Here is a 144,179-nt window from a genome sequence, read left to right on the forward strand (position 1 = left end):
CTGACTGCCTGGGATGACTGACTGCCTGGGTGGGTGGGTGACTGACTGCCTGGGTGGGTGACTGACTGCCTTGATGGGTGGGTGCTTGATTTGGGTGACTGACTGCCTCGGATGACTGACTGCCTGGGTGGGTGGGTGACTGCCTGGGTGGGTGACTGACTGACTGGGTGGGGGGGGGTGACTGACTGGGTGGGTGACTAACCTTGACTGACTGCCAGGGTGGGTGGGTGGGTGACTGACTGCCTGGGACGGTGGGTGGGTGGGTGACTGACTGTCTGGGTGGGTTACTGACTGCCTGGGTGACTGACTGCCTGGGTGGGTGACTGACTGCCTTGATGGGTGGGTGCTTGATTTGGGTGACTGACTGCCTCGGATGACTGACTGCCTGGGTGGGTGGGTGACTGACTGCCTGGGTGGGTGACTGCCTGGGTGAGTGGGTGGGTGACTGCCTGGGTGGGTGACTGCCTGGGTGGGTGACTGCCTGGGTGGGAGGGTGGTTGACTGCCTTAACTGCCTTGGGTGGGTGCTTGATTTGGGTGACTGACTGCCTGGGATGACTGACTGCCTGGGTGGGTGGGTGACTGACTGCCTGGGTGGGTGACTGCCTGGGTGAGTGGGTGGGTGACTGCCTTAGTGACTTAATACCTGGGTGGGTGGGTGACTGACAGCCTGGGTGGGTGGCTGACGGACTGCCTGGGTGGGTGGCTGACTGCCTGGGTGAGTGGGTGGGTGACTGCCTGGGTGGGAGGGTGGTTGACTGCCTTAACTGCCTTGGTGACTGAATGCCTGGTTGGGTGACTGACAGCCTGGGTGGGTGACTGACTACCTGGGTGGGTGACTGACTGCCTGGGTGGGTGACTGCCTGGGTGGGTGACTGCCTTGGGTTTGATTGCCTTGGGTGACTGCCTGGGTGGGTGAGTGACTGGGTGGGTGACTTGGGTGCCTGGGTGCTTGACTGACATTGATCGCCAGATGCTTCAGACGAAGGTTTGTCCATAGTTGTTGCCTCGCTTCCTCCCCTGTCCCCAATCCCCGCAGCTGCTGCCCAGGGCAGGAGGAAGGCAGGCTCGGGGGAAGGTGGGAGGTAGGCTCTTGGGGGGGTGCGGGAGGTAGGCTCAGGGGGGGCGCAGGAGGTAGGCTCGTGGGGTTGAGACTAGAGGGCTAATTATCGTGGGAGCATTAATGTTCTTCCCCACTGGCCCCTGGTCCCTGAGGCTGTTGCCTGGGGCAGGAGGCTGGCGTGAGGAGAGCTGGGTTGGCGGGTGCGAGGGGAGCTGGGATGTCCAGGCACTTCCCCTCCATCCCATGTTGTGAGCGGGGGGGAGCGGGTCCACCGTGCTTCAATGCGCATGCGCGCCGAGATCTCTGCGCATGCGCACGTGGATCACCAGCTGGCTTTTTGCACAACAAGCCAGAGGACCCGATCGCGCTGCCACCGCCGCCATACCCTGCGGCATTTTTATTTTTTATGACACTTTTTACAAAAATTATTATTACACTGGCAAGGCCGCGCAGGCTGACTCACCGGTCTCGGGACCCCAACCCCGGCAGACCCCCCCTGGTGGCGGGCCTGCATCCGTACACTCTCTTCTCTGACAACAAGAGAGATTATCCCCCACTGGACTCTACATAACCCAGCGGAGTGTAACCTCGCTGCTTGCTCTTCTCTTGGTCCCTAGACTCAACCCCCAGGGCTTGAGGCCCCAAAGGTCTATCCCTGTCTCCCACACTCCCTGGTGGAGTATGGGATAGAGGCTCCCACTCCCCTGTGGGAGGGGATAGAAGGTAAACAAGAGCCCTGGCTCCACTCTTCTACAACTCACTAAATTTGGAACTGCAGCTGCTTTTTTTTACCAGGGGAGGGGCTCCAGGTCTCAGCCCCGTACGGGCAGTATCCAGGCCATAAGCCACCCCCCCTGTCACTCAAGGGAACTGCTTACTTTCAGAATGCAGAATTAACCCTAACACTGCCTGCACTCATACCAGGACTTAAGTGTTAGGCAGGGAATCTAGTAGCTGCATGGCTACACAAATGACATATTATAATCAAATACAGTCATACAGAACATGAGTACATATTAGCATATTTGAATAGATTTTGTTGTCATAAACAGACATTTTTTAACATGTCTTTTTATTTAGAGAACATTTTAGCAGGACAAAAAACAGAGGCCCTGATCCACAAACTGTTGCTAAACTGTAGAAGGCCTTTACTCCCAGGTATATGAATGAGAGCTGAGGCACGTTACAGTTTATCACCCATTTGTGGAGCAATTACATTTAAAGGTACCTCCCTTTTTCAAGTATGTCCTGGGCACTAAGTTACGTAAAGTACTTTAAAGTGACTATTCCTAACATGTTTGCAATGACAAACACCAGAAGTCTGGCATGCATTTAGACAGGAAGATGATTTGAGGGACACAGGTAAATTGGTAAAGCAGTGGGGTGATTGTTAGCAGAAGGAAGCGCAACAAGATTCTTCAGTGAACCGTAAGACATTAAGCAGGTTGCTGCTGATGGTGAATCTTAGGAGATAAGTGCTGGTTACAGTGGGTGTTTAGATACATTTAATAAGATTATTAATCAGGTTTTACATTCATTCTTTCAGATACTGAGACTCTTTAACCGTCGATAAAACTAATGTTATTGTGATTAGTGAGCAGTATATGGTCCTAAAACATGGTCCTAAACAGGATATGTATAGTCCTAAAGTATAAGTATATGGTCCTAAAACAGGCAAAGGATAACTTGATACTGATTGCTACTTTAATGCAATGTGCAAGGCATGGATATAGTGTTTTCTAATCTTACAGTATGAAGGCACACATCTAAGCATGCAACATATGTTATGTAGTGAACTACTCAGCACCTGTATGTGTGTCTGCACTGCAAATAATACAGTAATATTTCCTCTGATCTTCAAGGTTGTATATAAAGTGACATGTATACAGGAGATTGATATATAGAGTATAATATATGTATTGCCTTTTCACTTACCAGGTCTCTCCAGATCATCTGTGTCCACCAGTCCAGGAAGTCCCACTACCTGTGAGGTGGCAATAACCTTGCTCAGGTGCTGTTCCATGGCAGTGAGATGAAGAGGAGCAGGTGATCTTCCTCCTGTCTTCCTTATGTGGGCCGCATGGTCAGAGAGCTTGCGCTTGCTGTTGATCCAGAACTTTGAATCATGTCCACGGTACAGACTTTATACCCCAGGGTATTGATGCGGGTGAGGATCCTGCCCCAAATTCTCTGGTTCTCGGAGGTGCTGGTGCATGAGCACAAAGCCCCTAATAATTTTGTGTGGTTGTCCACCACTCCATTAATGAGAATCTCAAGTTCCTCCTCAGTGACCTTGAGACTTCGGATTCTTGAGGCATCAGAAGCAGGAGCACCGGTTCCAGCAGCAGAGGTGGATGCCTGATCAGCCTTGTCAACCGTTCAACTGTCTATTCGAAATTGCAATGTGCTCATGGGCGTAACGTTAGGTAACGCAAATGCGTAACAAGAGTGCAATGCATGTGCGTTAATTGGAATGCACTTTATATTTTTTCCCAATGCGTATGTACAGTGTATTGTTTAACGCATCTCAGCACTATGATAATCCCTGTTCATACACGTAACGTAATGATGCTAGTTTTGCGTACGCCCGGTATTTTTGCATATCGGCTTTGTGAAAACCTGTTAAATTGAGGAAAACTAAGGGACATTACCTAATTAGGTAACCTCACGTTAGTAGGCAAAATGTACCGAGCTTTGATTATCTACCCCATGTGGGTTATTCATTAAAGTGTGATAGTGCTGATCTAGGCCCTATTGCATGAAAACGAGAAATGGGAGTTTCCGTGCAATGGATCCCAACCTATAAGCGACATTAGACCCAGTGATCAGGCTGCTGCGATGCATGAAATACGACATCAATTTCAGGGCCAAACATGTCCCCGGAGGTTAAACACAATAGCAGATGCTCTGTCGCGATTTAATTGGGTAGCTTTCAGATGTAAGGAATACGTTTCTGGCTTTGCTTGTAGCCTTACAGATCTCTGCAGTTCACCTATACTCTCTCTTGCAATCAATAGCACCTGTGCTAGCTTTCACTGCAGCCTTAATCCTGTGCTCTGTCATTGGAGGATTCTCACACACCTCCCTCCTGTTATTGGCCCATCGCCCTTTACATACTGCTCTCCCCACACTGCTTCACTGCCGAGCATACTCCTACTCTGGATGTTACAGTGTTCTGCCACAAGACCCCTGGCTTGCCTTGTTCCTGTGACTTGCTGCTACTCTCCACGCAGAGGTCTGTGTTCCCAGTGACCTGCTGCTACTGTCCATGCAGAGGTCTGTGTACCTGTTTCCTGAGGCCTGCTGCACGATCCCTTCTGCAGAGGCCTACTTCGGACTCCTGTGCTGAAGCACTGTTTTTTCCCGGCGCTGCCCTGCGGTGTTCTTTGGCCAGCCTGCTGTCTCCTGCTACTGAGACTGGCATCATGGGCCGTTCCCGCTCCTCGCGCAGAGGCCACCCCTGCGCTCTCGCTCCTACACCGAAGCAGAGAGCGCCCATCTACCCGGTGCTGAACTCCAGCCTGAACCACGACGATGCTGCCTTCTCCGATCCTGACCCTGGCTTCTCCAGTCCGGACCCCGGCTTGTTTGACCATGAACTTCGCACTCCAGATCCGGCTCCGAGGCCTAAGGTCGGTGATTATGCAAAAGAACTCCTCCCACAGGAGGCAAGTAACAGCGCAAAGCCGTAGGACAGAACGGAGGAATAGCTTCTGATGGTGACTAAAAAAAGTTTATTGTGAACAAAGTCTCGTGGTCCGGTCCCGGTTTGTGGCGAGCACGTCCGTGACATCAGACAAGTGGCGCCAGCCGCTAAAGCGATAGAAAAACAAAGAAGAAAGCGCAAGACCCTCATAGTGTAGTATTAAAAATGAAATGTTTTATAGAAAAAGGGTAATATATGCACGTACAGAATAAAGAATATATAAAGGCATGTAGGTATAGTGACCAGTTTAGACCAGACGCTCCCACAGCTACTGCACATGATCTTCAATGGCTCGTCCGTGATCGCCACAAATCTGCTTCTCCAAAGTGGCCAGGCAGCCAAGATGTATGAAGTGTAACCGCTGGGAATAACTTTCTCTGTTACACCTGTGTGCACCAGTGTGACGGTTCAGGGGATTCCTTCCTCTCCATGTGTCCCCGGCACCGCACTTCCCCCTGCCTCTGATCTCCCTTCCTTGCCTCCTCGTTCTGTTCTCCCTTCCTCCTCCCGCATTCGTCCCTCTGCGGCATCCCGATGCTCTCCCAGCGTCTGCGCGCGTTCCCTGCAGCGCGTGCGCATGTTCTCAAACACCCGGTCCCCTCCGCAGTACTCCCTGCTCACGGCCTCCCTCTGTCTCCCCTCCGGTCCCTTTACCTCCTGCAGTCACTCCTCCGGTTCTCTCTCTCCCCTCGGCGGGTGCTCCCAGGGCGCGGCGCTCCGCGCGCCTCCTGATACAGCCTGTGCGCACGCACCCCAACCTTACAGAGGGCGCGAGCACACGCTCCTCTTGTAAACTTCCCCAGACCTCTGGCTCCGCCCCCCATACTGTACAAGCTATCTCCCTCTCTGATCTACCTGTCTCCTCCCTCTCTCCTTCTCACCTATCCCTGCTGTCTCTCACTTCACCCTCTACTCCTCCTCTCTCTCCCATTGGTGTTCCCTCCTTTATAACCCGTCTCTGTCCTCTAGCTCATTGCTCTGCATAGCTTCTTGTAACCACTGTGTGTGCAGTCCTATACTTGGCTCTCCTGTGTCTTTCAGCGTTTGTTCCTGCTCCTGCTTACCCCTGGATCGCCCTGGCTTGAACTCTGCTTTGTACTGGATTACCCTGCTCTCTCCTGCCCTTAAACCCTGCTTACGGATACGACTTTGCTGCCTTCTGTTATCCCTGGACTCTGCTTACGGACATCACTATCCTGCTCTCTATTGCCCTAGACTCTGGACCACGGACATGACTACCCGAACTCTGAATCCCAAGGCGTTGCAAGTATACCTTAACCTTCTTTCTACAGGCCCGGCAACGCACTACCACACTCCGGGCACGCCCTCACTGCTGTGGGTGCGTGTTATAACTCTACCCACCTCAGTACTGGGGACTGGCCAGGTCTGCGGGCATACAGGCGTTACATTATGCAGAGCCCAACAAATGCAGACCTCCTGAGGTGGGTCAAGGTGTTTCCTTGGAACATTTACAATTTGTGAGCAACCAGCTGACCACTGTTTCCCAGTAACTTGCTAACCTCTCTATCCAGGAAACCCCAGTGGCTCCGTCACCCCCTGACTATGACCTATGGTAACGCTGGACCACGTATTCCACCTCCCAACCGGTATGATGGGGACCCTCTTGCTTGCCGTGGATTCCTAAACCAATGCGAGGTGCAATTTGAAATGTCTCCCTCTCAGTTTCCTACCGGCCGTTCTAAGGTGGCTTACATTTACGCCTTACTCACCGGCGACGCCCTCGCTTGGGCCTCTCCCCTCTGGGAACATAAGACTGAATTAACCCAAGATTACCCTAAATTTAGGTGTGAATTCCAGCAAGTGTGACACTCCCGCGCGCCGGGAGACGGCCGCTTTTTCTCTATTTCATATCTCACAGGCTCGAAGATCTGCTGCCAATTACGCGTTCGAGTTACCGTACCCTCGCCGCGGAGACTCAATAGAATGATGAGGCACTTGCCGCCGCATACTGGCACGGTCTCTCTGACACCTTGAAGGATGATCCCGCAACTCATGTCTGGCCTTCCTCCCTGGAAGAACTGATTACTCTCAGCATCCGAATGGACCAACGCACACAGGAACGACGTCATGAGCGACACTGTTCCCGTTCTCTTTCTTCCCCGGTTGTCTCTCACAGGTCGTCCGCTTTGCCCTTCCTGGCATTGGACACCCCAGAACTGATGCAAATCGGTAGCCAACAACCTCGGGTTGCGGAGAGAATGCGACGCCGCCAGAAGGCACTCTGTTTCTACTGTGGTTCTTCAGAACATCGTCTCCAGAACTGTTCCCTGAAACCGGGAAACGGGAACACCCAGTAAAGGTAGAGGGGCTTCTACTGGGTACTATCTCTTCTTGCCCCTCTCTCCCCCCTAAGGATCTCCCAAAGAAGTTCATGCTTCCTGTAACGCTTCCTGTTAGAAGTTAATGCTTTAATTGACTCTGGATCTGGCGGTAACTTCCTGGATCATACATTCGCCTCTGAGAACCAAATTCCCCTGGTCAGGAGAAAAGCACCCATTGGCCTCGAGGCTATTGATGGTCGCCCGCTCCAGACAGCCATCATCATCTGGGAGTCCATTCCTCTCACTTTGACCTTGGCCGACGGTCATAAGGAGGTAATAGTGTTTGATATCTTCCATTCTCCCACCGTTCAGGTTATTTTAGGATTGACTTGGCTGCAACTCCACAATCCGGCACCTCACCTATCCAGTGGCCTTCCTCTGCTGAGTCAGTCTCTACGTCTCCACCTGTTGCGGTGCTCGCCGGTTTGGATTCCGTTCCTTCCAATCTGTCGATTCTTCCGACCGTGTATCATGAGTTCCTGGATGTGTTCAACAAAGTACAGGCTGAAGTACTGCCTCCCCATCGTCCATACGATTGTCCTATTGATTTAATTCCAGGAACCATCCTCCTGAAGTCGAAATCTTACCCCTTGTCCGTTCCAGAAACTGAGGCTATGACGTTTTACATCCAAGAAAATTTGGAGAAAGGATTCATCCGCAATTCTACCTCCCCCGCTGGGGCAGGCTTCTTCTTCGTGAAGAAGAAGGATGGATCGCTAAGACCCTGTTTCGACTTTCGCGGACTCAACAAAATCACGGTAAAAAATCGTTACCCCCTTCCCCTTATCTCTGAACTTTTCAATCGCCTCCAAGGAGCCTCTATCTTCTCCAAGCTCAATTTAAGAGGGGCCTATAATATCATTCGCATAAGGGAAGGGGACGAGTGGAAAACCGCGTTTAAAACGCGATCGGGACATTATGAGCTTCTAGTGATGCCCTTTGGGTTATGCAATGCTCCTGCCGTTTTCCAAGAATTTATGAACGACATCTTCCGGGATGTATTGGGAACATTTGTTATCGTATACTTGGATGACATTCTCATTTTTTCTAAAAACTTAGATGAACACGTTCACCATACCAAGTTGGTGCTTTCTAGGCTAACCGCCTATATGCCAAGATGGAGAAGTGTTTGTTCCACCAGACGTCTACTGCCTTCCTAGGCTATATTATCTCTAACCATGGTTTTTCTATGGACCCAGAGAAATTAAAGTCTGTTCTCGATTGGCCGCTCCCAAATTCTCTCAAGGCCGTGCAGCGTTTTCTTGGCTTTGCCAATTATTACAGGAAATTCATCCGTAATTTTTCTTCCATTGCTGTCCCCATCACCGCCTTGACCAAAAAAGGTGCCGGTCCCACGTCTTGGCCCCCCGAAGCCATTGACACCTTCGAGTTTCTCAAAAAAGCCTTCGTCTCTGCATCCATCCTACGTCATCCGGATACGTCTCTTCCCTTCACATTAGAAGTTGACACCTCGGATGTGGGAGCCAGTGCAGTACTTTCCCAGAGATCCTCTCCCCAAGAAAAACTCCATCCCTGTGGTTTTTTTTCTCGGAAATTCTCATCTGCCGAGAGAAATTATGATGTTGGGAATCGTGCGTTATTGGCCATTAAATTGGCTCTTCAGGAGTGGAGGCATCTTCTAGAGGGCACCAAGGAGCCTATTGCCATCCTCACCGATCACAAAAATTTACTGTATATCGAAGGGGCTCGACAATTAGGATCTCGCCAGGCCCGTTGGTCTATTTTTTTTTCCAGTTTCAACTATACCATTTCGTATATTCCAGGTACCAAAAATATCAAAGCAGACGCTGTCTCTCGCCAGTTCGCCACGGAGAACGAATCCAATGAGTCCACGGAACCTATTCTTCCTGCCAAGTGCATAATCTCTGCCAATAATTTTGATGTGTTGGATGAAATCAACAAAGCCCAGGTTCACATTCCCAGAAGGTTCAGGGTACCAGAGGGATGCTTATACGCAGCTCCACGATTTCGCCACAAAATCTTAATTTGGGGACATTCTTCTAGATCGGCCGGTCATCCAGGCTTCAAGAGGACAGCGGATCTTATTAAACGGACCTTTTGGTGGCCTAAGATGAACAAGGACATTTTTGATTTCACTAGTGCTTTTCCGGTATGTGCCCAGAGTAAATCTGCCCATCACAAACCTTCGGGTCTTCTCATGCCTCTTCCCATTCCGGAACAACCTTGGAAACACATCTCTATGGACTTCATTGTCGAACTTCCCAATTCTAAAGGAATGAATACCATTCTTGTTGTTGTGCACAGATTTTCTAAACACTCACATTTTATTCCCGTCAAGGGTCTTCCTAATTCTGCTACTTTGGCCGATATTTTTTCTAAGGAAATTTTCAGATTGCACAGTGTTCCTATTTCGATTGTTTCTGACAGAGGTTCTCAATTCATCACTAAGTTCTGGTGTGCGTTTTCCCCAGAGACTTGGAATTTCCCTTCTTTTTTCTTCTGGATATCACCCTCAGACCAATGGTTAGACAGAAAGAATGAATCAGACCTTAGAGCAGTATCTCAGATGTTTCGTCTCCGAATCTCAAAACAACTGGGTGGATCTTTTACCGTGGGCTGAATTTGCTATCAACTCTCTTAAAAATGAATCTACGCAAGAGTCCCCTTTCTTCATTAATTTCAGTTTCCACCCTAGCAGTCTTCCCCTCTCCTCCCTCCCTTCTGGCGTTCCCGCAGCGGATTCTCATGTTTCTACCCTTCAGAATTCTTGGAAGAGGATCCTTAAGACCCTACAAACTGCCGTCTCAAGACAAAAGACAAAGGCAGACCGACGTCGTCAACCGGGCCCTTCGTTCAAACCCGGAGACAGAGTGTGGTTGTCTTCAAAAAATATAAGGCTCAAGACCCCGTCTCCTAAATTGTCCCCGAGATTTTTGGGCCCCTTCAAGATATTAGAGAGGATCAATCCGGTCGCTTACCGGTTGGCACTTCCTCCCACCATGAGGATTCCTTCTGTGTTCCATGTATCCCTACTCAAACCGTTTATCCAGAGCTCTCACTTCCCGGACCGTTCCTGAAAACCCAACCCGGTGACCACTCACGGACAGCAAGAATACGAAATTCACTCCATAATTGACTCCCGTTGATCCAGAAAAAAACCTACAGTTCCTCGTCCATTGGAAGGGGTATGGTCCAGAAGAGCGTTCATGGATTCCGTCACATCACATCCATGCCCCCAAACTCCTCCGGCAATTCTATCAGAAATTCCCCCAGAAACCATGGCAGGATCGCCCGGAGATCGATCCTCAAGGGGGGGGATACTGTGATGGTTCAGGGGATTCCTTCCTCTCCATGTGTCCCCGGCACCGCACTTCCCGCTGCCTCTGATCTCCCTTCCTTGCCTCCTCATTCTGTTCTCCCTTCCTCCTCCCGCATCCGTCCCTTTGCGGCATCCCCTGACGCTCTCCCAGCGTCTGTGCGCGTTCCCCGCAGGGCGCGCGCATGTTCTCAAACACCCGGTCCCCTCCACAGTACTCCCTGCTCGCAGCCTCCCTCTGTCTCCCCTCCGGTCCCTTTACCTCCTGCAGTCACTCCTCCGGTTCTCTCTCTCCCCTCGGCGGGTGCTCCCACGGCGCGGCGCTCCGCGCGCCTCCTGACACAGCCTGTGCACGCGCACCCCAACCTTACAGAGGGCGCGAGTACATGCTCCTCTTCTAAACTTCCCCAGGCGCGCGCAGACGCTCCTCTTGTAAACTTCCCCAGACCTCTGGCTCCGCCCCCCATACTGTACAAGCTATCTCCCTCTCTGATCTACCTGTCTCCTCCCTCTCTCCTTCTCACCTATCCCTGCTGCCTCTCACTTCACCCTCTGCTCCTCCTCTCTCTCCCATTGGTGTTCCCTCCTTTATAACCCGTCTCTGTCCTCTAGCTCATTGCTCTGCATAGCTTCTTGTAACCACTGTGTGTGCAGTCCTATACTTGGCTCTCCTGTGTCTTTCAGCGTTTGTTCCTGCTCCTGCTTACCCCTGGATCGCCCTGGCTTGAACTCTGCTTTGTACTGGATTACCCTGCTCTCTCCTGCCCTTGAACCCTGCTTACAGATACGACTTTGCTGCCTTCTGTTATCCCTGGACTCTGCTTACGGACATCACTATCCTGCTCTCTATTGCCCTAGACTCTGGCACACGGACATGACTACCCGAACTCTGAATCCCAAGGCGTTGCAAGTATACCTTAACCTTCTTTCTACAGGCCCGGCAACGCACTACCACACTCCGGGCATGCCCACACTGCTGTGGGTACGTGTTATAACCCTACCCACCTCAGTACTGGGGACTGGCCAGGTCTGCGGTCATACAGGCGTTACAACCAGCAGCCTGAAGGATTCGGTTTCCTGGTTCCGCCCTGGCTCTCCATTGGAGGATCTCCCTTTATATACCCTATTGCTCCACACACATTGCTGTGCATAGTCTTGTGTGACGCCGTGCCTTGCTGCACTCTGTTCCTATATCTCCTGCCTTGCCTTGCCTTGTCTGCTGATCCTACCGGTGCCTGACCCTGCTACGTACCTTGGACTACGCAGCTCTCTACTCCTGATCTGGAAATCATTCGACAATCCGCTACTCTCCAATCCTGAACCTTGCTACATACCCCGACGATCCGCTACTCTCCAATCCTGAACCTGGTAACGTACCCCGACGATCCGCTACTCTCCAATCCTGATCCGGCAAGTACCCTCTACTACTCTCACATCTATACTCCTGACCTGGGTCGCACGACCAATCTACATTCTAGATGCGCCCGTGTGGCTGTGGGTTGGCATTACTCAATTCCCTACCTCAGCACTGCGGTCGCGCTTCGTTTGTGGTGAGCTACGCGTTACAGCTGTACATAGAAAATACCCGTCGTCTTGGAGCTCGTCCGGCCCATTGGTCAATCTTCTCTAGATTCAATTATCTTATTTCTTATATTCCCGGGTCTAAAAACCTGAAAGCTGATGCACTGTCCCGCCAGTTCGTGGTCGAAAACAAGTCTGAAGATATATCGGAGACTATCCTTCCTTTCAAATACGTTATTTCTGCCAATTCTTTTGACGTCCTGAATGACATTTTGGCTTCTCAAACACGCATTACCGATGGTCTTGAGGTGCCGGATGGTTGTCTATATGCTGCTCTTCAATTTCATACAAGTCTGCCGGTCATCCTGGTACCAGAAGAACTTCTGACCTCATCAGACGAATTTCTGGGGTCCTACCATGCTAAAGGACATTGAGGAGTTCGTCAAGTCCTGTTCTATCTGCGCTTAGGGTAAAACTGCACACAACAAACCACTGGGTCTCCTACGTCCACTGCCAGTGCAAGAACGTCCCTGGGGTCATCTCTCTATGGATTTTATTGTCGAGCTATACCTATTTCTAAAGGAATTAATACTATTTTGGTTGTCGTCGACAGATTTTCAAAACAATCTCACTTCATCCATCTCAAAGGCCTACCCAATTCTGCTACCTTAGCAGATATCTTTGTCAAAGAGATTTTTCATATTCACGGGGTACCACTGACCATAGTATCCGAGCGTGGGCCTCAATTCGTCTCTAAATGTTGGCGTGCATTCACCCATTTTTCTTCAGGGTATTATCCCCAGACCAATGGACAGACCGAAAGAACTAACCAAACTTTGGAACAATATTTACGATGCTTGTGGGGTTTTTGTTTGTAAAAGCTGTAACCAGAGATCTTCTGGAGCCGAGCCATTATTTTCAGTTTCGTTGACCCCCTACATCAGCGGTGCGCATACTGGGGGGCGCGCCCCCTGGGGGGGCACACAATTGTTTAGGGGGGGCGCAGGTAGCAGGCGGCGATTTTGCCAGGAGCAGAGAAAAGCAGTCTCTAGCTGCAATTTCTCTTTCGGCCATTAGGTGGCGCTGTGCTACACAGCTCCTGCAGCACCTCCTTGTTACATCAGCATGGTGAGAGTGAGAGTGAGACATGGGGAGGGGGTGAGTGTGAGAGTGGGACATGGGAGGAAGGGTGAGTGAGTGTGTGAAAGTGGGACATGGGGAGAGGGGGAGAGTGTGAAAGTGGGACATGGATAGGGGGGGAGAGTGTGAAAGTGGGACATGGGGAGTTGGGGTGAGAGTGGGACATGGGAGGAAGGGTGAGTGAGTGTGTGAAAGTGGGACATGGGGAGAGGGGGAGAGTGTGAAAGTGGGACATGGAGAGGGGGGGAGAGTGTGAAAGTGGGACATGGGGAGTTGGGGTGAGGGTGGGACATGGGAGAGGGGGGTAAGTGAGTGTGAAAGTGGGACATTGGGAGGGGGGAGAGTGTGAAAGTGGGACATGGGGAGTTGGGGTGAGGGTGGGACATGGGGAGGGGGGTGTGAGAGTGGGACATGGGGAGGGGGGGGGTGAGTGTGAGAGTGGAACATGGAAGGGAGGTGAGTGTGAGCATGTGACATGGGGAGGGGGGGTGTGACATGGGAAGGGGGGGTGAGAGTGTGACATGGGAAGGGGGATGAGAGTGTGGGGGGGTGAGTGTGTGAGAGTGTGGGGGGGTGAGACTGTAAGAGTGTGGGGGCAGTGAGAGTGTGACATGGAAAGGGGGGGTGAGAGTGTGGGGGGGTGAGTATGAGAGTGTGGGGGGTGAGTGTGGGGGGGTGAGAGTGTGACATGGGGAGGGGGGTGAGAGTGTGTGTGACAGTGTGACATGGGTAGGGGGGGTGAAAGAGCTACATGGGGAGGGGGTGAAAGAGCTACATGGGGAGGGTGTGAAAGAGAGACATGGGGGTGAGAGACATGGGGAGAGGGGGTGAAAGAGAGACATGGGGATGAGCGAGACACTGGAGGGAAGGAAAGAGACACTGGCGGGAGGGAGAGAGACACAATGGCTGCAGGGAGAGAGACACAATGGCTGGAGGGAGAGAGATACAATGGCTGGAGGGATAGTGTGAGAGAGACACCGGGGGGATGGAGAGACAATGGCTGGAGGGAGAGTGAAAGACACTGGGGGGAGGGAGAGATTGAGAGACAATGGGGGGAGGGAGGGACACTGGTGGGAGGAAGAGACACACAATGGCTGGAGGGAGAGTGTGAGAGACACTGGGGGGAGAGAGAGAAAGAGAGAGAGACACACTGGGGGAGGGAAAGGCAGTGGGGGAGGGAGGGGGAAACACTGGAGGGGGAGTGAGAAATACTGGGAGAGGAGTGTGAGACTGTGGAAGAGGGGAGAGAGGTCCTTATGTGGCGGGAAGAGAGAGATTAATAAAACAGCATAAATGGGGACGCTATTAGACAAATATCATAATATTTATTTTTAAGTGATGCAATTTGTGTTATAAATACTTTTTTTGTAGACGCGTGGCATCACAAAGCTGGTTCACCCCTATTGGCTGGACCAGCTCACGTGTGCTGACGTCGTGTGATTTGTATTACTGTACATCAGGCAGGGGGGGGGGGCGAGAAATGTAATGGATGAAAAGGGGGGCTCAGCATAAAAAGTTTGCTCACCCCTGCCCTACATCATGCATTGTGGCTTCCTATTGGATGGCCATTTAAATCCCCTGGAGAAACCCAGAAAGTAATACTTGTACCATCACCAGTAAGATAGAGCTGAAAAAATTGTGCTTCAGTTTGCAGGGAAAACCCCATTCACAACCCCATCCTCATGTACTCAACACATTGACACCCTTGTCAGGTACTCTCTACTACTGCTTGACTGGCATTTGTAAGGGATGATCCACTCTTCGCTTACTTGAGAACATACTGTAGTTGTAGTTCGAATGCTGGAAGGTGTCTAATGGATTAGTAAATATGGGCGTATGTCTTTTGGAGCATAATTATTTCAGTGATACAAGTATTACTTTCTGGGTTTCTCCAGGGGATTTAAATGGCCATCCAATAGGAAGCCGCAATGCATGATGTAGTATCTTGGAAACTCGGGCTGAACATAACACAGCTCCAGAGGACCTCTGGTTACAGTCGGTACCAACAAAAACCCCACAAGCAGCAGAGATTGCTGCATGAACCTTTAAAGTGCCCTATTGACGTACTTGTTACATCATGGACAATTGCTAATTCTTAGGCCGAGCTCATGGTTGTTGCGCGGGCTGTTGTGCGTGACCCCGTGCACACTCCTGCAGCCCCAGCAATGTGTGGAGATTGGTCGCGGCGATCGGGGGCGTGGCGAACACGTCCCGGACTTGTCACGGAGCTGGTTCGCCCTCATTGGCTGAACTAGCTCCCATGACGCCGAAGTCACGCTACTGCAGCCCCAAATTTAAATTTGAGTTGTGGCGTAAAAATGTAGCAGCGTCGATATGTGCAGCGCCGCGAGCACTTGAAGAACTCCAATAGGCAATTAGGTAAGAGTTCCAGAAGTGCGCACGGACGCAATGGCGCGTACTTAGCGACGCCGCCACCATGAGCTCGGCCTTAGGGGCAGATTTTCAATTTTATGGGGCAGATCATAGTGACCAGCCCGATTACAACAGAATTGGCGCTCCCCCACTTCCGTTTCCTATATCGGTGTGCTAATTACGTCACGTGATCACTCCAGGAACTATCACATTACGCGGAAGTGCAGACCCCTGGCACTGAAAAGTTTAAACATTGGCAACTGTGTTTCCCCCACCCTGTGGGAGATTCCCCGGTTACCAGGTGTATGGTGCATGCTACCTGTTGGTTCACAGAATGCTGAGTGGTCCGCCGATGGTTGTGGGGACTTCTGGACAGGATTATGGGGTACATACCCAACATTTATCTCATAGTTCTCAAAGCCTCCATCTGCTGCAGGCTCCAGGAAGATGAAGGCAATCTCATGCAGAAGAACGTACTCACCCCCCACCCCCCAGGAAGATTGCACACTAGGCAGGGATATGATTAACTGGAACTGGGTTATTGCTTCTACTTCAGCACAGTAGAACACTGATCTCTGCTCCAGCACAGTTTTAAGGTCTTCAACCTTTGGATGGTCCCTGAACCTCCACTCCAGGCCAGGGGCACCTGAAGCAGTCCTTACTCTTCCCTGGTTCTTTAGCAGAACCAGGGGAATGGTAAACACTCACTCTCCCCCAAGGGGAAGAGGAACAGGGAATGCCAATGCTCAGACACCCCTGTGTGTTATCAGTAGGGTGACCAGATTTTCAAAATGAAAAACCGGGACACATGAAAAAATTATTTATAAAACAAATTACATCACGTGACGCACCTCTTTGGCATGACAACGAGACACTGACATGTTGCCATGACAATGGTGCATCACGTGATGCCTCAGCACCATAATGCGTCCCGCTGTCATGTCAACTTGATGCCGCGGAGCGTCTTGTTGTTATGGCAATGTGCATTACGAGCCGTCGCGCAGCCATGTTGATGGAATTTGGAGGGGAGGATATAGCCACACAGACAGTGACACACACACACACACACACAGACAGTGACACACACAGTGACACACACACAGACAGTGACACACACACACACACAGTGACACACACACACAGACAGTGACACACACACACACAGTGACACACACACACACACAGTGACACACACACAGACAGTGACACACACACAGACAGTGACACACACACACACACAGTGACACACACACAGACAGTGACACACACAGTGACACACACACAGACAGTGACACACACACAGACAGTGACACACACACAGACAGTGACACACACACAGTGACACACACACAGACAGTGACACACACAGACAGTGACACACACACACACAGTGACACACACACAGACAGTGACACACACACAGACAGTGACACACACACAGACAGTGACACACACACAGTGACACACACACAGACAGTGACACACACACACAGTGACACACACACAGACAGTGACACACACACACACAGTGACACACACAGTGACACACGCACACAGTGACACACACACAGACAGTGACACACACACACACACAGTGACACACACAGTGACACACGCACACAGTGACACACGCACACAGTGACACACACAGTCACACACAGTGACACAATAAGCTCACCTCCGCAAACACACACATAAAAATAAGGCCTTTCCCCCGTTGGGGTGGGTATGGTGCCTGGGAGGGGAGTATAAGGGGGCATGTGGGTTACCTGGGGTCCGGAGATGGGCATGCTGGAGCAGCATGGCCGGTGAACAGAAGAGACCAGCAGGCCGGCGGAACCTAAGGAAGGGAGGGACAGAGGGGCGGAGCCTAAGGAAGGGAAGGGCTCGGCATTACTGGAGGAGAGAAGGGAGGGGGGCGGTGCTGAGGGAAGGGCCCGGCTTGCAGCACTTCGTCAAAACTCCGCCCCCCCCCCCCCCCCCCCCCCCGGCCAGCATCCTCCAATCACAGCCCGGCATTCTCCTGCAATCTCCGCCTACCGGGAGGACAGCCAGCATCCTCTGCTCTCCGCAACAGGCATCCTTCTCCTGCAGCCCTAAAAACCGGGACCCCAAGTAAAAACCGGGACATTTGGCTAATTAATTGGAAACCGGGACAGCACATGAAAAACCGGGACGTCTGGTCACCCTAGTTACCAGCCTCTCTCAAGCGGGGAGAGGCACTGCCTAAATTTATTTTTGCAGCCCCTTAAGTACTAGGGAGGAAGGTACCAGGTCTGAACCCAGGATTGGGCAGAACACAGACGTAGTCCCACCTCCTCCTCTGTCACTCAAGGAAACTGCTTCTGTGGGGAAAACCCAGGATTGGGCAGGAAGGGCAGACCGGTAGACAAAAACAGGCATGGCTACACCTATGTGAACATACTGTACTGTTCACAAAGTCTCCACTGACTCCTAAGTGGGACTTCAGTGCATCAATGGACAAGGTGCGTGATTTACAGCCAGGAGGGAGACAAGTGTGCACAGTAGATGTCAGTAATGAGCCTGCATGTGGCATGATTCTGCCTGTAAACAAGGAGTCATCAGCAGCAGCAGCAGCGGAGGAGGAGGCAGCAGCAGCAGCAGGGCGGATCCTGCAACAGCTCTTACTGACTGATCAGTAGGAAGTCCCTGAGCTAGCCAAAATAAACCTCTACTGATACCAGGATACAATCAGACCCCTTTCCAAGACCTAGACACATTACACACAGACCTCTGTATACATGTTCTAGCAGGAAACCCTGACCTGAGGAACAGTATCGGTGCAAGCTTGTTTCCTGTTGTGCTTGTGTAAGTTCAGCCTTGCGACAGCAATGGGTAATGGAATGAACAAGGTACTGTAACAAACGCATGCTTATTTACTTCTTTATTCTTATTTTTAGGTAATGTGCCACAAAATAGGTGTGCAAGCTGAATGTTTCACATTTAGTTAATGAAAACAGAAGGCCCCACCCCATCTGCGTAAATTCCAATGCTTGGTTATAAGGAACATGGCATTGATACTGTATAAGGAAATGACTGGTTTGCATACTGATTCTGTCTGCCTAGTCCCTGTTGGTGTGCAGGGCTCAGGTAGCAAGTGTTTGCTTTGGTGTATAATGTGTTCGATCTTGTTTCCAACTGGGCAAAGTAATGCAGTAACTGCGTTGTGTGTTATTTGGGAATGTGTAGAAAAGCAATTGGCAGCCATTGATCCTAAACTTGTATCGGACGAGATCCAATGTATTTGTCTTCCCCCCCCCCAGAGCATTGTACTTCTGTGTCATTATGACTGTGAGAATGATTCAGCCACTAGGAATATTACAGTACTTATTACACCAAACAGTGATCTGGCGACAGGGGTGTGTTTTACAGACACAGTACTGTAGTGAGAGTACAAGCTGCCTCTTCCCTGATGTTTAGAACTGATTTCCTCATGCTTTATTATTTGTGTGTCTATCTAATGATTTCAGAGTGCTTTATTAAATGCATGGCTACATTTACAGTACCAACCTGCTAGTGCTGAGCTGCTCCTTTTCTCTTTAGGTTTTCTTCTTGTTCCTCCCTCCGGTTGGGAAATGATTTACATATAAACCACAGAAATCTCTTCTGAAACTTGCTGTTTGCATGTCACATTGTTCTTGTGTGTATGCTCTATCGGCCATAACATCACAGTAATTAATTTTGACATGTTCATGCATATTGCTAATACTTGCTGGTGGTGGTTTTTTAATTTTTTTTTTTTTAAAGGTGATGGGGAAGCATATAGAATTGAGAGGGCAAAAAGGTGAAGGAAGGGGGTGGATATTTAAAGGTGCGATATCTCAATACAGGCAGTCCTCGGTTATCCAACGGAATCCGTTCTGGAAGTAGCGTTGGATAGTGAAACCGTTGTAAAGTGAGTCCCGTGTTAATCAGTGGCGGGGAGCGTTGGATAGCGCATTCCGGCGTCGAAAAACAACCCATAGGGTTGCATTGTAAAGCGTTGGATAACGAGGACTACCTGTATGTATTTCTTCTAGATTGTAGGCTCCCGTAAGTGGGACCTTCCATAGTTATTGTATCAGTGTGCATTTAGTTGTTCTTATTTTTGATGAAAATACACAAAAACACCTTGCTCACCAACTAAAGAGGGTATTATCAACGGTGCATAGGGAAAAAATAGTAGACAAAACACAAATAAGTGACCAAAGATTGTCACTTGAAGTCCCTAGAGATTGCACTCATTATAAATTGTAATCTAATATACATAAAGTACCAGTTAAATAACTAGTACCACTAGTTTGAAAATATTGCAGACCAAATGGGAAATACCCACACAACCAAGACTATAGCACAACAAAGAAATATACACTTTTATTGCATACTAAAATATGACGAAATGCATAAAATGACAACTAATTTACTATAACTAAAAAAATCCCCATGCGGGTGAGACGGAAAATATAAGGTGACTAAAGGTGCTAGTATGAACCTATGTATAATGCCCCATCAGGATATAAGGAGCCAGTGTCCAAAAATATACTAACACTGCTAAATAGCGTCACCACAACACAATGCAGAATAACAGCATTACAAAATAGAATGGTTCCACAAAGCTCAAATTAAAGCATTATTTTTTATGTCATTCTCTTTATGGTGTGTATTTAATTCCCCCATTTTACCACAATGCGGAATATGTTGCCACTTTATAAAGAAAAATTCATAAATAATTGTATATATATGTAGCCAGGGGTGGTGTCTGGCTACCAGTCTGCCCTTCTCCTGGCAGTTAGCCATATGGGGGGAATATGTGTTTTATATATATACAGGCATACCCCGCATTAACGTACGCAATGGGACCGGAGCATGTATGTAAAGCGAAAATGTACTTAAAGTGAAGCACTGCCTTTTCCCTCTTATCGATGCATGTACTGTAATGCAATCGTTATATATACATGCATAACTGATGTAAATAACGCATTTGTAACAGGCTCTATAGTCTCCCTGCTTGCGCACAGCTTCGGTACAGGTAGGGAGCCGGTATTGCTGTTCAGGATGTGATGACAGGCGCATGCGTGAGCTGCCGTTTGCCTATTGGGCGATATGTACTTACTCGCGAGTGTACTTAAAGTGAGTGTACTTAAAGCGGGGTATGCCTGTATATATATATATATATATATATATATATTCCCTCCCCCCCCCGTGTCTAGGGTGACTAAGTGCGGTACTTGTATTGTATGTCTTTATTTATATAGCGCCATTAATGTACATAGCACTTCACAGTAGTAATACACGTGGTAATCAAATAAATAATAGATACTATAAATAACAGGTCATGGGAATAAGTGCATCAGACATAAAAGTAACATTAAGGAAAAGGAGTCCCTGCTCTGAGGAGCTTACAGTCTAATTGGTAGGTAGGGAGAACGTACAGAGACAGAAGGAGGGAATTCAGGTAAGTGCGTCCGCAGGGGGCCAAGCTATATGTATCATGTGTCAGTATAATCCACAGTGCTATTCATATGCTTCTTTAATCAAGTGTGTCTTAAGGTGGGTCTTAAAGGTGGATAGAGAGGGTGCTAGTCAGGTATTGAGGGGAAGGGCATTCCAGAGGTGCGGGGCAGTAAGTGAGAAAGGTTTAAGGCGGGAGAGGGCTTTAGATACAAAGGGGGTAGAAAGAAGACATCCTTGAGGGGAAATCAAGAGTCGGGATGGTGCATACCGAGAAATTAGGGCTGAGATGTAGAAGAGTGTAGAGCTTTAAAAGTGAGGAGGAGAATTGAGTGCGGGATTTGATCGGAAGCCAGGAGAGGGATTTCAGGAGGGGAGATGCGGAGACAGATTTAGGAAAGAGTAGAGTGATTCTGGCAGCAGCGTTTAGGATAGATTGTAGGGGAGACAGGTGAGAGGCAGGAAGGCCGGACAGCAGGAGGTTACAGTAATTGAGGCGGGAGAGAATGAGGGCCTGAGTCAGAGTTTTAGCAGTCGAGTAACAGAGGAAAGGGCGTATCTTTGTTATATTGCGGGGGGAAAAGCGACAGGTTTTAGAAACGTTCTGAATGTGAGAGGAGTCGAGTGTGACCCCTAAGCAGATGGCACACATGAGGCCTGATCCTCCGCTGCAGGTAACCCGGGGTGTACCTGATTCGTTATGGTGACAGCGCCTCCACCTGTGAGGGATCATGGCAGCGCCGGATAACCACTTCACAGGACCCAATGCAATAAATACACGCGCAGTATATATATATATATATATATATATATATATATATATATATATATATATATAACAGTTTACTGAACATGTACCTTGTAACCACAGTACTATTACAGACCTTGCACGGCCATATCCGCACCGTACCTCACTGTCCAACTGCCGTGTCCACACCCCAGTGAGGTTTCCCCCAAAGTACTGAGGTGCCCTGGGCACCTAACCACCTGGTGTCCACAGGAGACACAACCCACCCCAAGTGTGCGGTAGTGCTACCCACAGACCATGTGTGAACCGTTGGTGCACTTGCTGAATGTGATATCTGCCGGGTGCTCCAGCATCCGGGTCCACCAGCTGTAGAAGGGATCAGTCAGGTCCCACATAGTCGTCATCCGCGACGGCGTCCGCTTCTGCGTGGGGTGGACTCCCGTTGGAGTGTCACACCATGAAGATAGTCTGTATCTCGCAGCGGTGGTCTGATCCCAGACCACAATCCGCAAATACTGCGCGGAGACTTGCTGTGTTTCTGACACTATACAAGTACAGGGCAATGTCCCTATCTGATGGGCTTGTCCCTGTAGCACCCACAAGCTAATTGGGGACTCGGCCTCCCTGGAGCCTAAGGGGGACAAACAAGGCCTAGTCCAGGGAAGCACAGCTCCCTGAACACTGCCTGCTCTGTTCTGCTCCCCCTCACGACCCAACGCACAGTCCCAGCGTGCCAAAAAGTATCCAACTGTGAGCAGGGGATGCTGCAGCCCTATTGGATGTTTTGCGCCATGTGTTCGGCAGCCCCTGGGAACTGTAGTTCCCCTGCAGAGCTATTCTATAATGGCCGCCGCTCTTTGGAAGCTACTACGCATACGCATCTGTAATGGCCGCTGCATTTTGGGGCATCTCTGCGCATGCGCGACTCATCAGAGCACATGCGCCAACCCCAACAAAGTGACCCCAGCTAGCCGGGTGCGCCGCAGACCCTCCGGAGCGCTCTCTACACTGCCCGCACTCCTCTCTGCAGCCTCCCTGACAGCTGCAGCCTATCGGGGGTAAGAGAGACCAAGGGCGACCCAGGATATATATATATATATATATACCCACCCCGTTCTCACAAAATCATCAGACAGCACTCAGGTATGTCAAGTAAATCAGTATGTAATAAACAGAGCACGAAATAGGAAGTTTGCTGTTTTTATTATATACCTATTTACTTGACTTACCTGAGTACTGTCTGCTGATTTCGTGAGAACGGTATCGTACATTTGTCTATTTTTTATGGGATATGCACCAACTCTTATTTGAATACTACTGGAGTTCTAGATTATATCTATATCTATATCTATATCATAATACTGAGTTAAGTTATGGTGAGTAAAAAAAGTGACAAAAACCCTCCACAGGAAAGCAAATATGCAAATACAACTGTATGCTCATCTGCATGTCTTAGGCAGGTCTGCAACCCCACCTTTCCCCATCATCACCCAGCATACAGCACTTCCACTGCAGCAAGGGATTCTGGGAAATGACATGCAAATGAGCACACAGTGTCACTTTTTGCCTCAAAAACCATTTTTTACATGGTTCCCTATAGGCTTAAGCTTGCTGCATGGTCACAGCTTTGAGCACAGCCAGGGTTAAGGTGCATACCCAGAAAACCACCCACAGACAGCTGTTTCGACCTTGATGGGTCTCATCAGTGTGGGGTTGATTTTAACTGGGTATGCATGAGAGGCTATGGGATAGGCTATACCATAATACTGAGTTAAGTTATGGTGAGTAAAAAAGCCTATAGGGAACCATGTTAAAAATGGTTTTTGAGGCAAAAAGTGACACTGTGTGCTCATTTGCATGTCATTTCCCAGAATCCCTTGCTGCAGTGGAAGTGCTGTATGCTGGGTGATGATGGGGAAAGGCGGGGTTGCAGACCTGCCTAAGACATGCAGATGAGCATACAGTTGTATTTGTATATATATATATATTTCTCTTGCACTCCAGTAGCATTCAAATAAGGGTTGGTGCATATCCCATAATAAAAATATATATATCTCAAATGAATAGACGATACCGTTCTGTGGCTAACGAAATGCTTTTATTTGTGCGAGCTTTCGAGATACACTGATCTCTTCCGACGGTGTTACAATGAATAAAGCAAGCAAGGTTTTACTTAAAAACAGTGTCTCTTGGAATGTTATCTGTGCTTGTCCCTCCCCCGTGTGTAGATGCGATGTATGGCACACAGAACGGTATCGTCTATTCATTTTTGTTTTAAGTTATGGTGGGTGAAAAAGGCAACAATAAAACTCCACCGTTAGCATATAGCCAAAAAAGAATATCACGTGTGAGCACATTCACATGTCTTAGACAGGTCTGCAACCCTGCCTTTCAACCATTATCACCTAGCATACAGTGCTCCCACTGTAGCAAGGGATTCTGGGAAATGACATGCAAATGAGCACACAATGTGTCACCTTTTGCCTGCAAAATCCATTCACATGGAGCCCATGAGGCAAAAGGTGACACATTGTGTGCTCATTTGCATGTCATTTCCCAGAATCCCTTGCTGCAGTGGGAGCACTGTATGCTAGGTGATAATGGATGAAAGGCAGGGTTGCAGACCTGTTTAAGACATGTGGATGTGCTCACAAGTGATATTCTTTATTGGATGTGTGTGTGTATGTGTGTGTGTGTACGCTCCATAGTGTAAAAATGTTTAATTAAAATGTTCTAAATAAAATAGGTTTCATCATTTCTTACTCATAATATTTCCATGTTAAAAGCCATTGCAAGCACATGTGGTAGTTTACCAGACATCAGTCCGAAGACATTGCAGCTCCTTGCGTCCCTGTCAAAGGTTACTTGCTTCTCCTTAGGCTATTTGTCCAGCTCACATTCGCCATTGAAAAAACGTATTGATGAAATAATAGCACAGGAGTAGCTATCCAAGTTTAAAACGGTAGAAACTCCCCGTTTCTAATAAAAAAATGGTATCCAATAATATGATCGCCTTGTTTGGAAGAGAAAAGAGAGTACATCAGAGGTTATATTGGTGACCTACTGAGCTATCAGAAAGGGGCAAAGATATTACCCCTACGTGGTAGCTGGGATCGCAGGTCTCAACCGGTACCTCTTGTTGAAAATCAGTGAGGAGCCACATACTGTATGCTCCTTGCTGTTCACCGCTTCCCCTTCAACTGGCTGTGTGCTCAATCGCTGTAGTAGGATCCGTAGAATATATATCGGTCATATTGCTCTATAAACATGTAAAAGAGAACTTTTTAATGCTCACACTTTTTGAGGATATATACCAATGATTTGGATTTGCTAATTGTCAATTGTGCTATTTTTAGATTATTATCATTGGATCTGGTTTTCTCTCTGCATACCTCTTGAAGACATAGAATTCCCATGGATCTTTACTCAGTGTTTTTTGTTGTTGCTGCTATATATACTTCATCTCTATGTTGGTGCTATGTATAATCTAAATAATAATTGTTGTACTTTGTCATTATGGAATTGATATTTTAGAAACTGCAGTATTATATTTGTCCTAATGTACATTATATCTTTAGGGGACTTTTATTGTTGCAAGCAAAGAGATCTTTGGATACATATGGATTTAAATACTAACTGTTGCAACCTGTTTATATAAACACAGTTAAATATCTAATTTGTCTTGATTGTATCTGATTCTGTTCAGATATGTCTGATGACGTGGGATAGGTAAAATAATTAACCGTTTTTTTTATCCATTACCTGGTGAGTTCCTTTTTCCTTGGGGTTTGCGGTTCCTACCAATCCTTTTTTCCCTGTTATTTAACCAGCAGCCGGATAAATAAGGGACTTGTTCAGCCTAACCCTTACCTTAGCTGTAGCCTGGGCAAAGCTGGGGGCCCCGCGCTCCTGGGGACCCGCGGTCCGCCCCTGTTGGCGGCCCTTCTGCCCATCTCTCTCTCTTTTCTCCCCCAGATAGAGACAGGCGGGGGAAGATGATGGTACGCGGCGGTGCTTGGCCTGCAGAGGAGTTGCATAGAGGCAGAGCAGGACAGCTGGGGAGGAGAGCGCCCCAGTGGCCCGACCTGAAAGTCTTTTTTACTTCCGGTGTCTATGCTGCTACCCGGCCGTCCTGCTCTGCTTCCGTGCAACTCCTAACTCCTCTGCCAGCTGCTCCTCTGCTTAACTCTGGCAGCCCGCCGCCACGTACCATTTCCCCCGCCTGCCTCTATCACCCCCCTGTCCCACAGGTAGGCATGGAGGAGGAGGGGGAGAAAGCTGGAGGAGGGGGACTGCTAAGGAGGAGGATGAGAGAACTGAGGAGAGAGATCCTCCAATTTAAATCGAGGCAATTTTTTCTTCTGAATCTACGGAATACGTTCACTTATAATGGGGCCCTGAAAATGTTTTTGCTAGGGGGCCCGCGCATGTCTAGCTTCGCCCCTGCCCTTACCCTAATATGCCAGCCCAACCATTACCCCCACCCTTACCGTAATATGCCAGTCTAATCCTTGCACCTACCCTTATCCTAATGTGCCAGCCTAATCCTGACTCCTACTCTTACCCTAATATGCCAGCCCAACCCTTACCCTAATATGCCAGCCTAACCCTTACCCTTATCCTAATATGCCAGCCTAACCCTTAACCTAATATGCCAGCCTAACCCTTACCCTTATCCTAATATGCCAGCCTAATCCTTACTCTTACCCTAATATGCCAGCCTAACCCTTACCCCACCCTTATCTTAATATCCCAGCCTAAACCTTACCCCACCCTTACCCTAATATGCCAGCCCTATCAAGCACTCTCTGATTCCTAATAATATGGTAGAAAATCATTGGCAGCCAAATATGGGACAGAAAGGAGGTAACAGAGCTGGCTGCTGGGTAAATAAACACTTTGTGAACGAAATTAATTATTTAGTAGCTAAACATGCTGGATTTGAGGAGGGCAGTTGTTTCTCCATGCTTGAGAGAGATGATTCTGGCTCTTAGAATAGATGAAAGCAGGAAAGATGAGAAGCTGGAAGGCCTGGCAGCATTAAGCAACTGTAGGCGAGGCAAGAAAGGATGAAGGCATGTGCACTATCTTTTGATAACAGATAGAGAAAGAAAGGATTATACTTTCGGTATATTGTGCACGAGTAAAAATGTGAGTAGAGCAGGATAGAGATTAATCAAATGTGACATCCAATGCAGCTTGCATACGGGACAGGGTAAATTGTTATGCCATCCACTGTCATTTTGAAGGTTAAAATAGAACATGTATTTGGTTGAAGAGCTGTGGCCTTGACACATTTAGTGTTAGGTGATCATGTGATATCCAGCAGGAAATTTCATCAGGACCTGTTAACTGTTACCGAGCCAGAACATGAAAGTTTTGGCATACACCATGTTGAATGTCTGTTGCATGATATTATGAAATATATTATTTATATAATATATTTATATTATGAGCACAGGCAACATTCTTTTATGGATGGGCCCACTTTTTAAATTGAGGAACACCCATTAAGCTATTTTCTCTCATTCAGGGGGTGAGGGGTTGACTGAAGTGTAAGCGAAGGATAGCATGCTGGTATATCTTTGTTCTTTGAGTGGCATGCCACCTAGCAACAGCTGGTGGGATGGTAGCCTCCCGAAGAATATCTGCTGGGCAAAAATTGTCGATCACATGGCCTGAGGGTGCACATGCACAAGACACACGCGTGTTCCCCTTGTCGGTTTAGATTTTTTCAGAGCAGGGAAGATGGAGAACGTACTGTTGTTTCAGTTACTGCAACGGATTCCTTGGCGTTTTCGCTAAGGAATCCCTCCATCTCCTCGGCTCATATGAATAAAAAGTGGCACAAATCATTATTTTGCAAAACATTTATATAAATGTCGGAGGATTGAGGTGAGGAGACTCTTAATCTCCACTTCTCTTCTGACTTGGACAACATTCAACCCAGGAAAAGAGGGAATTCCGTGAAATTAAAGAAAATACATAAGAAAAAATGAGAGATGGATCTTTGTGTAGTCAGGAAGGGAACATTTTGCTGAGTGAAAATGAGCAGAGGCCCGTAGCTGGCAAAAACTCTGCACCTTTTTCGGGTACGCAAAAGGTACTGGAGAGATCCCACTCAAATGAGGAACCTGTAACTGGTTGTTCACTCTTGTCTTCAAATACAGAATTGGGACATGGAGATAACATAAAGGGAGGTTACCCAGCACTCAAAAGAAATAATGAAAGAAAGCCGGAATGTCAGAAGAGATTTTACTAGAATATAGCCACAAAATACCAGGGCATGTAGCGTCTGTGCTGTTACTCAGAGTAGTGTAAATAGCAAAAAGTCAGTTTACAGATGTAGTACGAACATTCAATTGATGTGCATAAAGTGGAATGGGAGAACAAACGGTCTCCAGATCGTCAGCCTCTAGTGAAAGAGAGGAAAATGGAGCGAAAAACAAATGGAGAGAGTAAGCCTTGCAGGAAAAAGCCCTCCTTAAAGAGCCTGCAGCAATAGATAGGCGGCTATTTATTCGGATTCTGAAGTGTATGATTTTATAACCTTGGCATTGCGGTCATCTTTAGTTAAGGAGGATGACCTCGTATTATGTAGCCATACCGGAATTCCGCATATACAAGTTGTAATTGCCCCAGAAATAGATTTGGCATTGGTTGCTAAGGGGAACGTTTATTTCCCTACGGACAGTTCTGACCAGCTGTTAAGAACGGTACAATTTTAAATGGCTGACGCAGCTGGCCCTCTTCTCTTCATGCTTGATAATGCACACAAAGAGGGTATTCATGGATCTCCGCTTTCCAGAAAGGGGTCCTGTTAGCTTCACAATTGGCTCTTAAAGCAATCAGTAGAACCACTTTAATTATAGGGCAAACATTTAATTATGTTGCAAATGCTCGTAATTCCCGCTGGTTAGGTGCAAAGGGTGCCTATTTAGCACAAAGTGCACGAGTTCCCTAATTTGGAAAACGCTAATTTATTTGGTCCTCAGTTTTTGTAAGACGTTAGGGCTTGACACACAGCGAGAAAGTAATTCTCTGATATGAAAAGGGAACCCAGAGAATATACCAGAATGCCCTTATGGAAGGAGGGTCGGTTTGTTTGACCGATCCTTGATAATGACAAAAAGTCAAACAAAAAAGCCCTATTATAGGAATAAACTGACAGGAGGAGTAATATCCAATCTTACAGCCTCTCAAACAGGACAACGGAGGTCTCAATTTGGTGGGTTCCAGTTACAGATCAATGGGAGGAAGGTTCTCCATCGAAAAACATAACATCAGAAAAATGAGTGTTGAGAATAGTAAACAAAGGTTTCTGTACCAAAGCAAAACCGTGTTTCCCATTGATCCACATGCTCCAGAAAGGGTCCGACTATCTTACTAGGGAAAAGCCTTAGTGGCTGCCAAGTGAACAATACAGACCGGCGCCTCAATGTCCAATTCAGGGAACAAAGGTATAGTCCAAAGAATAGCTGCAGTGTCCAATGGAAGATGACCAAATCTTTAGACAGCAGGCTCCACAGCAACAAAAATCGTGTAAAAAGCAAGGGAGACAAAAGGAAAAATCATAGTGCAACAATGTAAGCACTAAACATATAACATATATACACAAACAGACATACAACAATGACAGGCTGACGAATATTTACGGAGTATTTAATATAACACGATAAAAATGCAATGGCAAGTATAGAGCAGATGTCGGATCCGGTGTGTAAAACCGGAATCCTACTTACAAGACGTCCCAAAGGTACAGGCAGGGATAATTAGAGTGCGTATTCCGGCGGCAGCTGTTGGTAGACACGTGGCGATCGGGGGAGACTGCAAACACTTCCTCAAATCTGCATCATGCTGTGCGTCACTGTGGGCTGCTTCTCCTGATGCCGTCTGTCGCTCCGTGACCGGAAACACGTCACTGAGGGCGGGACAAATCACCGGAACTCCCTTCTCCTATTCCTGTATACCGTAGTGCTCTTGCGTTGATCTGCTCTGCTCACTGCAAGCTCTCAACTCTCAATTGCCCAGCGCGTTTCGTGCGCATGCGCACTTCTTCAGGAGACCCCACGAGGGGTTCGTGTTATACCCAAAGCAGCTTGAACTCGGAAGACTCCACACACAGTTTCTCTCTTCTGTATGTGACCTGCCCACTTCTAGTAAGTAGGCAATTAATTGAGTTCAAAGAACAAGGGTACATTTGGCTGTAAAACAATACTGCGCAATGTTTTTTTCCCTGCTTCATGTCTCACATCTACAGGGTAACATCACACTATTAAATTGTCTTGCCTTTTAGCCCTTGCCTTCGCAGCTAGAGGGGCTTAGTTGAACTTAATTCATATTTCTGATACTTGAGCCAATCGGTTTCCTTGTAGTATTCACGGGGAGAACGAAAACTGGGTCAATGGGTAAATCGCCAGTTGAACTGGATTTTGTAGAGGATACGTCAAATCCTTCTCTCGGTGTGGTTAATTGCATGATGTATTTAGATAAAACAGCCAACATAAAAGATGATATATCCCAGTTATTAATAACCTAATGGAAAACATTTAGACCAGCCACAACTAATACAATAAGAGGCTGGATTCTTTGTGCAGTGAATCAAGGAGGGATTAACATGGATCAATTGAAGGGATACTCAATTAGAGGTGCAGCAGTTACAAAAGCAGCTGCTTAAAGGATCACATTGAATTATTATTATTATTATTATTATGCTGCCATTTACAGTATACTGGAGCTGAGTGAAGGCTAGTCTGTGGCCAATGAGCAACCTTGTTTCTGGTCCTACCTGCTTTCTTCTGCTCCTGGTTTTATCTTTCGTTCTGGTGCCAAATTCATTGAACTTTCTGGAGAATGTTTATTAACCAGTCGCCTGCTTGAAGAGAAATGACTTCACAGGCAAACTATTTAGTCTTGTGTATGCCATATCTGTAGTGGTATTGTAAGCATCTCGGTTATGACCTGTCAACATGTGACAGCAGCCTTCATGCCATCAACAAATTATTAACCTTTCCTAAGCAAGGAAGGTATTGAGCCTATAGAAAATCATTGTTTTGTATGTTTTTTCATTGCACCTGTCTCTTGTATCTATTTAAATGTTTGCTATGATCTAGGAAGCAGCCACTGACCTCTTACAAATTTGTGTGATCAAATATCTTTTCCTACTCCGTGGTCATGTAAAGCAGCAGTTCCCCATGTATAATTACAGTTTGAATCCCCTCTTTTTATTACAAGGATGGGAACCATCGAATCCCACAGAGGGAACATGCTTTTTTTCATCTCCAGGGAACCACTGGTTCCCGAGATTCTTACCGCTGAAGGCAGCGTGTTGCAGTCCCCTCCAGAGGAAACAACATGGCGTTTTAAATCTCGCACAGGCCAATAAGAGGCTGGAATGTCATCCATCACAGCTCCCTATTGGCCTGCGTAATGCAGGGCATTTAAATATCAGGAAGTAACGGTGCTACTTTCACTGTTAATTATTTTGGAAATCAGGAGATTAAATTATTGTGATTTAGATCTGTCGGCTCCCCCACCCCTCCAGTTCCCATTGGGGTAATAAAAAAGAGGGGTGGCGGGGAGGATAATTTTTTTTAACTTTTTTTTTTTTTATGGCTTTTTAAACAAAATTGAAACTTTAGAAACGGTTTAGTTTACGTACCTCCCAAATGTATTAACTACCTTTACACAAACGCATGATTTCCTTAACCTCTTGGTGTCTGTCATTCTGAAAGAAAAAACGCTTACTGTATCTCCGTAAAAGAGATCCAGAGGAAATGGTTGTTTCACTAAAAAAGGATTCAATGACATTGATATATCAAACGGGTAAAACTTGGTATTGGTGTCTTTTAAAAAAAAAAAAAATTGGAGAGGACTTAAATGTTTTTCATTTCTTTGGTAACTAAATGTTCAGAGTTATTGTTTATAATCTCTACTAGAGGTGGGTATATTTTTGTCCAAAATTGAATTTGCGCAGGCACAAAACCTTCATAGTGCCCTAATGATGTGCCTGGCATGGCATGGGCACTCGCTTGTTTTCCATGGGGGGGAGAGGGACTGGGCTAACCACTCTGAAGCAGCCCCTTCCGTTTCCGGCATCTGGAGCCTAGCACGATCATGTGATCACTCCCAGAGTTCCGCCACCCTCCTGGCACTGTAAAGGTTAATATTTCAAACACCCGAGCAGAGCATCAGTTTAAAAAACAAAAAGAAAAAAGTAAACGGGGAAAAAAAAATGCATAAAAAAACCGATCAACGCGATCTGCTGCTTTAAAGCAAACATTTGGTAATTTTGTATTGTTCGGAAATTAGAGGTGTTTCTTCCTAGGACGTTTTTTGATGTTGTTGGGTATGAAGCAGGGGGCCTCCGGGGCTGAAGCCCATTGATTTTCAACTCCGGGGACCCCCTGCTTCACGAGATGCCTCCGTACCTAGCTGGGCATGCAATATGGCGACACCAATTTCACATAGGACAGGAGCCAGTTGGAAGCTGCATTATCCATCACGGCTTCCTTTTGGCCCTCGTCCTCCGGGGGCATTTAAAATCCAGGAAGTAACTGGCATGAGCTTCTCTGGTACTTATCTCAGGAAGCAGGGGGTCCCTGGAGCTGAGATTAACGGGATTCGGCTCCAGAGACGCCCTGCTTCATACCTAATATTAAAACTCATTTTGATTTCAGGAAATGCTCCTTTAACACTTTAGTGTCAGTCGTGCCACCTCCGTGGCCACCGACCCTCCGGCACGTCCACATCACGTGACTGCTGTACGGAACGATCACGTGATCAGTTTTCTGTTCTGGCTGTCGGCCAGATGTGACGGGGAGGGGGCCCCCCTTCAGTGTGGTATGTTGTCAAGCTCCTAAAAAATTAGCAAAGGCAAGTGACGTACGGTGTACATCATAAGGGCCCATAGGGTGGCACTTTTCTTGACGTACAACATACATCATTAGGGCACTAAAGGGGTTAAGAGAGTTTATTTTGTCAGAACTTCTAGACAGGGGAAGTGCTTGTCGGTCTGCTGACGGGGGAAGTGCTTGTCGGTCTGCTGACGGGGGAAGTGCTTGTCGGTCTGCTGACGGGGGAAGTGCTTGTCGGTCTGCTGACGGGGGAAGTGCTTGTCGGTCTGCTGACGGGGGAAGTGCTTGTCGGTCTGCTGACGGGGGAAGTGCTTGTCGGTCTGCTGACGGGGGAAGTGCTTGTCGGTCTGCTGACGGGGAAGTGCTTGTCGGTCTGCTGACGGGGAAGTGCTTGTGGGTCTGCTGACGGGGAAGTGCTTGTCGGTCTGCTGACGGGGAAGTGCTTGTCGGTCTGCTGACGGGGGAAGTGCTTGTCGGTCTGCTGACGGGGGAAGTGCTTGTCGGTCTGCTGACTGGGAAGTGCTTGTCGGTCTGCTGACGGGGGAAGTGCTTGTCGGTCTGCTGACGGGGGAAGTACTTGTCGGTCTGCTGACGGGGGAAGTGCTTGTCGGTCTGCTGACGGGGGAAGTGCTTGTCGGTCTGCTGACGGGGAAGTGCTTGTCGGTCTACTGACGGGGGAAGTGCTTGTCGGTCTACTGACGGGGGAAGTGCTTGTCTGTCTGCTGACGGGGGAAGTGCTTGTCGGTCTGCTGACGGGGGAAGTGCTTGTGGGTCTGCTGACGGGGGAAGTGCTTGTGGGTCTGCTGACGGGGGAAGTGCTTGTGGGTCTGCTGACGGGGGAAGTGCTTGTGGGTCTGCTGACGGGGGAAGTGCTTGTGGGTCTGCTGACGGGGGAAGTGCTTGTGGGTCTGCTGACGGGGGAAGTGCTTGTGGGTCTGCTGACGGGGGAAGTGCTTGTGGGTCTGGTGATGGGGGAAGTGCTTGTGGGTCTGGTGACTGGGGAAGTGCTTGTGGGTCTGGTGACTGGGGAAGTGCTTGTCGGTCTGGTGTTTATTCAACCTCTAGCCCATCCTGTCCCTGTTAGAGGGGGTGGAATAAAATAAGGAGAGGAAGAGAAGAGGGCATTGCTTGTGCCAACTCCCATTCTGCGCTTGACATTACACAAAATATTGTAGCTATAGAAAATGAAACTCCTCCCATGTCTCAGATTACAATGTGTACAAAACAATTTTAAATTTTTTTACTTTTTACATTTTTTTTTTTAACAAAAAAATCACGCCAATTTAACGTTTATGTTTCTGACGGTTGTGTTATGAGTACAGTCCTTCCTAGGACTAAGAGTTAACCAGAGAATAGAGCACAATTTTAATTGAGCATTGGTATGTTGTGGAGGAGAATGAATACAGAACCCGATCATGGAACTGTATTTTTATGCTCTGTGTCTTACAAAGCGTAGCACATGAGAGTTATAATTGTGTGCTAGATTGAATGAAGCCTAGTTGAGGATTAAGTACATCTCCTATATCCTCACTCCATTCCATTCAGAAACTGCTGCCGGTGTCAAATCACTCATTCAACATTCTTCTTCTGCAGTTCTCCCGGCAAGTCACTCCATTGATTATCCATGTCCTTTCAATGCAAGGTCCCTAGCTTTACTTCTAGGGCAGTGCTTTTCAACCATGGTTCCTAGGAAGCCTTGGGTTCCCTGCAATTTTCAGGTAGTTTGGTAACAAATACAGAAGAATTTAATATGCATTTGATCTCAGACGCGCTATTAGGCTGCGGTCCCAGTCAGCAGTGTGGCACGCGCGCCTGGCAGGGGGGGGTGGGGGGCGCATGCACAGCGCTAACCGCGATCTGCGGTCTTCTAGGGAGAGAGGGAGATTGCAACGGGAGCGGGCGTGGTGGAGGTTTTGCAGGGGCGTGGCGATGACCTCACGTGGCTGGTTTGGCCTCATTGGGTGAACCGCCGGCGGGGTCATGGTCACGCCTCCGTCGCAAGTTCTAAACTCAATTTCATTGAGTTAAAAAAAACCTGGCAGTACGGCACGGCTGCACCTTCAGCGGGAAGGTGCGTACTGGGCCAGCCCCATTGAGGGGAGGTGCTTATACGTGCGCTGTAGTAGTCACTGGGACCGCAGCGTTTGAGAGGGTTGGGGTTCCTTACAATGCATCTGATCTCAGACGCGCTATTAGAGAGGGTTGGGGCTCCTTACAATGCATCTGATCTCAGACGCGCTATTAGAGAGGGTTGGGGTTCCTTACAATGCATCTGATCTCAGACGCGCTATTAGAGAGGGTTGGGGTTCCACACAATTTCACAATATAATTATAGTGTTCCTTAACCATAAAAAGTTTAACCACTGTTGTAGAGCAGCGGAGCGCAAACTGGTTGGCGCGGGGTTTACAGAGGCCCCACGCGCTTCCCGAAGGCACTTAAATTAAGTGCCGGGGGAGCGGCGAAGGCCTCTGTAAACCTCACTTACCTTGGCTCGGTGGCTTCTTACACGCGTCGCCATGGAGGGGGAGGGGGGGGGGCGCGGAGAGAGGGGAACTAACAGGCAAGGGGGCCAGGGAAAAAAGTTTGTGCTCCCCTGTTCTAGAGCGCGCGTGTGTGTGTGTGTGTGTGTGTGTTTGTGTGCGCACACACACACTGGAGTAGCGCCTTAGTGTATTTGATTAGAATTTAGAAAAGCTGTGTCAGATAGGATTGGATTATAGGGCTATACTGACCAATGGATACCTAAAGACGATAACAATTTGATATACAGTAGCAGCTGATCTAAACTATGAACTAAAACACATAAAAATGTATGAATGTTAATATATATATATATATATATATATATATACAGTGTTCGACAAACCTATAAATTTGCTCGCCCCGGGCGAGTGGATTTAACTCCCGGGCGAGTAAATATTGGCCCAAGCAGCACACGTTTGGTACTAGGTGGCGAGTAGATTTTTTTTGTGTGGCGAGTAGATTTTTTGGTGATTTGTCAACCACTGTGTGTGTGTGTGTGTGTGTGTGTATGTATGTATGTATATATATATATATATATATATATAATTGTATAAAACCAGTCCACAGATAGTAATCCACGGAGTCTTGCAGCCTGAATATAATGATCACCAAATCCACAAAGATATCTGCAAAAAACAAGACAAAACAGGTGCACTCCTAGTGTATTAAAGTATAAAAATAATTTATAGAACTGAAACATATATTTTTTTATTTGACCTGATGAAGTTAGTTTGTGTTGCTGGAATCACGCAGCATTGACAGGGACACAGACACCAGGGCATATACAATTTGTATATGGTAGGGTGCAAACTGTCAAATAATTAATACAAAAAACAAAGGAAGGACAGGCACTCCAGTCTGCAAAAAATGTGATGCTATTAGCTCAACGTTTCCACTCATACATGAGCTTTTCTAGAGCGCAATTTAACAGTGTAATAATCAATCCAGTTATACCTGACACCTAACCCGGTGACACAGTTGAATTGGCGCCAAAAAAGCCAAGTGGAACCCCAGTGAGGTCACAGCAGGGACGTGGAGATCTAGAGGGGCCTAAGGGGTTGGTTGGGGCTACAGAACTGATTTATTTAAAAAAACAAACAGGATTTTTCACATTTGCTGCCTAAAAGGAATATTCGAAGTATCCCTATTCATGCCCCTGAAAAAGTCAAGTGGACTGTGAGGAAACGCGTCGGGTTACGTTGTAGTACGTGATACGTCATCACGCTACCATGAGTCAGTGAGTTCTGACATGCCCTGTTGGAAATGATCATTTTGTGGGTTCATGCAGAAACAAATAATTGTTCAGGCACTGTATGATTCAAAGCCTTTTATTGTTTCCCGGCTTGACAAGATCCTGTACCCTAGAAGCATTGACCAGAGGACACCAAGAAACCGCTCCTACCATTGTCGTTAGATTGATTCTCAAACATATTTGATTATTTCTTAGAAGTAAACAAGGTAGCGTGGAGCACAGCAAAAATAGAAAAGAGAACTGGAGGCAGGATCAAGAGCGAAAAAAATAAAGGGTTATTTACACACAGTGCCCGTACAAAAACTGAAGAAAACTCTGACGCGTTTCCCGCCGTCACTTGATAAAGCGCCAGTGACGGCGGGAAACCCGTCCGAGTTTATCTTCCGTTTTTGTACGGGCACTATGTGTAAATAACCCTTTATTTTTTTTCACTCTTGATCCTGCCTTTTTTCTATTTTTGCTGTGCTCCACATTACCTTGTTTACTTCTACGGATTTCTCCTTACGGGATGCACGCCGGGATGAATCTATTCGCTAATGTACTTCAAGCAACATATGTCCATGAGTACTTTATTTACCTTCTGTTCTGGTCTATTACCGATGGATGTTGTTATTTGCTGTTACTTACCTGGATTTAGAGCTACTTGTGTATATTGACCTCATCTATCGTCCAGCTTTGTTGCAGGGCTTCACTTAGGGGTCTCCTCTAGCAGACTCAACTCTCTGATCCAGAGGTACAGCTATCATTTTGAATACTCACACTAACAGACTTAATTTCCATTTCCACTTATGGAATTGATTATCCTGTATCTCTGTGTGGCTTAAGCTGGGAGTTTCTGGAGCGCTACTGTACATTGGAGATTCACTTCTCCGTATACACATTGATTATTTCTTATCCTTGTGAGTGTAAACTACTGCAAAGTTTTCATATGCATTATTAAGTTATCCATACGTTCTTACACTATCTGCTACACCCTTGTATTATACAATATATATATTTTGTGTGTGTATATATGTATATGTGTGTGCATGTGTGTATATCTATCAATGCACATTCACATGTCTTAGAGGTCTGCAACCCTGCCTTTCACCATCATCACCTAGCATACAGTGCTTCCACTGCAGCAAGGGATACTGGGAAATTACATGCAAATGGGCACACGTCACCTTTTGCCTGAAATCCATTTTACATGGAACCCTTATGAGCAAATGCTCACTGCTCACACAGCTTTTAAGCACAGCATGGGATTAGATGCAAAGCCAGTCAAACCACTCACAGACAGCTGTTTCTCTATCTACATATACTGTACATATACTGTATATACATACTGTACATTATATCGGACAAGTTGATTTCTTTACTCGGGGATTACGAGATAGCTTAGGTTTATAGTTGCTTTTCTAAGTAGCCTAATAGATGTTTTACACTACACGAAACATTTTTTTAACATTTTTTTAGTTGTTTAAGTACAGCAGATGGACAAGCATCCAGGCTACAATGTTATGGTGCTTGTCAAACAGTGGAGTGCTGTTACATTTTGTAACACATCTTTACATCACTCCTGTATGCACACTTTCATTCCTAATATACACTACTCACATGATGTAACCCAGTGAAGTGAGTTAAATACATTTTGGACATACGCCCTGTGGTTTGTAGAAATTATTGGGGATTAAGTAAGTTTTTGAAATTGTAACCTTTTGAAGTAATTTATAAGATTTCTGGATAGACTGCATTGGATAGAGCTTTGAAGTGCATGCAAGGAGAGACTGATGGGCTGTTGCTGTCGCGTCCACCACCAAACGCCCCCTCCACTACCACACGCGGACCCTCCACCACACGCGGACCCTCCACCACACGCGGACCCTCCACCACACGCGGACCCTCCATATGCGGACCCTCCTCCACACGAGGACCCTCCTCCACACGAGGACCCTCCTCCACATGCGGACCCTCCTCCACATGCGGACCCTCCTCCACACGCGGACCCTCCACCACACGCTCTGGAACAGCATTCTTTGGACAGATGAAACTAAGATCAACCTGTACTAGAATGATGGGAAGAAAAAAGTATGGAGAAGGCTTGGAACGGCTCATGATCCGAAGCATACCACATCATCTGTAAAACACGGTGAAGGCAGTGTGATGGCATGGGCATGCATGGCTTCTAATGGCACTGGGTCACTAGTGTTTATTGATGATGTGACAGAAGACGGATGAATTCTGAAGTGTATAGGGATATATTGTCTGCTCAGATTCAGCCAAATTCAGCGAAGTTGATTGGACGGCGCTTCACTTTACAGATGGACAATGACCCAAAACATACTGCGAAAGCAACCCAGGAGTTTTTTAAGGCAAAGAAATGGAATATTCTGCAATGGCCGAGTCAAACACCTGATCTCAACCCGATCGAGCATGCATTTCACTTGCTGAAGACAAAACTTAAGGCAGAAAGACCCACGAACAAACAACAACTGACGACAGCAGCAGTAAAGGCCTGGCAAAGCATCACAAAGGAGGAAACCCAGCGTTTGGTGATGTCTATGCGTTCCAGACTTCAAGCAGTCATTGCCTGCAAAGGATTCTCGACAAAGTATTAAAAATGAACATTTTATTTATGATTGTGTTAATTTGTCCAATTACATTTGAGCCCCTGAAATAAGGGGACTGTGTATGAAAATGGTTGCAATTCCTAAACGTTTCATACGGTATTTTTGTTCAACCCCTTGAATTAAAGCGGAAAGTCTGCACTTCTATTGCATCTCAGTTGTTTCATTTCAAATCCATTGTGGTGGCGTACAGAGCCAAAACTATGAAAATTGTGTCAGTGTCCAATTTATTTCCGGACCCAACTGTACATGTATGTATGTACAGTTACCAAAAAAAAAGGTTGGAAACCATTGCACTATACAGTCTAGCTCTAGCACATTGACATCCCTGAAATGTAACATACACTATGTACTAAGGAGTTCTATTTTGTAACAATGGGGTTGTATTTCAGTAGATCTGCCTACAAAGAGTGCGTAGGTGGGACTGTTGCTTTAAAGCAGCAAGCAATGCTATGCAATAATTAGATTTGTATGTACAGATTTTAGCACCTAACTTTAGCTAAACGGACATAATTCTAAATAGTCCGACATGGCTATTTTCAGACAATTTTTTTCCCTTTGACTTCAATGGGGGTTAATGGCCAAAAACACGGCGCGAATTACCACTTTAGAAAATATACAATAAGGCCATAGCGTGCTTTATAACTTTAGTACAATCAATTTCTGGTTCACAAACGTCTCCTTCAGCTACAAAGTTGAACTGTTTAATATGAACGTGTCTCAAATCCCCTTCTCAGTTTTGCAACTGAACTGAAAAGGAGTTATGAGAGAGGTGCACTACTACATATACAGTTACATGGTCCGTTTGAACTGTCAAAGAGCTTCTTTCAGAAGAGAAAGGGGTCATGGGAAATTTATATTTGGGTATATTAATGTTAAATTAACGCATGAGGCATAATCGGCAATGGAAAAATCCCGGGCACTTAAAATCCCCCCCTGGTTCGTGTGCTGTGATGAGTGACCTGTCAGTCAACGCTGCGACTGGCAACAGCGATCCCAGCGACACCAAAGCTGAATCTGATGCACTGGGACCGGCAGCGGCAGTGATTGACAGGTCAAGTCACCGCGGCTCAATGAGGGGTAAAAAATTGGAGGAAGCGGCGCTAGAGTACCTAGGTTGCAGGAAAGCTTTCCCACCCTCCTCCCCCAGCCTCCCCATGCCTAACAAATATCTGTCTCCAAAAAATTCTGGCTGGCTCCTAAGTATTTTACATTTTTGTCGACCCCTGAATCATGGGATTATTCTACATAACGCCTGCAATTTAGTATCATTAACATGTTCATTATTCTTTGTTCAAAAGAAAGGGTCTTTATTACGTCTTTTATCCAAACACCAGAAAGCAGGTCCTATACCAAGCATAAATGTTTACCTTGGCTCACAAACGGAATTTCTCTTGCTTCTCTCTTTCATTGTTACAGGGAAGAACTCTGACTTTAACATACTAGAAGCATTTCTAGGCTGCCAATTAGATCACCTGGGAGTTTCTATTTACACACATTTCCGTTGTACAAACCTATTTGTCCATCAGTTTAGCAGTATTGGTAGCAGCACAAACGTAACAAGGAACAGCAACAGGAAGCCTTTCTCTCCCAGATCAATTAAAGCAGAGCCCTGCTAATGTATCTAGTGAACAATACTGCACATTGGATGGTCATTTAGAGTACAGTAGATGACATAAAAGTGCCCAAAGAAAATATTTCAACATATCAAATGTCATTTTGGAAAGTGTATCACATTAAAAGCGCTCTGGCCTAAACAGTGAAATTAACACCTGGTGAATGACGGTGCTTTCTATATCGACTTAAATACAAAAATACATGTACTGTAAATGTGCAAATAGCAAAATAAAGTGGTAAGGTGGAAGGTGTTACAGTATGACAGTCTCTGAATTGTAAATTGCGCAGAACAGACCTGGGTGTTTCCAATCTGTATCCAAGGAGCAATTCCTTGATTTGAAAAATTCAGATGTCGTCCAATGAAATCCTCACGTGCATATGTGAAAACGGGAAAAAAGAAAGACAGGATATAGCGTAATACTTTCAAGATGTACACCGTGTGACGGTATGGGTAGATTTGGCTGTCAATATGTTGTAGTTATTTATGTATGTACAGTTTATTGTATCAGTCCTATATATGTTCCTCTTACTGTATGTAAAACAGTGATGTACAGCTCTGTTCAAGAGTGGGGATCTGTAGTAGGGGTTAAGAAGCATAAGAAAGAAGCTGCAATCACAGAGTTTGGTATTGTAGGACTGGACACGATGATGGGATTAGGCCCATTGTTGAGGAAACTGGGAGAAGTCGACCACCAGTTGAGTGGACTTGTTCTGCAAGGAAGCTGTAAGCCCTGGGGCTATATCTGTATTGTATGACTTTGGAGGGGAATTGTCTGGGCATTGTCCTGTATCTGTCTACATCCTGTGGACTATATTAAGGATAGGAATGACCATATTTTGGCATGCCATTTTGGGATTCCTTGCCCACATTGAACCCCAGTAATCTCATCAACCGGGTCTGGGGGGCATAGACCAGGACTATTGTTCTCACCCAGACTAGCTAGCATCTCCCTGATTGGGACAGTGGTATACATACTCCTTCTCTCCCCAGCCTCAACTGAGTCATACTGGACTGAATATTCTTTGTGAAGGCTATGTGCTGACAGGGAACTGGCAGAACCCCACAAAGGAAGAGCTGACAGGGAGCTAGCAGAAAGGTACTGAGGGGACCCAATGCAGGGGTCTGGAGCAGCCGGTGGAGTTGCTGTTGTCTAGTATACTGTAATTGTCTTGGTCTCCCGTGACACACCCAGAATCTTGCTGATTTAAAACTTGCATTTAGTGCATCTTTCTACCAGTGTGTAGTATTTATAGTGGTCCCACTATCTCCACTTTCTTTGAATCAAGGATAAAGCGACTTGGCTATTTGCTAGTTGAATCGATCCCCACGTACAAAAATAGAATGGAATCTGGTATAGTATGTACTGATAATTAATAAAAACAACAGATAAAAAATAGGTATCACACTGACAAATTGAGCATTCTTTTGGGCTTAAGAATAAGACTGCACACTCCAGCTGTTGGGACTGAGTACTCAGTGGCTCCAGTCTGATCCGGTTGGCGGTTTCCTCCAGCTCTCCTTTCGCCTCTCTCGGCGTACCGCCGTGCCATGCTCGCACTCGTGTCTCCATCGCACACGCCGTTGACGTTAAAATCCCAGTAAGAACTCAGGCTAGCGTCCCTTCCAGCTTGTGATGATTTTAGACAGGAACCCAAAGGAAACGCTCTAACCCTGTGTGTTTTACAACGACTACAGATTGCTTCCTCAGGGGTAATGTCCTGATTAGCAGGAGGAGTTATTTTATCGTCTCTCGGGGGTTAGGGTATTTACCCCTTGGTCGTGCTCCTGTTACTTCTCAATATTCTTAGAACTTTAAGGAAGTCAATCAAATATATATATATATATATATATATATATATATATATATATATATATATATATTTGAAGGTGTACAAATTCTACATAACTGTAATGGCAACATGAGAAAAATAGCAGCATGAACAATGATGCTATAATTGGACACATAACTATTGAATTTGGGTTCTGGACTCACTAATTAGAATGATTGAATGGAGTGTAATACTATATAGGATACTTGAGCTGCCAACATATTTCATGTGGAATCTGTTGGTTGTTATATTGAATAATACATATCACAAATCCTTGATAATGGAGCTTAAATATGACTGCAAATCGTATCAAATCTGGCCCAAAGGGGTAGTGTTTTTAAAAGGATTTACTAGAATGTAATTGTGACGGGAGGGGGTAACCAGGCTATATAATAAAGGTCAAGCCCATTTGGTTACCCCTGCTCCGTGTATAAGGGTTCCAGAGAGTTGGCTCTTGGGCCCAGTAACATTGTATTATTGCATTGTACTTTGTGTAATAAAAACAATATTTTGTGTTTTTCCCTTTCCGGGCATGCCATCAAACAGGGATTGCTAGTGTATGAGTTTCAAGGGGGGGTTTGCGGAGGAACTGTTGTCCGAATGTGCCTACTAGATTGGGGTCTCGATTTACCGGTTCCCCAATAAATGTACCCGGGAATCATGCTTGAACTTGGAAAGGAGAATGAGGCAAAGGGATCACTATGTATTCCTGTTGCTGAGGGAATCCCTGGGTTAAGGAGGGTACCCCAGCTAGTGGCCAAGGTTACCCACAAACCGTATATTATATAGGCGCCGGTATGTCTGCTGGACATCAGAGTTTAAAGCAGCCAGAGGATGCCCAGAAGTGTGAACGTCATTTGGTTAGTGGGGAAAGGCGGAGTACTAGGAGTACTGTCCTCCGGGATGCCACTTTTTCTGCTAGACCTAAAGGCGCCTGCCCAGCGGGTGACAATGGGATAACTGGGGGGAGATGTGGCAGGCTTGCGCATGTCCCTTCGAATTTCCCGCTGACCCGACTTTTCTACCCGGCTTGGCTCTGATTGGCTGCTTGAAAGTTCCCACGTGCTGATTGGTTGTGGAGTTCTGCCTCTGTTTCAGCTAGAGGAGGGAAAGCTATAAGAAGCTATGAGCCAATCAGATTGGGTGTTCCCCTTGAGACGGAGCCGAAAGAGCACGGGCGGGCTTTGCAAAGTTGCTTTGTTCGAAATAGCAAGGCAACAGGCTTCGATTTTAAGCCTTAAAAGCCTGCCCGCCAGAGACTAAGTCCTGACTTTTGGACCGAGTTCTCAGAAACTAACGTAGCGGTTGCGGCTGGGATTTTATGCCGATGTGAGTTCCAGGAGATTCAGTCTGACTCGCGGTCAGGAGGGACCACGTTCTGAGAAACGAACGTAGCGGTGGCGTCAGGAATTTCATACCGATTTTGAGTTCCAGGAGATCCCGGGCTAAATCCCGGTCAGGGTAAAACTCTTCCAATAGAGTGCCCTGCTCCTAGTTTCAACCCCAAACCCCCAGTAAGTGTGTCTTTTTGTCTGTATTTTGTGTTCCATTGTGTGTATGCGGATTTAAGCCGAACAAACTACATTTTATTTCTCTACCTTGTTTTGCTCAATGAAGGATCCTTGTAAAAAGGTGTAAATAACCTGGTCTCCCGAGACATTAATCATGTAGGAATGAACCCAAATCAAGGCCTATATTTAAACCACCAGGTGCTAATGTCACATATTGGCAGCTCAAGTATCCCGTGTAGTATTACATTACATTACATCCAATCATTCTAATTAGTGAGTCCAGAACCCAAGTTAAAGGGCTATGTATCAATTTGTAGCATCATTGTTCATGCTACAATGTTTTTGTCACTGCAGTTACGTAGAGTTTGTATTTGTCTATTTTCATGTGTTTACATTTTTTTTTATATTGTTGATTGACTCCCTTAAAATTCTAAGAATTATGAGGAGAAACAGGACAACCAAGGGGTTAACACTCTTTGTGACGGGAGCTTTGTGACAGGCTATTAATAATATACAAAAATATATATAACTGGGTCTGAACTGGACGAGGCTTAGATATAATAAAGTATATTTATTCCTTTGGATAGGTGAACACGCAATATAGTACAGTAATAGACAAGATATAGCACTTTCTATGGGGAATGAGAAGTATGTTGCATAGCATTTCTCACGCAATCAAGATGGTATAGAAGAACACAGGATAAAGGGTGGACAGCAGTTTATAAACCTTTTGTAACCCTATCCTTAACATTAAGTACCGGTGATTGGTTTTCAATTAGCTCTAGCCACTCTAACGTGGGAACACATTTTTGCTCCCTGACCCCAGCTAGTTGGCACATGCTCAGTTGGACTCTGGGATCTCATTTCTGCAGGCCCACATTCAGGAATGCCAGTCAGTCTACCAAACGGAATTTCTGGCAGGATACCCTTTGTTGTAAGGTGTGAAATGGGACACTTAAAGCCTGCTCTGGTTTGAGTCATCTCCGCCCTCCTGTAAACAGTGTAGGTGATAAACTCCTTTGAACAGCACTTAAATTCTAGACATTGGGACGCTTTCCCTGACCATCTGCTGCCTTATGGCCAAAAGAATTTCCTCTGGTTCTTGTCCATACCTTGGGACACAGTATTAAAGATAAAACATAAACATATTAAAATATCCGGTTCCGTTGGGTCCAGAGGGTCCAAACTTCCCAGTTCTCAATGCCGGAACTGTGACACCCTATGGTCCAATTTGAGACTTGCTACGACCTTCGGAACCGGAGTTACACAAATACACTTTAAACCGTTTCTCATTTTAATACAAAAACTCAGCTGTAAATTAAATCACAGTTTTTCACTAAATCCCCATTGAAAACAACGGGCTTCGCCGCCATAGACTCTCAATGGCAAACCGCCGCCGTTGGAGGCTATGGGGATCCGCCGCCATAGACTTTCAACGGGGCAACGTCGCCGTTGAAGTCAATGGGGTTTTTCCGCCATAGCCGGTCAATGGAGATTGGCCGCCATTGAAGTCTATGGGAAAAGTCCCGAACTTTTAAGGGGATCCATACTCTGTCGGGTTGGTCCAAGAGGGTCAAGGATGGTTCTGCAGCGATGCCGGAGCAGTGACTACAGGTACCCCAAACCCTGGCCCTCTGGACCCTCCGGAACCGGAGATATGGATTCTTACTTTTCAGCTTTTCACACTTAGACGTTTTCTTGAGCTGTTTCTGCCGCCGCCATTGGAGCCTATGGCACGACCCGCTCTTCTCGGTTCGACCCTTATCAGGGGTTCAGGATTCGGGGACCCGGTTGTGGTCGAGTGGGGGGAGGCCTAGGAACTAGGGGCAAAAAGAATTTTATTTCTAGGTGCTCTAGAACTGTTTATTCCCACGCCACTTAACATTGAACTTCACTGCTAAGTGATCAAAGCTCTCTTTTAGAAATTGTATCCGCTTTGCGGTTTGGACGGCAGCCAACTCGTTCCTGGAAAGGGCCGTCGAGGAACCTCCATTGAAGTCAATGGGCCCATTGACTTACAATGGGAAACCGCCGCTCCTCCTCTCGGACGCCACCTGCTGGTCTTCACAGAAAACAGGACCAAAACAGCAAGATTCTCCATTAATGTTCTGGTAGCCACAGGATGCGGTGATACAGAGCACAGCGGAACGACAGGACTCCACAGGACAGCAGCGGTGCAGAATAAAAAGTTCCTTTATTAACACGTCATGGTGCAGACAGGTGTGGGTGCAAAGTCTCCTCCTCTTACGCGTTTCACGCCTGTGCGGCGTGAAACGCGTAAGAGGAGGAGACTTTGCACCCACACCTGTCTGCACCATGACGTGTTAATAAAGGAACTTTTTATTCTGCACCGCTGCTGTCCTGTGGAGTCCTGTCTTTCCGCTGTGCTCTGTATCACCGCATCCTGTGGCTACCAGAACATTTTCTCTACCAAGCAGAAGCACGCACATCCAGGAGAAAACGGGCATGGTTCACGTGAGTTTTTTGCATTATTGCAATTACTGGGAGGTACTAGACGGGTGTTTCTAGGTGGTCATAGACTGTGTCCTCATTGGGAGTGATGTGGTAGGGTTTATATAGCTCTGTCCACACCACTCACCAGGACTATATCTACATGTCTTTAATGTACGCCCACCTTCATACCCCAGTACTCACTTGTGTATAAAACCTACCGTTTATTAGCCTTCTTCAATCAAGATTGTTTATACCGTCATTATCCTTGGTCATTAGTAGCACTATCATAGAACATTGTTCTTCTATTTTGAAGATTCGCCATTAGAATGCATTGAGCCCTAATGGCGGCCTATGGGACCCTGCAAAATGGTGCCTGAAAAGGCGGGAAAATTACACAAAGGGCTATAATCATTAAAGAACTATTAACCCTTGTACTCCCGGATGGATCCTAGTGTGTGTGTGTGATGCAGACACTGATATAACAATAAAACATGGGAACGGGAATATACATTTTCATGTTATAACAAGGGTTAAATCACATTTCTGGGTCTCAGCCCAGTTAACCCCTTGTCTCCCTGGTGAGGTCAGTGGATGGCCAAATGGGGTGCAATCCCTTTAATCCCGGGCCACCCCCTTTCTCCCTCTACACTCTTAACCCCTGAGGGACTATAAAATAACTCCTCCTGCTAATCAGAACATGACTCTTGAAGAAGCAACATGTAGTCGTTGGGAAACGCGTAGGGTGAGAGCGTTTTGTTTTGGGGTTCCAGCCGAAAATCATCCCAAGTTGGAAGGGAAGCTAGCCTGAGTTCTTGCTGGGACTCTGTGACGTCACTGGCCGGCGCGAGCAAGGCTTGGCGGTCCGCCGAGGGAGGCGAAAGTAGTGGTGGAGGAAAAACGCCAACTGGATCAGACCGGAGTCACTAACTTCTCAGCCCCAACAGCTAGTTCAATTTGTGATTGTGATACCTATTTTGTATCTGTTTTTATTAAATATCAAGACATACTACACAGTCGGGCCCCGCTTTACGGTGCTCCGCTTGACAGCGTCCACTCATACGGCGTTTCCTAATATATACCCATATTCATTACGTTCGGTGCTTGTTCCGTTTTTCCGGCGATTTTCAGCATGGTGTGCACAGCAGCAAAGTATCCAGCTTTTTTAAAACAACAGTTTTAGTGCGTGCGCAACTCCTTGTCAGATGCCATTTGTCAGCGAAGCAGTCTGTTTACAGCTCTGCATCTCTGTTTTCAAAGGTTCAATACAGTACAGTAGGGCCCCACTTTACGGCGATTTCTGCTTTACGGCGGCGGCCTGGAACGGAACCCGCCCTACTGTTCCAGATTCCTTTCTATTTTTATGTGGGAAGCGATTCAGCTAGCAAATAGCCAAGTCGCTTTATCCTTGATTCAAAGAAAGTGGAGATAGTGGGACCACTATAAATAATACTACACACTGGTTGAAAGACACACTATAGATGAGTTTTAAATCCGATTCTGGGAAAGGTGTACAGCATATCTTGTCCGTATTATGCCATGTCCTTTCTTTGTTCCCGTTTTAACATATGAGGATTAGATTGGACGACATCTGAATTTTTCAAACAGAAGAATTGCTCCTTGGATACAGATTGGGGACACCCTCGTCTGTTTTGCGCCAGCGAGAATGACCTATATTCAGGTTTCTATATTAAATGTCATGTAATCTCATTTTGGGTATTACTGTCTTAATGTTACAACCAGCACTCCTGCGTATCACATTGGAAATTGTTGCCATTAAAGTACATTTTACAACCTCTATGAAGAAGATGAATATTAACCCTGTTATCTCAATTTGCAAGCATTTTAATCTTTTACAGTAGCAATCGTGCTACAAACTGATACTTTCAATCTTTCTGGACTATTTTTAAAGTTCATTAAAGCTGTAGCTCAAGCTGACTTAAATAAAATACTGTAATAATTCCGTTCAATATGTGCTTCAATACAATCTGCACACTGACAAGTGATTAGCAAAGTTGCCGATCGATCCGTTCTCTTGTAATCAATGATTCGGCTGGGGGTTTTTTAACCCCCATTTCCATCTGTTTCCGTAATGCTGCGATCTCGCACCTCGTCGCCGTTGCGAAATGCGCTACTAATTTGTTTTGTGTTCTGGTGAGCCCCATCATCTGGTCTGCCCAAAAGGAACAGCCAGGGGTCCAGTGGGATAGTGAGTCCCAAGAGCCTCTAAATGCTACAAGTATTTTCTCATAGTACAGAACTGATTAATAAAAAAAACACATGTAAGATAGGGCTTTAAAGGATTCTCATTCTCTATTTATAACTCTTTAGAAATCCTTTGAAATCCTTGTTTTTCAATAATTAGAACTGCCTTGTGGGTTTGTTTATCAAGAATATCCGGTAAACCTATTTTTTTTTATATACAAGAAAAATAAATATAGTGTCTTAGACATGCACACATACTTGTATCTACAGAAAAAAAAAATATTTGTTGTGTTTGTTAAACTGTTTTACTTTATAGAAAAAAACCTACGGTAAGGTTGTATAGTCGTTTTTGGCAAGACCTATTTATATGTTCTTTTACTTATTTAAAAACAGCAGTGTGACTTTCTATAGTATAGGGTTTTCTCTATTGGTACAACGTGGCATCTGCTTAACCTTTTCAGTGACCTTAATATGATATACCTGGAACGCCAGGGGCCCGTATGACATACCATGGACAAATGCTAATTTTCTAGGGTGCAATCAGGCTGACTGGGCAGCCTGATGGAAACAGGAGTGGACTTCCCTCCACCCAAGGACGAACCGTGTCACTTGATTGCTCCAGGAACAATTACATGATGGGGAGTCCCGTGGCACTCTGGTACCGCGGGCACTGAAACGGTTAAATGTGAGTTTTATAGCATGTCTGGTTACAAATCTCTATCAAACGTATATACTGTATGAAGTATAACTCCTTTTTTTTGGATTACACTATGAAATGAATGACCAGAATACTTCAACGTTTGAACAGTATTTATGGTTGTCAAAACAGTAATTTGTTTACACATAGTAGCAAATCTTGAACCAATGTTACCTTCCAAATGACTAACTCATTGACTATATTAGCATCTGACTGTGCTTTACACTGTATCTGAACAAAAACCACTCGTTGTCACTTGTAGAAAGATTGTGACTTGATTAATATGGCTGGTAACACTTGTGGGTTACTACACTTCCCTAGTATAGATAATGATGTTGATGTACATGCGCTTTCAAGGCCAAATGCATTATTTTACCATCTGAGAAAGTGATGCTTATCTATACACAATAATGCCAACAGTATATGTACTATTTTATTATGTTCCAGTAACTGTTACAAAACCCTGCAAAAATCCAATTTGCATGGCTTTATAACTTGGACAATACCTGTGTGAAGATGAATGTATTGCATTACTGGAGGAAATCCTGCTCTGAAGCAAACTTTCACTATAAATTCATACTTTCGTCATATAGCACTGCCCATGCCAAGCAAACCTACTTTTCTTCACTGATACTGTAACGCGTAGCTCACCACAAACGAAGCGCGACCGCGGTGCTGACGTAAGGAATTGGTTAACGCCGACCCACAGCCATGCGGGCGCGCCTAGGATGTAGAGTAGTCGTTCAAGCCAGGTCAGGATTACAGATAGGAGAATGGTCAAAGTACTTGTCAGGTACAGGAGCGAAGAGTTGCGGATCGTCAGAGTGCGTAGCCAAGTTCGGGTTGGAGAGTAGCGGATTGTCGGGGTACGTAGCCAGGTTCAGGATTGGAGAATATCGGATCGTTGGAGTACTTAGCCTAGGTCAGGACTGGAGACAGGAGAAGGGTCGTTCAAAGCCAGATCAGGAGAGAAGTGTGGAATCAAGGAGACAAGCAGGGTCAGGCAACAAGAGGTTAATCAGCAAGGCAAGGTCTGGAGCTAGAATGCAGCAAGACTATGCTCAGCAAAGAATGAGAGCAGACTGAAGGTATATAAAGGCGGAGCCTCCAATAGCCAGCCAGGGTGGAAACAGGAAGTAAGCGCCGATAGGCTGCTGGTGGACACAGGTGTGCCCTATGATGCAGCCTAATCGGGGAGGCCAAGGGGCGGAGCTTGGAGTGCGCGTCACTCCCACGCTGATTCTTAGGGCAAGAGGGGGCGGGACCAATCGCTCGCCGACCTGCGCGTGTCACTGAGGTCAGGGGGCAGAGCCGAGAACGCGTGTCATTCCCACGGCGGTCCTGACCTTCACCAGAGCAGGGGCGGGGCATGAACAGTGTGTCAGCAGGGAAGCTGGCCGAATGCACCCGTGGTGCGTCAGAGGGGCGCGGGGTCCGAATTCGCAGGCAGGGGATCAGGACGTGCAAGGTCCACGTGCGCATACTGGGACCACGAAACCGCGCATCCCAAGTGTCCGTCACGGAAGGCTTGTTGGGGTGAGGAGGTGGTCTGCGACCGCCAGGATGGCGAATCCTCACAGATACAAACTGTCCTCTAACCCTCCACGCTTATTCGCCACGCTTAACTCCCTTCAACTCCCTTCTCTGCCCAACTACACTTGCACCCCCTTCTACCCTCACAGATTGAGACGTCACCACCTACTTCACAGACAGGATTAAGCCAAACAGACATGACATATCCATTTCAAGTTCCACACACAACACCTACCTCTCTTTGTGCACCCAAATCCACCCTCGGCTCATTTTCCATTGTGACTGAGGATGAGATCTCCACGCTCCTCATTACCTCGCCCTCCAACCTGCCCCCTTGGTACTCTGCCCTCTCTTGCACACTAACCGACACCCTAATTCACCGCTCTGCCACATTCCCATCTTCTTTTAAACATGCACTCATTACTCCCATTCTAAAGAAACCTTCTCATGACTATGCTTCCTCTAACTACCACCTTATCTCTCTTCTCCCCTTTACCACCAAGCTACTTGAGTGGTTTGTATAAAACCGCCTGACTCCCTTTCTTTCCTCCAATTCCCGGCTTAACTCTTTACAATCTGCTTTCTGTCCTCTACACTCCACCAAGACAACACTAACAAAAGTGATCAATGTCCTACTCACAGCTATTCAAAGGGTCACTTCTCCTTGCTGATTCTCCAGGATCTCTGTTGCCTTCGACCTGTTGATCACCGCCTTCTCCTGAACACTCTCCACTCCATTGGCTTTCGTGACGCAGCCTTATAGAGCCTTCCGTGACGTGGCCTCCTGGAATACATACCTATCAATCCACACCTTCAGTGTTTCATTCTCTGATGTCTCCTCCTCTTCACTCCCCATCTCTGTTGGGGTCCCACAAGGCTCTGTCCTTGACCCTCAGCTCTTCTCACTCTACTCCTCTTCTCTTGGTGAACTAATACAATTTTTGTCTTCCAGTTTCATCTCTATTCTGATGAAACCCAAATTGACCGTTTTCCCCCTGATCTCTCTCCCTCTCTCCTGTCCGGTGTCACCAACTGTCTTTCTGCAATCTCCTCCTGGATGTCCCACATTCACCTGATGCTTAACATGTCCAAAACAGAACGAATACACTCTTCCACTGCCACCACTACACCCAAACTCTCTCACAGTCAACACCACCATCTCATTAACAACTCAAACCCACTGTGTAGGAGTTATCTTTGATTGCAATCTCCTTCATTCCTCACATTCAGTCCCTCACGAAGTCTTGCCTCCGATATGTCGCTAGGATACGTACGCCCTTTCATGATCCAACTAAAATCCTATTTCACTCACCGATCTTATCCCGCTTTGACTACTGCAACCCTCTCCTAGTTGGCATTCCTCTTGTTCGCTTATCCAACTCCAATCCATCCAAAATGCTGCTGTCAGACTCATCTACCTTACTCATTTCCGTTTTTGCTGCTCCACTATGCAAATCACTACACTGGCTTCCCATATCCTCTACAATCAATCTTAAAACCCTAGCTCTGACCTACAAAGCTCTCACCGACATTTTGCTATATGACGGTGGCTTGCGGGACGGATGCCGTCGGATAACCGAGGACCGCCCGTGCTCCTTATAGCAGCTCTTAAAACTTGACTAGAAAACTGAATTAGGTGTTGTTGAATAAAGAACAGACATATTAATGTGAGACCTATGCTTTTGTTTTATTGCTGTATCCCAGTGTGTAGATGACTTTATATCGTGCAATATAGTTGCATGGTAATTATCAAGCTTGTATCTATTGATGGTTCTTCTGGGTTATTTGACCCTCTCTTCGGTCCTGTCTTTTCTTTTCACATACCGTACACGCCCCTCAGCTGTGTACTCATTACAAGATCAAGTCCTCAAAATAGCTTTCTCCGTGTCAGCCAGCAATTAATCACATATATACTGTGACGATTTAAAAGCATTCCTTTTCTGCTTGTTGACCCTGTTGCGAGGATATTAAAATGTTGCTACAGTATTGCTAGAGGAAGTGTGTGTGTGTGTGTGTGTGTGTGTGTGTGTGTGTGTGTGTGTGTGTGTGTGTGTGTGTGTGTGTGTGTGTGTGTGTGTGTGTCCTGCCTCACTAATCCCACTGATTGTGTGTGCGTGCACGCGCGCGCTCACACAGGCGATGCAGACGATTGGACTTTGAAATGTGGACTATTTTTCTGAAGGCCCTGTTTGTTTGTTTTTTACCACCGTTGCACACTTTAAGTATTAAGTGGATAGGGGGGTTCCCAGCACACAAAATACTAAAATAATGACAAAAAAAATTTGATAATACTCCTTATATTTGTTTCCTCCATCCCATTATTGATTTACGCATATTTTGTTTTCCCTTTCCCGTTTTTGTCTTGTTTTCTTGCTTTATTTGTTCCCCCTTCCCCATCCCTCCTTTCATTTTGTACAAATCTTGTTGACTGTTCAGGCTCCCTGCAGCCTATTACTGGGCACTGTGTGCAGCATCATGAAGTGGTAACAATACAATTTATTTTTCAATTGGTATTCAAACCTTTTTTTTGTCATTATTTCAGTATTTTGAGTGCTGGGAACCTCCCTATCCACCTGTTACTTACCAAGGAGGGTTTGAGGTCCTTCCATGTTCCAAACAAGAAACATAGAAGTCCAGAGCAACATCCAATGTGACAAAAATACACAGTGAAATACCTATATATCTCTTGAAAAAAAGGGTAATTTAGTTAACCCTTTGGCCAAAGCGTATAAGCCTGCGAGCCACTTTCAAGGCATGACCATAATATCGCAGGTCCTTCCATTTTCCCTTGCACCTTTTTCTCTTTGTTGCATCCTATTACGGTTCAGTGGAGTGCTGCCTATCGCCCATACTTTGTGTATCACTTTAACTATTGTTGCACAAGTTTTTTTTTTTTTTAGTCCAAAGTAATATGTTTGTTTCGATTTTATGTAGTTCATGTTCGGGACACTCCCTGATCATGGACATAACTGCAGTATGAAGGAATCTCAACGAGCAACATACTGTTGATTTGAAATCTTTTTCTACATAGAAATCCCTAGTTCCTGTTCTCCTGTCCTAGAGCCAACTACAAGCAGAAATAAAGAATATTTTCAGGAAATATGGTGTTATTGTGTTTTTCATAAAGCTGCATTTTGTAATGACTTTTTTATGACTTCTGATGTCACCTCATCCTTTCCTTTCTGATTTATTAAGAAGTGCTACTCCTAAGGCCGAGTCCATAGACGGACAGGCCGTGCTGAGGCGTGCGGACGCTCCGCGCTGAGCCCCTGCATCCTCAATGAGGATGCCTTGAGAGGGGGCTCACGCGAGCGTCCGCAGGCGTGCTGAAGAGTTGGAGGTTTCAGCCGAGCGCCAAACTGTTTTTCAGCGCGCTGTCGGCTAAAAACCACCAATCACAGCACCCGTCAACGTCACGGCGCCGTGACGTCGGCGCCGCGACATTGACGTCAGTGCGTCGCGGGCGATTGGCCCAGCGACGTCACTGCCCCGCCTCCAACCACCTCCCCCCGGCTCCCTTCGCGCACGCTGGCTCGCCTGCAAGTCCGTGCAATCGCGCTGACTGAAGCAGGCGAGCCTCAGCGTTAGCGCGCCTCCGCTCTCCCCACACCTCTATGGCCCGGGCCTAAGACTCTTACATTGCTGGAAGACGCCTTCTGACCCCATTCAAGAGAGAGGCAATATTTATTCTGCAGTGTTTCTCCATAAAACACCTTCCATGCCAAACACCTTAAAGCCCAGTCACTTGAATCAGCTATAAAGAGTCATATTTATTAAGCTGTGTGAGAAGGTGCCTTACGCGGAGCACTGCTTTGTAGATATGACCCATAATCTTGATTTAAGGAAACTTTAAAAAAAAGCCACCTGAAATAGTTCCTTCAAGTAAAACTCAAAGGTGCCTATGCTTCCTTATAACGCTGTGCTTGGGGTCCAAAGAATCACACCGTGTTATAAGCGGATCGCGTTAGAAATAAGGCACAATTGTATGCATTGTACAATAAAGTATTTAAGATATCAATAATCGTGTTGTAAAGTATTCATACATACTGTACGAAAATTGGGAGCCACGCTTGCATCGCGATATAAGCGGATTTGCGTTGTAACGGATCGCGTTATAATGGTGTTGAGCTGTACATGTTTTAAGCAAATAAAATCCATTGAGACTAAAGATATAGTCATTTTGAAAGCATGTAACCCGAAGACAGGAGCAACCTATTGTTTGTAGAATGTCTAATTTTACATGCTGTGCTTATTATAAGTCAAGTCATAAGTTCAATAAGCAACCCCTCCCTACCCCGTTCCCCGTTAAGACAACTCCTCAGCATGTCCTGCTCTTTAAAGATTTTTTTTTAAAGATAGAGTGTATATATATATGTGTGTGTGTGTGTGTGTGTGTGTGTGTGTGTGTGTGTGTGTGTGTGTGTGTATGTATATATATATATATATATATACTGTATGTTCATTTGTATGTCTTAGACAGGTCTGCAACCCTGTCTTTCACCATTATCGCCCAGCACACAGCACTTCCACTGCAGCAAGGGATTCTGGGAAATGACATGCATATGCGCTTGAGACAAAAGGTGGCATTTGCATGTCATTTCCCAGAATCCCTTGCTGCAGTGGAAGTGCTGTGTGCTGGGCGATAATGGTGAAAGACAGGGTTGCAGACCTGTCTAAGACATGCAAATGAACATACAGTAATATTTACAGTTGCTATATGCTTTACTGTGGAGGGTTTTTGTCACTTTTTTACCCACCATAACCTTAATAAGTGTTGTGTGTGTACTGTACATATAAAAAAAATCAGGGGAGTTTTCTTTTAAAAATCGCCCCAGGCACATTGCTTTTTTAATTCTATAACTTCTCCAAGGCAGTGATGGTGGAGATACAGTACATAATGCACAAGTATATTGTAGCTCAGAGTATTGAGAGCACTATTACAAGTGTGAAAATATGTTACTGACGGTATTGTTTTATTCCCCACAGATTCTTCCTGGTTTGTTTATTGGAAACTTTAAAGGTATGTTTAGTTTTTTTTTTTTTAAATGTTTTTTGACTACTGAGTGCACTGGCAAAAAAGAGCTCCTCCTTTAAACATTTCCCACTGTTGTATTGCGGAGATGTGAGGTTACAAACCCATTTGCTGCTGTAGCAGGCTACAACGCATTGCAGAATTGGCAAAGGAAATACTGTTGGAAGCACGAACACATTGGTATCTTTGTCAAGTTTACCGTGTGCATATGTGATCGACCGTTATATGGATCTGATTACCTCTGCCCACGTTACTGCTGAAAGATTGGAACAGCGGTTTGGAGTTCTTTGCCTGGTTTACTACAGTATATATTATATCATTTTGACATGCCACACACATGGTATTGTATCGTGTGTTAGTGTGGGAAAACGGTCATGAAGAGAAATTGTTTCATTTTCTGTAGTTTGTGACATTACACCACTCCTCACCTAAAACAGATTTATTCCATTGTAAGTGGTAGCGTCTGCATTGTACAATGATTTGATCTTTGTAGTTGGCAATTGGTTATTATTAGATGAAATACAAACAGTATTCTCTCTACGTCCCTCCTATATCAGTACAAATGAATGGGGAATTGGGCTAAGGATCAGGAACCAGGAAAATCTGACTTCGCTCTAGTAGATCCTAGAAGAAAGAAGAAGCTAGGATCCCTCCCCCTTTCCCTAAGTATCCCTTACTTCAGGGTTGCGCAAACTTTTCTTGCTGCGCCCCCCTGCCTGCTCTCCTCGGTTCTCGTGCCCTCCCTTACCTCGGTGCTGCGTCAAATGATGCAGCGAGGTCTTGTGGCGTTAAGTGACCTGGGTCGTGATTTGCCGTCACGTTGCCATGGTCACGCATCCTGAAGCCGGCTGACTCTCGGTAAGTTGAGTTGCAGAGGCCTCGTGCAGTTCCCCGGCCATTGGGGAAGAGTGCACGACCTCTGCAACCGCTGCGCCCCCCAAAACAAATCTCGCACCCCCACAGTTTGCGCACCCCTGCCTTACTTAACCCCTCCCCATGGCCTGACATCACAGCACCTTTGGGGAGGGGCCCCTCGGCCTTAAGTCATGCCGCCCTTCCTTACGAGTCCAGGGCTTTCTGTTTCTGGTTTCTTGGCTGGGCTAGGTGGTTGAATGTTGACTGTTCATTTTGATTTGTTGAGAGCTCCCAGCTCAGAGGCCTAATTCCTCATCTATTTGTACTGGCATGGAAGGACTTGAAAATTGTACGAAAAATTTCCTTTTAAACTCAAGGGCAATGTTGCACTTTGGGACATATTTTGCCCTAGGCTTAAGACCATTGTAGCCCTGGGTAGTTTTGGGGCTATTGTTCTTTCTCCTCCTGGCAGTAATACTTAGTAAGGGTAAGTTGCCAGGAGTAATCATGGGTTCTCCCCACTCACTGCAGCTCTCTGAGTCAGATAAGGCAGTGCAGTTCTGTCTGTGTCCAATAAGGGACAGGGTCGGGCTCTTGCTGAATGTGATTTAGGGAGAAGCACTTCCTGAATTAGATCAGTTGCTCCTACCCTGAGAGGAGCTCAGTCACCAAACCCAGTTGTGCAGGGCTCTGCCAATCTGTGGGCCCTCCCTTAGGGGAGAGGCGGGTTGACTGTTCCCACTACTCTGATAGGGGGTAGTGGAAGAGCTAGGCCTGCTTCCAGGGCCCTGACTGGGAGTGAAAGGCCAGGGTCATCCTGAGGGAGAACTCCTGTGTTACTGTGTTCCTGTACTGCTGTGTATGCTGCTCCAGTGTATGCTGTTGGTGCAATAAAGTGTTCCTGATTATAAGAAGCGGTTTTGAAACTGGAATCTCTCATCCCTGAGGGGGATGTTCTATTCCAGGGATTCCACCCCATATCCTGGGGCCTGCAATAGATGGAGGCGCTGTCACCGTGAGTGCGTACTGGGTATGTCCCTAGAAGCCTGTCCTGATGTATTTCCCCATATCACCGCGGAAGACTCAGAAGTTCTGTAAGCCAGCAGGTGCACCACACTATAGCCATGTGTAACCGGAGTAGTGTTTCCCTAGAGGGGCCAATCTGCGATTGGGGGGGAGGGAGGGGGAAACCCGTTACACCATTCTGTGGCGTCTCTGTAGCAGAGTACTGTAGATATAACAGCAATCACGAATGCTTATTTTATTTTATACAGCATGGAAACCAGGGGGTCCCTTGGCGCAGAACGGCATTATTTTCTGCTCCACGGCCCCTCCAGTTCCCAAGATACCTATCAGCGAAGTTACCAGTGTCTCCAGGGGATACAAAATGGCTGTTTGATTCCTCTTATCCAATAAGAAGCTGCAACGTCTGCTCAGCACCTCTTAAGATTTGTTGAGGTCTTTTCACTAAAGTAAATTAAGCATTCAGCAGGGCCATTAAACTATAGTTAATAAGACTTTTTGCTTTTGAGAAAAGCAAGAGGATCTTTCGTCATTCTTTCCAAAATGTTGGCCTGATTGCTTTTTTTTCTCCAATGCCACCTATATGTTGCAGCTTTCAATTAACGTACTGTGTACATTGTTCATTCATGTTGTCTGCAGTCTTTTAATTCTTTCTTATTGAGCATTACAGTAGGTTGGGATATATATATATATATATATATATATATATATATATATATATATATATATATATATATATATATATATATATATATATATATAATTTGTTACACAACCCAGTTTATTGTTTGTTTGTAGAAAAAATATAAATGATGACAGTAGCAATAATAATTGATTTTTTTTATGGTGGCTATCAGTTAGGCCTCAGAGGCATTTATACAGCCACCTAATGGGTGCAATGCAGACAGGAAACGTTTTTAACTTTAGGGCAGCCTTATAATTGTGCAGAGCTGCAACAATATTGTTAACTATTAAGTATGATCATTAAGCAATTGCATAAGCAGAGATATAGGCCGTACTCACTATGCGTTGGTATGTCATAAGGCTGCTTACAGCACAGCCATGTTAATATAACTATATAACTCTATAACATAGTCTGTACAATAATGCAGGGGGGCGCAAACTTTTTTCCCTGCGCCCCCCTGCCGGCGGTCCCCTCACTCCCGCGCCCCCTAACCCCCACTTACCTGCGCTCCGGCGTCATGGCAACGTGACGTCACATGACCTCGACGTCGCGTTGCCATGGCGACGCAGGAAGGAAGCCGCCGGAGCCTAGGTAAGTAAAGGTTTACAGAGGCCCTGCAGCTCCCCCGGCACTTAATTTAAGTGCCTGCGGGAAGCGCGCGGGGCCTCTGTAAACCCCGCGCCCCCCCGCCGGCAGTCTCGCGCCTCCCCTGGGGGTCGCGCCCCACAGTTTGCGCACCGCTGCAATAATGGACCAGGGCTTGAATTACAGATGTCTTGCGTTTCTATATTCCGGAATCTCTGTCACTCGGCCATATCTCATGGTATTTGGTCATATTAGTTGTGGCATGTTTGTATGAAGATGCAGTGTTTTAAGGGCGTTTACAGTTCAGTTACCTGCAATTAGGGCTGGTATAACTTCATTTTTGGGACTGTGTAGAGGAATTTTCAAAATGTAAGGTTTTGAGAAAGCCGGTGTAACTCAACATTTTGAATTTTGGTTGTATAGAACCAAATATCCGTGTATCAATCACTACACTACAGTCAGGACTGTTCTGTCATGGGTATACAGTAGGGCATATTTGCAGTCAATGTGGCTCTAGCCCAACTGTTGAGTCTAAATTTAGGTATAAATTAAAGGAGTGCTAATTCCACCTGTCAACACTAGCCTGGAAAAAAACTCTGTGTAAGTGGAAGTTTCATTTTTCACAAATATATTGTTTCAAGCAGCAGTAACAGCACCATCTCATTAGGGGCTCTCTACAGCCCTGGCTATAAAACCTTGGTCATATGAGTGCTACTTACAGTGGCGAGAAAAAGTTTGTGAACCCTTTAGAATTTTCACATATTTCTAAACCTAAAATGTTATTAGATCTTAATCGAAGTCCTAATAATGGATAAAGATATCCTGATCAAATATATAATACAAAAACACAATAGTTTCTCAACATTTATTTAACCACAAATGATTCAACATTCAATATCCATGTGTGAAAAAAATATGTGAACCTTAAGATTCAGTACCTGGTGGTGCCCCCTTGAGGAGCAATGACTCCAATTAAGCATTTCCTGTAATTGCTGGGCACTCACTTACATCGGTTTTGAGGAATTTTGGCCCATTCCTCCTAACAGAATTGCTTCAACACATTTGAAGGCTTCCTTGCATGGACAGCTCGCTTTAGGTTCGGCCACAACATTTCAATGGGGTTTAGGTCCGGAGTTTGATTAGGCTATTCTTTAACGCGGAATTTCTTCTTCTGCAGCCATTCTTTTGTAGATCTGCTTATATGTTTAGGATCATTGTCTTCTGCATGACCAACTTTTGCTTCAGCTCACGGACTGATGGCTTGACATTCTCCTCTAGAATCTTCTGATACAATGCAGAATTCATGGTTGTGTGAATGATTGCAAGCCGTCCAGGTCCTGAGGCAGCAAAGCAGCCCCAAACCATCACTCTCCCACCACTGTGCTTGACGTTTGGGATGAGGTTCTTTTGTTCGAACACAGTGTTTGGTTCTCGCCAAACATAACGTTTCTCATTGAGGCCAAAAAATTCTACCTTTGACTCCTCTGTGCAGAGAACGTTGTTCAGTTCTTTTCTGATGGTTGAGTTATGAACATTTCCGTTAGCCAAGGTGAGAGTGGCCTGCAGATCCTTGGATGTTACTCTGGGGTTCTTTGTGACTTCCTGGATGATTTGCCAGTTTGTTCTTGGAGAGAGATTGGTGGAGCTCCAAATCCTTAGAAATTTGTTTGTAACCCTTTCTAGACTGATGAGCATCAATAACTGCTTTTCTGAGGTATTCAGAGATTTTATTTTGATCATGGTATGACGTATTTCTACACCTCTATGGTGAAGACTATACTCACAAAGTTTCTGATCTTTATATAGGGTGGAGCCTCCCAAACTCACACCTGAAGATTTACAGTACCTAATTATTTAATCACCTGATTCTAATTATCCCCTTTAATTTAGTTGATAAAAACAGGGATTCACTTATTTTAGCACATACCCTGACTCTTAATAACTTATTGTTTGTCTTTCATTCATCATTTTGTTTAAAAAGACATGGAATTGGTTAATAGAAACCCTATATGATGGTTAAGGAAAGGCTGGTTTTGATTCAAGATGTTATCATGGAAAAACTATGGAATTTCTGTAATTATCATTGCAGTACATAAAATTGTACTCATCGCTGTATTTGTTTACCTCAGTGCTCGTTCCTCTAAAGGCACAGAAGCTATGCTGTTAATCTAACTAATAGATAACAAATATAACATTGAGTTATTGATTTACTGGAAAAGAAATATAGAGCAATGTAAGTATGCAGTAAATTCTACAACATGTACAGTACAGTGTGTACACAACCCCTCGGTAAAGTGATTTCCAACCATATTCTGTTCTATCTTATAAGAACACAACTTGATGTACCGTCGGTTTTGTTGATTCATACGATTCCTATCTAAGAAATATATATATATCACTATGCATATTTATTTCCTCATTTATTGTTGGCCCAATGGGATAAGCGCAGGGATTCACTTTGTTTTTTCACATTTGTATGGCCAATCTTTTCACCAGCAGCATGCTCCTTACACGGAGAAGCGTGGTGAATATATATATATATGGGCACCACTACTGGGGTGTGATTAATGTATTTAGCCAATCCACCTGTACCATTAGGCTACGGCCCCAGTGCCTGCACTGCACGCGTGCCTGGTGGCGTGTGCAGCCAAATTCCCCAGTCTGCAGAGGGAAAGACAGGGGGAGGGAGTGATGGGGGCGTGGCTGTGACGTCACCTGGCAGGTTCGCACTCATTGGCTGAACCGCTGGGGGGTGTGTCCTAGCGCTCTGTCGCTAGTTCCCCTCACAATTTTCTTGCAGGCTGGAAAAACGCACCGCGCAGCGCGTTGGCCCCCCACTCGCAGCGGGCCCGGCCCCATTGATGGGCGGCCCATGTCTGTTGCGGACGCTGCAGTAGCCAGCGGGGGACCTGGCCTTATTGAGCAGCTTGTGGGAGGCCAATCCCTTCTTTTCAAGGTATATAATCTCCCAGTAAGGTCCCTGTATATATTACATATTTGTATATACATCTCCCCCACCACCCTTTTTTGTTGTGTGTATGTCTTTATTTACATAGTGCCATTAATGTACATAGCGCTTCACAGTAGTAATACACGTGACAATCATATACATAACAAATAATACAAACAACAGATTATGGGAATAAGGGCTTCAGACTTAAAAGTAACATTTAGGAAAAGGAGTCCCTGCTCCGAAGAGCTTACCATCTAATTGGTAGGAGGAACATACAGTTACAGTAGGAGGGCATACTGGTAAGTGCGTCTGCAAGGGGCCAAGCTTTATGTATCAGGTGTATAGTGTTAGCCACGGAGCTACTCGTGCTTTGTTAAGCAGGTGTGTTTTAAAATGGTCTTAAAGGTGGATAGAGAGTTTGCTAGTCGGGTATTGAGGGGAAGGGCATTCCAGATGTGTGGGAAGTCGGTGAGAAAGGTTTAAGGCGGGAGAGGGCTTTAGATACAAAGGGGGTAGAGAGAAGACATCCTTGAGCGGAACGCAAGAGTCGGGATAGTGCATAGTGAGAAATTAAGGCTGAGATGTAATGAGGGGCAGAAGAGTGTAAAGCCTTAAAAGTGAGGAGGAGAATTGAATGTGTGATACGGGATTTGATAGGAAGCCAGGAGAAGGATTTCAGCAGGGGAGTCACTGAGACAGATTTAGGAAAGAGTAGTGTGATTCTGGCAGCAGCATTTAGGATAGGTTGTAGGGGAGACAGGTGAGAGGCAGGAAGGCCGTACAGCAGGAGGTTACAGTAATCAAGACGGGAGAGAATGAGGGGCTGTGTCAGAGTTTTAGCAGTCGAGCAACAGAGGAAAGGGCGTATCTTTGTAATATTGCAGAGGAAAAAGCGACAGGTTTTAGATACATTTTGAATTTATTTATTAAATGTTTTGTAATACATTGAGAGCTACCTCTCGTTTTCAAGTATGTCCTGGACATATAGTTAAGATGACAAATAATACATGGTTACAAATACAGTTACATAAGTGAACAGGGTATACATTATATACAAGACATTGCATGCACAGTTAGAGATAATATATATTATAGACGTATGTAACAGTTACAGACCAGATTAAAATGTGAGACAGCTTTAGTTTTGAAAGAATTTAAACTGGTGGTGACTGTGAGAGTCTCCGGTAGGTTGTTTCAGTTATGGGGTGCACGGTAAGAGAAGGAGGAGAGGCCGGATACTTTGCTGAACCTTGAGACCATGAACAGTCTTTTGGAGTCAGATCTCAGATGATAAGTGCTGCATGTGGTAGGGGTGAGGAGCTTGTTCAAATAGATGGGTAGCTTGCTGAGAAAGTATTTGAAGGCAAGACAGGAAAGATGAACTTTGCGCCTAAACTCAAGTGATGACCAATGTACAGTTAGGCCCGGAAATAATTGGACACTGATACAAGTTTTGTTATTTCGGCTGTGTACCAACATAAATTCAAGTTACAGTTAAATAATGAATATGGGCTTAAAGTGCAGTCTATCAGCTTTAATTTGAGGGTATTCACATCCAAATTGGAGGAAGGGTTTAGGAATTACATCTCTTTAATATGTAGCCCCCTCTTTTTCAAGGGACCAAAAGTAATTGGTAACAGACTCAAAAGCTGTTTCATGGACAGGTGTGGGCTATTCCTTCATTATTTTATCATCAATTAAGCAGGTAAAAGGTCTGCAGTTGATTCCATGTGTGGCATTCACATTTGGAAGCTCTTGCTGTGAACCCACAACATGCGGTCAAAGGAGCTCTCAATGCAAGTGAAACAGAGCATCATTAGGCTGCAAAAAAAAAAGAAAATCCATCAGAGATAGCAGGAACATTAGGAGTGGCCAAATCAACAGTTTGGTACATTCTGAGAAAAAAAGAACGCACTGGTGAGCTATGCAACACAAAAAGGCCTGGACGTCCAAGGAAGACTACAGTGGTGGATGATCGTAGGATCCTTTCCATGGCAAAGAAAAATCCCTTTACAACATCCAGCCAAGTGAAGAACACTCTCCAGGAGGTAGGCATATCATTATCCAAGTCTACCATAATGAGAAGACTTCACGAGAGCAAATACAGAGGGTTCACCACAAGGTGCAAACCATTCATAAGCCTCAAGAATAGAAAGGCCAGATTAGACTTTGCCAAACAATATCTAAAAAAGCCAGCCCAGTTCTGGAACAGCATTCTTTGGACAGATGAAACTAAGATCAACTTGTACCAGAATGATGGGAAGAAAAAAGTATGGAGAAGGCTTGGAACGGCTCATGATCCGAAGCATACCACATCATCTGTAAAACACAGTGGAGGCAGTGTGTTGGCATGGGCATGCATGGCTTCCAATGGCACTGGGTCACTTGTGTTTTTTGATGATGTGACAGAAGATAGAAGCAGCCGGATTAATTCTGAAGTGTATAGGGATATATTGTCTGCTCAGATTCAGCCAAATTGAGCAAAGTTGATTGGGCGGCACTTCACTTTACAGATGGACAATGACCCAAAACATACTGCGAAAGCAACCCAGGAGTTTTTTAAGGCAAAGAAATGGAATATTCTGCAATGGCCGAGTCAATCACCTGATCTCAACCCAATCGAGCATGCATTTCATTTGCTGAAGACAAAACTTAAGGCAGACAGACCCACGAACAAACAACAACTGAAGACAGCTGCAGTAAAGGCCTGGCAAAGCATCACAAAGGAGGAAACCCAGCGTTTGGTGATGTCCATGCGTTCCAGACTTCAAGCAGTCATTGCCTGCAAAGGATTCTCGACAAAGTATTAAAAATGAACATTTTATTTATGATTGTAATTTGTCCAATTACATTTGAGCCCCTGAAATAAAGGGACTGTGTATGAAAATGGTTGCAATTCCTAAACGTTTCATACAATATTTTTGTTCAAGCCCTTGAATTAAAGCTGAAAGTCTGTACTTCTATTGCATCTTGGTTGTTTCATTTCAAATCCATTATGGTGGCGTACAGAGCCAAAAGTATGAAAATTGTGTCGTATCAATTATTTCCGGACCTAACTGTAGTTCTTTGAGCAGTTCACAGTGATGTGTGTTGTAGTTGCATTGGAGAACACAACGGCATATTGAATTGTAGAGGGTATCAAGTTTGCTAAGGTTGGTTTAAGGTGCCGAGCCGTATATTATGTCCCCATAGTCTATCATTAGCATTGGCATCTGCTGTGCGATACGCTTTCTGACCAGCAGACGTAGGGAGGATTTGTTCCTTTAAAGTACACCTAGTTTGGCATAGGCTTTGGATGTCAGGGTATCAATGTGCATCCCAAATGTTAAATGGGAGTCAAACCATATACCCAAGTATTTAAAACTAGTCACAGGAGTTAGAGTGATGTTAGCGTTGGTTCTGATCTGGTGCTCAGTCATTGGAAGCTTTAAAAATGTAGCCAAATACCATTGTTACAGACTTGTCAATGTTTTAAAACAGTTGTTTTTTTGTGGGAAATCCAATTTTCAAGTCTCAAAAAGATTGAAGTATGTGTTCAAGGTCGGAGACGCTATGGCTGTGTGCATATAAGATTGTGTCACCTGCATACATGTGTATTGAAGCTCTCTTACAAGCTGTAGGAAGATCATTGATGAACACTGAGAAGAGTAGGGGACCCAAAACAGAGCCTTCGGGACACCACAGGTGATATCCAAGGGGTTGGAGTTAGAGCCTGAGATGGACACATGTTGGGATCTACCTGATGGGTAGGAATGAAACCCGTTTAAAGCATGCATCCCTATTCCAGAGCACTGGAGTTTAAGCAAGATAACATGATCAACAGTATCAAAAGCCTTTGCAAAATCTAGGAATATTGCAACAGTAAATTGTTCCATTCCACACTGGATTTCATTGCAAACTTTTATCAGGGTACTAATCTTGGATTGTTTGGGGCGAAAACCAGATTGGAATTAGCTAGGGAAATTTGTCTTGGTATATTAGTCTCTTAATTGGGAGTGAACACATTTTTCCATGACTTTGGATAGTATTGGAGAAGAGAGATTGGCCTGTAGTTTGAGACGACAGTGTTTTTGTCCCCACTTTTGAAGATTGGGACAACTCTGGCAGTTTTCCAGTTCTTAGGGATATTGCCTGCAGACTGAATAGAGTTGACCATGAAAGCAATTGGTTTGGCAGTGGCTGGGGCACCAAATCTTAGAAACTTAGATTGTAGTAGGTCAGGTTCACATTGGCTGCTTAGTTTTAGTTTGAGTAGCGCTTGTGTAATCTCATCGGATACTGGGACAAATTGAAAATTTTGAGCAGTGTTGGGTAAGGGTGGGGCTATAGGGATACTCTCAAAATTAGGTTCATGTTTGTGGTTTGGTTTGCGTTTCGCTAATAAGTTAGTAGCACACCCCACAAAGTAATCATTGAATGCATTTGCAATGTCAGTGGGATTTGTCAGAGTAATATCCTCCTTAGTAATAATACTTGGTTGTTGATGGCTAGAAGGTTGGAATATATTGTTGAAAACCTTCCAGAAGTTAGCTGGGTTTGATGTATTCTGGTGAAGATAGTCAGAGTAATATTGTGCTTTTGCATGTCTTGTTTGCCTTGTGCACATATTCCACAGGCATCTCTTGTTAAGATCCTTGGTAGTGCCAGTTACTTTGTGTAAAAGCTACAAGGCATCCCTGAAATGGTAGAGTGCTATTAGGTCAGTTGTAACCCACGGAAGGTGGGCCCCCTGTACTCTTATTCTGCGTAGTGGAGCATGGGTATCACAAAGTTTTTTATGAACTCTGATTGGAAATAGTCGAGTGCAGAATCAGGGTCGGGAATTATGTTGATTCTGTACCAAGGGCAGTTGGTAAGGTCAGACAGAAACTGTTTTGGGCTAAATGTTCTAGTGAGGAGAAATTTAGTGTTTTGATTGGAGTTGTTTAATTTTCCTTGCATAGTACAATATTGCATGGTCACTGAAAATGTCAGGAAGGATGCCAGAGGATTGGATTCTGATGGGATTTGAGGAGAGAATCCAGTCTAGCAAGGAATGGTTGTGAGATTTCAGGTTTGTCTGTGTGGGTTGGGAAATGAGTTGCGTTAGGTTAAGTGACTTGAGTTGTATCTAGATTTTGTGTTTTTTAGGGTCGAGCCAATTTTAGTTGAAATCCCCAAGAACTAGCAGCTCACTCTTCTCATTCAGAGAGGAAATGGAGCCAAGAAACTTGGTGATATCAGTCTGGGACTGTAGAGAGGCTTTAGGGGGGCGGTAGATGCCAGCAACCAATATAGGCTTAGAAAAGGGGAGGCAGATTTTGCCAAATAAAATTTCAAAAGAGGATGGGCTTGGGGGACAATTTAACAGTGCTAACTGTAAGGTGTCTACAATATAAAATAACACCACTCCTCCTCTCTTTGACCTATTTTTCCATTATATGAACCAGGGGGCGGGCGGTCCTGTGGAGATGGTATTACTGCAGTTCAGCTCTTGGAAACTGGGAACTCGCCAGTTTGAATAATTAAAAAAAATTAAAGTACTAGCAAAACAATACGCAGCACAGATTGCTGCTTAAAATACATTGCCTTACAGTGTATTATAGAGCAGACCTTCAGTTCCAATGTGTGTGTAAGTGGATATGTGGTGGCAGATCACAAATTCCAGCTCAGTATATGCTCATCTAACTACTGTGCTGTGACGTGCAAAACATGGTAACCTTTCTGTCAGTGTGCCTGCTTTATATTTCTGTAATGTTGTTCACTCAGTGTAGGTAATATACGAGCTGGACAAGAGCTCAAGCAGTGTAAAAGGAAAGCACCTCTTTGTCAGGAAAGAAATAGACAATAGCAGTGGGTACAGTAGCAGCAGTTTTGCTTGGATCAAGTCACTAGTAAAAGTACAAAATAAAATCCAGTTGTTTGGAGCATGAGGAGCTATGAGGGAGATGTTACGGGAAAGAGTCTTTCATCTGGGTCTTTTTATGCTCACTGAGAAGGGTCCTGGAAGCAAAAGAAAATACTTTTTGTTTATTATTAATGATAAACATTTAAGCATTACTACAAAGCGATTCATCTTTAAGTTTGTGGTACTAAAGTGCAGTGTTTGAGAACTGGCAGCAGCTCAGGTTTTCAGAGCAATACATATCTTGGTGAAACTAAAGCTGAGTTTATTGGTTAAAGCAATTATTATTTTTTACAGCATGGGAACCGAGGGCTCCCCCAGACGTCAAATGCATTATTTTCAGCTCTGCTAAGCCCCAGGGTTCCCAAGATACTTTCCAGGAAAGTTGCAGGTCCTGTGAGCCAATAGCAAACTACAGCATCATTAGTTACAGCTTCCCATCGGACATCCATATAAATAACGTTAAAAAAATCAGCAATGGTAACTGTACCAATAAGTATCTCGGGAATCGGAAGGTACCCAGAGCTGAAAATAACGCGGTTCAGATAGGTCGCATTTAATTTGAGACATTTTGAAAGGCTGGACTGTTGGCAACCCTAGTAGACAGAGTTTGAGCACCACTGTTTTAAGTTCATCTGCTGGTAAAAATGTAAGTGCCGTTCAGCCCCTTTTTTTGTGACTTCTGGCAAGTTGCTGTGCTGTAGACTAGTGCCTAATGATGTACTGCTGTGCGTCAGCATTTAATTTGGTATTGTGTAACATGACTTCCAGATTCCGCCATGTTTCCTGCTCACGTGGCTATTACACCCAAATCCCAATAAAACACTGACACCAGTTTGGATGTAACGGTGGCCACAGCATTTATTAAAATAAGATCACACAAACTTGCCAGCCAACATTAACCTAATTTAAATATACTATTCAAACAACCATATCATGCCAGCCACTAACCACTAGGGCCAATGGGTATGTAACACCATCACATCCAAAGGTTTCGCACAAGCCCAGCTGTGAGGCTATCGGCATTGCTACTACCTTACCATACCCCAACTGGGGACCGAACCAGGTAAAACTCCCAACCAACTTCAGCTGGCAAGGAACATCCTGCATGCTATGACAATAAAATAAAGCATATCTATATATATAAAACTCAAAATCTGTTTGTGGGTTTGTGCGCCCTCCCATTGGCTGACTGCGGGGCGGTGCTTGGCTCTCATTGGCTGACTACGGGACGGGCCTTGGCTCTCATTGGCTTTCGCCGAGGCGGGGTGACGTCACGTCCCTCCCGTCCGCCCCCACAGTGAGCCGCCGCCGAGCAGCCCGCCCGCCCTAACAGTGAGCCGCCGAGCAAAACAACAGTGAGCCGCCGAGCAACCTTCCCGCCCACTGAGTGAGGGGTACTCCAGGAGACTCAGGGGGGACCGGAGCTTTGAATGGGGAGGGAGCGGAAGTGGGAACGGGGGGAGGGACCGGAGCGAGCCGCCACGCAACCCTCCCGTAGCGGCCCGCCGCCGAGCAACCCGCCTGTCCACCAGTGAGTGACCTGCCGACAACAAACCCGATATCGTCACATGACGCGAGGGTGGCAAGAGACCCCATGAATCATTATGGAAGTTGGGTCGGGGATGAGCTTGGGGTCTCTGTAAGCGCAGGGACTGGTGCATTCGCACCAGTCCCACCACCATCAAGTGGTCCACAGCGTATATAAAATAAGAATAAGAAGAATATAGTGCAACAATGTATAACCAAATGGTCCAGTTTGACCATACATTGTTGCACTATATTCTTATTCTTATTTTATATACACTGTGGACCACTTGCGCTCCCCTCAATTGGAAGACATAGAAGATTCTTACAGATCTGGAATGGATCTATAGAGGGTTTTTCTTGAAGCTGCTACTTATTACTATTATCACATTTATTCACTACTGATGGTGGTTAAGTTATTATGATGGCACATTAAATTGCACGATATTAGCTGTGTGATGGTAGTAAGAGTACTATAAGAGTTCACATTTATTTTGTCCTTCACTCATTAGTAATAGTTCATTAGGAGCGCCCAATTACACCCCCTTTCGTTTCACATTTCCCACCACCATCAAGCAAGCTCTGTTTGAAGTGCTCAACCACCAACTCGTAAACAATTGCTGATCAACCCTTCCTTCTTAAAAAAAAGAAACGTAACCCGTTACTACATTGCAGGATGTCGTCACTGCAGTCACTGGCGCTTTCCTTACATTCCATGGCTTTCATGTGCTTTAATGTTCTAAAATATGATGTATTTCTTTCTACGTCAAAGCCGCTAGTCTGTGCCCACACACCAGCATTTAAATGGTTTAGATCAGGGGTGCGCAAACTTCTGATGCTGCGCCCCCCTGCATCAACTCCCCCGGTGCTCGTGCCTCCCCTTACATGCCTGTCGGCGTCAGCGGGGGGATGTGACGCGTTGCCATGGCAACGGACGTCAACGTGAGGTCATGTGACATCACATGACTCCGCTGCGTCATCTGAAGCCGGCTGAACCTCGGTAAGTTCAGTTGCAGAGGTTTCACACGATCCCCCGCCATTTAATTTAAATGCCTTGGGGAGGAGCGCGGGGCCTCTGCAACCCCCCCAAGTAAATCCTGCGCCTCCCAGTTTGTGCACCCCTGGTTTAGATCAAAGTAGCTATAGCTTTTCTCCTAATGAAAAACATTGCTTCATAATAACACCTCACAACTTTTTACTTTTTTTCCTTGACCACAGATGCTCGGGATATTGAAAAACTGCACAAGAACAACATTACTCACATTCTCTCTATACATGACAGTGCCAGACCTATGCTAGAGGTAAGCAAAACTGTCTTGTGTTTTCATCATTGCAAGTTTCATTTATATAGTTCACCTACTCTGTAAAAGTAACTATAGAGTGCAGGACACGTATTTGAAAAGATGGCAATGTTTGAGTTGCATTTGCCAGTCTGCCATTGGACATTTTCTGATATGCGATAGGCCTATCTGGCCATTAATACATTTTACTTTCATCTTGAAGGTAGTAAGACTCACAATGCACAATGCACAGTTTTAATCTGACTATAATTGCAGAATGTTGGCTTTATGCGTTAGAATTGTAGTAGGTTAGCAAAAAAAAAAAAGGTTAACTAGCAGAGTTTGACATTGACACAATAATACATTTGGGTTGAGTTAGAAAACTGGTACAATGAATGGTTACAGTTTTGTTTGTCAGGGGTAGCCAACTCAAGTCCTCAAGAGCTTCAGCACCTGTGCTGAAGCAAGGATATCCTGAAAATCTGACCAGTTGGTAGCTCTTGAAGACTGGAGTTGGCCACCCCTAGTTTATGTAGCAGAGAAAACAAAGGTTTCACCTGAGAACTCTGTCATTTCTAAAATCAATAATTGTAGCATACCCCAGTGTTTTGTTTAATGATACACACTTTAATACCAATACAGGGAGAAGGAGCGGCGCTCAGTGAGTAAAGACACTGACTGGCACTGAGTTTGGAGCAGGGGAGCCTGGTTCAATTCCCGGTGTCGGCTCCTTATGACCTTGGGCAAGTCACTTTATCTCCCTGTGCCTCAGGCACCAAAAACATAGATTGTAAGCTCCACGGGGCAGGGACCTGTGCCTGCAAAATGTCTCTGTAAAGCGCTACGTATAACTAGCAGCGCTATACAAGAAATTGCTATTATAATGGCATTTCCAATTCTGTTGACATTCGGGTCCATATTTAATAAGCGATGCTATTCCATAAGAAATATCCTAGCTTCGGAAGTCACCTAAATGACTGGAAAAGTGTCCTCCGAGGCCAGCAACAAAATCATTACTTAGTAAATATGGGTCTCAATATCAGCCAAACTGCATCAGAGTGTACGGCAAGCTTTAGTTGTGTTTGTTTTTTTGTCATAGACTTGTGTTATTGTATGTTATAGTATTTTACTTCCCTTGTGTGCCAACACTACATATAATAACTCGAGGTGTGTAAACGTCTTGCAGTTCGGTTATTATATGTTATATGTTCGGGCCATTTTTACACTTTTGGCAGAAATGTTAATGAAAGTTCACACTCCTGTTCGCTCCGTGTCCAATTGATAGATTTGACGTGTTTTGTTTTGGTTGTTCTGTGAGAGATGAAGAGACACAGACTGACACTGGGTGGGTGTTTTTAAATATTGCAGATTTCAAACTTTTCACTACATTTTTCTGAGAGGTAAAAGTCCAGTGTTTGCGTTTCTCTAATAACAATTTTGCTAAGAAAGAAACCTACAGTACTTGTCAGTATTAGTAGTAAGTCGGAGGGAAAGCAACCAGGAAAACATTCTAGCTGCACAGTGAAGGGCTTGGGCGCACAGCTAAATCTTGCATTGCCATCCATATCTGACATTATGTCTCAGTGCTATATTGATCTAGCAAGGAATGCCCTCATATAAACAAATTGGCATTTTAATCCCTTTAATGGTGGAGGTGCATGATGTAATGTAATGTTTTTCCTGGCTGCCCTCCAGCATTGTGGGACTTTCACAGTGGTTGCTAGGTAAAGCTATGCACGTAAGTTTGATACGTTTGTTCACAAGCTGTTTGGATATATGATGGATAAAAGTATTTTTAGAAGTAGGTCACATTCTCCCTATTAAGATATAGTAATTAGTGGTGGAAATTACTTAACAGATAATTGGTACTGTGCCTAATTTTGAAAAGATGTACATCTATTAAACATTGGGACAAAGACTGTAGGAAATGTAAAAGTACACAAAAAATATTTTTACATCTTTTATCGTAAACAGATGTTCTGGAGGAATTTAAAAATCTTTATCTAATGTGTTTTGGTGATAAGACCTGTCCACAAAGCCACGGGAAAATTGTTGTTTGTTTTTATTATTTCTAAAGTAATTATAAAACCATAATTAGTCAAGTAGATAAGTACAAAAAAAAATTCTTTAATAAATAAAGGGGAATTGTAAGTTTGTAAATGGGAAAAAAAAGTAGTTTTACTCTGGGTGTGAAAATAAAAAAAGTGGAGGTATTGCGAAAAGAAATGTGTAAATGCAGAGTAATGGTACCTGTACCTTCCTTTTTAAAACATAAATACAATGTACAAACATTTCTACAAAAAGCCTTTGCCCCAATGTTTAACAGTTCTAAAATGTATTTATCGCATGACAGCAACCATACGTTTTTCAAGGCACTGTGTAACATGAAATTCCCATGAATATTGAAAATATGTGCTTTCCGAAGACATTTTTTTTTTCTTTCACATCTACTGATATTGCCTTTAAAAATAAAACATCACATCTTTATGGGTAAACCATGGTGAGAAAAACAGAGTTTGCATGATCTGCAAACTTCATTGGTTCTAGGGCAGGGGTGCCTCAGCTTTTTAAATTGCGCCCCACCTGCCCTCTTACATGCTCTCCGGCACCTCCTAATCTAAGGCGATGTTGCTGTATCATTGCTACTTGTCGTCGTTATCAGATGAGATGGAGGAGAAGCTGGATAGAAGGTAAGAGGCAGTTACAGAGGCCCCACGCGCAACCCCGGCAATCCATTTCAATGTTGTGGGGAAAAGCGTAGTTCCTTTGTTAGCGCGTGGTGGGTTTGACGCCCCCCTTGGAAAATGGGCACTCCTGTTCTAGGGAATAGGATTGCCACCTAGCAAGAGCTGGCAGGAGAGGTGCAGGCCTCCTAGGGAATACCTGAGACCACAGGAATAACGCAGGTATAAAAGTATGCTGGCATTCCTCTGGATATCGCCACGCAAAGCCTAAAAACAGCTCATTTATTTTGGATAGCCTTACAACCAGCACAATCCAACCTCTTAAACAGAGAGAAAATGAAAAGGGGAGTTGTGCATCTAACGCGCATTAGACACAGCACAGATTTCGATCAAAACTGAGTGAAAATGGACTTAAATGTTTTTTCTTCTTCTATGTAAACGCAAGGAACATTTGGACAAACTTTAATCTTAACTTATGATCAAGAACGTGTCCATAAACATACCCTGACACAATGTAACTTCCAATGGGAAGAACATAAAACAGAGTTCAAGCCAGGCCAATGTCACTGCCCAACACAGACATCCGATGAGACTGTAACAGCAATGTTCTGTTGGCAAATAAATAAATAAATGAAAAAAAAAAAAACCTTACAAGAAGTATAAAGATGGGATAAGACAGAAAAAAAACCATCTTACAGTAGGTACCTCAAACTGATTTGTCCTTGGTGATAGATAACTGACCCCGCTTACGATTCGGCCTGTACCAGGAAAATACAAGAGAGAGCGATCCATAGAATCCAAAAACGGAGCACAGCTTGGTGTGAAGAAGGATAGGGGCTACAAACCAGCAGCAATATAAAAAACCTTTATTTAGTGATGGTGGGGGGGTCAGAACACACTCTGACGCGTTTCGGGACGAATCCCTTTGTCAAAGAGTTTGACACATTGAGACTCACGCAGCGTTTATTGTTTGATTACCCCCGACAACAGTGAACTTTAAGTTTTATTATACTTAATAAGCCTGCTGCTACTGAGCCCTGACTATTGGGTCTAGTGTCCTAACAAAACCCAGAAAAATACAATACAAAAATGTAATATTAGCAGTGTGACTATTTTAATCTAAAGACATGCAACTAACAGCAAAAGCCTGTACTTGGATGGGAACGGTCGCTCTGCATCAGTTATATTCCATAGAACAAATTAAGTTTGCGGATCAGGGATTCCTGCAATCTCTGTTTCGTTCTCCGGAATGCTAGCCAGGTAGCAATGGCTGGTGGGAGAGTAGCTGTCACCTGGTGGTTGTCCTCATAAATTTCAGCCTCTGTGTTATTTGTATTATTTATTATTTATGATTGTCACGTATATTACTGCTGTGAAGCGCTATGTACATTAATGGCGCTATATATATGAATACATACATACAAATGTACAAAGCGAAGACCATCTGGCTGTCTTCATAATGATTGGCTAAGAAACCTCTCTGCTCAGCTTTGGTGGGTGCGGTCCCTCTAGTTGATGGCATAGTTTGCACATGCATGCACTCACGTCTTGCTTTGTCTGCCTTTTGTCTTTTATTTTATCCAACCTCTATATAATTCATTTTAGGTCAGAACATAGTCATGAGAGGTATTTTCCCCTCCTGCTGTCTGCTCAGAGGATCATGATGTCTCAGTCTGGGTAACCTCCTCGACTGAGTGAGGACTGTGAAATACAAGACCATTTTTAATACCCCTTTGCTCCTTTTTGTTATAGTTGTCCTCTTTATTTTGCTGCCTAAGCATGTTCAGTTTTTCTTATTATTAGTATTGGTTATTGTTAAGCGGCAACATATCCTTCAGAGCGGTACAATGGGGCCACAGATTTATGTATATTACATAAACAGAATGACATACCAAATAAGGACAAACAAGCACAAACCAATGCAAAAGGTAATGAGGGCCCTGCTTGTTAGAGTTTACAATCTAGAGGAAATAAGGGGCAATGTTGAAACAAAAGGTAAAGTAGCTCATTGTTAGATAGAGTATGGTCCAGCCGCACAGTTGATCCCATTAAGGTTTGGGTGTGAGGATGTTAGGGGTGTTGGCAAGGAGTTTGGTCCAGCCACACAGCTGGTTCCAATAAGGTTGGAGGGGGGTGGAGCATGTTGGGGGTATGCCAGATAACTCCCTTTTTCAAGGAAGTGGGAGAAATCTTGTAGGTGGGAGTGAGAGTAGGTTATAAGGCAGGTGGATGTCATGGGCAGAACATAGGGGACATTTAGAGATCTATTTGCGGATGAAGTCTGAGATGTAAGGGTGTGGGGTGCAGCGTTGTTGAGTGCTTTGTAAGTCAGTACTGATTTGATTTTAGAGGATATGGGAAGCCAGTGTAGGGATTTGCATAGTGGAGTAGCGGTGAATGTAATAGACGAGCCTGGCAGCAGGATTTTTAATAGGTTGGAGTTTGGATAGGTGGGTAAGGAGAATGCTAGCTGGGAGATGGTACAGTAGTCAAGACGGGACAAGATGAGTGAGTGAATTAGGATTTTAGTTGTATCATGAGTAAGAAAAGGGCGTATCATGCTAATATTTCAGAGGTGGAGATTTATTTATAAAATGTTTTACCTGGAAGTAATACATTGAGAGTTAACTCTCATTTTCAAGTATGTCCTGGGCACAGAGTTATGATGACAAATAATACATGGTTACAAATACATAGTTTCATTAAGTGGCAGGATTTAGTGAGGGAGTGAATATGAGGAATGGGGGCAAAGTCAAAGATGACCACTAGACAGCGGGTTTGGGGTGTTGATTGTGCAACAATGAGGGAGAGTTTGGGTTTAGGAGTGGAATTGGGAAAGTATATTGGTTCTTTTTACATATGTTAAGCTTCAGGTAATGGTGGGACATCCAGAGGAGATTACATAGGGACTGTAAGAGGACATGTGCAGAGGTACGCAATGGAGACTGTTTTTAAGGTGAAATTAAAATAAGGCTTTATTGTGCCTGTCGCTTTAAACACAGCAAACATAATAGAAATAGTGAGCCAAACAAAACCTGCTCCACTTTGGCATATATGTATCCTTATATTCCAGCCCTTTTTAACTGGGTGGCTACCCAAGCTATTCATCAGCCCAAGTCATATAGCTATATATAGACAACAGTCATTGGAAAATAAAGTCTTATGTGTTTGCTGGGTTGCTGCCTTTTCTCCGGATAATCAGCATCCAGGTTTAGAAGTCTTATTTGTCAGCTCCAGACATCTGTGTTTCCTCGGTCAGTCTCACCTGCGAGACTCGGGAACCTCTGCTCTGTTTCATTGTTCAGCTCACGTGTGAGCTCAGGAAGAATCTCCCTTCCTGTCTCAAAGGCAGGCCTTTCTATCAAACCTCTAATCAGCCAGGTGAAGTTGGTTAACTGCTGGATCCAATTAACCAACACACTGCTGGATTAGCGGCATATTCTGAACAGGGATAAGTTCCCCTGTTACAGGGACCATTGGTGAAATAGGACAAGAGAGAAGGGGAGAAGAGGTAAATGTGGGCATCAACGGCATAGAAATGATACTGAAAGCCAAAAGATTATTTTAGTTCAGCAAGAGAAGAGGTGTAGAGAGCAAGAGAATAGCAGAGGGTCAAGGACAGAGCCTTGTTGGACCCCAACAGAAAGAGAGAGTGAAGAGGAGAAACAAAACGCAAACACTGAAAGAGTTGTTGGATAGGGAGGATGTAAACCAGGCGAGGGCTGCGACACCGAAGTTAATGGAATGGAGAGTGTGCAGGAGAAGGGAGAGGGTGGGGATCAACAGTGTCAAAGGCAGCAGAAAGATCCAGGAAATTTAGAAAGGAGGTGACCCTTTGATTTAGCTGTGGGTAAGTCATTGTAAGTGTTGTCTCAGTGAAGTGTGGAGGACAAAAAACAGATTTCAAAGCGTCAAGCAGGGAGTTGGAGGGGAAAAAGTCAGACTTGAGCGGTAGTATACAAGCTACTCAAGTAGCTTGGAGGCAAAGGGGAGAAGAGAGAGAGGGCAGTAGTTAGAGAGGTAGTTTGGGTCAAGAGAGGGTTTCTTTAGAATGGGCATGACGAGTTTACTGTATGCTTAAAGGAAGATGGAAATGGGCCGGAGATGAGAGAGAGGTTAAAAAGGTGACTTGGGGTAGAGCGTAGTGTGCCAGCAGAGAGGGAGCGGAAGAGTTGTGAGAGAATAGGAGGAAGGGGGCGAGTTGTAGGGTGATAAGAGGAGAACAGAGGCCTCACCCTCAGTCACAGGAGGAAATTAGCTGAGGTTGGATGTAGGAGTGCAAGAGGAGGCAGGTGGTATGTGTGGAGCCTGACATGAAGAGCTGCCATGTCTGATGGACTGAATCTTATCTGTGAAGTAGAGGAGAAGGTCTTGGACCATGAGGGAGGAAGGGGATGCAGGTGCAGTTGGGTAAAGATGGGAGTTAAATGTGGCAAATAGACATTGATGATTACAGGACAGAGTTAGTAAGAGTGGAGAAAAGTATGTTTGCTAGGCAGTGTTATAGGAGGAAAGTATGAATTTGTAGTGGAAATCGGCTTTAGAGCGTGATTTCCTCCAGAAACGTTGAGCAGTGCGTGAGCACTTTTGGATGTAGCGGGTAATGTTTCTGTGCCATGGTTGTGGCTTAAATTGTCAGGGACTACATGTGGTGGCAGGTGTTGTCTGGTTGAAGGCTGATAAGTGTACTGCTGTATAGAGAGGTTGTTAGTTCTGGGCAGAAATCGGTAGATATTGAATGGAGCAGAGGTTGCAAAGATGTTGAAAATGTGAGCATTTAGGTCTGTGTGTGGAGTGTGCCGAGGTTAGAGTGAGGCTAAAGGTTAGGAGGTGATGATCATAGAGAGGGAAGGGTGTGTTAGAGACACTGAACAGATGTGGGAGAAAATCATGTAATGGGAGTGTCCATTGCAGTGAGTAGGAGAGGTTGCCCATTGGGAGAGATCCTAAGAGGAGATTAAGGAGAAAAAAAATGTGCATTTGAAGTGAAATTGAGATTGTCACTAGGTATGTTAGTCTCCGAGGATAACAGTAGGAAATTGAGAGGTTGGTCCTGGGGCGCAATAGATTACAACAACAGGAGGAGAAATGAGGGAAAAGAGACCAGAGCATAGACTTCGAATGATGAGGGAGGGAAAGAGTGGTATGATGTGAAATGTACAATGTGGTGATAGTAGTATGCCTACTCCTCCACCCTATCTATTACCTGGTTTGTGGCTGTGGCTAAGCAAAAGACCAACATAGGAGAGAGCAGCAGGAGAGGCAGTGTTTGAGTTGATGAACCAGGTTTCTGTAATGGCTAGGAGGTTGAGTTGGAAATTAATAAGTCATGGATAGCTGTATAGCAGACAGATCGTGCATTCCATAGGGCACAGGGAAAGGGAAGGGAGAGTTGTAATGGGGATGAGGTTGGAGTGATTGGCAGTACGTGGTGAGGACGCTTTGGGGTACGGTGTGGGATGTGAAAGGATTGGTATGTGGAAAGGGCTAGGTTTAGGGGATATATTGCAGAAGTAGGAGTAATAGTAAGGAGAGGAAGTGAGAGTAGGACGGGGAGTTGCTGAATATCTGCATCTACAGTAGCACCTTCAATGAATCAATAAATAATTGTCTTCTCGGCCTCTCTTAATTTTGTTGCGTCCCTTATTCCGAAAGCATTAAATGATTCTTGTAAATTCATTGCACATTTCTGTAATGTCTCCTCTGACTTTTAGTATATAGAGAAAAATATATCCAGCGTAGAGAGCATTTTTAATGCGCATCAAACACCTTGGAGATGTCCAAAGTTTGGTGGACTTTCTCTCTTCGACTGGATGGGTATGAGTTTTTCTTGGGCTTCTCCTCCATGCTGTCCCAACTGAACTGTATTTTTTTTTTTAAACTCAGAGAGGTGCAACATTTAAGTTGCTAAGCAGTACTGTTGGTATAGGCCTTTGACTTTGCATAACTCATGGTTGTCTTGAACAGTGCGGTTGCTCGTACAACTCTGCCGGTGCAACTGGCTGCTGCACCGTTTGCAGGATCCTCTGTGACGAAGATTCCCTGGAGAAAGGGATTTTGACCAGGATGTTTCACCCACCACCTGAATGTTTGAAAAGTCTTGTTCTATCTTCCTCTGGCTGTCACGTATTACCTAGATGGAGGGGGCGGGGGGAGGGGAGAGAGGGGTCTCGCCTTTTTACCTGTCCTGCCTTTCCCCGCACCCACGCCAAGAATTTTTCTCTCCTCTTCTTTTTCGTTTACCTCACACACTTCATGTGTCCCACTAACTCCCTTTGTTCCTTGAGTCATACACTCTTCAATCCCCCTGCAACCAGACAGCAGCTGTCATGTGACCTCTCTCGTCGATGCTCCGACTATGACTACCCATTACTCTATACTGCACCAGTTTAGCACCTCTTAGGAGGGAGGCAGGGGAAAAGAGAGAATGAAAGGCAATCTGTTCATTACAACATGCTGTTTGTTACGGTTGAAAATACAATGAATTGCCTCTACCATACTCATGCTGGTACAATCAAGCCAGGATTCCAATTCATTTTGTATAAAATGATCCTCTTTTTGCACATCAGTTAAAGCAAGTAAATGATGACTGGTTTGTGAATAGAGTCGGTGTCTCAATTTGCAGCTCATTTTTTTCGAAGAGACAGACACTGTTGCATAATGTCATTTTCATAGTGTACAGTATGTGGCTTATTTTTTCAGTTACCTAGAGTCCTAGAACACCTGCAGGAAGTGGTGTTGTGTATTCTTGTAGTCCCCATGCATATAAGCAATATTCTGGTACCTATCTTACTTTCATCATCCGTTTTGGTCTTTATCATTTGGTAGCTGAAATGGGCACTTATTGGTAGCATAAGAAATACGACTTCTAATCCCTAACGGTAGCACTGTGCTGCTCTGATAGAACTTTCCTTTTTGTGCAAGAGCTATGCCTCATAACCTTAATTGCTCTATCCCGTGAAAGTTGTTTTCCTTGTTCTTTCATATGAATTTTGTAACTTGATGTTCAATCAAAAATATTTCTCTGTTGGAATATCCGTAATCATTGATAAAACATTACTCCTTACCATGCTTTTGTAAGCAACTGTTGTCACAACCTGGTTTAAACCCACTCCTTGCGCTGCATGATATCATTTTTTCACAACTTGAGCCAAAATGCATCTTTGGTTAACATAAATGTGAAGAGTGATGTACAAAATAAGAGAATTACAATGATTACATTTTGTACAACCATGTGTCTGCCTCTCTTCCTTCCTTAGATGGGAGCATACTGGCCATCATTTGGAAGCTTCTTTTCAGGCAGAGATTTTGGATTGGTAAAAGGGAAGTACTTTCTACAGTAGGAGACATTAGTGAAATAATATATTTTCAGCTAAAAATCTTGGAGTCCGCCTCATAAATAGGGGGAGTTGTTCAGTATGGCTGAGAGAATACAGTGTTGTATCTGTCCTGAGCATTAGTCTATTCCCGTTCTGTGTCTACCACCTGTGTTGGGAGTCTATTTCATGAATACAGTACTGTACATTCCATAAAGTACTTCCTCACACTTTCCCTGAGCCTTTCACCCTCCAGCTTCAGGGCACGACCTCTTGTTCAAGCACTTCTATCTCTGAAAGGTGATTCCCCTGCTGTACCTTGTTGAAACCCCATATCAACCTCTCTGCCCTAAGAGCTTGCACTTCTAATATTCTCTTTCCCTAGTTCCACGAGCAACTATTTGAGGGAGAAAGGTAGAACCTTAAGTATAGCTGCCGTTTGGATGCAGAGTTGCCATTCCTGTCTTAATTGTACAATCCCACTCAAATTAATTTAAGCTTAAAATGTTAAAGGTTGGCCAAATAAAAGTGCTATTTAAAAAAAAAAAATGGGCTCAAAAACTAGTGACACACATTTTTAGTTTTGAGGCTTATCACTGCATCAGTGTCAAATAAATTTGAGAGGGGCTGGAGCAGTGTGGGCAGATGCCCATTTAAAAGGTAACAAAAACACTATTATTTTTCAGATCAAACAGCATTGCATCAAAGTAACTAGGTTTTGGCGTATATTGTTTATCTTCTTCAGCGTCCTTGTCTTGTGCCATGTGATTTTACTGCTTGTTCTCTGTTCCTGATGGAGGAATGAATGGATGAAGAATGCCATTTTTCAGAAATGGGCCATTCATTTTACAATGCCTTTCATTCCTAATGTATTAACCCTAGGAGACTGGCTTATATCGGACACCTATTCGGGTAGAGGTTTATCGTAAAAGAAAAAAAAATGAACAAACGAGTGCATAACATTACATATTATACAGTATACTATACAAAGTAATACAGGCATACCCCGCATTAACGTACGCAATGGGACCGGAGCATGTATGTAAAGCGAAAATGTACTTAAAGTGAAGCACTACCTTTTTCCCCACTTATCGACGCATATACTGTACTGCAATCATCATATTGTGCATAACTGATGTAAATAACGCATTTGTAACAGGGTCTATAGTCTCCCCGCTTGCGCACAGTTTTGGTACAGGTAGGGAGCTGGTATTGCTGTTCAGGACGTGCTGACAGGCGCATGCGTGAGCTGGCATTTGCCTATTGGGCGATATGTACTTACTCGCGAGTGTACTTAAAGAGAGTGTACTTAAAGTGGGGTATGCCTGTACTGAGAGAATTGGATTTGAGTGTATAAGTGGAGGAGATGCTGGAAAGGACTGGACATGCTGCCATAGAAATAAAAGATGATGATAATAATTTTATGCAGTCACTAGCGTATGTCATATATGTTTCACTTACTGTAAGGAACGAAGTCCTGAGCCCCCAGGTTCATGGTATTCAGGTACACTTCTCTGCAAAATGTACGGTACGTCTTAAAAATATATGTGCTAACCTGGAAATGTGCAATGCACTAGCTTGTGTGTGTATTGAAGCTTTTCATGAGTCATCTTTAGGTGAATTGCATTAACACAGCTTTCACCTACAGACGCTCTTAGAAACTGAGTCGCAGCAGAAGGCGGGCCAGCTAACAGTCTCCCCAATATGCTTCACCCTCACTAGACCTGTCCACTAAGCCAGCGTGGACAGGGTTAACATCATCAGGAATAGACCGACACAACTTCAAAGACCTAGATATGTCAGCACCTCCCCCCCTCTGAATCTCTTCTCTGGGGGTCTGTTTGCCACTCCGCTGTGTTCACTTCACCTCAGACGCAGTTAGAAACAACTCCCGGGTCGCAGCAAAGGCAGTAGCCAAAGGGTGTCAGCCGTTTGATGCCATTCACTGATGTTACTGCTGCTCTGTTATTGGTCTCAGGTAAAATATTTCAGATGTGTATTGAAGCCTTTCCATTATCTCACTTTACCTGCTCTCACATCCCTACTTCCTCACAATACCACTTACTTCTTCCCCAATGCCAACTCCTTCAATTAACAGGCGGCTTTCTGAAGCACACCTTCGGTCTTATACCCCTGTACCTTATGCTTCCATTTAATCTTCCTTGTAGATTGCAAGATCATTGGGGTAGGACCCTCCTTACCTACTGTAACAATGTATGCTAATGTTTATTTTATTGTACTTGATATGCAGCACTATTGTACTTCCCTACGGAATATGTTGGCGAGTTGTAAATAAATTCTAATAATAATAGAAACCTGACGGAAAGTACAAACAGATAAAGAGCTTTCAGAACTGTGCACATCTAGGTACATTGGACATGTTTCACACACTATCTGGGTTTCCTCAAGCGATCAACAACAACCACCAACTGTTCTCATACTGCAGACTCACACGTACATTGAAATTAAAATGTCCCTGTAAAAAAAAAAAAAAAGGCTATTTTTGTCGTCCTGTTGATGGTAAAAGTCAAAGGAGCAAATTCGTCTTGACAAACCTGAAAAGACTGGCCAGGTGCTAAAGTCTGGACTATTTGCATATTGCAAAACAAATTAAACTTTCGGCTTAACCCAAGTGTAAAAATATAATGATCAAATAAGAGGTTTTCCTGGAAATCTTAAGTGCCAACATCATTGACATGAAAATACAATAAAAGAACAGTTGTCAATTTGGTCTTTTCAGAGGACATCACATTTTATTTTAGTATTTATTTGTGTTACACGCCACATTTCTCTGTCAGGGTTGCCACAAGTCAGCTACTGTACCAATAAATCTCGATTGCTTCATTATATGTTCTTTGGAAATAATTTGTGAGGGTTGTAACCCTGTTTTTCTGATATTAAAGTTGATGTTAAAATAACTGAAATAAACCTGGTTGAGAAACCCAAGTCACTGTGCTGTGGACTTAAAACTCGTCTGACAATGAAGATTTGGAAATGTGTATGGAATTTGGCTGCAGCTCTGTATAAATCTACTTCTATAAATGAGTAATTGTAAATTAAAATATACTGTAATTTACCATTATTTACAGTATATCTCCGATAAGGGGCTGAAGCATCATTGTTTAGTTTGCATAGTTTTTTCGTTAACTTCTTTGATTTAAATTCTATATATTTTTGTAGTAACAAAGGAGGGAGAAGGAGTAGGTGGTATGATACTTTTAGTGGCCCAACAGGTAGGTAAATGTTACAAGTTTTTTAACCTCTCCGGGTCCTTCATTGGGTAACACTTCTACAACACTTGTAACACTTCTGTACTTGTTGGTCCAATAAAAGGTACTGTATCATACGACCTACTACCTCTCCCTCCTATGTTACTTCATGGAAGAAAGGACCAGCACGGCTACCTGCCCTTCTTTGCTTATTTTTTTGGTGTGCTTTTTTTGTAGTTTAAGTATTTGTTTTAAAGAGCTTTTACTTCTTATTGTTTTCTTATAAATATTAAATCATGGATATGCAGTACGTTGTTTAATATGATAGCGTATTATTCTTTTCACTCACTTTCAGCTTATAACCTTGAGTAATATACAGTACAGTATATGGATTGTGCAGATATGCAAAATAATTTTTCAGCACTTTTACATGTAGTCAATCTTCTTTAAAAAAAAACCCAACAACATTAGACTTTTAATTTCATGAACAACATAGGCTGATTTTACTTGTGATATAATTGGACATATATAGTATACACTAGTTTTAAAACAAATATGTATTTTACTGTATATAATTACATAGATGTGTATATATACTGTATATATATATATATATATGTGTGTATATATATATATATATATATATATATATATATATATTATACATATTTACTTTATGCACATTTACATGTCTGAGCATGTATCATTTTTTTTTCTTTTTTTACAGAAGTAATTTATTATTGTTGGGTACCAAGGAAAGGACAGGGCAAATAGTACACCTTTGTTAGTTATAACAATTTTAACATAGACAATATGAGCACTTGCAAGTAAGATCAGATTCTCGTGTGGGCAAGAGTCACATGTCCCACCTCCCATGGAACACTCGTCACCAACCAAGTCAGTTTGGCTGCGACACTCAAAAGTGACCTAGTCATGTAACCTTGCCGTGTTACATGAAGGTCACACTTTATCTGTGTTGAGGAGTCTTCTGTATAGAGGACAGTGCATTTCTAGAGTCAGAAAAAAAATGTCATTGCTTTATTCAAAACAAATGTAAATAAACTGCCGTACAAATGAAAAACAGAGCAAAAACACTACATATTTACCGATGTAGCAGACGTGATCACGTGAAGTTGAAACACGCTGCTCCATTTTTTATTGAATGGAGCTGTTACATAATGCATCATAAAACTTGTGGCTGTGTTAACGTGTTACCATGCGACAGCAAGTGCAATAATGTCTGCGACTTTTGTAAAACACATGATGTCATTTACCCCATTTTAAATCAAAAGATTTAAATCTCTGAAATATACTTTTTAAAAGTAACGGTATATAAAAAATGGCTAGTTACTGCAAAATCGTAATTGCCGGGTAGTTACGCAAGAATGCATTAAAACTTGTTCTGTATCAATCTAATTCCTAACCACCAAAACTAGATGATGTTGTGTTGTCCTGAAACTAAAATCAGTTAAACCGATACAGTGAGAGCTTACAAAACTAGAGTAAGTTATAGGATTTCAAGATTATCAAGACTTGAAACAAGCGAGAGTTTAGCAAAATGCCTAAAAATCACTGTTTTCTATGAAACACCCAGAAGGTTAGCACAAGTGCAAGCAACGAACGCGTACTGCATTCAGATCTCCAGCTACGTAGTGTCACAAATAATGGGCCATTGAGCTTCCCAGTCGTGGGGTTAACACATGCACATAATGAACAGAAATGTGACATAAACACATGGTTTAATAGTGATACAGTATTAATGCCATACAGATATTATCACTAACTGGACAATACACCCCCTTATTAATTGAACAGAACTATGAGTACGATAAATGTAGCATACCATGTCTATTTATTAAAATCTCATGGCTACAGAAATTGGGCAAAATTGCAATAAACCCCAGATTTAGCAAAGAATCAGGGTTCTATTGAAATAAATAGTTTTTTTTCCCTTGGATAAATCCACGGTTCTATACACAGGTTTTGCAGCTGGGGACCTTTGGTAAATGACCCGTAAATGTTAGTGGTTTTAACACATTGTGGGAACCCCCTGTCACATCATAGTCAAGTAATGAACAAACCAGAGATGAGGATGAGGTTGGGTTATATAGTAACATATTAGATGAGGTTGAGGTCCATCAAGTTCAACCTATGAAAAATGTAACCGACCGACACATATCATATATTCGTACTTACAGTATATTGATTGAGGAAGGGAAACCTAAAACCCCAGTGACATATCATCCAATGATGTCTCATAAGGGGAAAAATATGTTTGTTCCTGACTCCAATAATGGCAATCAGATTTGAATATGTATGTTAACAATGTCATGATTTATTTATCCATAAACATTTTAAGGCTTTGTTACCATCTAATAATCAGCACCTTAAGATCCTTGTGATTCTTAGAAACATTATGTATTACACAATGTTCTTAAAATGAGCTACAGCATGCAGCCTACATCAGGTGGCATATTACACCGATATCAGAGCAGGAAAACATGGAGGTAAGCTCTTGAAGCCAACTGTGGGTTTGTCTTATTTTTGTGACCATCACTGTATATAATATGAGTGGGTGAATATACGTTGTTTAACTTACTAACATAAACTCATGAGGATAACAATGCATTAAAACCTCCTATTTATAGTTGGGCACGCATACTTATCGAGGGTATGTAACAACGTGTTAAAAATAGAGGCTTATCTATAGTGACAAGCTTTAGAAATTCAGGTTGGTACAGTACACTTGCCATACAAGGAAACAAACAATTCGTATGATTATCTTACATTTTTATTTGGCAGAGGGAGTAAAGTGATAATTAATTCACACATGATTAGACAACTTATGTAAGGTTACATTGCATTTTCTTTTTTCTCTTGCACAGATGCATTTAAAACTCCTTTAATACAGTTATACATTCAGAAAGTTGTAAACCATCTCTGCAATACTATTTTGACATTGCCTCTGTCCAACCCAATTAGAATTTAACAAAGATTTAACTCAGTGGCAATATTTATTTATATTTTTCAACTTCTGGTACCATTACTATAATAATTTTGTACTCCCTTTTTCTTTTTTTAATAATGTAGCTAGGATATAGGTTGGGGAAAAAAATACCATTAATTGTATAGTAAATCATGTGTCATGCTGACATGTTTTGGTAAACTGAGATATTTATAATAGTTGTCACTATTAAAAAAGACTTCATAGCAATGGCGTGAGTAAGCTGTAATTTCATCACAATTTCTAGGTACTTTATTTCTTGGTGAGTCACGACTGTTCATGTAAATTATGTTTCTTGGGGATGCAAATGTGGGTTTCGTTACCAAAATCTTCAACCAGCTATAATTGCAAGAAATGCAAACGATGTGGACAAATAGTGCTGCTCTTACTAGATGTAATTGTATAATACAATTCTAAATCTTTTCATGGCAAAGTAATTTCAGATGTACTTCTGTGGATTTTAGTCTTTAAAAATCACATGTCAATAGAGCAGGCCCGTCAAACTCAGAATAGCTTGGGTACTTAAGTCAGACTGCCAGACACGGGCCGCCCAGAATTTGTTTTTATAAATAGTCATTATAACCTACAGTACTCATACACTTTTTTTTTGTTGTGTTTTCCGTATTAAAAATACGTAAACGTCTCTGGTATCTCTCTGCCTCCCCCCCACCCCCCATCCAGTAATCCCTCCCCCCCGGTCCCTTTCCTCCCCCCGGTCCCTTCCCTTCCCCCGGTCCCTTCTCTCTCTCTCGCTCCCCCATCTCTTCTCTCTCTCTCCCCCCCCATCCCTTCTCTCTCTCTCCCCCATCCCTTATCTGCCCCCGTTCCTTCTCTCCCCGGTCCCTTCTCTCTCCCCGGTCCCTTCTCTCCCCCCGGTCCCTTCCCTCCCCCCGGTCCCTTCCCTTCCCCCGGTCCCTTCCCTTCCCCCGGTCCCTTCCCCCGGTCCCTTCCCTTCCCCCGGTCCCTTCCCTCCCCCCGGTCCCTTCCCTCCCCCCGGTCCCTTCCCTCCCCCCGGTTCCTTCTCTCCCCCCGGTCCCTTCTCTCCCCCCCGTCCCTTCTTTTCCCCCCGTCCCTTCTCTCTCCCCATCCCTTCTCTCTTCCCATCCCTTCTCTCTTCCCATCCCTTCTCTCTCCCCATCCCTTCTCTCTCCCCATCCCTTCTCTCTCTCCCCCATCCCTTCTCTCTCTCCCCATCCCTTTTCTCTCTCCCCCATCCCTTCTCTCTCTCTCTCCCATCCCTTTTCTCTCTCCCCCATCCTTTTCTCTCTCCCCCATCCCTTCTCTCTCTCCCCCATCCCTTCTCTCTCCCCCATCCCTTCTCTCTCCCCCATCCCTTCTCTCTCCCCCATTCCTTCTCTCTCTCCCCCCATCCCTTCTCTCTCTCCCCCCATCCCTTCTCTCTCTCCCCCCATCCCTTCTCTCTCTCCCCCCATGCCTTCTCTCTCTCCCCCCATCCCTTCTCTCTCCACCCCCCATCTCTTCTTTCTCTAACCCCCATCCCTTCTTTCTCCCCCATCCCTTTTCTCTATCCCACAGCCTCTCTTTATCTCTCTCTCATCCCTTCTCTCTCTCGTCCCTTCTCTCTCTCGTCCCTTCTCTCTCTCTCTCTCTCCCCCATCCCTTCTCTCTGTCCCCCATCCCTTCTCTCTCCCATCCATTCTCTCTCTCCCATCCCTTCTCTCTCTCTCTCCCATCCCTTCTCTCTCTCTCTCTCCCATCCCTTCTCTCTCTCTCTCCAATCCATTTTCTCTCTCTCCCATCCATTTTCTCTCTCTCTCCCATCCCTTCTCTCTCCCTCTCTCTCCCATCCCTTCTCTCTCCCTCTCTCTCCCATCCCTTCTCTCTCCATCCCTTCTCTCTCCCTCTCTCTCCCATCCCTTCTCTCTCCCTCTCCCTCTCTCCCTCTCTCTCGTGTGTGTGTGTGTGTGTGTGTGTGTGTGTGTGTATATGTATGTGTGTATGTGTGTATGTGTGTGTATGTATATATGTATATATATATATATATGTATATGTATATATATATATATATATATGTATATATATATATCTTATACTATATTAGTGAAAGCACTGTATGTTTGCCTGCCTGCCTGGATGTCCGATGTCCCTAGGGGAAATCTCATTGGTCCCTTGGTCCGCCCCCGCACACCTCTCATTGGCCTGAGGCGGAGTGACGGGCCAAAGGACACACAGGGACACACACACACACAGGGACACACACACACACACACAGGGACACACACACACACAGGGACACACACACACAGGGACACACACACACAGGGACACACACACACAGGGACACACACTCTCCCCCGTCAGTTGGACCGCAGCTCACCTTCCACACCCCCCCCCCTCCTCCTCTCCCGGTGCCCCTCCTCTCCCGGTGCCCCTCCTCTCCCGGTGCCCCTCACTCTCTCCCCCCTCCCCACCTCACCCAAATCCCCACGCTCAGCAACATCCCCAGCCGCACCCTCACCGTGCGCCGCGGAGGAAGCGCGGCCCTGCTGCTCAGCAGCAAACTCCAGGCTCCTCCCCCCTCGCGGCGCGGCCCGGGCCTCCTGCTCTCCCCCTCACGTGCGCCGCTACCGGAGAGGGGAAGCGGCGCGGGACTCCCCCTCACGTGCGCCGCTACCGGAGAGGGGAAGCGGCGCGGGACTCCCCATCACGTGCGCCGCTACCGGAGAGGGGAAGCGGCGCGGGACTCCCCATCACGTGCGCCGCTACCGGAGAGGGGAAGCGCAGCGCGGGACTCCTGCCACTCTTGCCCCCCCCCCCCCCCAGCTTCCCGAACTCACCTCCTGCCCCAGCCCGATGCCACGGGGTCAAGGTAAGTCACACACCGTCTCCCACCCACGCACAGTCACCCACACACCCACCCAGTCACTTTCACCCACCCAATCACCCACCCACTCACTCAGTCACTCACTCAGTCACCCACCCACTCAGTCACCCACCCACTCAGTAACCCACCCACCCACTCACTTAGTCACCCAAAAACTCACTTAGTCACCCACACACTCAGTCACCCACCCACACACCCACCCAGTCACCCACTTTCACCCAGTCACCCACCCACTCAGTCACCCACCCACTCAGTCACCCACCCACCCACTCAGTCACCCACCCACCCACTCAGTCACCCACCCACCCACTCAGTCACCCACTCAGTCACCCACTCACTCAGTCACCCACTCACTCAGTCACCCACTCACTCAGTCACCCACCCACTCAGTCACCCACCCACTCAGTCACCCACCCACTCAGTCACCCAGTCACCCACCCATTCAGTCACCCAGTCACCCATTCAGTCAGTCACCCAGTCACCCACCCATTCAGTCAGTCAGTCACCCACTCAGTCACCCACTCAGTCACCCACTCACCCACCCAGTCAGTCACCCACTCACCCACCCAGTCAATCACCCACTCACCCACCCACCCAGTCAGTCACCCACCCACCCAGTCAGTCACCCACTCACCCACCCAGTCAGTCACCCAGTCAGTCACCCACCCACCCACCCACCCAGTCAGTCAGTCACCCACCCAGTCACCCATTCACCCACCCAGTCAGTCTCCTACTCACCCACCCAGTCAGTCTCCCACTCACCCACCCAGTCAGTCTCCCACTCACCCACCCACCGACCCAACTCACCCACCCAATCACCGACCCAAAGTCACCCACCGACCCAAAGTCACCCACCCACCGACCCAAAGTCAAACCGACCCAAAGTCACCCACCCACCGACCCAAAGTCACACACCCACCGACCCAAAGTCACACACCCACCGACCCAAAGTCACACACCCACCGACCCAAAGTCAAACCGACCCAAAGTCACCCACCCACCGACCCAAAGTCACCCACCCACCGACCCAAAGTCAAACCGACCCAAAGTCACCCACCCACTCAGTCACCAACCCACCCACTCAGTCAAGTGTCACACACCCACCCAGTCACCCACACACTCAGTCAACTCAGTCACCCACCTAGCTGTCAAGGGGGGGGGGGAAGCCTAACCCTGTCGTACGCCCCCCCAAAATTACATCCCGGGCAACGCCGGGTCTCTCAGCTAGTGTATATATATATATATATATATATATATATATATATATATATATATATATATATATATATATATATATACAGGTATGTATACACAATGCATTTCTATATTACCAATGCATTTCCAATACACTTATTTGCAATATATTACACTCTTTTTTTAAAAGGCATTTATTTTACTAGCGTGTTCTTATGGATCCTATGTTACTAGTTTACAGGCAATGTTTCTGCGACTGTAAACCTCCCAGCTGCTGAAAAAGATTTTTCTTCCACAACACCTGTTTTTCATGTGAAACAAAAGCTCTCGTTATTTTTCTCTTCTCTGCAATTAGCTTTCGAGTTTCATATGACACAGCTGCCCATGCTTTAAAGTGGTTTCCTATTTATAAACTTAGTTAGAAGTATTGATTTAAAATAGCTATATTTTAACTTCAGGTCCATCAAAGGAGATTGTAGAAAATGCCCCCAAAATGCAGGACTAGGAAAACGAAAAGCCTGTGTCAGTCTGTACAATATTGTAAGAGAATTCTGATGTGGATACAAGTGAAGGTTATTCTAGGTCCTACAACATGGCAGGAGAGCCATCTTACCAAGGAACGTTCTCAATTGTCAGGTATCCATGTGCGCTTGTGCAGTGAACACTATTGCATGGTAAAATATGTTACTCAGCCAAGCACCTTTTTTTTGCAGACATACGTGGTAAACATGTCTATATTGGAATACGTCTTGCCAGTCACCTCATGATGATCTGTTCTTGAATGGTCCTTTAGATAAGACAGCAAGTGAAAAAGATACCATCAAGTGGGAAGAATTGTAATACAAAATATTTACAAAATGTAATTTGGTGCTTGTCTCTTGAACAGTCTGGCCACTGGGATGTAAAAACAAAAGACAGGGGTGCCCAATGCTACACCCAATTGACAAAACGTATAAAGTTTAAATACTTCAATAGTAATATTTGCTTGGTTATTTAGTTAAGCCCTTTGGCCAAAGTGTCATTAGCCTGCATACCACATCGAGGTATAACCAAAATTAATGCAGGTCCTAACCTAATTTTAGGACCTGCATTTTTGGTTATACCTTGACGTGGTATGCAGACTTATACCGCTTTGGCCAAAGGGTTTAACTAAATAACCAAGTAATTATTATTATTGAAGTATTTAAACTTTATACTTATTACTTTATATGTTTTGTCAATTGGATGTAGCATTGGGCACCCCTGTCTTGTTTGTATCATTGGCCATGCTCAGTAGCACTCTTATTGATTTTATATATGGGTGGTTTTCTGGGTATGCACCTTAACCCTGGCTGTGCTCAAAGCTATGACCATGCAGCAAGCTTAAGCCTATAGGGAACCATGTTAAAAATGGTTATTGAGGCAAAAAGTGACACTGTGTGCTCATTTGCATGTCATTTCCCAGAATCCCTTGCTGCAGTGGAAGTGCTGTATGCTGGGTGATAATGGGGAAAGGTGGGGTTGCAGACCTGCCTAAGACATGCAGATGAGCATACAGCTATATACAGCATATATATATAATGTGGTGGGTGTTGGTGTTAGAGCGTGCTGGGAATGTGTGTGTTAATTTAGTCACTGGGCTGTAAAAGTCAACAATATTCCCAAAATGTAACAGCACTCTTAATAGGACTCGTGGTCAGACATCTGCTTACAAGGATCAGCAAAACTTCACTATAAGTATCAAAAATATCTTCATATTATTGGAGAAGAACAGCAGCATTTCAGGCCTACCTGATGAAAGGCCTTGCAGGCCTGAAACCTTATACTGTGCTCCTGTTCTTCAATAAAATGAAGATCCTTTTTTTGATACTTATACTGAGGTTTTGCTGATTCTTGTAAGGAGATGTCAGACCAAGTCCTTTAGGAAAGAGGTGCTATCTGCCTCAAAGAAAAACTTTGGGAAGGAAGCAAGGGTTTACATTGTGTAGGTGTACCTTTTAATGCAGTATCATCCCACTGAAAAAAATTCAATTTGTCAAGAAGAAAACTAATGCATGGTTGGGAACAAAGGACACATTCATTGATAAACCTTCAGGTTCATTATTGACCCACCTTCTAAAAATGTAAAGTCATCTAGTTTCTCCTCCTTTTTGTTTCCCCTTGCTCCAGGGAGCAAAAAGTCTAGTTAAAATTGTGTTTTAATTTGTTACAACTCCGTATGGCACGCAGTAATACTGTATACTAAACCTTCTTTTTAAACCTATTGTTGATGTGCAGAACTAGTACTTTTTTTGTTTGTTTTGGTTTTTTTTAAACAGTCCTCAGACAGAGATATATAAGTTTTGTGAAGTGAAAATAAGTCGATTTCATACATGGTTGTAATTTCATCAAACAAATCTGCAAATTAGAGTTTCCACACAGTTGTGCTCTAGGTCCCTCTAGCAAAAGAGCGTTAATGGAGGTGGGACAGAACTTTTGATTTGGAATAACTGATCACTAACCCTATATGGTTGCTCAGCTACAGGAGCAAAGCAAAGAGTTGCAAGCCTCTCTAGCAGCAAAGTCATTCAGAACGTTCATAAAGGCACAGAATAATCATTTATGCGAGAGGCTCCTTGGTATGTGTCTATAAATGGTACAAGGCCAAAATAACTATACCGTAAGTTTTATATTTACTGTATGGTCCTAAGACATCAGTGCCCTTGCTGTGCAATAACTCCAAAATGAGATTCTGATCATATTTTGTTATCTGTAATCGGTGAATATTTCAGATAATACTGACCTGTGCATTTTGTTTATTGCAGTAGAGTATTTTTTTTTCCGGGAAAGGACGTACCCTTGCAGAACTAAGCAAGCCCAACAGAGCCAAAAGTTAATCTCCAGTAAGGAGCACGGAGCTCTTGGCACTGACTGCACATTCATCTTGTGAATTTATACATGATAAATGACATATCTCATTGACTGTGTGACTGTGAGGGGCTTTCAACAAGCTTTAAATATCAAAGTGGCATAATTCTATCTAATATGTGACACACAGTATCAACGTTTTCAAATGGCTGAAATATATAACATGCCATCACTTGTGAAACGTAATCAGTAGTGTTTAAAAAAAAAAAAGAGGTTGCAATGAAAATTTGATTTGCCGAATTTGTACGTGCAAGAATCTACAAATGTGTGTAATATTTCCCAAGTTCCTGCTCTTTCGTCTTCGGTAGAAGTGATGTCTCGCGTTCTACAGCATTTAATTGAGCTCTGTATTTGTATGATCACTGGAACCTTGGAGTCTGTGAAGGGATTATAACCACTCACAATGGACTCGCATCATAAGAACCTATTCTGGTTTGCAAGGAGGGGGGTACATTCAATGTAATTCTACTTGGACAGCAAAAGGAGAAGGATTTGCCATATGTTCCAGTCTAAATGTGATCTAAAGTTAAACTACAAAGGGTGGCTAAATGCCAATAACTTGGATGGTATAATGATATGGCAATTGGCACCCATGATATCTTTTCTTTACGTTGGCAAAGTTACTATTCACTAAGCTAACTATATGTAAAAATGTAAGGACCCTATTTACTAAAGAGTGCTACGATTTAGCCCTGCCAAACTCCCATTCAAATGAATGAGTGTAGATGTGCTAAAGCCCTTCGTGAATATGGGCCATAGAAGGGAAAGACGCACAATGCTTTGGAATATCGGCCATGTGAAGCAACGCATGTTTTCCTGAGCCAACCCAACATACGCCGGAATAAATCTCATGCAAAGCAAATGTGGAATTTAGAATGTACTAGTTTCCGATTGTCAACAGCTATGTAAGAGCTATAATAAGTTATGTTACAGTTACATGCAAATAATATAATAATACAATTTGAGCACTGTTTTTTTGGGGGGGATTGCCTCACAATTTATTTATGTTAATGTTTGTTTGACTCGTCTATACAGGGGCTGAAATATCTCTGCATTCCAGCTTCCGATTCACCAAATCAAAACTTGTAAGTAATTTATTTACGCTTTCTTAGAATACATTATAAATTGAATTATTTGTCTAAAAAAATTTTTTTTTTGCACTTACAACATATTTTGATTATCTCACTTTTTATTGATTACATGGTTGAGAAAGTATGTGCCAGTGTAAGCCAGTATCTATTTGAGCATCTGTACATAGTTCTGTGCTTCAGATCCTTATAAAAGCTTTGACTTAGTAGGAACCTTGTTACATTTTACAGCAGCAATCTGGCACTATCAATATATTTATTCACTTATACTTTATGCCTTTGTCTCTCTGGTTGTCGATTTAAAGGTTGGGGAAAAAATGACTTCCGGCAGGAAGCTGCTGGTTAGCTAATGATTACGAGCACCTACTAATATATTTGCAGGAAGCAAACTACTACAGTATTTAGCAAGTAGTTATGTATGTAATTGCCCAGACAAGTAAGGGCAGAGAACAGAATAATATTGCTAAGAATGTTCTTGTTCCATTGAACAAATTAAGAGGGGGAAAAAAATCATTCTTCTAACAGAACACAAAAGTGAAAATTTGCATTATAGGGTCTTGAACGGGGAAGTCCCACATGACATGCACCAAAAAATATGTAAATAACGTAACAATGTAAATGACCCCTTTAGAAAGATTCAAAGTGTCGTAGTTTTTTGTGACTTGCGTATGTATAATGGATGTTTTTCTATTTTTAACCGGATCTGTGAAATTAATTCTTCTTTATAAACCTATTGCTGTCCAGTTTCAGCTGTTTGGTGGCTTTGTACCATCATTGCTGTACTTGACACAGAACAAAGGAAGACAAAAGAGATACCTGACAATTTGCTTATAGATACAGTACACCTGTCACCTCTCGCTGATTTTCTGCAGGTCTCGTTGATTTAGATTACCTCTCATTGATTTTTAGCATCAGCGGTATCATCAGTGAAGTTTCACTTATAAAACTCAGCACTATTCCATTTTGAACCCCGGCATCTCAACGGTTAGATGTCCTTGGAAGCTGACATCCCTGATTTAGGATTTTACAGGTTATGAAAAAAAATTGGGTTAAATCCTGTAAAAAAAAAAAAAAAGTGTGTATGTATATATATATATATATATATATATATATTTCTACATATATATATTTCTCAAACGTTTCTATGTATGTCTCCCTGTCTGTACTGTGTTCCCTGTCCCTACGGGCAATCACATTGGAGCTTTGGCCTGTCACTCAGGCAATGAGATGGCTCCCTTGGCTCGCCCGCCCCCGCACACCTCTCATTGGCCTGAGGCGGAGTGATGGGCCAAAACACACACACACACACCTCCCGCCCAGGTAAGTCACACCACTGCGCGTCTCGCCTCAGCTTATGGCCCCAATAACTCACCTATTTCAGGCGCGCAGCCTCGCGCCTCAGACCCCAGGCCCACACAGGGCGCTTCCTGCCGCCGCCTGCACGCGCCTCCGACAGCCAGGCGGCACATCGGGGGACCAAGCGGTCGCCCGGGGGGAACGGGGGGGGGGGGGCGAGCCCCGAATCACGGGGAACGGGGGGGGGCGAAGAGCGAGTCACGGGGAACGGGGGGGGGGGTGAAGAGCGAGTCACGGGGAACCAAGAATGGGGAGCGGGGGGGGGCGCCCGGGGGGGGGGGGACGCCTGGGGGGGGGGCATGCGGATACATAAATTATGACAATACATATGCCCCCTGCTCTCCACCCACCCCCCACTCTCCTTTCCCCCACCCCCCACCCACTCTCCTTTCCCCCACCCCCCACCCACTCTCCTTTCCCCCACCCCCCACCCACTCTCCTTTCCCCCACCCCCCACTCCCCTTTTCCCCACCCCCCACTCCCCTTTCCCCCACCCCCCACTCCCCTTTCTCCCACTCCCCTTTCCCCCACCCCCCACTCCCCTTTCCCCCACTCCCCTTTCCCCCACCCCTCACTCCCCTTTCCCCCACCCCCCACTCCCCTTTCCCCCACCTCCCACTCCCCTTTCCCCCACCTCCCACTCCCACTCCCCTTTCCCCCACTCCCCACTCCCCTTTCCCCCACTCCCCACTCCCCTTTCCCCCACTCCCCATCCCCCTTTCCCCCACCCCACACTCCCCTTTACCCCACTCCCCTTTACCCCACCCCCCACTCCCCTTTCCCCCACTCCCCTACCCCCCACTCCCCTTTCCCCCACTCCCCTTTCCCCCACCCCCCACTCCCCTTTCCCCCACCCCCACTCCCCTTTCCCCCACTTCCCTTTCCTCCACCACCCACTTCCCTTTCCCCCACCCCCACTTCCCTTTCCCTCACCCCCCACTCCCCTTTCCCCCACTCTCCTTTCCCCCACCCCCCACTCCCTTTTCCCCCACCCCCCACTCCCTTTTCCCCCACTCCCCTTTCCCCCACCCCCCATTCCCCTTTCCCCCACTCCCCTTTCCCCCACCCCCACTCCCCTTTCCCCCACTCCCCTTTCCCCCACCCCCCACTCCCCTTTCCCCCACCCCCCACTCCCCTTTCCCCCACCCCCTACTCCCCTTTCCCCCACCCCCCACTCCCCTTTCCCCCACCCCCTACTCCCCTTTCCCCCACCCCCACCCCCCTTTCCCCCACCCCCCTTTCCCCCACCCCCCACTCCCCTTTCCCCCACCCCCCTTTCTCCCACCCCCCTTTCCCCCACTCCCCTTTCCCCCACCCCCCACTCCCCTTCCCCCTACCCCCCACTCCCCTTCCCCCTACCCCCCACTCCCCTTTCCCCCACCCCCCACTCCCCTTTCCCCCACCCTCCACTCCCCTTTCCCCCACCCCCCTCCTCCCCTTCCCCCACCCCTCCTCCCCTTTCCCCCCCCCCTCCTCCCCTTTCCCCCCCCTCCTCCCCTTTCCCCCACCTCTCCTCCCCTTTCCCCCCCCCTCCTCCCCTTCCCCCCCCTCCTCCCCTTCCCCCCCCTCCTCCCCTTCCCCCCCTCCCCTTTCCCCCCCTCCTCCCCTTTCCCCCCCCCTCCCCTTTCCCCCCCCCTCCTCCCCTTTCCCCCCCCCTCCTCCCCTTTCCCCCCCCCTCCTCCCCTTTCCCCCCCCCTCCTCCCCTTTCCCCTAGCAGGACCCCCACTCACAGACAGCACTCACAACCCACGCGACAACCGCCGCCTCACACCCTAGAAGGACATATTTATCACATTTTTACATCTGTTATGTCACCAAAATATACATTGTACTGTGGTGTGTTTACAATAAACCATTTTTAAACAACATCGTATTACATTTTATTCCATCTTTCTTTTCAACATTATTATCCAACCTTTCGAAACAAATAGTCACCTATTGTTCCACCATTTATAAATAATACTACCTATGACGGATTTACATCCCAGGCAACGCCGGGTCTCTCAGCTAGTATATATATATAAAAAAAAGCGCAACCCCTAGTGCAATAACCTCCAAGACATAGAATAATATAAATGTAATAAAATAGATGTGTGGTTAACAGTGCACACTTACAAGACGAATATTGAACAATTCATATAAATGTATCTTTTGTGGTTTCGTGTAGTTAGCCAGATAAGGGAGAGGGAAGGTGACCGCCGATACTCACTACCACAGCACGCCCGTGGAACACCGCCGGGGGCTACAAGTGCCAGCAAACACTGATGCCAGCAACAACGATGTCCCGATCACTCCAGGCTACATGCACATGGGTCCGGTCAAATCCTACCACTGATATCCCCGGCGTTCCACCACGATATCATCCGGTATAAAAGTGTCCACGATAACATAGAAGCACCACGTGATCAACGTGGTGACGTCAGCCCTACGCGTTTCGTCGGTCCTTGCCGACTTCGTCAGGGGATTATCAATACACATGACAGAAATCCAAAGAAGATCTGCAGTACTCACCACATTTTTGGTTGCAAAAAAAGTTTAATAGAACAAAGCAAGCATCGGGGGTAGTAAAAGAAAAAATGGAGCGACGTTTCGGACCTCACAGTCCGTTCTCAAGCACCTACAGTACATCTGAGGTTGTATTTACCTAATTTTAAGACCTGCTAAGGAACAGATGATTGTTATGTCCTGATATGTAAAACCATAGTATTCAGAGGGTGTACTTTCTTTTTCACATGACTGTACATAATAACTCATTTAGTAGCATTCACTTGGATTCTTGAGCCTGACCAGGTAGCACTAGCTGAGTGTTGTATACTTATTATGATTTCAAGTACTGCATATTATAAGCTTTAATGCTTCAATGCTTTCTCTTAAGTGGTTGTCAAGACTTGAACTGTAACTTACTCTGCAAAGAACCAGACGTGGTTAGTGTGGTGACTATGGAAGAAAGAACAGTATTTGTGGACTAATTATATAGATTAAAGTTTTTTAGGAAGTAACTTGGTATAAAGACAGATTCATTAAGTAGGCTACAGCACTTCAACTGTATGTGCTTGTCAATACAGGAGGGCCCCAGGCATGCGGCGGGTTCCGTTTTAAGGGCCCGCCGCAAAGTGAAAATCGCTGGAAAGCGGAACTGGCGATTTTTAGCGTGTGTGCATGCGCAAACCGGCCATTTCCCCTTCTGCGCGGGCGCACCCTCGTCAACCACCCTTTCTGCGCATGCGCACCCTCGGCAACCAACCATTCTGCGCATGCGTGACCTCGGACTTCCCCGTTCTGCGCATGCACAGAGATGGCGGTCCCTTTCTCGGTACCACGTATCGACGAATCGCCGAAAAGCGGGGCACCGAGAAGCGGAACCTTGCTGTATTACACCACATATTAGACACAAAGATTAAAGAAGAATTTCTAGCATCAATATGTTCATGTACAGACTTAATTTCCTAACTTTTTATGCATCCAAGCGTAATGGATGTGCCTGCATTAAAAGACCAACCAACTTCCCCTACACCAGGGGTGCGCAAACTTTTTTGTTTGCGCCCCTCCCTGCCTGCTCTAAACCCTGCTCGCGCCCCCCCTTCTTACCTTTCCTCCGGCATAGGCGACGTCATGTGATGTCATGATGCCATGTCACGTCGCATTGCCATTTGACCCTGCGGCATCGGCAGAAGCCGCGGGAGAGAAGGTAAGAGACACACGGAGGCCTCGCCATGCCAGCAGGATAACATGTTAGCCAGCTTTCTGTCTCTCGGCTTTGTGGGTGCTATCGATTTGTGTACGTTTGTGCAGTTTCAACCATTACATATTTAATCGTTTTTATGTTGGTTACGGGCACTGACTTACATTTTTGGAGCACTGTTTTTATTTTTTAGACTAGAGTTAATGAAAGTGATGTGTCTCTTGGCATTTGCCATGGGCACTTGTGAAACAACGCTTGTTGTACCACAACATTAGTTTACTTATTAGAGCAGCTGCAATCTATTGATGCATACTGGACAGAAACATGTAAAAGTTATGATGCTAATATTTTCTTCATACATTGGCCTGGTGCTGTTACAGGGATGACTTTGGTAAACTCCCACACAGGGCATCCAAAGTAGTTTGCAAGGACTGAAACCTTCTTTATACGAAGGTTGACTTCATACGGTCCGTTGTGTGGAGGGAGGTGAGGATATTAATCAATACAGTAAAAAGCAATACATTGCAGTTCTGGCATGCGTGGCTGACTGTAAAAATTAGACATTTTTTGCTGCCCAAAGTGCCCTCAAGATGCATCTCTATTGACATCTGGTTGAATTATTAATCACAAAATAAAAAAATGGGATTGATTGCACTTTTAAGGCTTGACACTAATCTTGGCATCCTAAGAACCTCTAAATGTACAGATCTTTTAAGCGTTTGCTTTTTGGCCTTTCTCTGATGCAGGGAGCCATGCTAAATCAGATAATTAGCATTGTTTTTTGGGTAGCAGAGAGACTTGCTATAGTGATGGCATTTTCTTGGGAACAGTAATCATTTTCAGCACGTCACTTAGAATATTATTTCAAGAGCTGGTAATGCAGATTGTTTGATAACAAAGCATATACATTTTATGCTTACTGTGTTGTGGTGATTTTAGCTCACTCCTTAGCGATAAAATGCTTGGCGCAGCTTTCATTTTCCCTACTGATCATGGACGCTTTAAAATGTTCTTCATTTTGTATGCAATGACAGGAGACACTGGGTCAGATGGCTTTGATAATGACATACTGTACAGTATCAGGAAATATTGCCAACATGTAAATTAGTTTCTTTTTTAAGTACAGCTTTAGATGACATTAATCTTATCAACAGTTGAATTTCAAAATTATTTGACAGTCAAGCTTTTAATTTGCATAATGTAGCTACAATTCTGCTCAATATAGTATGTGTACTGTAGCACTCTTGTACTTCGTTACAGTTCAATTATTTGCAACAGCAGATACTGAGTTAATACGATAAGTGTACCTGAGTGTTAAAAAAAACACCTTAAGCATAGGTTTACCATGTAAAATAATTGTTCAGCAGCTTCCCCCTGTCCCTCTTGCTTTATGTAGTTTTAGAGACTCCCTATCCAGCTTGTTTTTTTAAAGAGCTAACATTACTTGAATAGGAATCCTTGGCTAGAATGCAGTTGCAGCAGCCTGTGGCTGCAGGGTTCTCTCAGTGCAAGGCACAGCAGACTGAAATACTGTATGGACTTTTTTCCTTTTTGGTTTTGAGAACTTCCTCCTCTAAGTTTCAGTGAAAATGAAACAAGGAAGCTATTGGGCTCATAGGTAGCTGTCAACAGCAATGCCTGTTTTATTGGCTAATGAGTTTTTTTTTTCTTTAAGTGCAGGAGGTCACAAAGATGACGATGACCTTGGGGAATGCTTACCATGTTGGTCATTTCAGATGACCCACGAGAAAAGAATTGGTTTAGGAACAGCATGGATCTAACACTAGTTTTACATCCATCTTCAATCTACTGTATGACTGACATATTTTGTGTGGGTAAAACTGAAATCAGACATCAGCTAATTGAAATATGTTTTGTCAAATGAAACTAAAGTAAAGATCGAAGAAGAAAGTTACCAGAAACTGAAACAAGCTAAAAGGACCAGAAACCTGTGTATTCCTCTTCATTTGTCATCTGCCTTGGAATCGTTGGGCTCATGGGCACAGTTTTGTTAGGTAAAAACTTAGAGCACAAAAGAATGGAATATATATATAGTTTTATACAGTATGTCCTGGTCATGTGCGTGTTGAGCCCAGTGGGTGGACGTTTTGTACTTGGCCTACCTAATAAAATATTATCATGCATAAAATGGGGTATGGAGGAAAGGGAAGACGGCATGATTTTGCCACTGTATAAATCCTTGGTAAGACATCTTAAATACGGAGAACAGTTTTGGGCAATGCTCCATAAAAAACACATTATGGAACTGGTAAAAGTGCAGTGAAGAGCCACCAGATTAATTATGGCGATGTAAAGGTCTGATCTATGAGGAAACGTTATCCAAGTTAGGTTTGTTAATATTAGAAAATACGGGATATGATAACTATTTACAGGAGGGCCCCAGTCATGCGGCGGGTTCAGTTTTAAGGACCCGCCAAAAAGCGAAAATCGTCGGAAAGTGGAACATTCTACACATGTGCAACATCGGCAAAAAAAAACATTCTGCGCATGCGCGACCACGGACCGGCCCGTTCTGTGCATGCGCAGACATGGCGGCCCCCTTCTCTGTACCGCCTTATTAGCGGATCGCCGAAAAGCGGGGCGCCGAGAAGCGGGGCCTTACTGTACAAGTATATTCAAGGTCAATATAAGGAACTTTTGAGGGACTTTTTATCTCAAGGACAGTACAAATCACACATGGTCACATCACCAACAGCAAAGTAAAGGGTTCTTTACAGTAAGGGCAGTTAAAATATAGAATTTCTTACTAATGGAGACACTGATGGCAGAAACAATAGATATCTTGAAGAAAGGTTAGCATCTTTTAAGAAAGGAAGGGTATTTAGGAATATTCCAAATAAATTAAACTTACAGAAGGAAGGATGTTGATCCATGGAGAAATCTGATTGCCATTGCTGGAGTTGGTAAGGAATTTTTTTTCCCCCTAAGGAGATATTAGACACAAAATCGCGCCACTGGGTGTAATAACCTTTGTTGCATTTGTATGTCTTTTCTTCAACCTCATTTACCATGTGTGCAACTGTTTAAGGCCTCGTGCAGGGTGTCGCTGAGCGGGTGGGCGCGCTCACGCTGTTCGCGATGAAACATATTGCGGCAATGTGTGTGGCCAGCGTGAGCAAGCGCCAAATTTGAATTTGCCTCTCACAAGCGCGTCACGGCCGATCAGGCCGCACGAGCGCCAGCCCGCCCGGTCCCTGCCTGGCTGCAGCTTTAGATGCCCAGATATTTGGTCATCCCAGATTAGATTTACTTTGGGGCTAGTTTTAGGTTATTTTTGTCACCTGCGTCTCTTTGGTTATTAGAAGACTATCTTTTAACTTTTGGGCTAATTTTAATAATGTAGTAACTAGTTATGCTTGAAGATGAGGAGGAGCGCAGGAAAGTGTGGTCATATATGTAAGGAAAAAATAACATATATAGTGCAAATTGTAATACACTGCAGGAATGGAATGAATCTATAAAATAGAACTCACAAAAGTCGCAGGAAATATCACATGTCAGAGATCCTTCTCTCTCTGACTGGAGCCCTTTAGATAGTAATTGCCGGGATATCCCTCAGTACACGGGTATGTAAAAATAAAGAAAAGCCACAATAGTGCATACTATTCCAACTTTGTATAATTCACACAATTAACAAGAGTATATCACACTCACATTTGCCATGTTAAAATCGGGTGTGGGAGAGAACCGTCGATCGTTCTTTGATGCAGGTGCAGGCAGCTTCACAGCGTCTAGGAATCTCTTGCTGTGATTTCCGCATACGTCACAGCCGTCGCGTCACTTCCGCTATCGCGTCACGGCTAAGGGCGGAAGTTCCCAAAGGACGAGACCTCTGCCTGGATTCTGCCAGTCTTTCCGAACAGGTTCCCTCCCTGCAAACTCTACGCGTTTCCAGAATCCAGGCACAGGTCTCGTCCTTTGGGAACTTCCGCCCTTAGCCGTGACGCGATAGCGGAAGTGACGCGACGGCTGTGACGTATGCGGAAATCACAGCAAGAGATTCCTAGACGCTGTGAAGCTGCCTGCACCTGCATCAAAGAACGATCGACGGTTCTCTCCCACACCCGATTTTAACATGGCAAATGTGAGTGTGATATACTCTTGTTAATTGTGTGAATTATACAAAGTTGGAATAGTATGCACTATTGTGGCTTTTCTTTATTTTTACATACCCGTGTACTGAGGGATATCCCGGCAATTACTATCTAAAGGGCTCCAGTCAGAGAGAGAAGGATCTCTGACATGTGATATTTCCTGCGACTTTTGTGAGTTCTATTTGATAGATTCATTCCATTCCTGCAGTGTATTACAATTTGCACTATATATGTTATTTTTTCCTTACATATATGACCACACTTTCCTGCGCTCCTCCTCATCTTCAAGCAACACAAATCCACCATCCTGGGATCTGGAACTGTCCCATCAGAGGAAGTTGAGCTGCTTATTTTACACTTTTATTTATTTATTTCACTATTGGTGTTATATACATTTGTGTACTTAAGTTGTATTTTTAACAACATTACTGGTTTATCATTTGGGAGCGCCCAGTCCATCCCCCACTTCCTTCCCTCCTTATTCCTCACATCCCCTTGTTTTTGCATTAACTAGTTATGCAGCTGAATCTGTGTGTCCTGCTATCTGTGGCAGTCTCTCTGGGATGTTTGTCTTGCGTAGTTTCATGTATTTTGTTCAATACTTCCTTGGTGAGTTACTCTTGACCCATTCATACTCCCGTATTTTGCTCCTATCCATTGAACTGCTGTCATATTGGCCAGGATGCCAAGGAACCCTGTGATGCCGAAGATTTTTCATAGCTGCTTTGCCGAAGCACCTCAAACTTTGATTCAGTTTCTTTCATTAACATCCCTCCCACTTCTGTCACAACCTTAAATTGTGGATTTGGAATCCTTAGAGTTGCACATGTTTTTTCCCATTGGTCTTTCTTCCTGATTGATCCCTTATTATATCATTGCTTCTTTACATCGCAATTTTTTTTCCGGTGTACTTCTATACCTTTATGAGGTGGCGATACATCTTATTCCGCCCCCTTTGTTGTCAAGACCTTGAGTGATACGATCATGTCTAGTGGTGAGGTTCTACATGAATTGTTTTATTTGCTGTAAACTTGAAATTGCCTTATCTTAGAAATTGACTTTGATTGAACAGTTTGAATGCACCAAAGAAGCATAAGCTGGCATTGCACAAATGTACTGTAAGAGTTTGGACGCATTTGACATTTTTGCCCATTGCAGTGGAGGAGTAGAAATACTGTTTGCTAATTTTCCAAGTACTTCTGTTAAAAAAAAAAAAAAAAAAGAAGTCAAGGTTACATTTCAGTAAACTTTGGGCATAATACAGTATTATTTGTTTCTTTTCAGGACACAACATTTTAAAGAAAGTACAGCGTTTATCCATGAGTGCCGGTTGAAGGGTGAAGGCTGTCTTGTTCACTGGTATGTCAGCTGCAAAACATTGATTTTTGTACTGCACTGATAAATGTGTACTGTACACTCATTTATAGCAAACGATAAAAACTATAGCGAGTGTTCTTCAATAACTGTGACCATTCTTATAGTTTTTCTTCAAGAATGTTTTCATGATTTCCTCTTGCTCAATTCTCTACTTTATAGCAATGGGTAGCATTTCAATTTAGTCTTTGCAAACTGCATTTCATATTGCACAGTTTGCAAAGTAGGTAAGCGAGCACATCTCACAAAAAATGTATTCACATATGGTATTCCATAAACTGCAAATGAGAGGTAAAATCTTGCACATTTTTATTATATATATATATATATCAACAAAACACAAAATAGAATACCGCAATCAGAAAAACCGTTGAAAATAACTGATGTCAACAAAGCCAGAAAGTCCCAATTAATAATAACAAACCTCTACTGGCGGTGCTGGAGGGATAAATAATCTAAGAAAACCACAAAAAGAAAAAAGAACCCTTACAAGAAGCACCCGGACATATCAAAAAGAATATAACACTTTTAATCAAAAAAGTTATACAGTATTATTTTTTTATGTCTGAGTGCTTTTTGTGAGGGTTATTTTTTCTTCTTGTGGTGTATGTATATAGATCTAGAAAAACAAAACACAAAAAAGCGCAAGCTCCATAGCACGTAACTGTGTACAATAAGGGTGAATTTATTATAATATATATATTATATATAATATATTATATATGTAACGGGTATTCCCTGTGAATACAGACGCTACTGATACTGTATATTACCTGTATGGCTCTCAGGAGCCTAAGCCTCCGCTCAGGGAGCCTGGGGTACATATATTTAACTATCTCGTGGTGCAACGCCTCCACCTGGGAGGGATCCCGACAGGGCGGGAGGGGTCCCTCACAGGACTCAAACCAATGACAGGGCGGGAGGGGTCCCTCACAGGACTCAAACCAATGACACACGCTTGGTATGAATAAACAAGAATAACCTTTACTGATATGCATGTATATATTCTTATACTCTAAAAGTCCAAGTGTCAATCACTCCCACTTCTGAGTGTATACCCCTTGCCCACCACCGTGTACCCCAACACCGTGTCCACAGTAAAACCCTTGTCCGGTGGTCAGCGCTATGTGTGAGTGCAGGTGGTGCACGTGCGTAACAATACCTGCCCAGTGCGACGGCACCTGGGCGTTCAAAGGATCTTCACAAAGGATCCGACGACCTTCCTGGCGACGTCCGGATCCTCCTGATCGGTCAGGGCCGTCCACCCTTGGAACAGTTCCGCTCTCTCTGCGGAGTAGGCTTGATCCCAAGCCTCTGGATGGGAAGCACAGCGTCCGCTGTGTCCATAACTAGCAATGTAATATGTTAATGGGGCAGGGTCCCTAACCTGGGGCCTGTCCCTTAAGCACCACAAACTACTGGGTGGCTCAGGGCTAACTGGGGCCTAGGGGGCTGCTGGCCTAGTGCAGTGGGTCACTGACCCCTGCACCCTCACCTCCTTCCCCTAGCCTCTCCTGGCGCCGACTGTCAAAACCCCGCGAAATGTATCAATCCCTCAGAGCAGGGAGATACTGCAGCCCTATTGGCTCCCTGGCATCACGTGCGGTCCCCTAAGGCTCATGGGACTTGTAGTCCCTGCTTAGAGCCCTCCCCTGATTGGTGTGGGTTCGCGCGCTACAACTGCGCATGCGCAAGCTAGCCGAGGGCCTCCGCACTTCTGCCCTCACTGAGCATGCGCCAGGCAATAGAATATGGCGGTGCCTTGCAACGGGAGCCGCCGGGAGTACCTGGCTACACTATCACCGCCGCGACGCCGCACCCGATACTCCGCTCGCCCCCCCCCCCTCTTCCGGCTAGCTGACGGGTCCATCGCTGTGTCCGGCAGCACCCGCGACCGCCGCTAAGGCGAGGAGGGGTGCCGACTTGCAGAGTGAGACCTGGCTACATATATATTCTATCAGAAGGTTAAGGATCAGCAACCAGTCCTGGAAATGTATAATGACTTTTATACAGAGACAGACAAAAACCGTGCTCAACTAGTCTGATCTATGGAATAAGATGCACTTCTAAAAAGTGTGCTCTGTCTGTAAGGGCCAGGGTAAGGTGGTCCCATGTCAAGCGTTCCCCTGGATTGGGGAATACCTTGACAAATGCAAGAGAAGAAAAAAACAGACAAGCACAGCTTGTATAAGAATAATGTATTTGTACACTGATGAAATTAATATCGCTCACTTACATGTCAGAAAACACCAGCGGGTGCAGGGACTCGTAGGGCGTGAAAGATCTCGCTGGCAGTTAAAACAGATATCTGCACAGGTGTTCCTCCGGTGTTGGCGTCCTGCACCAAATCCTGGAAGTGAAGCAGTCTTGCGCGTCTTTGCCTCCGTCGTCTCTTTGGCGCCAAGTTTCAAACAGCAAGATTGCTGCTCTCTGTTACCACTCCTTCTCCCTGATTCTGGCGTCCACCATACAAAGGGGGTGGCAAGTTCTATCTGGCGCCATACTACCACTGGTACAGGCACGTTAATGTGGTAGGATGGAGCCAGATAGAACATGATAGAACACCCGCTGGTGTTTTCTCACATGTAAGTGAGCGATATTACTTTTATCAGTGTACAAATACATTTTTCTTATACAAGCTGTGCTTGTCTGTAAAAAAATAAATAAAATGCCATGGATTGCTGTTTTAAGATGTACCCCTTGTTTTCAAGTATCATAGGTATAGTTATGTTCCACTAGTATTCATGATGGAAAACACAAAAGTAGATAAGGGATGCTGTTCAGTAGTTTGAGCCCTATACAGCACATTAACACATACAACCGGGTTTAATCGGGGCTCCATAAAACCATGTGAAAGCAATGTGGGAAAAAAAATATATAAATAATTTTGGGGTACAGAGATTTGCAAGTATTCCAATGAGAGACCTCTTTCAAAAATGTCTGCAGTAGAATAAAGTGTTGATAATCTACATTACTGAGGCATTTGTTGGTTAACACCAAAACATAGCACCAGTCAATGCAATGTAGCAGCAGCTAACACGTGTTTTAAAAATCTGTTTTACCTTGTGATTATGTTTTTTTTTCCAGTTTGGCAGGAGTTTCCCGAAGTGTAACTTTAGTGGTGGCCTATGTCATGGCAATCACAGATTTTGGCTGGGAAGACGCTTTGTCTGCTGTCAGAGGAGCGAGAACATGTGCCAACCCGAACATGGGCTTCCAGAAGCAGCTTGAAGACTTTGGAAAACATGATGTCCAGCATGTAAGTGACCAACACTATAATCATTTCTACAGTAGCCGTCTTTTATTTTATTTTCGAAGAGCCAAACAAGCTGGTATATAATTTCCTAATTACGGCTTTCATCCTAAAAACAATACAAGAGGTATAGTAATAGTGGTATAGTGATTTTCGAGTAAGTGGAAAAAATGGGCAGTCTTGATGGTCCTTTTCTGGCATGAACTTGGTTGTGTTCTATGTTTAACTGCTGACTCATTTCCATTAGACACGAAAATCCACTCGACGTCAAAAATACTTATTTGCATTCCCTCCCTGGCCTCGAGAAGAAGAACATTTATAAACTGGCTATGTATCAGTGTCGAATATTTATTTATTTTACATATTCGAATGGGGCAGATCTACCAAGTCAAGAGCCTAACTTACCATCGGATGCTTTCAAGTTCACTCCTCAAGAGCCACCACCAGGCCAGGTTTTTAGGGCGACACACACCAAACCAGGTTTTCTTAACGATTGGAACTTCAATAGCTTAATTAAGTGTCATTACTGAATTCTTGAAAACCTGGTCCATCGGTTGCTCCTGAGAACTGTACTTGGGGAGAGTTCAGAGAAATATACTGTAGTAGAAAACATCAAACCTGAATTTTGGTTATTATCCTTTCTGTGTTAATTATAATAATTTGCATCTAATCAGTTCCTTTGTGTTCCAAACATTTTTGGAAGGGATACAAATGGGAGAGAAAATTATACAAGAAAAATAGTACTATGTTATTATAGTACTAAAGTAGAATCTCTTTTTTTTTAAAGTGACTTCTTGGTCTTGACTTGGTCTTTGTTTTAGTGACGTTTATTCACATTGATGCATATTATGTACAAAATGCATGGATTTTTGTGAATAAAAAAACCTTAATCAAAATATAATGTTAAATGGATAAGAAACATACACGTACATTTAATGTTTAGGAAGCTGTCAAATCTCACCATCTGACAATAATTTAATGTATGTGACGATTCATTTGTGCTTTTCAACCATTTATTCTGAAAACACTTTTCTCGTTTCCAAGTCACATTTGTTCTACCAGTCTTGAAAGGTTTGAAGAAAGTACAACTGAAGAATACATGGGGGGGATTTTCCATGAGGCCTGAGTCATTTCCGATACGCACATACACAGTATATGTTGCAAAGTAGCTCTTTATTTCTAGTCAACAACCAAAAGCATGAATTGAACATATTTAAGAGTCCAGTCTGCATACTCGCCGACATTGTAACGTTTCCCATTGATTTAGGATGGCCATTTCTAAAACTGCCATTAAATTGCTTTTGGGGGGTTGGGGATAAAGGAAGGATTTTCAGGGAGACAGCAGAAAAATTATACATTCAACTACAGGGCGTCATCCTCATAAATAGAGAGAGTTGGTGGAAGAGTTGGTAAGGATGACTATGGGATGGTGCTTCTCACAGTAATGTAATGTTATTGTGTTTGTTTTTCACGTGGAAAACATGGCACATATAAAATCCAATAATGTTAGTTTCAACACTCTAGTTGCTGGTTGCCAGGCAGAAATGTGCCACAGCGAGAGAGAAGTGTAATATCCACATGACGACGGTGGGGCGCTTTAATTCCTGCATTGTTAGATTGGGGTTACCGCAAAATAATAATTATCAGGCTCCAAATTGGCTGGTGATTTATCTAAATCCTTCTTGCCTAAGAAAACAGTGCCTCAATGTGTCCCTGCAGTGCCTCAATGTGTCCCTGCAGTGCCTCAATGTGTCCCTGCAGTGCCTCAATGTGTCCCTGCAGTGCCTCAATGTGTCCCTGCAGTGCCTCAATGTGTCCCTGCAGTGCCTCAATGTGTCCCTGCAGTGCCTCAATGTGTCCCTGCAGTGCCTCAATGTGTCCCTGCAGTGCCTCAATGTGTCCCTGCAGTGCCTCAATGTGTCCCTGCAGTGCCTCAATGTGTCCCTGCAGTGCCTCAATGTGTCCCTGCAGTGCCTCAATGTGTTCATTCCATCGAGTTCTTTTGGCAGTAGTTCTGATCATGGTGTGTACTGTACATTAAATCCATTACAAAAAATACCATGTTAAAACCTAATACTTATTGTGGCGTGGAAGGCAGGGGGGGGGCGTGAAAGGCAGGGGGGGGCGTGAAAGGCAGGGGGGGCGTGAAAGGCAGGGGGGGGCGTGAAAGGCAGGGGGGGGCGTGAAAGGCAGGGGGGGGGGCGTGAAAGGCAGGGGGGGGGCGTGAAAGGCAGGGGGGGGGCGTGAAAGGCAGGGGGGGCGTGAAAGGCAGGGGGGGGCGTGAAAGGCAGGGGGGGGCGTGAAAGGCAGGGGGGGGGCTGAAAGGCAGGGGGGGCGTGAAAGGCAGGGGGGCGTGAAAGGCAGGGGGGGGGGCTGAAAGGCGGGGGGGGCAGCGTGAAAGACAGGGGGCGGGGGCGTGAAAGGCAGGGGGGGCGTGAAAGGCAGGGTGGGCGTGAAAGGCAGGGTGGGCGTGAAAGGCAGGGTGGGCGTGAAAGGCAGGGGGGGTGACACACACAGTGTCACACACACAGTGTCACACACACACACACACACACACACACACACACACACACACTGTCACACACACACACTGTCACACACACACACTGTCACACACACACACAGTGTCCCCCCCCCCCACACACACACACACGTCACCTAGAGCGACACACACGCAATACCTACCTCTACTTCTGGGCGCCGCCATCTTCTCACTCGGCGCCGCGAGGGATGAAGGGGGTCCTTCCGGGCGCCGCCATCTTAGGCGCCGCGAGGGAGGAAGGGGGTCCTTCCGGGCACCGCCATCTTAGGCGCCGCGAGGCAGCTGCAGCCTGCCTGGCCACTGCCTGTTCCCCCGCCGGGGATGGAGATGAGCGGAGCGCCGGGAGGGAGAGGTGAGCGGAGGGAGGGAGAGGTGAGCGGAGGGAGGGAGGGAGAGGTGAGCGGAGGGAGGGAGGGAGAGGTGAGCGGAGGGAGAGGTGAGCGGAGGGAGAGGTGAGCGGAGGGAGGGAGGGAGGGAGAGGTGAGCGGAGGGAGGGAAGGAGTGGTGAGCGGAGGAAGGGAGAGGTGAGCGGAGGAAGGGAGAGGTGAGCGGAGGGAGGGAGAGGTGAGCGGAGAGAGAGAGGGAGAGGTGAGCGGAGGGAGGGAGAGATGAGCGGAGCGCCGGGAGGGAGAGATGAGCGGAGCGCCGGGAGGGGAGAGATGAGCGCCGGGAGGGGAGAGATGAGCGCCGGGAGGGGAGAGATGAGCGCCAGGAGGGAGGGAGAGATGAGCGCCGGGAGGGAGGGAGGGAGAGATGAGCGCCGGGAGGGAGAGATGAGCGCCGGAGAGAGAGGTGTGTGTGTGTGTGCGTGTGTGTGGCGCCGAGGGGGAAGAGAGGGGCAGTTGGGTGACGTCAGACCCACCAATCTGATTGGCCAGAGACTGAGAACCAATCAGATTCACCGCAGATAGCACTAACCATTCGATTTTATATATATATAGATATTTCTTTTCTTTCCATTTTCCTTAAGCAAGCAAAAACGGTAAAAAAAAAAAAAAGACAAAAATATTGTGCTGTACATGTGTAGTTCTTAAAGCTGAATTGCGAATGCTCTGGCTTAAATATTGCACTTGTGCCACTGTAACTAATGCAACAATTGAGATTTATTTCAGGAAGCATTTTCTGTTTTGTTTATGAATAGGCACCGTGTGCATTTTTTGAAGCGCTTCAATGTGTCCCTTTTTTCATTTCTCTGTTCACTCTAGTTCAGGACGTGGTTGAAGGAGACGTATGGGGAGAGCCCTTTCCTTGATGAGGAAGATGCTAAACAACTTCTGGCTAAAGATAAGCAGCATGAGGCAGAATCTCAGAGTAATGGGAGTTCCGGGAGGCAATGGACCAGCCATCTAACCTCACTCTCGTCTATGTCCTATAGCACCACAGAGACATAGGTTTATACTCCATTTGCTTGTATTTACTGTCTGATGTACGTAACAAAATGTGTCACCACTGATGGAATATAAGCAAAAAAAGAAATTGGTGACTGGCATTTAAAAAGCTCTGAGTTGAAAGTTTAAAATGAAAGGTAAAGTGTACACATTGATCGGAATCTGCTCTTTAACATTACAGTATACTATGCCTCCTGCTTCTGAGATCAGGAGTGTCCTGCAGAATTGTTTAGTCCCCAGCGATAAGGGAATGGGTTGATTCCCCTGGTGTTTTCTTGGCATCCTGGCACTTTATGATGTGTATACAGTAGCTTAATACCTGATAAGTGAAAGACCCTTTAAAAGCCTTGTTAGAGGTAAGCACTGTTGTTCTGGCTTTTACTGTGCTTCTATTTTCTAATATATATTTTAACATTTTCTACCTCAAAATACAATTATTTCCATAGTTACCAAACTTCACTACTGCCCTGTTTGACCCCCTAATCCAGTGGTTTTCAACTTTTTTTTCTTCTTTTTGGGGCACCTCTAACCAGTGCTCAGTTGCTGAAGCACCCCTACAACAGAGCAGGTTCACAGAAAACACAGGACAGCGAGACTGTCACAGGAGACAGACACAGACAGACAGTCAGAGGGGACAGGGGAGTCACAGGATTCAGAGGGGGCAGAAAGTCACAAAACACACACAGCAGGACAGTGACAGAAAACACACAACAGAGACACACAGCCTCACCTCTCTACTGCCCCAGCTGCTTCCTCCTCTGCTTGGCCACACCCTGCAGGGACCTTTTCCTGATTGGCTGCTGCTGTATAATGCAGCTAATCAGGATAGAGGAAACTGTCCTGCTTTCTCCCTTCTCTGAGAGATCAGGGAAATCCAGCGGCACCCTTTTGACCCTCTCAGGGCACCCCAGGGTGCTGAGGGAACCCTGGTTGGGAAACCCTGCCCTAGCTAATAATAAAGGTATTCAGTTGATTCGCATGCTGTTTTTCCTCAGGTAGTGTAACTACGCAACACATGGTATAATCATGCACTTCTGTCACGTCTGAGGCTAATATAAACATACCATGGTGCCATAATATGCTCAGGTAAATAATTTATAAACTGATTCCCATAAGATCACTTGAAGAATAAGTAGTAGTCATAAAAAGTACTGCGTTTCTTGTATGCATAAGTGATTTTCATAGCCATAATTGATGAATACAGTAGGTATATTCGAAATAAATATGGACATGTTATGTGGAATATTGAGCATTTTGCTACCATAATTATAAATAAAATTTGATAGATACAAAGAGCTAGTAGTTAGGTTTTTCATTGATGGTATCCTGGATAAGTTTTGTTTCATATACATGCTTGGTTACCATCCCAATGTGACATTTATATGATCGTTCTGGTGGTATTTTAGAAATTAGGCCAAAAATGTAAGTGATTAGTAAGATATGAAGGAAAAGATACTAGCAGATGAACACAAGCAAGGCAATATCTTTGCCACATGTTATGTCACACTGCTTAAAGGTCAAGGGTTACAAGGTATAAAAGCCACATGATCCCAGGGCTCCTCTGTGATTTTTCCACTGCGACACCATGCCACCTTCCGTCTCTGATTCTCTACCTCCACCCTACTTAATCCACCACTACATCCACTTCTCATGCCGTCCACCACCTGGCATTTGTCTTCTGGAAGTAGAGGATTCAAGATGGGAGGACTGGGATTCGAGTCAAGAGTATGAAAAATGATGTAGTAAAGATTGGGTTTAACAGTGTGATGTTGGACAGAGCAGAAATAACAGTGGTACAGTACTGTAGTTAAGTTGAAAAGGAAACAAGTGAATATACAATGGCACCTTTTTTATGAAAGTGAATGCAACTGTGGAAAATGGATACAATATCTTTATCTGAGTATAGAATCCATACTCCTCATCCCTTATAATATATGGTTACAAAAAGTTACATATGGCGTATAATGCATATGTGTCTAACTGCAATGCCAAAGTCTTATGTGGGTTAGGAAAGGAAAAAAAAGATATACTGTACACCAAATAAGTGCTGTAAACTAGTGTTGAACTGGGTAGCGATTTAAAAAAAAAAAAACGAGTAACGGGTACCCGGCCAAAATCAATGGTGCTACCCGGTTTGACACTTACATGGCGACAGTGTCCTCCGGCCGGCGGGGGACAGCAGGAATCCCTTACCGCGCGGCTTGTTTCCTTAATGCCTGCACAAATCACCACACGCCCGCCCCACCTCCGCCGCTCCTCTTCCGCTCCCCCCACCTCTGCCGCACTTCAGCTCCCGTCTGCTCCTCCTCTGTTCACCTCTGCTCCCGCCTGCACGTCCGCTGCTCCCGTCCTCCACGCCGCACCTCTGCTGCTCCCGATCACCGCTCCTGTGCGCCGCACCTCCGCTGCTCCCGATCCACCGCTCCTGTGCGCCGCACCTCCGCTGCTCCCGTCCTCCACGCCGCACCTCTGCTGCTCCCGATCACCGCTCCTGTGCGCCGCACCTCCGCTGCTCCCGATCCACCGCTCCTGTGCGCCGCACCTCCGCTGCTCCCGTCCTCCGCTCCTGTGCGCCGCACCTCCTCTGATCCCGACCTCCGCTCCTGTGCGCCGCACCTCCTCTGCTCCCGACCTCCGCTCCTGTGCGCCGCCTCTCCGCTGCACCCGACCTCTGCTCCTGTGCGTCCCACCTCCGATGCTCCCGACCTCTGCTCCTGTGCGCCGCCTCTCTGCTGCTCCCGTCCTCCGCTCCTGTGCGCCGCTCCTGACCTCCGCTGGACCTCCGCAACACCCCCCGCTGCTCCCGCCCCCGCCGCAACACCTCTGCTCCCGCCCAATCCCGCACCTTTGCAACACCTCCGCTCCCGACCTCCGCTCCTGTGCGCCGCCTCTCCGCTGCTCCCAACCTCCGCTCCTGTGCGCCGCACCTCTGCTGCTCCCGACCTCCGCTGCTCCCGACCTCTGCTGCTCCCGACCTCCCCTCCTGTGCGCCGCCTCTCCGCTGCTCCCGACCTCCGCTCCTGTGCGCCGCCTCTCCGCTGCTCCCGACCTCCGCTCCTGTGTGCCGCTCCCGCCTGCTCCCGACCTCCGCTGCACCTCTGCAACACCTCCCACCCGCCGCAACACCTCTGCTCCCGCCCGCTCCTTCGAAACACCTCCGCTGCACCCCACCTCCGCTTCTGTGCGCCGCCTCTCCGCTGCTCCCGACCTCTGCTCCTGTGCGCCGCCTCTCTGCTGCTCCCGTCCTCCGCTCCTGTGCGCCGCTCCCGCCTGCTCCAGACCTCCGCTGGACCTCCGCAATACCCCCCGCTGCTCCCGCCCCCGCCGCAACACCTCTGCTCCCGCCCAATCCCGCACCTTCGCAACACCTCCGCTCCAGACCTCCGCTCCTGTGTGCCGCACCTCCGCTGCTCCCGACCTCCGCTGCTCCCGACCTCCGCTCCTGTGCGCCGCCTCTCCGCTGCTCCCGACCTCCGCTCCTGTGCGCCACCTCTCCGCTGCTCCCGACCTCCGCTCCTGTGCGCCGCCTCTCCGCTGCTCCCGACCTCCGCTCCTGTGCGCCGCCTCTCCGCTGCTCCTGACCTCCGCTGCTCCCGACCACCGCTCCTGTGCGCCGCCTCTCCGCTGCTCCCGACCTCTGCTCCTGTGTGCCGCACCTCTGCTGCTCCCGACCTCCGCTGCTCCCGACCACCGCTCCTGTGCGCCGCACCTCCGCTGCTCCCGACCTCCGCTCCTGTGCGCCGCCTCTCCGCTGCTCCCGACCTCCGCTCCTGTGCGCCGCACCTCCCGCTGCTCCCGCCCACCGCAACACCTCTGCTCCCGCCCGCTCCCGCACCTTCGCAACACCTCCGCCGCACCTATGCACCCGCCCGCTCCTCCTCCGTCACCTGCGCTCCCGTCCTGCTGTCCCACACCAGCTGAAAGGTGAGTAATAAGATTATTTCCAGCTGCCCTGACATTACCCGATGCCGGGTATTACCCGGCGCCGAGCCCACTTCTCAGTTGCCGGGTCCGGGTAATGTCCGGGTAGCTGGAAATGTGCAGGGTTCCGGGTAATTCCGGGTACTCGGTACACCACTACTGTAAACTTTCCTCTTACATTCCCATTACCAACATTTGAGAGTTAAATTAATTTAAAAACTGACTTGGAAATTCTGATATGACTATCTTTTGGTGTGTGTGTGTCCACAAAAATGGCCTCACACACAGGGGGTAAAACGCCTTTCCAAGAGGCAGTCCATGGTGCACGGTAAAGGAGATAAGGAGTAGTCAAGATAAGATCACAAGCAATCTATATTACCGGTACAGCACTAAGTAAGGGTAAAAATAATTTTATTGTATCCAAATTGCACTCGGGCCCGACGTCTCTGGGGACCGAAATGTCGGGCCTAGGGCCTGTGTGCTATTTGGATACAATAAAATCATTTTTTATCTTACTTAGTGCTGTGCCGGTAATATAGATCGCTTGTGATCTTATCTTGACTCATATATATCTATATATACTGTATATATATATATATCAGTAAAAGATTGACATTACTCCTAATCTATATAGTCGGCCCCAGAGGCCATTAGAATTATACAGGTCAATTGCATTTTTGAAGCCTATCTATATCCCTTATTTGATAATGTATGCTGGGAAACAGATTTACTCATGCTAGAAATAATTTTGGTCCTAACAATTTTAATGTGCCTGAACTAGCCTGGGGAATTCTGTTTCTCAGCCTATTAAATAGGGGCAGTGTGTTATTGCACTCATTCCACAGCTAGGTAGAATCACATTCACAAATTCTCAATACCACTCTAGCAGACAGTTTTAGGAGTTTGCACTGCCAGTACTGCTTTAAAAAAAAATGTTTTAAAGTGTTTATGGTGGCTTTCATTCTTAAGAAATCAGGTTCAAGGAAATCATTTTGTTCATGTATTGTTTTTCTTCTTTCTGTGTGCTTGTAACTTATGCCAAAGCAAACAAAGTTATGTTTTAAGTGACCTGTGAAATCCTCATGATGTACAGTAGCTTGTTTCTTGCTTTCTGTCCTGTATAACGTATGGTCCACTACAAACGCACATCTTATATACAGTTGATGGTTTCAGCAAAGGATTGGATGAGTGGCTCATACACAATCAGAACACATGACATTGTTCGCTCTACTGGGATATGACAATATAAGGCCGCGCTTATAGTGCCAGCGACGCGACTGATGACGTCACCCGTCGCCATTGCGATAGTTGTAATTCAAGTTTAGGCGACGTCGCTGGCTACAAGGCCAGTGACGTCATAAAAGGGGAAGGCAGAGGGATGGAGAAACTCTCTGATTGGCCATCGCCATTGGCCATCGCCGAAAAAATCAAATAACAGTGACTACCAGATTTTTTGTAGCGTGGTCGCGCGCTCTATAAGCGCCGATGATGGCGACAATGCATTCTTCTGACGCAACATCGCCGGCACTGTAAGCGCAGCCTTAGGCGTAAAAAAAATGTGTTTGCTGCAAAGGTGCATCCACATTTTTACTCTAGTTTTGCAGTTGGCCAAAAAAGAAATGTATGTTTTGGGAGCATTTTCCATTCATTTTAATTGTAACAAAAAAAGCAAGTGCACCAATTGAGTTGGAGTACATCAATATGCAATCCTTTTATTAATAAATTATTGGGTTTAAATGAATGTATTTAATAAGAATGACACACACTGGATGCCGAGGTTTCATTAGTTTTTTGTGTTTCTTTGGCAGATTTGAATTATTTGAATATTACCACTTGCATCTAAAACTGTAATTTTAGCTCAATGTGGTTTATTAGTGATGTAATTGTGTAACGGCTTGAACAATAACTACATGATATTATACTTTTACAGAGGCAAACCTAAACCTTTAGGTAAAGGGAACACGTCATGCTTCCTTGCACAATTTTGTGTCATCTTTTTCACAGTATTTTCCTAAAAGTGTGAATATAAAATGTATTTTGTATATAAATAAAAATTCTACCTTCCTGGAGTTCTTGCAGTGTTCTGCATCCTTAATACAATCATGATCAAGTTGTTTTTGTTAAAGTATTTAGTTTGCAAGTAACCAGGGAGCTAATTTTAAGATGAATAAACCAAACTAGAATGATAATGATGCTACAGTATGTATGCAAGATGTCTTGGGTAAGAATACAATTCTGGGTGTCCTGCTTGTTCCCCCATTTTGAAAATAAATTTGACATGCAGGTCATTTGTAAAAGAAAAAAAAAAGTGGTGTGAACTTATTGTACTGAGCAGTTTGACCTGTAAGTGGTACAGATGGCTAGATGTGACATACAGTACACTGTACATGCAAGGAATGAAAACGAGGCAACATGGCACCAAAAGCCAGAAGTGCACCGAACTTCAGTCTTGTCTACATTTGTGTTTTTTCACATACTGTATCAACATGAGCTAATCATTTGAAGTGGCAAATCGGGGTACTGTTTGCTGGATTTACGTAGGCCAACATTTCTGTAACAATAGCGGACCTTCATAAATAAATCCGGCAAATTGTACCTCTGGTGTGCTACTTCATAATGTTACTTTATTATTGTAGGTGGCAAGTACTCACACACATTTTTCATAATTCTTTTAGATTTTTGGGGTTTGTGTGAACGAACCTTTATTTCATTACAGTTTTCACACGACTTGACATTTCTTACTTCAGACACAAAGACGGGTTTGTAGAGCTGAACATAGCACGGAGAACATCTACTAGTGCTTCACTTCAACATGGTGTTTTTAGTTGCAATTTTATCTTTATTCTGTACTTCATCTGTACTTGATTCAAAGGTAGCGCAGTCTGCTGCTTAATTGGGGTTTTAACAGGTTACCAAAGTAATGTGTGTTACTTGCGTTTTTGGAACAGTTCTTCAATCACAGCAGACCGCCTTCACTACAAATGTATCCTATATACTGTTTCAACTCTGCCCTCTCCCAGGCTAAACAAACCTACTTTTGTTCACTAATTAACTGACAAGTCTAACCCAGGCCACCTTTTCTCTGTCTGTTACCTCCGTTTCACCGGAGGACTTTGCTGACTATTTCAAGAAAAGGGTGGATTGCATTTGGCAAGGCATCTCCTCTGTGTCCTCCTCACATTCTGCACCTCTTCCTAACTCTTCTGCTTTCTTGGCTCTTTTTCCTCTGTCACGGAAGGAAGTGGCTCTGCTGGTCTCCTCTACCACTCTCCCTCTTGACCCCATCTCCTCAAACCTCTTGCTCCTTCTTTAATTCCTACACTCACACATATTTTCATATCCTCGCCCTCGCTCTGCTTCCTTTGCTCAAACAGCAAGCTTGATGCTCCTGTCTACCTCCTGCCTTTTGCCTCTAAACTCCTTGAACACCTTGCATTCTCTCTTTAATGCAGCATTTGGGTAGCTTAGTTGGATGATACTATACATTTAATTCATTTACCTTGACCCCTTGCAGATGCACTTAAGATAACACCCTCCTACTGTCTCTGTAAGTTAACCCCACTTACCACTTAGATTGTAAACTCTCCGGGGCGGCAAATCCTTTTCCTAATGTTACTTTTACGTTGGAGCGCTTATTCCTATTATGGCACGTGTATTACTGTAAAACCTGAGCAGACAAAAACTGCTTAGAATTTGGCTGAACGTTTGCTTCAGCACAGAAGAAACATTGGCCACAACCCCTGTGAAGTGTGAGTACTGTGTATTTGGAAAATGCCGTAATGTTACTATGTGCTATGTGATAAGAAACTAATATTCCATCTCACTGCAGTCTCCTCACTGCTCTCCACCACCACCTCACTGTACGCCCACACGCATCCACCATCAGACCTCACTTTTAGCTGGTAAACCATGAGACTGTCATAATTTCTGTGTATTGGATTAGAGATCAGTACTGTATGTGCTAATTCATTTAAATGACTGCACCCTAGGTACACAAAGTAAGTTATGGAGGGTAAACAAGTGACAACATTCTCCACCGTACAGCAAAGATAAATAAGCGTTCTCATTTGCATGTCATTACCCAGAATTCCTGGCTGTGGGGGAAGCACTGCAAAGCTGTGTAATTATGGGGAATGGCAGGTTTATGAACACTTGTGAATGTGCTCCATTACGCCAACTAATCCCATCTGAATAACTACTGGTGTGTTTAAAGTAAATTGTTAACAATTAACACCTGCAGGAGATTTAGAATACTAAAGGAATTATTCATTATATATCTATATTGTTACAGAGTTGGACTTTTTATTCCCAAGTTGTATGGAAACGTTTGATTTGCATGGGAGTAAAAAAATGGTTATTTCAAAGAGCCATGTCAATCAAATCCATTGATCAGAAAAATCAGATGTTTATGCGTGGTGTGTTTGTTTTGAGACCCAAGGATGTCTTCTCTCTACCCCCTTTGTATCTAAAGCCCTCTCCCGCCGTAAACCTTTCTAACTGACTGCCCCACACCTCTGGAATGCCCCTCCCCTCAATACGCAACCAGCACCTTCTTTATCCACCTTCAAGACCCACTTAAAACACACCTGCTCAACAAAACACATGAGTAGCTCCGTGGATAACACTATACACCTGATACACAAAGCGTAGCCCCTGCAGAACACACTTACCAGTAAGCCCTCCTACTGTATCTGTATGCGGATTTCCACTCGATACCACAGAATGGCTAAGTCCTTGTTCTATTTGTCATAAGCTTTTATATTTCTTATACGTGTACTACTTACCTCTTATACAGTTTATATATACAGATGTAGCATCTTCTATACAGTTTATATATACAGATGTAGCATCTTCTATACAGTTTATATATACAGATGTAGCATCTTCTATACAGTTTATATATACAGATGTAGCATCTTCTATACAGTTTATATATACAGATGTAGCATCTTCTATCTATCAGCAGCCGCAGCACATGTGCTGGTGAACTGAGGACCAAGAGTTGAGTGTTCATGGCACAGTGCTTGGCACGGGGGAATGGCCCATCAGTATTAACACAGCAGGGCCCCTCCTTCTGAATGGGACTCCCACTGTGTGAATCCTACCGGACCGACTAAGAGACGCACACTAAGGCCTCGTCCAGGGGGAAGCGAAGAGCGGAGCGAGTGAGCAGTGACGTCACCTGCATGTAAGCAGGAGACAAATCCTGTCCTGATAGAGGAAATTTGCGAGCGGCGTGTCAGAGGGGGGGGGGGGGTGCGGCATCTATTGCAGTAATTTATATATATATCCCCTCTCTCCCCCTCGCTCTCCCCCCTGATTTCTCCCTGCCCCCTCTCTCTCCCCTGCTCTTCCCCCCCTACCCCTCTCCTCCTCACCCCCTCTCTCCCACCCCTCCCTCCCACCCTTCCTGTGCTCTCCTGCCCCCCCTGCACTATCTCTCCTGCCCCCCCCCTGCGCTCTCTCCCTCCCACCCCATGTGCTCTCTCCCTCCCCGCGCTCTCTCTCCCCTCTGCGCTCTCTCCCTCCCCCCGTGCTCTCTCCCTCCCCCCGTGCTCTCTCCCTCCCCCGCGCTCTCTCCCAGACCCTCCCCCTCTCTCCCTGACCCTCCCACCTCTCCCCCCTCTCTCTCCCCCCTCTCTCTCCCCGACCCTTCCCTCCTCTCTCCCCCCTTCCCTCCTCTCCCCCTTCCCTCCTCTCTCCCCCCTTCCCTCCTCTCCCCCCTTCCCTCCTCTCTCTCCCCCATCCCCCCCTCACTCCGTTTGCCCACCACTCCGTTTGCCCCACCACCACCACTTTGTTTGCCCCCCACCACCACCACTTTGTTTGCCCCACCACCACCACTTTGTTTGCCCCACCACCACCACCACCACTTTGTTTGCCCCCCCCACCACCACCACTTTGTTTGCCCCCCCCACCACCACCACCACTTTGTTTGCCCCCCCCACCACCACTTTGTTTGCCCCCCCCCACCACCACCACCACCACTTTGTTTGCCCCCCACCACTTTGTTTGCCCCCCCCACCACCACTTTGTTTGCCCCCCCCACCACCACTTTGTTTGCCCCCCCCCCACCACCACCACTTTGTTTGCCCCCACCACCACCACTTTGTTTGCCCCCCCCACCACCACTTTGTTTGCCCCCCCCCACCACCACCACCACCACTTTGTTTGCCCCCCACCACTTTGTTTGCCCCCCCCACCACCACTTTGTTTGCCCCCCCCCACCACCACTTTGTTTGCCCCCCCCACCACCACTTTGTTTGCCCCACCACCACCACCACCACTTTGTTTGCCGTTTCGTATGCCCCCCCCCCTGTTTTGTGTGCCCCCCCTGTTTTGTGTGCCTTCCCCCTCTCTGTCAGAGCACAGCAACCAATGCAATGCAATACAATGCTTGTATTGCATTGGTTTTGCATTGCTGTCCTCTGATTGGGTAAATTTAGTCATGTGATCTGAAATCAGAGCTACACATTCAAATTTTTGAAACTCTTGAATCTGAGCTTCGACTACATACAGCTCACGGGCACGCGCAGGAGGGAGCTCACGCAGGCCACACACATTGTTGCAATGTGTCTCATCGTGGCCAGCGTGAGCGCCCGCACCAGCTCAGCGCCACCCTGGACGCAGCCTAAGAGTAGATGGAATCAATCCCTCTCCCTGCGCACCTCCAACAGGAGATCTGTCACACCTGAGCTTCCACTCAGTTTTATTCAGGCTTGTTAGAAATACTATAGGTACATTGTGACAGTCCAATAGAAAAATAACACTGATCAACAACATAACCATATTCCCCTTGCACAAGAAAATATCCCTCTGCCAGCATGGCTAAGGCCAGGCAGGGAGGGAGGGAGCGAGCTGGCGTTCATGCGCGATGACGTCACGCGTTCCTACTCGGCCGGGAGATTTGTGGCCGGCTAGGTGTGCATGTCGTGGGGCGCGGCCAAGACGTCACGGACTTGCTTCGCCCTCATTGGGTGAACCCGCTCACATGACGTGCAAGCGAGCGGCAGATTAAAATATGCTTGCTTCGGCAAGCAGCTAAGCGCTGCGCTTGCTCAAGCTAGCCACACACATTGCCGCAATATGTGTTCATCGTGGCCAGCATGAGCCCGCCCGCTCAGCGCCACCCTGGACAGGTCCTAATATTGGCGAACAGTCACTTTGTTCCTATAGGTCATGGGTGGCCAACTCAGGGCGATACACAGGCCAGAATTTAAGGCTATTCTTGCTTCATCACAGATGTGCTGAAGCAGGGAAATCCTTAAAACCTGATCTGTGGGTGGCCCTTGAGGACTGGAGTTGGCCACCCCATCTCTAGGTCCATTATACTTAAACATTTGCGTATTCATTTGATAAGCTAAATATAACCCTGCACTTAATGTGTTGCCACCTTCCACAGGCTCACACTAAAAATGGGCACAGTACATCGTTTTGTCACCTCTGGCACTTGCTTGTAGATTTTGGCAAGTCCATTTACAACACTGGAATCCTACAAAATAAAAGGTCAGTGAGATGAAAAAACTACTTTCATTAGACCTCACCAATGCTAATATATAAAGCAATGCATTGTGACAAGATGCAGCATATACTTTGCATTCACATTGTATCAACCTTTCAAAAATAATCACATATCACTTTAGTAAAGAAGTCTAATCATTAGTTCCGATAGTTCCTACGCCTCTTCACCAATATAAGGTTAATCAACATGTACTGTTCGTAGTTATTGTCACAATAAGGCTATATCACTTCATGAAATGAGTTTATAGCATCAAAGAACTTTGTTTATTAGTTACGATAATTCTCATGCCTCCCCATTAATATAAGGTTGATTATAAGGCTAGTTAACATCTATTGCTATTCTGTTATATACTGTAGATAAATGCAATTAGAATTGTATATGCATGTATCAGGTGACTCGTAAGTTCTAGTTAATTGATTGAATTGATTTTATAGTGTTTTAATATTGGTGTAAACCATCGTTATAGTATTATTTTGTGTGTCCTAAATGAGATTTAAATAAGGATTTAAATAAGAATTATGTGCCAATGCAGATTGAGCATTAATGTTCAATATTAGTTTCCAATTTAAAGTTAATGATTGGTGATTAATTTGGGTATAAATAGTAGAGTATACCCACCTTAGAATCTATCCCTGACAAAGAGACTCACTATTGAGTTTCGAAACGCGTTGGATGTTGTGGCACAGCGAGGACACCGTAGCAGTAACCACTTGTGACGTCAACAGAGGAGCCGATTGGCGAGACTTTGGAGGAGCTGAGTCCGGACGGCAGAGCTCCCCTGGGATATTGACGTTGTTTACCTAACTGTGAGCGGTGTACTTCAGCTAGTGGTAATTCCACACTAAGGCAAATGTCCTAGTCACCTCTGAGTAGGATTCCAATTTTTCTCACTTGGCGGAACAGCTTTTATTCGGAGTGCAAGGAGCACTCATTTTATGTGTGTCATTACAGTACGTGATGTACGTTTTGTACACATTTTTATTCACATTATTTCTCCAATTTGGAGTATCAAATTGCATCTGCCAGCATTTATAGTGCTATGTCATTGGGGTAATACACTATTGAGGTGTTTTCCACATTTTTGTCTCCCTTTCTATGAGGTACAAAGTCTTCAGTATATTGGATATCATCCGCAGTCTTCATGTAGGTGTTTAAGTTGCTTCAATGCGTAGCACCACAAGAGGTTAATTCTTCTCAGTACCAATACTGGTTGTGAGATAGCCAGAGTGACTTTTTGGGCAGCTCATTGGACTCTTTTTGCACTCATGTGCACAGGTTATTTAGTTTGAAGTCACTGAATATTATTGATTGTCACGCGAACGCTAGTTTTGCACTAATATTTTACTTGTGTTTCAAAAATAAAGTTTAACTTTTGCTCGGTGATTAGCAGTTGTAGAATCTCTTAAAAAATCTGTTACCTACGACCCGATGCAATGTGGAAACTATCGTCCAATTTCCCTCCTGAACAATGACCTCAAATTATATAGTAACATTTTGGCAAATAGGTTGAACCCCATAATACCTAGATTAACTATACACAAAAGAGGGTTGCCCCCACACAGCTGAGAAGTTAGCGTGAGGTGTTCACTAGGTAGGGTAGATTTGCATACACGAGAGAAAAGAAACCTAGTAGGTGAACACTCAATCACAGCTAAAGTATTGTGGTAATATTAAAAATAATCTTTATTATCATCAATGAATATAAAATAAAGGGGTTTAAAATGAGATCAAACAGCATGGACTCTGACTGTGATCAAAATAACATTGCTGTACCAGGTATGTTGATTATACATATGGGAGATTATATGACAAATAATCAAAATCTCATGCTGTAAATTTACAGCCTAATGTGATAGAATAAGGGGCCAGTATTAAAGCTGCAGTTCAGTCTTTTTTTTTTTTTTAAATTTTTTACTTCAATAATTTCATGTGTGCAATCTCTAATTACCTAAAGAACTGTATAGCTGCAGGTCAATTCGTTCTCCATGTATTGATAGGTCGAAATTTGGTGACATAATTAGAGCTGGCATATGTTTTTATTTGCTTCTGTCAGTCACTGGAAGCTCATGAATATTCATGAGCAATCCTGCACTGACATGTGCTAGAGGGAGGGCAGGGCCCACAAAGGGGTGTGCCAGGGCTTGTGACAGGACATGAAGGGGCAGTGCCTTAGTTAATGCTTGTTAAAATAGAATACAAGAAAATTGGTCTTTCAAAGTTGTTTTTTTAAAAAACAGAAAATGCTAAAAGTATTTTTTCTTACTACAGAACTGATTTATTAAAAAAAACACACATGCAGGATATTGACTGAACTGCAGCTTTAACTGTCTCAGCAGCCAGTAGTATCAATTGATGTAACTTAGGTAAATGTAGCTCAGTAGCTATGAGCTACAATAGAGGAATGAGACTGCTACAATTGTATATTGAATGCAGATACCCCTCAAAGTATAGGAAGATACAAAACCGGCAAAGTATACAGTGTCCACATGATTTTGGGCACTGCAGAGCAGAGAGTGTCTCCCTCCGTGGGAGCACACAGCCGTTATACCGACAGCAGGGATAAGGGTACAATCACTGCTGCGGAAAGGTAAGTATGCAGAGGCAGTAATTACATAAGAGGGTATAAGTCATATGTAAAAAATCAAGGAGGCAATTAGTGTCTACAGGAGAATGGTGTCCTTGTTTATAGGTAGGTAATATCCCTGTATATGGCAGCAAACTTCGTAGCCCAAAGTAAGTGAGTGGCTGTGCCGTTAATTAACCAAATATTGCAGCCAAACACCCAATAGATTAATAAACATTGACCAAGTTGGGTTTGTCGCATGCAGACAAGCCTCAAACAACACCTGTAAGATAATCAACATAGTTGATCATGTCCACCTCACAGGTACTAAATCAGTTTTAAGTTTAGATGCAGAGAAGGCGTTTCATAGGATTGACTGGTTATTTTTAGACGGCACTTTGAGAAAGTTCGGTTTTAAGGACGCATATCTGGAGGGTGTCCGTGCGCTCTATCATAACCCATCGGCTATGGTCAGGCTCCCGGGGTGCAACACAGAGAGCTTAAGTATCAAGAATGGCACGAGGCAGGGTTGCCCCCCCCCCCTCCTCTTTGCTCTAACTATTGAACCCCTAGCATCCAAAATACGAGAAAATACAAATATTCAGGGCATTGAAATTGGGAATATAAATTATAAGATCTCTTTGTTTGCCGACGAAATTATTCTAAATTTATCTCGGCCCCTAACACGCCTTCCCAACCTTCAAAGAGAATTATTGGATTTTGGCAAAATATCAGGATATAAAATCAACAACGATAAATCCGAAGCCCTAAATCTAAACTTACCAGAGCCAGAGGTGAAACAACTAAAGCTAAATTTTAATTGTAGGTGGAGTTCCTCATACAGCAAGTATCTGGAAGTAAATGTATCAAGGAACTACAACTAAACCCCGTTATAACGCGCCTCGCTATACCGCGATTCGGTTATAACGCGGTTTTCCCGTGGCTCCCGTTTTAAAAAAAAAAAAATATATATTTTTTTTTTGCACACTGCACACACTGCACACACTCACTGCACACACTCACTGCACACACACTGCTCATTGCTCACACACTGCTCATTGCACACACTGACACACTGCACACACACTGCACACACACTGCACACTGCACACACACTGCACACACACTGCTCATTGCTCACACTGCACACACTGACACACTGCACACACTGCACACTGCACACACACTGCTCATTGCTCACACTGCACACACACTGCTCACACTGACACACACTGCACACTGCACACACACTGCTCATTGCTCACACTGCACACACTGACACTGCTCATTGCTCACACTGCACACACTGACACACTGCTCATTGCTCACACTGATCACACACTGCTCATTGCTCACACTGCACACACTGACACACTGCTCATTGCTCACACTGCACACACTGACACACTGCTCATTGCTCACACTGCACACACTGACACACTGCTCATTGCTCACACTGCACACACACTGCTCATTGCTCACACTGCACACACTGACACACTGCTCATTGCTCACACTGCACACACTGCTCACACTGACACACTGCACATTGCTCACACTGCACACTGCACACACACTGCTCATTGCTCACACTGCACACACTGCTCATTGCTCACACTGCACACTGCACACACACTGCTCACACTGCCACACACTGCAAACACTGCTCATTGCTCACACTGCTCACACTGACACACACTGCTCATTGCTCACACTGCACACACTGCACACACACTGCTCACACTGACACACACACACTGCACACACTCACTGCACACAGCCCTCACAATACACTCACATGTCAGCAGCCCACCCCCCCTCACATGTCAGCAGCCCACCCCCCTCCCCCCTCCCCTCACATGTCAGCAGCCCACCCCCCCCTCACATGTCAGCAGCCCACCCCCCCCTCACATGTCAGCAGCCCACCCCCCCCTCACATGTCAGCAGCCCACCCCCCCCCCTCACATGTCAGCAGCCCACCCCCCCCCTCACATGTCAGCAGCCCACCCCCCCTCACATGTCAGCAGCCCCCCCCCTCACATGTCAGCAGCCCCCCCCCCTCACATGTCAGCAGCCCCCCCCCTCACATGTCAGCAGCCCACCCCCCCCTCACATGTCAGCAGCCCACCCCCCCCCCCTCACATGTCAGCAGCCCCCCCCCCTCACATGTCAGCAGCCCCCCCCCCCTCACATGTCAGCAGAACTCACATGTCAGCAGCCCAACCCCCCCCCCCTCCCTCTTGCAGCAGCAGCAGCAGATCTGGCTGGGAGGACACAGACACACGTTACCACGCACCGCAAAACCAGGAGGCTGGGAGGAAGAGGGAGGGGGGCTGAGAGGGAGGGGGGCTGGGAGGGAGGGGGGCTGAGAGGGAGGGGGAGGGGGGCTGAGAGGGAGGGGGGCTGAGAGGGAGGGGAGGGGGGCTGGTCTCTGTTTTGGGGTCACCCCTGTGCCCTGGCTGGGAGTGAGGGGGGCAGGTCTCTTTGGTGGATCCCCCCTCCCTGTGAGGGGCAGATGAGGCTGGACAGAGGCAGCCCCGTCCACTCCCAGAATGCTTTGCTTCTAGCAGCATCTGGCTCCGGTCCCAGCTTTCCTCCTGGGGGCTCCGTCTCCATTTTGCAGCCTCTGCAGCGTTGTACTTGTGACCGTGAGTACAACGTGCGGCTGACATGTAACCCACCCTCCTGCACCCAGAGAGGGGCACTGCCCTGCGGGGGCATACCTCGGGGGTGGGGGGGACGGGGTGGGGGGGGAGTTGAGAGGGAGGGAGGGGGCTGAGAGGGAGAGGGAGGAGGGATGAATCGCCGCCATTTTTTTTACACTTTTTTTTTATTTATTTATTTAATTAACTCCCTCCCGATCAAAATTAGCGCGACCCCGTTACTAACGCGGTGGTCTCGGGGTGGACCCCGAGGACCGCGTTATAACGTGGTTTAGCTGTACCACTCTCTATATCAACATAATTACCCGGCCCTTTTTGGGAAAATTAAAAATGATCTGGATAAAGGGGAAGGCTACCAGATCTCATGGATCGGGAGAATGATCTCGGTCAAAATGAATATAGTCTCCAGATTATTATACTATTTCCAGACACTCCCGGTCCGTGTACCTGGCTCGGAACTGAAAAAAATCAAGAATAGGTTGTTTCATTTTATTTGGCAGGGCAAAAGACCCAGGATTGCTAAATCAGTCTTGATGTCATCAAGAGCGAGGGGAGGCTTGGGTGTTCCAGATATTGCTAGATATTACCAAGCTGCTCAATTAAGACAAGCGGTGGTATGGAATGCTGATCCAGGCCAATATTGCTGGCTTGATATAGAGCCCCATCACGCTAAAACACCTCTGCCAGCCTGCCTTTGGAACTTGAATAGAGGAGACATGCAATCAAGCAAATTCAAATTAGGAGCGATGAGGCATACTTTGGAGATTTGGATGAAATCCAAAATTAAATTAAGGCTCTCAACCACTAATTCGCAATTTACCCCAATTTTCAATAACCCCAAATTTCCCCCTGGTTGTGAATCTAAACAATTCGATCAATTCAAATCAAAGGGTATTAGGGCGATCGCCGATCTATTGAGTCACGGAAAGTTCCTGAGCTATCAGGAATTACGAACTAAATATGAAATCCCAGAATTGGACACGTTCAAGTATCTCCAAATTCGGCACTTTATACAAAAAAATTCCCCAAAACTAGAATTTCCCCCTCTCACTAATTTTGAGAAGCTGTGTCAGAACTCTGCTCATCAAAAAGGTCTAATAACCAAAATTTACGCTGCAATGGAGATATCAGCGGATCCCCTTGTCCATGGGCATATGCTCAAATGGGCAGCGGAATTGAATAAAGTTACTGTATAGGCAGAGAGGATTGGGAAGATATATGGGACTCTGCCTCAGGAACTTCGATATGTACAACAATAAAGGAAAATATCTATAAAATACTATTTCACTGGTATCTTACCCCAGTGAGAATAAGGCAAATCTACCCTCTGGCCTCCGATCTCTGCTGGAGAGGGTGTTGACAAAAGGGAGATATGACTCACGTTTGGTGGACATGATTTAGAAATACTTGCTTATTGTTCAAACTTTGATGAAAGAGGTCACGGGCCTCACAATACCTATTGATCCACTGACCTACCTACTGGCCAGGCCAATGGAGAACATTGACCGACCAGTGAGGAAATTAATCTCCTTCATTCTCACAGCGGCTAGGTGTGCAGTGGCGGCCTCCTGGAAGAAGGTATTACCCCTCTCCAAGCAAGTAATAAAAAATAGGATTAATGAGGTCATGCTCATGGAAAGGCTGTCAGCATTCCTAAAAAGATCCACAACAGCTTTTTATAAAGTTTGGGAACCATGGCTGATTTTATAAACAAGGTTTAAGGACAATAATCTTTTTTGTTGAAAGAGGTGTTGCACTGGACCTCCGAGTTGATGGACTCTGGTGTCTGGCGGTGGGGGTGGGAGGCAGCTCCTTCCCCCCCTCTCTTTCCGCCCCCTTTACCCTCCCCTTCCCCCACCCTTCCACCTTCGCTCCCCTCCCTCCCTTCCTTTTTTTCTCTTTTTCATGTCTTTCTCTTTTCGGTCCATAAGGTGGACTAGAGGCGAAGTTCTGTTCTACACTATCCTATCTTCTTTAGCTAAAAAAGAAAAAACTCTGTATTAGGCTAAGGATAATTTACTGTATCTGTTTAATGTACACTTGCCTAATAAAAATATTTTGGGGGGGGGGGGGAAATCTGTTACCTACTCTTTATTTTATTAGTCAACAGTTACATTTTAAAAATATAGTTTGAAAAGTAAAGGCTCTGAGTCTGTAAACAATGACATTGAGTTTGAATTGGGAACCTGGTTGAATTCCCGGTGTCGGCTCCTTATGACCTTGGGCAAGTCACTTTATCTCCTTGTGCCTCAGGCACCAAAACAGATTGTAAATTCATCTGGGCAGGGACTGTCTGTAAAAACCCTATGCACAAAGCTGCTTTCACTATATTATAATTGTATGAATGTCTTTATTTATATAGCACCATTAATGTACATAGCGCTTCACAGTAGTAATACACGTGACAACGATGTAAATAACAAATACAAATAACCGATCATGGGAATAAGTGCTTCAGACATAAAGTAACATTTAGGAAGAGGAGTCCCTGTTCCGAAGAGCTTACAATCTAATTGGTAGGTAGGAAGACCGTACAGCGACAGTAGGAGGGAGTTCTGGTAAGTGCGTCTGCAGGGGGCCAAGCTTTATGTATCGTGTGTATAGTATTAGCCATAAATATCCTCTAATTGTGAAGCGCTTTCAGTCCCATTGGGAGAAAAGCACTATATGAAAAAGTTATAATATTGCAACTTCTAAATATGTGTCTTGTGCAGATGTTCAAATATGCTTTCCTAATCTGATTATTTTTTATTTCCATATCTGTTATAAAAGGCATGCACTTAACTGAATTTACACTACATTCTTCAGCTGGTCTATTTTTTAAGTTGGCGTTTTGAATAAGTTTGACACACACCAAGAAACACTTTGTAACGGTCATTGTATTTATATCCTCCAACCAGTCTGAAAAGAATACATTCTCGTCTCTGCATGTTTGAACATGTGGGCTAACACCTGTCCTGATAAAATATGCAAATTTAATTACTCAAAGATTTAATCAACCCGGACTTGTGACATGACAAATTTTTCCTAAAAAGATTTGTCATTTCAGCATGATCAACGATTTATTTAGTTCACTTTTAAATCCCCTCTAACAAAGTAGCAAAAGGTAATGAAATGCATCAGGTGGCACACACTTTCCCAGCACGCTCAAACCCCAACACCCACTTCCTCATATATATATATACACAGTATATATATATATATATATATATAGATACCAAAATGAGTGCTACTGAGTGTGGCAAATGTATACAACAAAAGACAGGGGCACCCAATGCTACATCCAATTAATAAAACATATATTGTAATGAGTATGAAGATAAATACTTCAATAATAATATTTTCTTGGTTATTTAGATAAACCCTTTGGCCAAAGCGTCATAAGCCTGCATACCAACGTCAAGGTATAACCAAATGTGCAGGTCCTATCACTACACTGTGAAACTTTCCTTTTACCATTGTATGAGGGGAAATAACCATAGTAGGTCTTGTCCATTCAGCAGAAAACCTCCCAAGTTAAAAAGGAGTACTTGAATGATAAATAAAATATAATACTTACTAACATCGAATAAAAATTTAGTGTTTTGCTATAAACAAAAGCTGATTGATTGCAGTGCAGGGATAGTCTGGTATTAATATTATGATATATGTGTTTTAGATTTCTTGTTCTCTGTTAGAGCGCCTCCAATTCTATTACATTTTGTTTGTTCATTTTTACGGTTGTGTTTGGTTATTTACTTTAACAATGTATTTTTATTGTTGTTTCATCACTAATATGTTTTTTATTAGATTGTGTTTTATGTTCAATGTAGGACCCTCTGGTGGACAAGCAGCCATCTTTATGATGGTCCAGTCCTCCATTTCTCCCCCTTTCTTTAGAGGTTACATTACCGGGTAGGACATTTTTTTGCTGCCCTTCTGGTGGAGGTACTCCTATATAAGAACACTACAAACCCTAGGGAATCACTCTTTGATAAAGATCCAGCTACGGTGGGAAACGCATCAGAGATTCATTTTTTTACCTATGTGTCGGCTTGATGCTCCTGCACATTAAATTAGCCTTCTATTTTTGGATCCATTTGCCTCCAGTTCTCTCAATTCTCTCTTGTGCTCTTCCTATTTTCCTTGTTTCTATCTTGGTTGGCTTTATGCCTGTTTATTAGTGAGGTGAAGTATCTGTGCTTAGCAATAAAAAGAGCAGAGTTAAAGCAGGACAGGATACATTTGTAGTGAAGGAAGTCAACCAGAGAGGGTGACTTCCTTCAGAGGCGTTCAGCGGAACGAGTACAAGAGCATAGAGAGTGTGTCTGTGTGTTTAGCCAGGGCTGTGGGTTGGAGTACTGTGTGTGTCGATATTTAGGAGGAGCATATTTATCAAATGTGGAGGCAAGGATGGTGTTGTAAGTTTTGACCAGGCTGTTTGGTCAGTGGAAGGTGGTAATAAAGAGAGGTTAGATTTTAAGCTGGACCGCAGGTCAATGGAATGCAGGTTGCAAGTATAGCAAGGAGAGGCTGAAGGTTGAGCGTGAGGAATATGTGAGTGGGAAATAGGATGAGGCTAAGGAGAGGTTGAGAAACCAGGTAAAGAACAGTTTTTATAAAGATGAAGTCAAGGTAGTGGCCGTCCATGCTAAGCAGTCCATTGGTAGAAACCAAAGGAGGAAGTGAGAGAGAGGGCGAGGTGCCCATGATGAGAATGGAATGGTCATCAATGTTGTAGTTAAAGTCCCCTAAGAGAAGTGTGGACGAGTCGGGGAAGAGGGATAACCAGGATTCAAATAGTCAGAAAGGAAATTAGAGTGTGAGGATGGACAGTTAGGTGGCGTATAGATGGCAGCAATACGCAGAAAGAAAGAGTAGAGGGAAAAAAGCGGATAGTATGGGCTTCAAAGGATGAAAATAGAATGGAAGCAGGTGTAGATAGGGGCTAAAACTTCCAGCGAGGAGAGAAGAATTCCCACTCCACCCCCACCTCCAAAGGGAGAGGTGGGTGTGTGAAGGAAAGGCCACCATAGGATAGAGCTGTTTGGTGTTAGCAGATTATTAAATTGAGGTTCATACCATACTGTATATGTACTCTATGCATGTCTTTATATAGCATGTAGAGTGTACTCAGCGTATTACAAAAATACAATGTAATTCAGGGAATTGTAATACAATGAGTGCAACATACAAAAACAAAAAAGGAAAGAAAATCTCTGCCCCGGAAAGTTTACAATCTAAATGGTATTTCTGCAGCCAGACTAATGGCCCATTGGATTAACACAGCGGGGGGTCCCTGCAGTCCCATTCAAACTGAATGTGACTGCAAGAACCCCCGCTGTGTTAATTTGATGGGCCATTAGTCTGTCTGCAGCAATCTCACAGAAATATTGCAGCATTACTGGGAGATTGCCCCAGATTTTCCAAGGCAAGTGTTCGAATACTGGTGGCTGCATCTGTATAATAGGGTTAGGGAGGGTTTGGAAAAGGTATAGCAGTCTGAGCAGCAGGTTCATTTTAACTGATTGGATTCTCCCTATCCAAGAGATGTTAAACCTTGTCCACAGTTGGAGGTCGGCACTGAGGGTCTTCATTTTCTGAGAATAATTAGCTTTATAAAGGTAATCATAATCTTTTCTTATAAATAACCACAGATATTTTATAACAGTTTATTGCCACTTGAAGTAAAAATTAAATTCTATTAATTTGACCATTTTCTTTTTTGAGATTGATGTTCAATGCTTTGGACTTGCTATTATTGATATTATTGAAGTGGGAGAGGTCATTAAACAGATTGAACAGGGAGATTAGAGGCTTAGAGATTGAAGGAATAATGTCGTTGACGAAACGAGCCAGTTTATATGGCTGGCCTCCTGCCTGAATACCCAAAATATTTACACTGTTCCAAATGTGAGCAAATATGAGGTGGGAGAGCGGACAGCCTTTTTTGAGTCCCGTTCTTGATTTGGATCTGGTCCGACGGGAAGCCCTGGCTAATCACTTTGCCTGTTGGGTCAGTACATAGAGATACTGTAACATTGTTTAAAGGAATGCACCGTTAAAGCCAAATGCTTTCAGAGTTTCGTGCATATTGACCCAGTCGATGCGATCGAAAGCTTTCTCCTTGTCAAGGCTGAGCAACATTGAGGGGATATCTTCCCTCTGTGCAAGGGGTTGTCAGACCGATGATCCATCTGATATTATCAGTGGCCTGTCTCCAGGATAAAGGCCCCTTTGTCTGTATGTCTCAGCAATGGATGGACTGTTAGCCAGGATTTTAGAAAATATTTTGATATCTGAGTTGATTACCAAAATTGGGCGGTAACTCCCCCAGTTTGTTGGATCTTTACCGGCTTTGTGGATTTGGGAAATAGATCCCTGTAGCATATTGGGGGAAATAGAAAAATGTGTTCAAATTTAATTGATCAGGTTAAATCGGTGAGGGGTCAGGACTAGAGAAATCCTTGTAGTATATATCAGTAAAGCCGCCTGGACCGGGGACTTTGGATGTTTTTAGATATTAATGACCAATTGTAATTCCTCTTGTGTCATTGTTTGGTTAAGTAGCATTCTTTGTGGTGCGGCTAGCCTGCGTAGGTAAACTGAGTTAAGATGTTTATTAATTAGGCCTTTGGAGTTAAAATCGTATAGGACTTTTTTTCTGACGTATAATTTGGTAAGAATTGTTTTCATTCTGCTAATATTGTTATTGGTGTTAAACATTAGGGTGCCTGATTGTAGTCTAATGGATTGGATGCTGTATGTTGGGCGTTTGTTTCTCAGTTTGGCCGCTAAGAGGGCATCCCATATAATGGCTTTTTATACATTCCTTCTCTTTGTCCAGCTCAGGGACTGCTCAGCTCTTGACGTGAGGAATATATTTACCTCTGCCCTTGTCTCTTTTAGGGCCTCTAAGGTTATTTCAGATTGGGTTTTTTTGTGGGCTGTGGTAAGAGGATCAATTTTAGCATGGAGATGATTTATTGTCCTGACTCTCTCTCTCTGGTTCTGCCTGAAGCCATTGCTATGTTTTCCTCTGATTGTGGCTTTGTGGGCTTTCCATAGGACAGTCAGAGAAGACCCGCTCCCTGTGTTAATTTGGAAGAAAGATTCTAGGTCTTGTTCGATGTCTTTGACCATATCAGGAAGTTTTAATAATGGTTTGTTAAGTTTTCAGTGTTTTTCGAACCCTGATATTCAGGTTAATTATTGTCGTTTCCACTGGGACATGATCTGAACGACGTAATACTGTGAATTGTTAAGCCATGGGTTTATGAGTAGTGGGACAGAGACATTATCGCGCCTCAGGCAGACTATAAAAATGTGGTGCCCCTCCTCCTGCAGCGACGCCCTCCTGCGCACCCTCGTCAATGTCGAGGGACATTTAAAGAAGGCATGTCGGAGCGGTGGGCGCGCGTGGAGCTCGGAGCGGCGGTAGCAGCGAATGCGCATTGTAGGTACATAAAGGCTTAAACTAACAATGAAAAAATAAAACAATTAAATGACCTCTGTGAAGATAAGAAATGAGGACAGATATATCATATAGTAACACTCATGTTGCAGAGATTCAAGGGAACAATAAATGTTACTATTATGCCAAATGTAACCGCTTTAGAAAACCCACTTGCCATAAATAACAGGAAGTATTTTTATTGTAAGGTGGTAACTGTAACAAATGTGCTCATGTCAGCAATATTCAGTAATAAATATCCACTTATGTAAAACTATAACTTTGCCACGACATACACAAGATATTCTACATTCAAGCTGTGCAAAGATGGTGTGGCCAGTTTAGCAATACTGGCCTACCTGAGGCTGAAAGGATTCAATGAGAAAAACCGTGAATATATACAGTATGTATGTTTGTACATCTTTATTTCTATAGTGCCCACAGTGTACTCTGAGCTTTACAAAGACAATACAGTACAGGGAATTATAATAATACAATAAGCACAACCAAGTCAGACAATAGGAAAGGAAATTCCTGCCCCGGATGGTTATGTGTGTGTGTGTGTGTGTGTGTGTGTGTGTGTATGTATGTGTGTGTGTGTGTGTGTGTATGTATATACAGCTGTATGTATGTATGTATGTCTTTATTTGTATAGCGCCATAAATGTACATAGGGCTTCACAGTAGTAATACATGTCATATAAATAACAAATATAAATAACAGATCATGGGAATAAGTGCTTCAGACATACTGTAAAAGTAACATTAAGGAAGGAGTCCCTGCTCCGAGGAGCTTACAATCTAATTGGTAGGTAGGGAGAACGTACTGCTGCGGCCGAGTTTATTCGAGCATTTGCCCGTTCTCGGCCGCAGCAGTAACCTGGCACGCGCCGGAGGGTGCCGGGCGCGCGCCGAAGCAGCGGAAGAGCGCCCTCCGATCGGGGCGCTCTCCCTCCCGCTGCCGGGTCCGCCGGGTCCCCCGGAACCCCCTGCCGCCGTCCCCCACATCGCGGGACACCAGGGCTCCCTCGGGGAGCCCTGGACGCGCGTGCAGGGGGCGCAGGCACCCGATGACGCGTGACCGCGCATCGGTGATGCGCGGCACGCTGAGGGAGTGCGGCTAGCACGCCGGGGCATCCCCCGGCTTGCGGTGCTAGCCGTGCTCGGATAAAACGTGTCGGTAGTGTACAGAGACAGTAGGAGGGAATACTAGTAAGTGCGTCTGCAGGGGGCCAAGCTTTGTGTCATGTGTCCATGATTATCCAGTGCTACTCATATGCTTCTTTAAGCAGATGTGTCTTAAGGTGAGTCTTAAAGGTGGATAGCGAGGGGGCTAGTCGGGTATTGAGGGGAAGAGCATTCTAGAGGTGTGGGGCAGAAAGTGAGAAAGGTTTAAGGCGGGAGAGGGCTTTAGATACAAAGGGGGTAGAAAGAAGACATCCTTGAGAAGAACGCAAGAGTCGTGATGGTGTATAGTGAGAAATTAGGGTTGAGATGTAAGGAGGGGCAGAAGAATGTAAAGCTTTAAAAGTGAACTGTAGCCAAGGGAGTATGTGAGAGTGGCACAAAATTGCTTATAAAAATATATTAATAATGTTTTTCTCCTTGGTGCTCACCCTCTGTTGACCCCGGTGTCTCAAAGCTGGATCCACGTAAGTATGAGTAGATATTGGAGTTTGGAGTTAGTATTGGAGATATGGGACCTTTGACCTAAAGACCTGTGATCTGTACAGGTGCTTGCAAGATACCATTACAGGTTAACACTCACATTAGGCCGTGTGAGTGAATAATTATCATTATTATATTGTCCCACCTGATGACACTGTCTCATTGCCCCCCTCTACATTGAAACTGATTTTGTGTGCATATGTGTCTAATCACCTTCTTATCTATGTTTACACCCGTATGAGAGGAGAACCATTGTCAAGATTCATCCAAGACAAACATCAAGGTCACAGTAAGAAGAAAAGACAGAGAGAGAAGACCATAAAGAAAGAAAAAGGATCATCTAGAAGAAAGAGACGACTGCAAAAGAAACCTTGATGGGATTTAACTTACACAAGGCCGTGTAAGTTTTTCTTTTATTGATTTATTTCACATCCATAGACTTATTTCACCCACATAAGTCTTAACACTTCTCTAGGGAGTACCAATCTCCCTTTGAGGACACTTTAAGGGTGTCAGAACCTCACTGAACATCATAGAGAGATAATACAACCACACTCCACCATTCCTTACGTTGTGCTCCCCCATCCCTTCGCACGTTCCATATCAAGGGTTTTGGATAGACCCTAGTGGGGTAGTTTGAGTCACACAAGGACATCACAATCAAAGTTGCATAAATTATCACTCACCTTATTAATAATTTATTTAAATCCTATACCAACCACGGTCAGAGTTAGCGCCCGGGGAAAACACTACAACTTTTCCAGGTAAAAAGTAGGGTTTGGTGATTTGTCACCACAAAGCAGTGGGAGATGTAAGGAAAGATAGAGATGTGGCACAAATCGTCACAAGCTACCAGTACTGGGACAATGGATGTGTCTGCCTTACATATTGTATGACTGTGCATGAAGCTTTTATCTTGTGTCTTTACTACTTCAAATTAAATGTAAATGTTACTGCAATTGGTTTCATAGGTACCTACAGGAACCAACTACAACTGTATATTTCATTGCATGGAGAAACGTGTCTACCTATTACAGTTTCAATTTACTGTACATTTAACAACTTAACAATTTATTTAAAGTAGCAATACCTACATGAAATTCATGTTTGCAACTTTCCAGGTGACTAATTTCACAGACCTGTACAGCATATAAGAAACATTAAGGCAACTGAGCATGCTGGAGTCAGTGCCGGCTCTTTCAGCCTAATCTGCCTTCCTCAATGCTCTTCAAGAATACAATAACTATTGTTGTATAATGGGGGCGATTTGTTTTTATTTACTGTTTGCTATCTGAGTAAATATCAGGAAATCAACTGAGAATACTTGTAACTGTGCAGTTCTGAGACTGAGAGGGCTCCAAGCTGGAAATTAAAGCTTACAGTACAGTACTTTCATAAAGAATGTAAACATGATGTAGCCAGGTCCCCCCTTGCGCACTCACCCCCTCCTTCTGATACGCGAGCCGCGCGTTGTTTGTAGTTGCGGCCGGTTGCTAGGGACGCGGTCGGGCCGGTTGCTGGGGACGCGGTGGGGCCGGTTGCCGGGGACGCGATCGGGCCGGTTGCCGAGGCCGCGATCGCGTTGCTGGGGTCTCGGCGGTCCGCGGAGCAGGGTGCCGCCATTGAAAGACAGCTCGCGCATGCACAGAGGTAAGCCCGCGAAGCCCTAGCCTACCAGGGCAGGTATTGGCCAGGCACTACAGATCCCATGAGCCTTAGGGAACCCCATGTGACGCCAGGGAGCCAATAGGGCTGCAGGAGCTCCCTGCTTGCAGGGAAAGGATACATTTCGCGGGGTTTTTGCACACAGCAGTTGGTGACTGGAGCAGCTAGGGGAAGGAGGTAGGGTGCAGGAGTCAGTGACTCTCTGCACCAGGCCAGTAATTCCCCTAGGCCCCAGATAGCCCTGAGTCACACTAGTTGAGTGTTGTAGGGACAGGCCCTAGGTTAGGGACCCTGCTCCATTAGCTATTCGCTAGTTAGGGATCCAGCGGACGCTGTGTTTCCCGCCACGCGGCTTGGGCTCAAGCCTAGCCTTAAAGAGAGCTGGACTATCTTCACGGAGGCCGAGCAAGCAGTGACTGCGGCCTGCTGGCAGCAGGCAGATCTTCGCCAAGGTACCGACGGTGCGGAGCTGCGGTGATATTATCCACGCCGGAATTCACCCCACGCGTAGGAGGATATCCCGGCGGATCCAACCCCAGTGGTATAGCAGCACCCGTGGCTGGAGCCCTGGGCAGGTAACCCACAAACTCATGTGCACCAACAAGGCCTATCACCAGACATAGTGGCTGCGCAGTCACACACACACATTGGTATATGACTTGGGAGTGCGAAACATTGGGTTGGGGTTACTGGACACAGGGTGGGATCACTCTTTGGAAGGTGAGCGTCCGCCGTAATGCATAAGGTTAGCGTCCGCCGTGACGCATATGGTGTTATCGTCCGCCGGGGCGCTTAAGGTGTTAGCGTCCGCCGTGACGCATAAAGTGTGGGCACCCGCCGTGGTGCAAGTTAGCGTTTGCGTCCTGCGAGACGCCGTAGTCAGTTTACCCTTAGCGAGGGATACTTGTTGCTATGTGTTGATGTTACCCGTTCTCTGTGCATGTTAGTAAAGGCATTAGTTATTATCCAATCTGTAGTACGTGGTTATTGTGTATTGTCTTGCGAGGAACCACTCCCCCTATAGTGGGAGCCATCGCAGGTGGAGGCGCTGTACTGAGTAAGTTGTTGTCCATAGCATTGTAATTGCCCCAGGTTCCCTTAGCGGAAGCTCAGCCCTCCTGTGAACCAACAGGTACCGCACCACACACATATGGTAACGTTGCACGTTTCTCCGCTCCCACAGTACAATCTGCGATTGGGGGGGGAAAACCCGTTACATTTGGAGGCGCTGCTGAGATCTCCCTGGGGTGCCCTGTTTTCATTTTTCCAAAATTGTCCAATCCATATTTTTCATCATGTCCGTACCGTCAAAGCAAGACATCCATGACTGGGCCTTAGCGCGCTGCGTGTCCCCAAGGCGCGTGGTTGCAGTGGCGGGAGTACCCACCGACACGGACTGTTACATTGTACGCACCCAAGTACGGGACTGCCCGGGACTAGCCACTGCCCGGCTGATAGACTTTAAATTGGGGGTCGGTGGCCGAAAAACCACCTACCTTATGGCCACCACCCAGGACATATGTTCAGAGACTGTCCCGCTTGTATTGAACCTACCCGAGCCCTCTGCAGAGGACTGTATCATGATCTACCCCGACACCCAGGCCCCTGACGACGCGCCCACACCCGCTGGACCAAGCGCGAGCCACTGGGCCGCCAGTACTCCTCAATGGACTGCCCCCCCCCCGGTCTCCTTCACCCTGAGTGGAATCCCACCCACCTCACCTACTCCTGATAGACGGTCAGATGGCGGGCCTTCAAACATGCCTAGTGTAGGAGCTGGACACAGCAGTGGCGACCTCTCCTTGAATCTGATCGCCTCCCAACTAGTAGAAGCTGTCACCATCTCGACCCAAGCCCAGCACTACCGGAAACGAAAAGCTTTTTCTGGGATTCTGCCGACTCCAGCGGGAGAAGAAGGGATCGAGGCCTGGAGGGAACATACGCTCCCCGCCATCGCGGAGTGGTCGTGTTCTGAAGCCAGCAAAAGACAAAGGCTGGTCGAGTGCCTCCGAGGCCCCGCCGCCCGGTTGGTACGGACTCACCGGAGCATGGAGGGGGAAGTTACTGCCCAGGAACTAGTAGAAATGCTGATCCAGTCCTTTGCCCGAAAAGACGACGAGGATGAACTAATGGCTCAGTCCAAAGCTCTTCGCCAAAAGGAAGGACAGGATTTATCGGCCTTCGTTTGCGATCTACAGCTATCTCTGGGGACTCTTCTGGACAAACATATCATTTCCGCGGCCGAGGCGGATCGATACCGACTCAAACAGTTACTCAAGGGATCGCTACCGGATCACAACATAGCTATCATGATACGGGCTGCACCGACCGCTGCGATACCCCCCAAGTACGGAGAATTGATGGAGTACATCTGAGGACAGGAAGTGCAGCGACATTTCCATGAACCAAAGAAATCCAAAGCTACCATAAAGGATGACCTTGCGGTTCCCGCTGCCCCGAAGGGTAAAAAATCTTCCGCCCCAGAGAAAGAAGCGACTCACAAGCCGCCTACCAGGGAAAGTCGTGTTCCTGAGAGGGCATCCTCTGCGTACAAGGAGCGCCGCGAAGTAGTTTGCTACAACTGCGGGAAAAAGGGCCACGTCTCTTACAACTGGCCAGAGAGGGAGGACTTCCCAGAAGAAAAACCGCCTGACAGAAGAAACCCAGCCCGGTCGATGGTATGCCTAGTACAAACTGCCGAGTTGGGCCCGGAAACCCCTCCGAGAGCCGCCGATGTCCCTGCTGACGCCAGCACCGGGGATGATGTCTACACCCGGGAAGCCATTAGCCAAGTAGGCCCCGCGGCTATAGTACGGGTGTTACTGGAAGGGATCTATGCAGCGGCACTACTGGACACGGGATCGCAAGTGACTATCATATACCGCCCGTTCTATGACCAGCACCTCAGACACTGCCCCCTGAGAGTGGCCGATCATGTAAAAGTACGGGGGCTAAGCAACGAAGACTACCCTATCGATGGGATTGTACAGGTTGAAATAGAAATACCCCAGCTGAACACTGGCAAGAGACACCCCATGCGGGTCGCGGCCCTGGTCTGTCTGGAGCCCCAAGACCAGTACAAGTACCCGATCATCTTGGGCACCAACGCGGATATAGTACAAGCAGTGATCCGAGCATATCTGAAAGAGACTAACGAGTTGCCGCTAGCTACCTCTCTCCTAGATCTGGTCCTACGAGAAGAGTGCAAACGGGTATATGCCATGGAGCGCCATGGGGATCTCTACAACCGTCAACGCGGACTGACGACCATATTACCAGGGGGAGTGCAAAAGATGGCCGTCTGGTGTTGCTATCCCGAACGAGATGAGAGCGACCAGCTGTTCTCTCTGGAGAATATGCCTGAAGAAGAAGAGGTCCAGAGAGGATATAGGGTACTACCTGAAGGGAGGGAGTGGACGGCTATGATCCCTCTACGAACCCACGTGTATGTGCAGAATCTCTCCCCCTTCCCGATGGAATTTGATGCCGACCAGAAGTTAGGGTGCATATATCCAGTCAGCCCTGTAGAAACCACGCCTCAGGTGAGGGCGGCGGTCACGGAGGAACGGTTAGTCGATCTGGACTTCGACTTCGGTGAGTCGGCGCTGTTCAGCAAGTGGAAAGAACGGCTGACAACCCAGCTGCTCCAACGACGACATGTGTTCTCCACGAGTGAGATGGATGTGGGGTGCAGTCATAGTGCCCAACATACCATTCGACTGAGCGATGCCACTCCGTTCCGAGAACGCTCGCGTCGCATTGCCCCGTGTGATGTGGACGATGTGAGGAATGTCCTACACGACATGGAGACCGCTGGGATTGTGACGGAGTCCCGGGGACCCTATGCGTCCCCCATAGTGGTGGTGCGGAAAAAGAATGGGTCAGTGCGACTTTGTGTCGACTATCGAACCCTGAACAATCGTACGATACCAGATCAGTACAACCTTCCGCGCATTGAAGAGATCCTGAATGCGCTGAATGGAAGTCAATGGTTTAGCGTGCTCGACCTCCGATCCGGGTACTATCAGGTGCCTATGACTGCGGAAGACCAGGAGAAAACAGCTTTCGTCTGCCCCTTGGGATTCTACCAGTTTACCCGTATGCCCCAAGGTATACGTGGGGCGCCGGCTACCTTCCAAAGGCTCATGGAGAAGACTATCGGAGACATGAGCCCGCGGGAGTGTCTTGTATACCTGGATGACATCATTGTCTTCGGGAGAACTCTAGAAGAGCACGAAGAGCAGTTACTTAAAGTGATAG

The 144,179-nt window shown here is 45.5% G+C and overlaps 2 protein-coding genes across 5 annotated transcripts; both read left to right on the plus strand.

Moving 5' to 3' along the window:
* Window positions 1-17,822: 17,822 nt before the first annotated feature.
* DUSP22 (dual specificity phosphatase 22) lies at window positions 17,823-117,814 on the plus strand. Of its 2 annotated transcripts, XM_075585810.1 has the most exons (7): window positions 17,823-18,315; window positions 55,713-55,746; window positions 70,489-70,571; window positions 94,724-94,773; window positions 105,214-105,288; window positions 108,391-108,562; window positions 112,304-117,814. In XM_075585810.1, the coding sequence occupies exons 1-7, from the start codon at window positions 18,295-18,297 to the stop codon at window positions 112,487-112,489; spliced, it is 621 nt and encodes a 206-aa protein (XP_075441925.1). In that variant the 5' UTR covers window positions 17,823-18,294; the 3' UTR covers window positions 112,490-117,814. The 2 variants fall into 2 exon arrangements, with proteins under 2 accessions (XP_075441925.1, XP_075441926.1); XM_075585811.1 differs by lacking the exon at window positions 55,713-55,746 and having other exon boundaries at window positions 17,825-18,315.
* On the plus strand, window positions 114,606-118,476 carry LOC142487095 (uncharacterized). Of its 3 annotated transcripts, none has more exons than XM_075585805.1 (2): window positions 114,606-114,990; window positions 115,029-118,476. In XM_075585805.1, the coding sequence occupies exons 1-2, from the start codon at window positions 114,606-114,608 to the stop codon at window positions 116,405-116,407; spliced, it is 1,764 nt and encodes a 587-aa protein (XP_075441920.1). In that variant the 3' UTR covers window positions 116,408-118,476. The 3 variants fall into 3 exon arrangements, with proteins under 3 accessions (XP_075441920.1, XP_075441924.1, XP_075441921.1); XM_075585809.1 differs by having other exon boundaries at window positions 114,632-115,612; window positions 115,820-118,476; XM_075585806.1 differs by having other exon boundaries at window positions 114,632-115,445; window positions 115,536-118,476.
* Window positions 118,477-144,179: the final 25,703 nt, after the last annotated feature.

Source organism: Ascaphus truei, chromosome 2 (genome assembly GCF_040206685.1).
Source record: "Ascaphus truei isolate aAscTru1 chromosome 2, aAscTru1.hap1, whole genome shotgun sequence".
Lineage (NCBI taxonomy): Eukaryota > Metazoa > Chordata > Amphibia > Anura > Ascaphidae > Ascaphus > Ascaphus truei.

What these genes read in the sequence shown, in the direction of transcription:
- DUSP22 (XM_075585810.1), top strand. Translation starts at nt 18,295, where the DNA reads ATGGGTAATGGAATGAACAAG. An exon ending in TGGGTAATGGAATGAACAAG is followed by an intron (nt 18,316 to 55,712) that starts GTACTGTAACAA and finishes TATTCCCCACAG; the next exon opens with ATTCTTCCTGGTTTGTTTAT. An exon ending in GTTTATTGGAAACTTTAAAG is followed by an intron (nt 55,747 to 70,488) that starts GTATGTTTAGTT and finishes CCTTGACCACAG; the next exon opens with ATGCTCGGGATATTGAAAAA.
- LOC142487095 (XM_075585805.1), top strand. Translation starts at nt 114,606, where the DNA reads ATGGTGCTACCCGGTTTGACACTTACATGGCGACAGTGTCCTCCGGCC. An exon ending in ACCGCTCCTGTGCGCCGCAC is followed by an intron (nt 114,991 to 115,028) that starts CTCCGCTGCTCC and finishes TGTGCGCCGCAC; the next exon opens with CTCCGCTGCTCCCGTCCTCC.